The sequence below is a fragment of the Dryas octopetala genome, chromosome 1, assembly GCF_963921425.1.
Source record: "Dryas octopetala chromosome 1, drDryOcto1.1, whole genome shotgun sequence".
In the NCBI taxonomy this organism is placed as follows: Eukaryota; Viridiplantae; Streptophyta; class Magnoliopsida; order Rosales; family Rosaceae; genus Dryas; species Dryas octopetala.
The window spans coordinates 21417022-21518523 of record NC_141366.1 but is presented as its reverse complement, the minus strand read 5'-3'; the positions used below and the strand labels follow the sequence as shown (position 1 = coordinate 21518523).

The window sequence follows — 101502 nt, the reverse complement described above, 5'->3', positions numbered from 1 at the left end:
ATGTCCCCGCATACTCGATGAGGTCCCAGTTTACGCCACGGGGCAAAGATGGAAATGACAAACCCAACCCTATCTTGCCTTGTTGCCACCCTCATTTCCAAATATGGCCCATCAATTGCAATAATTTTAAATGCCTTTGTCTTGACTTTAAAAACCAAAATGAATTAATATTTATTTAACAAATATAATTTTAGCAAGGAAGTTAGGTCACTCAGTATATTTTAAAGGCTTTTTTAACACTTTACTCACTTGAAATTTGACCTATTTTTCACTTTACCAACTAAATTTTTTTTTTATTCAATGTGACATCTGAATTTTAAAAAATTTGCAAGATCACACCTATGTTACATTCCATCTAATTTTCCGTCAAAAATAATCATGTGCAACACATGTGACATCTTTTCAAGGAACATTTTGGTCTTTTTTTGTCCCAATGAGATTTTTTTAAGAGTTCTTCTATTCATATTCCAAAATATACTCTCCACACCCAACAATTTCTAATTTTACCCACAAACTTAAGTTTTTTTTTTTTTAAAGATAAATACAGCAGCAACCCACCGCCCCTCCCTCCACCATTGCTGGCGGTCCCTTACTCCGACCACCTCGTTCCCCCTCCCCTCCTCCTGAAGAGCCACCTCCCTTCTTTCCCTCTCTTTCTCTTTCTTTCTTACTTTCTTTCTCTCCTGAAAATCCACCTCCTCTTTTCTCCTTTCTCCACAAGTAAATAACAGCAACCTCAACACAAGCTAATTTTATGTGGAGATCTAGGGGTGATGAATAAATTGGAAAGAGGGTTTGAGAGGGGTTTGAAATTGAGGGGGTTAAAGTTAAAGCCATGTGAGTGAAAAATGAGTTTTGGTTGGAGAATAAGTTTTTGGGTTTGGTTTTAGAGTGGAGGTGGGGTTGAGGAGGAAGTTTGTGTGGGTTATCTCTTGAAATTATGGAAGTTTCGTGGCTGGGTGAAGGTAGTGGTAGTTTTTTGTGTTGTAATTTTTGTCTTTCAAAAATAATAATGGATATATATTAATAACATATAATAATGGGAATGTTAATATGTTAATTCTTAAATAAAAAGACATGTGTAAACTTCTTATTGGTCCAAGTCAGGTGGGGTTGTTGCAATTTTTTTTGTCTGACAATAAAAAACTAATATGAAAATATGACAAAGACTAAAATATCTTTATTTTTAACATAAATATTGACGAAAAATAACAAAGGTGTGATATTGCAAATTTTTTAAAATTCAAGTGCCACATTGAGTCAAAAAGAATTTATGTGGTGAGGTGAAAAACGAGTCTTTTAGGTGGGTAAAATGTTAAAAAGTCTATTTTAAATGCAATGTTGATAACAAGGGCGTAGTTTCAGAATGGCTACCATGGACTGTAGCCCAAGTAGCTTTTGTAAAAAAAAAAAAAACACAATATAATTCAAAGTAAATGATTTTAAAGCCCATTTTACAGCCCTTAATGATAAATAAACTCACCTAAAAGTATGCAATGACAAATAAGTCCACTTTTTGACAAATAAACCCACATTTTCACAAGTTTTGTGCTTTTGGTGCCCAGCGCTCGGTGTGTTTGTGTGTGTGTGTGTGTTTTTTTTTTAACTGGACAGATTGCCACTGTCGAATATTGATAGTGGCAATTAGTAACCATCATTTTTACGTTATAATGCAGATGAATGTGACTACATAAGTTTGAATTTTGTGTTTTATATTGGTTTCATTAGTTTTTGACGTGTTTTATGTTGGTTTTATTAGTTTTTGACATGTTTATGTAAGAAAAAACATAAGGTATATTTATAAGTATTATTTTTATGTATTTTCAAATAGCTACTGTTACACAGTAGCAATTGTTGAGCATTCAGTGAACAATGCCTAGCGCTCAATAAATGCTCGGCATTGTTCACCAAACGATCGGTGGGTTCTGTGTTGCACTCATTTTATTAAAATAGATCGGGCACTGTGGTGCTTGGGCTAGGTTATCAATCTTATTTTTCAACTGGACTTTAAAATCAATAACCCTATAATTAATTTGTTGGACCAAAAGTTTATTATTAATGAGCGCAATCTATCAGTCTTAGCTCACATTTTTAATCCTTTTCTCTTTGAAATTAATATTGCACTAAATATATTACCTACAATTAAAAAAGTTAGTTTTATTCTTACAAGAAAGGAAACTGTTCTCAAACCCAATAAAACCTCTCGTTAAACCTCAAAACCCTAATTGTCCCCAAAGAGAAGTATTTTCTTATTTGCATTCATCATTTGGTATACACCTTTCTTTTCTATTTTTTTTGCCCTGATCAGGAATCACTTGGTATACTTAATGCTCTTTATCCAAGGTTTCTTGGCAATCATAAGCTACAAAGGTTAAACATAATACTCTTTCTCTCATTACCTTATTGCTTATATATGTTATTTGTCAAATATATTGCTTCTATTGTTGGTGCCTACTGCCTATTTTTAGGTTTTATTGTTAGATTATAACTGAGCAACAAAGAGAACAAAAACTATTCATTCATTCTTTAATAAAAGAGATGGTGATTGATACATTATATAGTGGTACACATTATGCATCTAATGTTGATACTTCGCTACCGAATGAGCGACCTCATTTCACATCCCAAACTGTTGAACCTAAAGAGTTTGATGAACCTTCTTTAGAAGGAGATCAAGGGAAACATATTCAAATATATGAATACCCTATTAATCATCATGATGAGATTTAACGTGCTTATATCAAAGCCGAGATATAAGCACATTAAATCATCGTGAATACCACCGCTCCCATCAGCGGGACTTATTTATAGAGCTCCGCCAGTACATAAAGCCCCTCCGAAGGTATCTCTTCCAACACCAACCTCTCCACTGGGAACTCCAAACGTAGACATCCTCGACCTCTTCACTTCATAGATGTTCAACTTCACCACCTCCACCCCTACCAGGTCCTGTCCTAGGATTTTGGAGGCCCTGTGCCAAATTGATGTTGAGGCCTTGTTTTATATATAAAATAACTAAATAAAAAATTATGTTTTGGCTAAAAAATTTATCATTCAAATTTCAAACAAATCAGAAGCAATACAACAGTGAAAAGAAGAAAAGTAAGATAGAAAATTAGAATGATTTTCAAGCCTGCAAGGAAGTCTAAACTCCAAAGTTCCAGCTTAGTTTGCTATTTTACATGAGAGATTCATAACGAAACAACTAACTCGATCAAAGTCCCACCCATTAACTCGTTATGAAAGCAATATAAATTTAGAAATTTGTTTGTGGGGCTTTTGCTAGAATTGAGCCTCACTGTCTTCCCATTGGCAGTAAGGCTTCCTCTATATGTATATATAGCAGGTCATTCTGTGTAGAAATTCCAATTTTTATCATAAACACTGAGCTCAATTGCAAAGCAGCCACATAAATGAAGCTACGTTAAATTTTATCACAAAAAACTGCATAGTCATTTCCTTAATTATTTTATGGAGAATTTTGTTACGTTACTTATGTTAAGACTTCAACTATACTTAAGGACAATGGACCAGTAATATATATCAAGACACACTCCCTTATATGAAGCCTTAATTTACATGGATTTAACAGATGAATAAGGAATGAGGACAAGAGGTTCTGAATCAAGAACCTCTTGAAACTAGTTATAGCAAGTCATTCAACTAGGAACAAATTAGAGCTCTAATAGTATGTTAAACTAACTGTTAAGGAAAGGACCAATTTATTTCAAGCTAATGAAATCAACTTTACAGATTAAACAAGACATGAATTCGTGTTTCTCAAATATAAATATGCTGAAGTGTTACAAAGTTATTATATGGTTTCAAGTGCTAGATTACCCATCATTTTAACCAAGGGTACAGGGCACTTTGTAACAATATCAAACCTAGATGGAAACGAGGCACGGCCAAACAGAGATAAACTTAACAAAGCAAGCTCTCTAAGAGACAACCTAGAGGAGAGAAACCCTTGCCAGTAATAAGGATCCAAGTCAAAGAAAGCATCAAAGAACCTTCTACTCCCATTCAGGTCAAGCTTCAACAAAGTCTCCATCCCAAAAGTGTAAAATTCCCTTGCACATTTCCTCTCAATTGGCCACAAGCCATTCCACGCTCTATGATAAAGTGGTTTCCCTCTGATCATTCGGTTTGAGCCAAGGCACTCTGCAATGGCCTCAGCTAATACCGGGGCTAGAGCCATCGTCCGAGCCACCATGTACCCAGTTGAAGGGTGGACCACCCCAGAAGTCCCTCCAATTGCCATCACGCTTTGAGGGATCCGAGGAAGAGGGCCTCCCATTGGGATCAAACACTTCTCCTCCTCCAATACCCTCTTCACTCTAATTCCCAAATGCCTTAGCCTAGCAACCATTCTCTTCTTAACCTCCATATAAGATAGCACTGGCCTGCTAACTAGTGAAGTTTCTTCTAAAAATACCAAGTTTGAATCAAATGGCATTGCATAAAGAAAAGTTGGAAACCTAGAGTTACTTGTACGCAAATAAGGCTCATTCCCAAGATGGGAATCTCTCCAATCCATAAGAAGCATCTTATCCAAATCAAAGGGGTGTTCATCTACTTCAGCCAAAATACCATGAGCAATCTGATAGCCATAGTTCCTTGGCTTCTCATACTCTAAAAAAGTGCTAGCAAAGCCACTAGCATCAACAATTAAGCTTGCCTTCAACTCATTTCCATCATCACACACAATAAAAGACTCGAACTCTCGGTGATCAATTTTCCAAACCCTGGCCTTATGAAATTGAACCCCATTGGAGAGACACCTCTCCATTAACAGAGTCTTCAGTTTCTTCCTACTGACCCGACCATAAGGACGGTCCAAATACTTGGTCTTGTTATCATCAACATGAACACAGGCCATAGGCCATGTTTTGTCTAAGCAATTTTCAAGCTTCAAGCTCTCAAAATCATCAACCCAAACACCATAGTTATTTGGCCACATAGAAAGCGGTGAAGGATCAACGCAACATACCTTAATGCCGTACCGCGACACTTGCTCCGCAAGACGAAGCCCGGCGGGGCCTGTGCCGATGATAATCACATCCAACCGAGACCGATTCGAAGGGTCGAAACGGGGCAGATCAAAATCTAAAGAATCGGGTTTTGACTCGGGTTTTAAGTCGAGAAAATTACCGAACTTGCAGCTTTGGGTTGTGGGAAAGTACTTTCTTGAAGATGGGTAATGGGTTTTTGGAGAAGAAAATGGAGGGTTGGATGAATGGAAGAACTGGCGAGTCTGGGTTGCTGATGGAGGTGAACAGAGCCTGAGAAGGGTCGCCATGAGAGAGTGAGAAGGAGAGAGATGAAAAAGAGAAGCGGAAAGTGTTTGATAATATAAGAATGAATAAGGGAGATACGGACAGAATGGAATCTAGAGTACTAGTATGAAAATGATGCCTTATTTTTGGGAGCTAACCATTAAAAATTTTCAACTGTTTCATTTCGTGTCGTTCAGTGCAGCATTTAAATATGGTTAACGCTGGTTATTGTCTGTTATGTCTCATGTAGTAATTTATGTTAGTCGCGGTGAAAAATCAAGAATGTCCCTGTCAACAAATGACCGGCTCAGCTCAACACTCGTGCACGTTTGCTAGCGATAGCATAGAATGAAAGTGGAAAAAATAAGAGTGACTCTCATTCCACTCAAATTTTGTGTTTCCTTATTTAAAATTAATCATGAAGATCATCAAATATAAAAGTGAAAGGACAGTATATTCCATATATTACAATACAAAATCCTTACATGTCACACAAAAGTACAAAACATTATGTAAAGTATTGCAGAGGAAAATTAACATGACTAACAAATCAGATGCTACATAGATTGGGTTTCTAATGGAGTAGGAGATAATGAAAAATGTACAAAGACCCAAGAGGGCCAAGAGGAAACTTCCTCTCAAACTTGAACGATCAAATACAACAAGCAGTATTGAAGATTTCATAATAAATGATCATTTACTAAATACAGGGTGTTCAAAGAATACAGAGATGAAATGAGACACTGTAAGAGCAACTTGACAGGCTTCCCAAAATAAATCTCAGCAATTCACTCCAAGTGCAACAGAAGGAAGAATCAACATGATTATTACTGGAACATTGCAAGGTATGGATATTTTACTTCCATATACACCTCAAAAATTTGAACCATCGAGCATTGGAAACCCCCTTCAGTATAGATTGACATGGATTATCTCAAAGTCATTGTTGCACACCTCAGCAGAAACTTTAACATGGAGGAGCGAATTACTCAAGATCTGCAGGAAGGTAGTGTGATGCCTCCGCAACAAACAGCGATTACAATGTACAGAAACACAACAATCAAGCATGTCAACAGGGCCCTGTCACAATTAGAGAACTTAGAATGAACTTGAGTGGAAATAGAAATATCAATCAAACAAATCATAGAAATATGGTCTACAATCATGTAATTTTCATCTTGCCAACTTTTGTACCGCAAGCATGAGGGGTATAGCTCAGTAGGAAAAGCATCTAGTTTTCACATGCGCCCATGTTTTTCAGAGGAGTTGAATATGTAATCAAAGGATTTGATCTTGTTGAGAAGTTGATATCTAACAGACTTCTTACCGCTAAATTAGAAAAAACTATCATGCTTTTTTTTTTTCTTAAAAACAATTCTGATCTATTCAAAAACAGTTGCAGTAGCCACAACTTGATGAATCTAGGGTTGAAAAGAATCAAAATGCCATTTTCAGATGGCAGTGGACCTAACAGATACAACAGTTTCTTGATAAACTTACAGCATGCTATTGTTTTTTTTTAAATTGTGAGATCAAAACTCACATACTTTGGATTACAAAAAGTAGGTGTAACCTAAGAATATGTTTTTTTTTTTTTTGGATAATCTAAGAAAACTCTTTTCATAGTAAATGCCAGTAATGCTTATGAGGAAGCTTAAGAAAGAGAAAACCAGAAACATCAAATTGGGCTATATGGTCCGACTTAATTTGAATTGCAGACCACATGTAGTATGCTGGAATCAGGGATGGAATAACCTCCATGAAGTGCTGATTACAGAGTTGGTTAGTGAACCTACTTGTAATGACCTTTATATCTTCATCCCATGATTTGGGTTCACTAACTGTTACATCTTCATCCCACTTGGAATACTCATTTGCAACCACAAGCCTGAAAACTATAACCATGAATTGCCAGCACACTCCTACCCCTCTTTTGAAGCCATATCCTTAACCACATAATGAATGGGGAAAGTTTTGAACAAGTGTTGGCATTTGAAATTAAGATGGTATCATCCCATCTTCCCCATTCATTACTTGATTAAGGATAAGGCTTCAAAAGAGGTAGGAGTGTGCTGGCAATTTGTGGTTATAGTTTTCAGGCTTGCGGTTGCAAATGGGTATTGCTATTAGGGGTTATAACTTCATGCAATTAGCTTTCCTCTTTTTTCTTCTCCAGAAATTTTGACATCTGTATTTTTTCCTTTCCTTAATGATATATGTTTTTAGCCTTTATTTTGTTTGAGGAAAAATTTAATTTTCTGACAACATAAAGTTTATGTTGGATTTTATGTACTTAATGTGGAATTCAATCATCTTCTGATAATTTTTTGTCAACTTTTTCCTTTTCTTTATTTTGGGGGATAGACTATTAATTTTTTGGTGAATTTTTTTTCATAGTATTTGGCTTTGGTGTATTCAAATTGTCAACTTTTTTTTTCTTACTTGTGTTTGATCAGCATGGAATTTCCATGAGAAGATTAAAATTTATATCTGATCAGTTCTGTATCATTCTATCGGTGGAATTTTCCCAACAACAGGTCTTTTCCCTTAATTCTCTTTGTTTACTTTTTCTCAGACTTGAAAGTGTGATCTTATCCCTGGAACTGTTACTAAACATTATTTCACATGATTTCCAACGTTATATACCTTCCTAAAACATAAGTCTTCATCATATGCGTGAATCAAAAGTACTTACAAGAGCTTAGCATTTTTCATCCACAGTGCTCGACGAAGGCGTTTAGACTGCTTCTTGAAGTGGAATGCACTATCTTGCATAGTCGCAGTTTTATCAACAAGTAGCTCAATCCGGTCACCTCTCTCCAATATTTTTTCTATGTTGTCCACCATTATAGTTCGTATCTACATACCAGATTTAAGCAATTGTGAGAACAAAAAAAAAAACACAGAACCGCAGCTACACTGAAGTTAAACCTAATACAATAAAAGAATAAAGCAGAGAGTAGCATAAACAGAAGTTTATTCAAAAGGGAAAAAGGATTATGAAATCTACAGAATCCCATATTACTTGACTGGTACAGAACATATAAACAATTTTGATATAAAATTCCATGCATTGAGACTGCAAACTAGCTGTGAAACCTAAATGGACCACAAGAGAATGTGTCTCAGAATCTTTGTGTTGACAACACCAATTTACTTGCTGTCAAAATGAGAATCAGAGAATGCGTGTGTGTGAGAGAGGCACACATAATTAAGCACCACAAGCTTTTTTGTTTTCTTCAAATATTTGTTAAAGCTAGAGGCCACAATGACATGTAAAGCTTAATTCCCAGACTCTATTACAAGCAAAATTGAAACATGATACAAGAACCAAGTTTAAAGGCTCAAAATTCATAAGCACATTAGACTTGCCTCGCCGACTTCGCCTCTCACGCGGTTGAGAGTATCTGCACTAGGATTGCTGGAGAAAAACTCCATTTGCTGATGCAACACCCTCGAAAACTCATCATTCATTGCATAAGCAGGTGCATAAGGAGCCACTCTGCCATAATTTTTCATGAACCTCATATGAATATCCTCCAAATACGAAAAGGGTATTCTCCCTGCACCAAAAAGAAAAACACAAAGACACTCAAAACCCATAAAACCCAGAAAAAGAAACAAACTTTGAATTTGAATTGCCAATTGGAAAAATTGAAGAACATAATAATGGAAGCGAAATTACGCACTGCCGAAGGTGTCGTTGGCCATGCAGAGAAAAGTGAGGCCATCGGATCGGAGTATGTGGAAGATGTATCGGTCCTGAGAGAAGCAAACCCTCGAATCGGCCTCCGACGGCAGCTTCTCCAAGATCCGTCGAGCCACCGCCCCTGTGTTTCCGCTGACGGCGCTGAACTCCGCCAGCACCACCGTCCCGCGAGCCACCACCGCGTACAATATCGCCATCGATCTTAGGGTTTGAGGGGAGGGGCTCTGCTCTGCGCGCTCTCTACTTCGATCTCGATCGAAGTCTCATGGAGCAATTTGAATTCGGATTGACTACGGATTTTATATTTTATATTTATTTTTTTTATTTTTTAATAGTATTATTAGTTTTGGAAGAAGAAAGCGAAGTTGGAAAGTGTAGGTCGGGAAGGTGACAAACTGACAATGTTGGTTGGTGGTCACCGGTGAGTCCACGGGGCGTTTAACTGTTTAAGGTCTGGTATTTGATAAACTAACAGGGGATTTACTTAATATAAAACTATGGCTTAATTATTAAAGAGGCTTTTATTTAGGTTATTTAATTTTATAATTTATTGACTAAAGTTTTATAATTTTTAAAATTTTAAATAAAGTCCAATAATATTATAAGCATTTCATGTTACAAAATATTAGTATATTAATTTCAATTTTTTTCACACATATCAAGTATGAGTATTCGACAACTATTTTGGAGTATTTAGCCGTGCATTTTTACTTATTTCTTAAGTTCAGGTTTGTTGACTGCATGTTAGGTTTTAATTATAAGATTTTAGGCGGTATGAGGTGAACCCGTATCTTATATCCTCAAAAAATAAAAAAATAATAACATATTTCTTTGATAAGGCAATGGTCAAAGAGATTTATTTAAAAAAAATAAAGGCTTTATTTGAAAAAAAAAAAACCATAAGATATTTTTCCGAATAAAAAATGTTAGAAGAATTAAATCTAATTTTTCCTTCGTAGTTATTATCAGGTACTACCATATTACCTAGAACTTATTCTCGTGTTGCAATTTGATCATTTTCTGTCAAGTCCGTCAACGTATCCGTCAATTTTGATATTATCTCTCTAATAAGAGAAACATATAGGATCGTCTTATATGTAAATTTTATCCTTTAATAAAAAGAGCTTATCAAATTATCAATTGAAATTGTACAAATAACGATTCTCAGTTAAAATAGTACAAATAATGTCCCTCAATTGAGATGGTACAAATAGTGCCCCTCCTTTTCCATATATGAATTAGTGACATCTCTTATATTTGGATTTTTTAGAGAGGCAATAATCACACTCTTGTTTTCTTTGTCGCGCAACTCTTGTTGTTTTTGTGTTTTTAATATCTTTTTATTTGTCCAATTTTCAAAATATGTAATAATCCATAAGTTCCCACTACATATGTCAATTATAATATTAATCCACCTAATATTTGTTAGGTTAAAAAAGTTCACCACAAATTTAAATATAATGAAGAAGCCTACAAGTGGAGGCACTGATGGCTCATGATAAAGTGCTGAGTGTTTGGAATGTTATTTCTTTGGTACTAGACAAATTGCCATTATCTTTGTAATAACCATTGTTACTATTGAAATTAATTAGGTAAATGTGACTCCATGATCTTGAAATCTGTGTTTTATGTTGGTTTATTAATTTTTATATATTTATGTAAGAAAAAAAAACAAATATATACCTATAAGTATTATTTTTATGCGATATTTTAGTTGCCACAGTTTTACAGTAATAATTGTTGTTACTGTTAAATAGTCACAATTATTGTTATTGTCATATACTAACAATTATTATTACTATCATATAGTAACAATGTAACAACAATAAAATAAAAAAGGGCAAACGTTTTAGCTTTGTCATTTTGTGCTTATGTGAAATCACATGTTTGATGGGAACTTGGGCCCGTTTGGTATCTTATTCAAAAAAAAATTTCAAAAATTAAGATTTTTTTTTAAATGTGAGTTTTCAAAATCAATTTTTAAAATTTAAAAACTTGTTTGGTATGAAATTTGAAAACAATTTTTAAAATATAAAAATGATGGCAACTAAAGAAAAAAGAAGTGTAAAAAAAAAAAGAGGAAATTACAGATTTGGTCCACTTATTTTATACCTAGTTCAATTTTGGTCCACGATCTTTTTTAAGTTCTGTTTTGGTCCACTAATTGTTTCATTTGTTCAATAAAGGTCCAGATTTGTGACTTTAAATCTTTTGGGTTGTGTTTTCTTCAATTATAATTGAAGTATAAGTTATATTTCATCATTTCTTAGTCATAAAAACAAATTTGGAGTATTATAATCTAAGAGAATTGAGATTTGGTGAAATTTGAAAAATTGGCAGTTTTGGGTACCCTACTTTAGGGTCAATTATCTTGAGTTTTAGAACTCCAATTTGAATGATCTTTATATGGTTGTAAAGAAGAAATGCATAGCTTTAAAACAAGTATATATTTGCTGAATTTGGGTGAGATTTGATAGGGTAAAAAGCAGGCCAAATTTGAGAAAACAAATCTGGACCTTTATTGAACAAGTCAAACAATTAGTGGACCAAAACAGAACTTAAAAATGATTGTGGACCAAAATTGAACTAGGTATAAAATAACTGGACTAAATTTGTAATTTTCTCAAAAAAAAAATTTGAAAAAACGATGTTTTATCGTTTTTAAAAAGAGGCATGTTTTTTAAATTTTTTCTAAAAATTATTTTTGAAAATGGTCTACCAAAGACGTTTTCTTGACTAAAACTTGTTTTTTTGTTTTTGAAAAAAAAAAGAAAAAGTTTTTGAATAGAATACCAAACAGACCCAGTTTCTTCTCTAGAATGGGCATCAGACATGAGCAACGAACTCTATAAAACTACAACTGCTTAGGTATAGAACTTGATTCTGCATTCAATGGAAGTCATAGATTTGGAAGACAACAAAAATTACAAGAATTTCTAAGCAGAGAACACATACTTGTATCTCAAGAATTCTGATGTGACCTCATAAGAAGCAAATTCTTGTCTTAAAAATTACAATATTAATCATGTGAATCTAAATACTAAGTGAGGGGGGCATACACATGAGGCCATCATCGGAAATATTATTTGTATCCTCATTTATATGTCAACTGGTGACTTATCATAACATTTGTCATCCCTCTATTATATACATTCAAGAAATATAAATTTCATTAAAGCTAAATGGACCCAGTTAATAGATAAGAACATATATCTTTCACACCCAGCAAAAAGACAATATTTTTGAAGTTAAGGTTAACTCATTAGAATCATTGTTTATGCGAAATATTTTCTGTATTAGTTTAAAACAAGAGATAATTAAGATCATGACTCGTGAGTTAACGGAAAAGTTAGGACTCAAAGAGAATAAGGAAAGATTTAGTAGGGTAGCATGGAAGGTTTAGTCTTCAATTTGGCATGCCTTATGGGGCATCTTCTCACAATTAGGTGGCCCCATATATGTGCTGTGGATTCCACTCTTTTATAAGAAAATACCCCATAAAGCATGCCCAATAGAAGAATCTCTTGACTTAGAATGGTGTATAGGCCGATCTCAAGACTCTCGTTTGTCGAGTACTCGAAGTTTAGAGTAGTTCGAGTTGTGTGGTGCAAAGTTCCATCTTGGACTAGATACATGAGCCAAGTGATGGTTGGGTTGGGCATGATGGTATTTAGGGATGGCTACATCATTAGAAAAAAAAAAGATCTATAACTATTTAAGGTGAATCTTATATTATTTTCTTTTTAAAAAAAATTAATCTAGAAGGTACTTTTTTTTTTGGCCAATAATCTAGAAGGTACTTTAACTTAAAAGACTAAACAACTAAATCTTTATTTGGAAGGACAGTCAATCCACACTTTTTCTATTAAACACGATGAAAAACTTGTAAATAAATTAAATTGTCCGACTCTCTATATACAGGACATACAACAAGTTCCAAGTAGCTAAAAGCATTACTTCTAAGCTAGCTCAAATATTCAAGTACATAAATTAAGACTAATCAAATATATATCATCATACATTTAATGTAATCATATTGGCAGTTGTTTGGTATCCTAGTTGGAATGGCCGTAGAATTACCTACAATGCACTCAATTCAAAAAAAAAAAAAATATATAACCATATTGAAGCTTGATGAACCATATATAAGGTAGGCCATGCCATCTATCTCGATCATAGTAATCTTATGAGCTATCTTAAGGGTGCTAAACTTTCATGATTACTAGTAAGTAATTAACTTCACTCTAACATGTATTATTTGGAGACATCCATAAGGTAAAATAATTTCCCTTCTTCTGAATCTTTTAAGTCTTTATATTGTAGGAAAGTAGCCAAACATGGTATGTGTCTCGTATGTGAGATTGGAAAAAGTTCACTTATGAGGACGGTACCCAAAGGAATAGGCAATTGCAACACATTGTTGCAATCAAAGGGAAAGAAGATTGTCTCTTTAACCCACAACTTATTCTTGTTGTCCTTCAAAGTCTATAACTGCATAGTGTACTATTGTTCTTGCGGCACTCACGTACTGCTTGTAATCACATATAGCTACCTATCCAACCACTTCAAGTGTTGCATACCAGTATAACTCCTCTGTGGACCTTGGAGATACTAGTCTTTTGGCAATGGCATTATTTTGAATCTCTCGTATCCAACTTCAAATTTGAAAACAACTATCATATTTTGATTCCCATACACCCAATGTATGGCCCTATGAAGACACACGCTTTCGTTATGAAACTAGAAATTTCGAGGATCAAAAGGGAGGTCAATGTCTAGGTGCTTCCATAGATGTGTCAAATAGGTCGGGAACACACGATTAAAATGGGAACACCACGACACAAGTATGAAATGGGCTAAGTCAGCACAAACACGACACAAGTAAATGTGTTGCGGGCCAGATTTTAGCTCATCAGGCACAGTACAGCACAAACACAACATGAGCATAAGCACGAGCACGAAATGGACCTGAACTAGCTACAACTCATTTAACATTGTTTTTTTCCCTTGTTAAAGAACTTTTCAGCAACAAAATTCAAATTTATTAAAAAATTATAATTATAATGATAAGAAGGAATATCTTAATATAAGTTTTCTCAACCTTAAAAAGCAAAAAAAAGAAAGGGCATATGGGCCGACCAGTTTAAGGCACGACACGAGCAAGAATGGGCCTAGGTCTTAGCCATCTAGGCTAGCATGAGCACGAGCACGACACAAAAGCACGAATAGGCCCAACTTGTCAGCTCGACTCTTTTGACACCTCTATCCTCCATGATGTAGCATTAGTACCCCCAAACATGAGAATCGATCTTAAACATGAAGTCATCTTCCAATTGATAGTAGTTTATGGTAGAAGCCTTCCAAAAATCCAATGTACTTGGAGAACTTTATGCTGGTTTCAATTTTTTCTCGGTGTTGACCAATTTTTGTCAACTCGGTTAATTTTTTGTTTTTTTCACTTTGTTTGGTTCGGTTTTTTTGGTTTCACAGTTATTATGCCCACCCTAGTATATAATGGCTATTTTGAAAGAGGTATGAAATTGTTAAAATATTAAAGTTGTATTGGGTTGCAACTTTTTGAAATTGGGTATTAAGTTATAAAAAGTCCCAAACTTGAGGTACAAAAAAGTAAGTTGTCTTAAGATTATTGAAGAGATCTTTTATAGGGCCCATTCTGCATTGTAGTTCGATGATCGTACCGTCTAATTTTTAAGTTTACAATTAAAAATTTATCCCAACAAAATTAGACAAATTGGAGACCATTAAACCTTTGATTAAATGTGATAATTTCAGTATTTAATGGAAACACTATGTTCACCTTCCTTATTGTGTTATGGTTAAATGTATTAATGATTTCCACACAAGGAGTCCTTTAAACAATTAGTTTTTAAGGTATCCTTTAATAGTAGCTTCATCTTCTTTCTAAGGATGATTTCCAATAATCACATTCCTTTCCTTATTTTTGTGTTTTTAATATTTCTTTATTTGCCCAATTTTCAAAATTGCATTTTGATATTTATCGAATGCTTTAGCTTTGTCTTTTTGTGCTTATTGAGAAATCACTTGTGATGGTAACTTAAGGCCGGTTTGGTATTCAATTAAAAAATTATTTCTAAAAATTAGTACTTTTTTTCAAAATTTGAGTTTTAAAAATTTTAAAACATGTTTGGTATAAAATTTAAAACCTATTTTTAAATTTTAAAAATTGTGAAATCTTATTTGGTTGATATTATTGAAAAAAATTATTTTTTTCAATTAACTGTTTGCGAGACTTGATACTCGAGATTCGATAAATTTAAATATCCTATTAGTATCTTATTTTATCAATTATATATATTATGTACAAAAACATCTGCAATATATGTTAATAGTAGGCATAATATTTCCTAATTTCTGGATAAATAAATACTAATTTTGGACAAATATATATAAAAAGATGATACTCTAACAAAACGTATAAATAAATAATAATAAATGAATAAAAAAATGTAAAAGAAAAAAAGTAGATAAAGACTCATTTTCTATAAAGAAACCTTCAAATAGGCATTGTTTCAAGCACCTTACATGCAATAAATTTATACAATCAAACGCCATAAATATGGAATTCAAATCTGCCATTGTCGAACTAAATCCAATCTTTGGCAAAATCTTTGTAATCAAAGGGAATGCTCAAACACAATTTACAAGAAGAGGCTCAAACACTTGAAAAGACATCAAAAGCTTCAGAATCTAGCTTAAGGGGACTAAGCTTTCATGATAACTAGTAAGTAGCTTGACTGAAACATCATTCAGAGACATCCCCTCTGGCAAAATGATTTCAATTCTTCTAAATGTTTTAGTCTTCATATTGTAGAGCTTGAGCCAAACATGGTCTGCGTCTATGTCTTGTATGTGATAATGGAACAAGAGCTCACCTGTGTGGATGGTACCCAAAGGAGCATGCAATTGTAGTCCAAACACACTGCTGCAATCCAAGGGAAATAAGATAGTTTCCTTAACCCACGCCTGCTTCTTGTAGTTCTTCAAAACCCATAACCGCATGGTGTACTGTTGTTCTTCCACACACAGCTTGTAATCAAACACAGCTAAACATCCACCCACTTCAAGTATTCCCTGCGGAGTAACACCTTCTCTCCGGTCCCCGGAGATATCATCGTCTTCTGGCAATGGCATCGTTTTAAATCTCTCGTCTCCAACATCGAAAACCACTACCATGTTCTGAATTGGATACACCCAATGTATGGCTCCATAGAGACACACGCTTCCACTGTCAAAGTCGAAATGTCGAGGATCTAAACGGAGGTCAACATCTAGTTGCCTCCATGATGTAGCATTCGTACCCCACAAGCTGAGAATCTTGAACATGCAACTCATCCTCCATTCAGAATATTGTGGAGGCCGTTCTAAAATCTGATGCATTTGGAGAACTTTGTGCTCCTTTGTGAGATGACTGAATCCAATGCAGTGTGCTATAACATTGGGTGAATCCGGAAGAGGAAGAGTAACGGACTCTCGGGTGGAGGGATTAAATATACGAAGCATGTTGGGATCATGGTCACGAAAGCAAAGAGAGATAAGACCATTTGTATTTGCACCATAGGAAATTGACTGGACCTTCTCCGGAACTTTTAACAGGTGGGTGGCGGGGGTTGGACTGATTCCTTCTCCGCCGATTTGTACAGAGAAGATGGATGGCTCCAAGTTTAAGGTGATACAATCGGGGAGGATAGATCGTGTGGTGATCCAAAGGAGAAGGTTAGTTTGAGTATTGTTGCGGCAACACTGGAAGTTTTGATGGGCGCCAACAAAGAAAGGCTCGCGAGGGAGAGTTGACCACCGCTTGCTTACGCTCTTGAAGCGCATCAGAGACTTTCCCGGTAGCCTTGGAAGTATTTCGCAGAATATGATGTTGCTTCGGAGGTCTGGAATTGCATTTGGTTCAGCTCCCATGTATGCAGTACTGAAAATAGAGGAGAGAATAGAGAAACAGAAATTAACTAAGTGACTAATAAGGTTAATTATTATAATGTTATAGTTCATGTACATAATAAATTAATAATGATACATTCTTGTATTGTAAAAACATTAGGTGAGAATAATTAAAACAAAAATGTGTGCCCGAATCTCCTATTGAAATGTTAAAGATGTTGATTCTCATTTCAATTTTCTAAGCTTATGTTCAATCAATATCACCACAACACATTGTAGAATACTATATGAGAAATGCTAGCTGTCTTCGATCTCCTTTCTACCTTGTCCTCAAACTCACTTTTCTTCTTCTAATTCTGTAGTGCATTTTCATCATCGTAATTGTTTATTTTTTAAATCGTTATTTAAAGATCATTTATGCAAATCAACCAAAATGAAAATCATTTACTCATCTAGATGTCATCAAATAAATAGACGATGAATCTAACTATTACCAAAGCTACCTATTTATTTAATAACAATTAGATATCGCAATGATTTTCTATTTGATGTGTTTGCATTGATGATATTTGGTGATTTAAACAAATGAACAGTTCTGATTGTAAAATTACACCGCAGAATTGAAAGGGGAATAGAGAAGGTATAAAGGAGAATGTAGCTAGCATTCATCCAATTATATATAGAATAAATCTTTGTGTTCAATCAAATATCAATTAACCAAAAAGAAGAATTAGCGTGGGGCAACATTATTCATGAAGAAGATATCAATCATTAATTAATGATCATGCTAATTCAAATACTTTGAGAAAAATTACAATACTTTAAGGAAGAATAATCACAACCCTAATTTATTAGCAGAAAATCCACAATAATCACCCTAATCAAGAAAATTTCAAAATTTTTTGAATGAAATTAACAATCAATTTAATTTGAATAAGAATATCTAAATTGAGAATCAGTGAGAGAGCAAGGGAGATCGAGTACCTGGTTTCGAAAAAGGATAAGAGATAGTCTAATGTTAGGACTAGGCAAGTGGAGACTCTATTGCGGCAGTTGCACGGGGGAAGGAATCAAAAATGAGGATTAGGGTTGAGTAAAAGTACCTTGGGCTTGGTTCGGCTTACTTAAGAGAAAAATTTAGGCCAAATGACACTTTTGGTCCTAGTACTTTCACGAAAATTTCACTTTGGTCTTGTTCTTTTAATTTTGGCAATTTCAATACTTTACTTCCTAAATGATAGAAATTAAGCCCAAAATGTTAACCTCGTTTAAGTTATTGACCAAAAATCTGACGTGGAAGCACATGCTTTACACGTGAGTGGCATTTCGGACATCTTAGTCCACCTAGATGCCTATTTAACATCTCCTTGTGAATTGTGATGAACACATTTAGTTTGGCACTAAAAACCCTTTTTTTACAAACTAACTAATTGTGTTAAATGGCAAGTAGGGATCGACTTGCATAGGAATCAGGTGGAGTGAGATGTCCGAAATGCCACTCACGTCAGAAGCGCATCAAATTTTTTAGCACAAATTTAAACGGGGTTGACGATTTAACCTTCCATCGTATTGAAAGTGCATGACTGAAATTATCAAAATTAATCAAAAGAATAGGACCAAAGTGCAAATTTCATGAAAGTACACGAACCGGCCAAAAGTATCATTTGGCCAAAAATTTAATAAAAATTGGACAGATATTGGGTGTTGGATATAGAGTCTTATGCTGGAGATGAGCAAGATGGAGAGTATACTAATGTGGTTGCCCGAGGGAAGGAGTAAGGAATGGCGAGTGGAGCTGAGTACAAGTGAAATAGGCTTACTTGGGAAAAATAGTTAAATAACTTAAATGTTGTTAGAAGCCTTTAAACATACCCCCAAATTGTTTTCCCTACCCTCATATATTAAAGTTTTCAAAAAATTCTTTTTAGCCCTTATTTCAAAGAAAAAATAAACAACCACAACCACCCTCCCACCCTCTCTTCCACCCACCTTGTTGATCGCCTCCCCCCACAACCATCATCAACTGGCAGGGGCAGATCCATGTTGGGGCGAGCGTAAACACTCGATCACAATCATATGATTCTGCAAGTGTAGATACATCATGCCGCACCGTAATGAGCCTTAGGGAGGATCACAGATAGAATTAGAAAGGTATGAATAAATTAAGTCATTGGTATTTGAACCATAAGAAATTGAATGGGACTACTCCGAAAGTATTAGAAGGTGCATGGCAGCTGTTGGACTTGTTTCATCTTGGTTGATTTATATAGAGAAATGAATAAATGACGTTTTGTGGTAGTCCTCAAGAAACGACGAGTGAGATTGTTGCAACAGCATTAGAAGTTTAGATAGGCGTGCACAAACAAAGGGAGGGTTGTGGTGAGACTGTGAGAGAGGACCCGTGATTGCATACTCACCTAAAGTGCATTGCCCAATATTATTGGGATTATTTCACAGCATATATATAATGTCGCTGGATAGATCTGGATTTAAAATTTGGATCAACTTCCATGTATAAAGTACAAAACAAAAAAAAAGAGAAACAATGAGCAAGTTATTATGAAGCATTGTAATTATGAGTATGATCCATTATTATTAAAGTAAATATAATAACTTTTTTATAATGTTAAAGTTGGTGTAGATAATAATGATACCTGAGAGTTTGTATTTTAAGAACATATGCTGAGAATTAAAACAAAAATGTGTTCTCTTTCCTCTTGGAATGTAAAAGAGGTTGAATTTCATTTCAATTTCTTAAGCTAATGTTTAATCAATGGCACCATGCACAAAACATAATATAGAATAATTCTTTGTGTTCAATCGATATCAATTAATAAAAAAGAATCAGAGTGGGGCAAATGAAGAATCGTTCAATATTAATGATCAAGCTAATTTAGACATTTTGAGATAAATTATAATACCATAAGAAAGTTTCAAAATTTTATGAATGGAATTGACAATCAATTTGGTTTGAATAAGAATCTCTAAGTTAATTGAGAATTAGTGAGTGAATGTGAGAGATCAAGTACCTGGCGTTGAAAATTTTGGAGAGATAGAGTCTAGTGTTTCTGATAGGGAAAGTGGAGACTATATTACTGCGGTTGCACGGGGGAAGGATCAAGAATGACTAATAAGGCAACATGGAAAGCCTAGGGGAAGGAATCATGAATGGAAAGTGGAGCTAAGCGAGATTTGGCACGTGGAAAAAAATAAAAAATAACAAAAATATAGGGAGCCTCTAAGTTGCCACGTGGGTTGGGTTGCATCGGCCCGACTTATTTAAGTCGGGCCTATTCATATTGTGTGTTGTGCTCATGTTTCCAATTTAAAAATCATGTTATACTTTTGCCGGCTCAAATATCCAAAAACTAGGTACGACACAACCCATTAACTGTTCGTGGCCTAATTATACTTAGTGTTCTATTTGTTTTGTGCCTTAAATTGGCCCATTTGTTTACCGTTTTATATTTTATTTTTTAGGGTTACTTCTAAATGAACACCTACTTTGCCAATGATTTTTTAGTCTAATTGATGGCTCCCTTTCTACTTTTTTCGGAGTAGGTTATGAGTTCTAATTTGATGGACAACAGTTGATTAAAAAAATATATATATTAGCACCTTCATTCTCTCACTATACAACCCACCCCAATTTTCTCTCACTATACAACCCAACCCAATTTACTTTCCATAATAATATAGAATGTGATAGAATATTCAACCGTTAAGTATCTAAATATTTGTTCGTTAAGCATCTAAATACAAATGTGAGAGAATATTTGATCATTAAACCCTTAAAGCTTATGTTCATCAATATCCGCACGACGACAAAATAAATATTTGTGTTTGATCAATATCAATAAATAAAAAGAATCAAAGGAGGCAAAAATCATGATAAAGATATCAGTCATTAATGGTCATGCTAATTCATATATTTTGAGATAGATTATAATATGAAAGATTAATCACAACCCTTATTTATTAGCCAAAAAATCCCCAATAATGACATCCTTAATTTCAAAATTTTATGAATGGAATTAAGTATCTAAATATTTGTTAGTTAAGCATCTAAATACGAATTAGACAGAATATTCAATCATTAAACACTTCAACGATTCGATACAACATTTGGTTGTTAGGTATCTAAATATTTTTTTGTTATGTGTTTAAATACAGAATGTGAAAATATATTTGACCGTTAAGTGCTTAAACAGCTTGTCAGGTTCCACATTTATTCCAATGCAACATTCAATCGTTACGTATCTAAATATTTGTTTGTTAAGAGTCAAAATATTTGTGGCATCATTAGAAGTTTTGATCGGCTCTAACAAAGAAAGGGATGGAGGAGAGGGCCAAGGCTTCCATGCACTCTAAGTTGCCACGTGGGTGTCAAATGAGTCGTACTATGTTGGTCCAACTCATTTAAGTTAGGCATATTCATGAGGCATGTGTGTCGTGCTCGTATTTCCCATTTAAAAATCGTGTTGTGCTCGTGCTCACCCAAATATCCTAGACCTAGGCATGGCATGGCTCACTATATGTGGCCAAATCATACTCGTGCCGTATTTGTGTTATGCCTTAAGAGAGGACCAAGGCTTGCATACACACTTGAAACGTATCAGAGACTTTCCAAGTAGCTTTAATTAGGAGTATTTCTAAGCAAATTACGTAGCTTGGAAGATTTGAATTTGGATTTTGAACAACTTCCATGCATTAAGTACTAAAAAAAAAATAGAGAAACAGTTAGCAAGTTTATTTTGAAGCATTATAATTATATATATGATTATTATTATTATAAAAGTATATATAATAAGGTACGTTACTATAATGTTAAAGTTGGTGTACTTAGTAATGTTAAAATTATTGTATGTAACTAAAACACCACATGACATGTTAATATAGTGTTATAAATTTACTCAAATTATAACACGTTTACGTACAATTTTTAAGAGTATTATTTAAGGTTTAGTGTTTAAGATTTTAGATCTTAATGATTATACACATATTATAATTTAAGTGGATTAGTAACACCACATCAGCATGTCACGAGGTTACACATAATAATACCTTGAGTTCTTGTATTAAAAAACATAATATGAGACAGTTGTTGGGTAGCACAGTTGGAAGGGATGTAAAATTACTCACAATGCATCCAAGTTCGAACTCGTCTCTCCCCAACTAAAAAAAAAAACATAATATGAGAATTAAATCGAAAATGTGTACCCAAAATCTCCTCTTGAAATAAAAAAAAATGTTGATTTCATTTCAATTTTAGAAGCTTATGTTAATCAATATCCGCACAACCACATAATAAATATTTGTGTTTGATCAAAATCAATTAATAAAAAGAATCAGAGGAGGCAACAATCATGATAAAGATATCAATCATTAATGATCATGCTAATTCATATATTTTAAGGTAAATTAGAATACGAAAGAATAATCACAACCAAAAAATCCTCAACAATGACATCCTTAATTTCAAAATTTTATGAATGGAATTAAGTATCTAAATATTTGTAAGTTAAGCATCTAAATATGAATGTGAAAGAATATTCGATCAGTAAACGCTTAAACGACTTATCAGATTCCGCATTCAATTCGATAAAACATTTGGTTGTTAGGTATCTAAATATTTGTCTGTTATGCATTTAAATACGAAATGTGGGAAATTAAATATTTGACTGTTAAGCGCTTAAACAACTTGTCAAGTTCCGCATTTATTCCCATGCAACATTCAATTGTTACGTATCTAAATATTTGTTCATTAAGCGCCTAAATATTTGTGGCATCATTAGAAGTTTTGATGGGCTCTAACAAAGAAAGGAATGGGGGAGAGGGCCAAGGCTTCCATGCACTCTAAGTTGCCACGTGGGTGTCAAATGAGTCGTACTATGTCGGTCCAACTCATTTAAGTTGGGCATATTCATGTTGTGTGTCATGCTCGCGTTTCCTCTTTAAAAATTGTGTTGTGCTTGTGCTCGCCCAAATATCCTAGACCTAGCTAGGCATGGCATGGCTCATTATATGTGGCCTAATCATACTCGTGTCGTATTTGTGTTGTACCTTAAGAGAGAACCAAGGCTAGCATACACACTTGAAACGCATCAGAGAATTTCCATGTAGCCTTAGGAGTATTTCTAAGCAAATTAAGTAGCTTTGGAGATCTGAATTTTGATTTTGAACAACTTTCATGCATTAAGTACAAAAAAAAAAAAATGTGATGCTATTTGCACTTTTTTTTTTTTCTTTTTGCGCACCATTTTCTTCATTTTTTCTGCCAACACATCCCTTACTCTCTTTTAAAATTTGAAATTTATTTTTGCACACTCATTTTATTACCAAAATATCTCTATTCTAAAACACACTCACCCCACCCAAACAATACACACCTCCCACCCAAAACCAGCACTACTGTGCGCAGCACCCCCAACCCCACCTCTCTCTCTTTCCTTCTCTCTCTCTCTCTCTCTCTCTCTCTCTCTCTCTCTCTCGCTTTTCAACCCAGCCACACCCTTACACAGAAAAAAAAAAAAAATTAAACACCTACAGATTGATTGGTTTACCTAGAACGGGGTTTGTGCTTCTCTTTTTTCTTCATGAACCTGAAGGTTTCCCGTGAATCTGTTCATCTTTTTCTATTTCATTTGGCATTTGTGGTATGCATGAGAATGGTACTCAAGTTCCAATAAATGAATCTGCAGGTTCATACAAATGGCATAGAAGTGAAGCTTCAGAGGAATGCCCTTAGTGTGATTGATGCTCCTACTGGTAATGAGGAAGATGATGACCTTGATTTCGAAAATGAAAAAAATTAAACAACCACAATACCTGACCCACTCTGCACAGAGCCGCCGATGTCGCCGGATTCATCACCGGCGAACCTCCTCCCCCTCCATCTCTCTTTCTCTTTCCTTTTTCTCTTTTTCTTCCTTCTCTCTCTCTCTCTCTCTCTCTCTCTCTCTCTCTTTCGCTCTCTCTTTTTCTCTTCCCTCTCACTTTCTCTGTCACTCACCCATGCAGCCCCCTGGCTGGACGGAAAGGGAGGCCGGCGACCTAGATCGGAAGCTTCTGAGCGACCTCACTAGCTAGCAAACAATTCTGCACACATTAGTCACCGATTCAATTTAAAAGCCCTCCTAAAAATTAAAAGTGAGCTACAATTGATGAAGATGAACCCCAAAATAAAAAACAAAACATATCAGCTGGGATATGTTAGTGACGTAAAGAAACAGCCACATGCAGCCAAAAAGTTATAAAGTTACACAAATGTGGCTTGCTGGCACTATCCTAGCCTCTCCCCTCAACTCCATTCCTAGCGACCTTGCCAGTGGCGGGGGTGGCTGAGGGTGGGGTCAGGGTGAGGACAGGGAGAGAGAGAGAGAGAGAGAGAGATAGAGAGAGAGAGAGAGAGAACAAGAGAGAAGAGAGAGGAAGGAGAGAGAATGGGAGGCACCGCCATGGGGCGGCGCCGGTGATGGTCGGATCGGGGTGGGTGTGGACTTGGAGATGGTGATTGTTGGTTTGGGATGTGTAACGAGAGTATTATGATTATTTGGGCTAGGAGTTAGAATTGTAATTTAATAAATGAAGGAGAGAGGTGTACAAAAAGACAAAAAAAAGTATACAAATAGTAGCACTAAAAAAAATAGAGAAATAGCAAGTTATATTGTAAAGCATTATAATTATAAATATTATTATTATTATAAAAGTATATATAATAAGGTTACTATAATGTTAAAGTTGGTGTGCGTATGTAATATTGTTAAAATTATTGTATGTAACTAAAACATCACGTGACATGCTAATATATGTATAAATTCACTCAAATTATAAAACATGTACAATTTTTAAAGAAATTATTTAAGCTTTAGTGTTTAAGATTTTAGATCTTAATAATTATACATATATTATAATTTAAGTAGATTAGTAACACTACATCATTATGTCACGAGGTTACACACAGTAATACCTTGAGTTCTTGTATTAAAGAACATAATATGAGCTAGTTGGAAGAACCTTAGAATTACCCACAATGCACCCAAGTTCGAACCCCTCTCTCCCTAACTCAAAAAAAAAAAAAAAAAAAACATAATATGAGAATTAAATCCAAAATGTGTACCCAAAATCGATCTCCTCTTGAAATAAAAAAAATGTTGATTTCATTTCAATTTTAGAAGCTTATGTTCATCAATATCCGCACAACCACATAATAAATATTTGTGTTCGATCAACAATTAATAAAAAAAATCAGAGGAGGCAACAATCATGATAAATGATAAGGATATCAGTCATTAATGATCATGTTAATTCATATATTTTAAGGTAAATTAGAATACTAAAGAATAATCATAACCTTTATTTATTAGCAAAAAAATCCTCAATGATGACATCCTCAATTTCAAAATTTTATAAATGGAATTAACAATCAATTTAGTTTTAATAAGAATCACTAAATTGAGAATTCGTGATTGAGTACCCGGTGTTGGAATCAAGGGCAGATCTACAATGGGGTCAATGAGGTCAATTGACCCTATGAACCCAGAAATCCTAGGCTTGAAGAAAGTGGTTGACCCCTTGAACAGTTGAACCCATGAATGTTGGTGGAGTTGCAGGGGCAAGGTGTTTGAAGAAATGTCTGAAAGAGGAGAGAATGAGAGAAGACACAACAGAAAGTCTCACATGATATTCAAAACAAAGTGAGTTAGATGTAATTTTGGCGGCCCTTCCTGCAGACCATGGACTTCGTCCTCTAATGTCGGATTATGATCCTAATATTCGAGATCAAATTCGAATAGCTTATCTACAAAAGGGTTTGTTCAACCTAGAAATTATACATTTCCACCTAGAAATCATATTTTTTTTTATCCAAAATAAATAGGCTTATTCATGGATTTGCCCCCTGCAATTAACCTTTTTTTTATTTTGCCCCCTGAAAGTTAAATTCTCCCACTTTGTCCCTCGAACTTTACAAATGACTCTCAATAGCCAAGTTTCGTCAATTTCAACCATTAGCCCAGTTTTTATCTTAACTTTGGCCCAACTTTTGACCCCTCAAACCTTCACCAAAATTAGCAGTCTTATACTCATTTTGCAGCTATACATTTTCTCTTTACAACCATATAAAGATAACTCAAAACGGAGCTCTAGAACTCCAGATAATGGATGGAGTTGAGGGTGTAGATGAGAGTGTAAAGTTCGAGGAGTAAAGTGTGAGAATTTTAGTTTCAGGTGGTAAAGTGAAAAAAAAAAGTTAGTTTCAGGGGGCAAATTCACGAATAAGCCAAATAAATATTCGTAGACTTCTTAATCTTGACCCCATGACGTTCGATTCGATTCTAAGATCTGCCAGTGGTTGGAATAGTAGAGAGATAGAGTCTAGACTAGGCAAGGTGGAGACTCTAGTATTGCGGTTGCACGGGAGAGGAATCAATAATGAGAGCGGAGTTGAGTATAGGATTGACCTTGCTAGCCTCCAGATTTGAGGGTGAGCCATACAAGTGGGGAGGGGGTTCAGTAAGGATTGCATCGGGTTCATGGGTTTTGGTTACCCATTTGTATTTTTTATATTTTAATTTCATTAATTTAATTGAGGGACAAAATTGGAAGTTTTGAAAATAATCTCTTGGAAGGTCAATGAAGCAAATGTGGTGGGTTCATATAGAATTCTCCTGCTCAAGATAAAGAGCATGAGTCCGAAAATCATAAGATTTTTAAATTTTTTTTTTTATTTGGGAGGAAATGGATCAAACTTGAGCACATGAAACATATTCTACAGCTCTTCTAACTATATTATCCAAACAATTCCCAAAAGCAAAATATTGGGAACTTATAAAACAACTACAAAGGGGTGGCTCATTTGCATTAATACTCCAAGAATGTTGAAATTTGGGACCTCTGTTCATGACATCATTCTCTTAAGGAAGAAAACTAGCTAGTAGATCGACTAGTTGGGAGAAAAATTGCAAATGGTTAGCTTCCACATGGGTCTTAATTAAAATTGCAAATGGGTATTAATTAATTATCAACTTCCACATCTTCTGCCTCAAATTGCAGGATGGAAAGCAGAGGAATGCAAGAAACTTAAGCAGGCATTAAATGCATTAATTTATGGCCAAGAATGGTGATTAGCAATATCAACAGAACTAGATCAACAATTTAGCAAACTTGTATTAATTTGGTAGATAATCATGGGAGCTATCAGGTTGATGAAAGAGGCCATGGCTCTCTTAAGGAGACAATGCTATCATCATAACTAGTAATTGATTTCACTTGAGCATCAGTTGAAGGTCCCCTCGGCCAAAAAAAAAAAAGTAAAATATTAAGATTAGAGTTGGAAGTATTTTGAGAATATTGATAAGTGAGTTGTGTAATATGATTTATTTATTTATTTTTTCTTTGTGAACATTGCAGTTGTGCTATTTCTTTCAAATTTCCAAGACTGGTTTTTGAACACTACATCTCATTTTTCGTTTTAGAACAAAATATAGGTGGTCATCTTCAAAGTGAATAAGGCCAAACATTTAGCCAAATCAAATGTTGCCAACAGGCCATGGTGGGACAAATTAGAGCTAAACCAAGTAAACAACTCAGCGTTACATATAATAAAAAAACATGAAATATAATTATTTATTTAACACATAATGAATTAATGGTTACAACTTTTCTTCTAATTTTTCTTCTTTTCAACTTTCTTCCAATTTTACTTTCACCCTTGACTCACTTGACAAGAGAAAAGGTGGAAAAAAAAAAAACATTAGAATTTGACTACATCTAAATTAAGTTATGCCTATGCTCTGCTTCCTCAAATAGATTGATGATCCTAGCTATAAGCTATCCAAGTAGTGCAGCAGTTTTACAAGTGGCTCTGGTTTTACAGAAAATTGAGTTGTTCCCATTCCCAAAGAGGTTGTTCAAGACCACCATTCATCTCCCAATTAGTACTATTATTCCCTGCAGAAGTCTCTGGGAGATCATAAGCAAGCTCTCCTGAATATGAATAAGTTTCTTCAGATGAGCTTGTTTTCTCCACCACTAATGTAGCCTTGTTCTGAGAACAACTACTTGTCCCCCTGCACTCACTTTGATTTTGATCATGTTGTGTCTGAGCTCCGGCTAGTTCTAATGGTCGTCGGTCGAATGCCCGAGAGCTCCCGGATACCACGTACACTCGGCACAATCTGAATTCACTTCTCAACTACATGAAAAGAAAAACGAAATTTCAATACTAGTTAATAAGAGATTCAAGCAATACCAATTAGTTATTGGTTTAGTGATATTTCTCTTTTCAACGTTGTCTCAAGTTCGAATCCTCCCATATTAAAAAAAGAAAAAAGAAAAAGGGATTCGGACGAGTGAAGAACTGGGAATTGGGTCATTTATACACACCTGGGGAATGCTAGTAGTTGAGTTTGCCATTGCTTCAATGGCTCTGTACTCATTCATCTTCCATTTGGTTTTTCTTCCAGTGGGAGCTTTGCCCTTATAGAAAACCATGGTTTTCTTGATTCCAATGACCCTGTTATCTGAGGAGAAGACATACCCAGGTGAGCCTGTGGCCTTCCAGTACCCAGAACCTGTGGTCCTGTTGGGCCTCCCTCCTTGGGCTTCTCTTTGTTGCCTTTGTGTGAAGAAAAACCATTGCTCAGTGTCTTCTTGGCACAACTCCCCAGAAAACTCTGCAATCATAAAACAAAATTAATACTCATCTACTGTACAATTTTTAGTACCCATTTCTCCATACTGGATTGTACTGGACTATACTAAATTGTACTAAAACAATGGCGGATGAAATGGGAAGAAGAGAATTGTACTTGGAAGGTCCCATGGCTCTTTGCTATAAATGTCTATGTCTGGGATTACAAGACCAATTTTATCTGCTCTCCTCCCTTCAAGCTTGTTGAGAAGATAGAAGGAGACCAATTCTTCTTCTGTTGGGTAAAAACGAAAACCTGCTGGCAGCTGCTCCTCCATGTAGTTTGTAGTATTTCTATGTTTGTGGTGTTTGAATTAAATATCAATTGTGTTGGGTAAGAGCTATTTATATAGAGGTGGTTGAGGTTCAAAATTAAGAATGAAGTGGGAGAGAGATAGAGAGAGAGATACTTTTCCGAGTGAAATTGGAAATTTGGGGATATGGGGTTGGATTGGGTCGAAACGTCCACGACCCCACGCGGTTATGTTAGAAAATAATGTCGTTTTGTGTTAATAATGTCATTCCATTTGTGATTTTGAGCAGACAATGATGATTATCTCTCATCCAATAAAACTCTTTTGAACAAGTCAGCTGTGCCTATTCCCTGTGGTGCCACTCCATGCTCTATTCATCTGCATCCTCAGCAAATTAGTTTGTGATATTGGTCCACATAACCTTTCCAATATGATCTCCACTAATTAATAGGAAAATGATAAGATGTAATCTTTTTTTCCCAACCCCTTTTCTTTCTTATTTATGTGGCACATGATATAAGTCCACATCACCCTATTGTATTTAAACAAACAACAATATCTAGAGTAAATGTAAGGATGCTATGTAACTTGGGAACAAGAGTTGGGCTAAATACCATTGTCTATTTTAATAATAGCTTCAATTTTTCTCAGTGCTGCAGGTTTTGTTCATTTGTTCATTCATACTTCAACATTCCAAGACAATTTTATTTTTTTATAATATATTGTAAGGAATTGAACTATTTAATAATGTCATATCATAATTCTAACTCATTTTGAGTGGTAGATATATAAATATTTCTTATGGGGCAAGATAAAGAAGCTCTCAAATCATCATTTTAAGGATTTAATGTCATTTTGCTTCCCCAGACTTTTAATTTGGAAAATTAAAAACTCTGACTTTTTTAATTATGTCAATTGAGGTTATTCCGTCAATTTACACATTTTTCATCCAAATTTCTGTTTGCATAGCACCATGTACCAATCACGTGGGGTCCTTTTTTAGGGCAAAATGGTCCCTTCCTTTTAGACCTTACCCTTTTTCTCTCCTTCATTTCCCACTAAATTTAAGTTAATCATCCCTCTATAAATCACAATATATTCTTCTCCATAATTGCACCATAAAAAGGAGAGGATTATTATCCATAAAGACACTAAGCAACTAATATTATTATCCATAAAGACACCATTTGATAAAAAAAAAATAAAAAAATAAAAAAAACATAAAGGCACCAATTTATGAAAGGCTTATTTACGCCAATGTCCCCTAAAAGTAACTTCAATTTTCAATTTTCCCCTTGAAACTTTATTCCTTCCACTTTACCCCTCGAACTTTACAAAATATCATATTTCGTCAAGTTCGTTATAAGTTCTGTCAAATAAGATGACGTAGCAGTTTATTGCCCCTTCCACATAAGCGCCATGTAGGCTTTTTTGATAGACTCATAGACAAAATTGTCAAATGAAAAATGCTCAAATCAAAGGGGCCAACATATTTGTGACTTAATCTAAGAAACTACATTTAAATTTAGTAGTTTAATTGAAATATTATATGATCTTCATGCTATACCAAAAAATTATTAAAACTTGATATTTAATCATAATTTTCTATATATTTTTTGCGTGTTTATTTCTCTAATAATTTGTTATAATATAATGAAGTTAGGTGTATATATCCTTTATATCAAAGTTTTACTTTTTACGAGGATGCTTTTACGAGGATGCTAATGAAAAATAAAATTATTGTCCTTTCTATTCCAATATCTATTCACAGTAAAATATTGAGAAGACTACTGTTAATTCTAGAAGTTTATAACTCAATCTAATGATTAATAGTTATACTTATACTTATACTTAGATTCGAGTTCAAATTCAACCTTCCCCAAAATCGTTTGATAAACAAAAATCAAATTCTTGACCAAACAATATATTTACAAAACACATTATTTTTTCTAAACCTATTTTTAGTCAATACTTATAAGTTATATAACTAGTTAGGTCTACGTCAAGTCGATCAGTGGATTAAATATCATATAAAAGTAACATAAGCAAGTACGCAGGGGCGGACGGGAGTACAAAACACCAAAACATCAACATCAATATGGAAAAAAGAAATTAACCAAAATACAACCAAAATCAAATTGAAAGAGACCTGAAATTGATAGAGACAAAAAAAAAATGCATATAGACTCATTCTTTACCTCTGGTTTATTAAATAAATAGCATATGACAATAAAGTAGAAAGAAAGCAGTGTCTAATGTGTGTTGAGTTTATGAAAGACCGAGTCTTGTAGGGCACTGAGGGGGACATAAATCTAAATTCGATGCATACTTTATGCTTATAAAGTGAAAACATCTTGTATGCCATAAAAATCCAATCCGTACACGCGGACTTGGGAAACAAATTTCTCTTTGTTTACCTCTTCTTATCCGCGTCAAGGTTTTTCAGTGGGGTCTTTTGGGCTTGTAGCCCTGTGATGCCTGACTTTTAGAGGGTTTGACTTTTCATAATAATTCTCTTTGTAGTTTGACCCAATTTACACTTTCGTGATTTCGTCGCTGTAATTTTTTCTTTTTTCTTCTACTTTCATTTTTATACTTTTGTTGGTCCAAATTGTAACTTCCATCAACGTGTTTCTCCAAATTTTCAACTTTACCACAAAATTATAGGGTTTTGAAGCTTTTACAATAGTTTTAAATCATATAAGATTTTCCTCGCCAAAAAAAAAAAAATTCATATAAGATTTTGAAGACCCACAAACTATAAGATTGAAAGAGCATGTGTAATGGATTGTCAATGTCAATTCAATTTTAGTTTATTGACATTTTTGAAGAAAAAAAGTTTGTAATGGAGTGTTAATGTCAATTCAATTTTAGTTTATTGACATTTTTGAAGAAAAAAAGTTTGTAATGGAGTGTTAATGTAAAAAATTAAAATGACATAGGTGCTAAAAGTTAAGAATTGAGTCAAGAAATTGACATGCAAATTGAAATTAACTTCACAAACGCAAAAACTAGACCCACTTGAAAAATAAAATGCATGTGAGGAGAGAGAGTGTAAAGTTAGCAACTTCTGATTGGTCGAAACTCTTTCCTTTTTTTTTTTTTTTTTCCAAAATTCTTCCCATATTTTTACTCTTACCAATTTTTTTTTTGTAGAGATTAATATCTTTTGGGTATTAATTTAAGATGATTTTAAAATATTAAATATTAGGATCATTTGAAAGATTTTAGTGAGACATTTTCAATTGTATAATTTTTAAAATAATTATATTTATAGATTTTAATTTGTAAAAAAATATATAAATAGTGATTAAAAAAAAATAAGTACTAACTTATATAATTGATTTGAACCATTACAGCAAAACTGTTTCATGTCAATTCAATTATTGACACAAGATCAATAAAGCTTGAACTGAATTGACATTATCGCTCAACCATTTTACATACTCAATGAGAGAAATCGAAACTGGAAAGTGTATGAAATGGATCCATTTACTCACAAATGGCCAAGAAAATATACAGCAACCTTTAATTCGGTTTTTAATAAAGGTATGACCCACCTAATTGAAGACCTCATAGGGGATGTACAGCCTCGAATCCCAGACATCATGGTGGGGGTGATTATAAAGACACCATGATCTTGTTAGGACTTCCAAGGATAATATCATTTCTTACTTGATCAATACGAAACTAATTGTCAAATAATATCATTTCTCTATTTGCTTAGTTCTTCTTGTGCCACATGTCCATTACTTACACTTAAAACTATGCATTTAATGTTTAGAAAAAATAAATTTTTTCATTCCGTTGCGCTTCAGAGGAAGAGGTCCACCTCCATTTCAGCTTCGAACTTGCCCACCTAAACCATTGCTTTGCAGAATTTGGAGAAGAAAAAAAAAAAAAAAAAAACAAGGAAGAAAAAGAAGAGAGAGGTGGGCACGAGGTTGGGTGTAGGGAGGGATATGCAGATGTGGGTTTGCTCTTTTTTTTTTTTTTTTAGATATGATATAGAAAGAAGAAGGAGATGATATGCAGATGTGCTGCAAAATTCTTGGATTTATTATTATTTTTTTTTCTGTTTTTTATTTTTTATTTTATAGATTTGAAATATGAGGAGGAGGAGATGGTGGAGTAATGGAGGAGACGTAATAGGGAGGAGAAAAGACTCTGATCCAATTAATGATTTTGTTGAAGAGTTAATTAAAAATAAAAAAATAATTACAATAAATTATTTTAAAGCTTATTTTACAGTTTTTAATGATAACTAAATCCACCTAAAATATTACAATGATAAATATGTCTACTTTATGACAAAAAAACTCACATTATAACTTTCTCCGTGTTTTTTGTGCCAAACACTCAGTATGTTTTTTTTTTTAAACTACCTGGATAGTGTCAATTAGTAACAGTCATTTTTACATTATAACACAGGTAGATGTGACTTCATAAGCTTGAATTGTATGTTTTATGTTGGTTTCATTAGTTTTTGACATGTTTATATAAGAAAAAACATAAAGCATATTTATAAGTATTATTTTTATACAGTTCAAATAGATACTGTTGCACAATGACAATTATTGTTATTGTATGACAGTGATAATTTTTGAGTACTTAATAAATAGTGCTGAGTGCTCGATACTGTTTGAGTATTCGGTGGATTCCCTGTCACGCGTATTTCATTAAAATAAACCAGACTAGAAGTTATTATAGTACATGGACTAAGTTATCTGGCTTATTTTCAGCTGGAGTAAAAAAAATAAATAAAAACTCAAATAATTAATAGGACCATATATTCTATTTTATATAATTTTTATTTTACTTTTCTGCTGGGATGAAAAGGTGGACCGTTGGAAATGGCCCAAGTGGGCTGGGTAGTAATAAAAAACTACAGACTTTCTAAGGGTAGATATGGAATGAATGAAATTTTTTTTTTTTTTCTCTAAACATTACATGCATAGTTTTAAGTGTATGTAATGGACAAGTGGCACAAGAAGGACAGAGAAGGCAAATGGTGAAATGGACATTCCCAATAATTTTATATGATAAAGGGTCAGAACTAAAAGATTATCAAATCAAGTTAAGGAAATCTAGAAACTGCTTATTCATTTAATATTTCCAAACTGCTTGACTTTTATAATTTTATTCACTAAAACAATTATTGCAATTTGATTAATGTTCCAAGCTCAAAATTATACCTCAGTTGACTTACTTAGTTTTGGTCAATATATTATATGGTCTGACTTATAAAGAATGCATTTTGTCACACATTTTCTTATCAGACCCAGAAAACCTTCCGTCAAATAACTTCTTCAAAGTCCAAAAAAGAATTGGAATCTTGCCTCAGCAAAAGGGAGTTTCTTGCTGACAAACTGAACTAGTGCTGTCAGCCTAAAATCCATTTCACACCAAAAGAAAGAGAAGACCAAATCAGTATGCAATAGACTCACCAGCCAGACCTCAGTAATAAACCCAATCTGGTTGCAGCAGCAACCCCAGGAGTAACAGACAAGGCACCTGAGCCCTCCTGCACAGAATTGACCACATAGCTATATGAGAGTCCTGATAAAAGCATGAAAGAACATATAATATTCTTCCATAGACTCATAAAACTAGGGAATCAGTCACTGAAAACCAATAATTATGCTCTTGTCTCAACCCATTTCAACAATGGTACCTATCAATGGCTCTTTCATCCCATTTTGATTGAAATATGAACTAGAGCTAGTGGAATCTTTCAAATATGTGCAGATTCTCTCATGACTTCATTGCCTTTTTTTTTTTCCTCAAACCTCATTCTCTAATCTTGCCAGTCATCCAAGCGCAGGTACTAATTCTTTAAAACTATCCAACATCTTATTCTGTGTTCAACACACAAACTACAATATAGTATCCCTGTTGAAAAGTAAGAAATAGAGGCCTTTATTCTTGTATAGAAATAAAGATCAGTGGAAAGCAAAAGAGAGAGAGACCACCATCCTCAGGGTCTTTCGGCCCCATCTTTCATGGCATAAGCAGCTTTGAAACCATTTACAGTCTAACTTTGCAACCAGTTCACTCTGCCTTCTATCAGAATTTAGCAACATTAGCTTCATATATTGGATTTTGGAATATAAAAAATCCAGTCACATTACTGAACTTGTCACCACATCACAATTTAGAAAATATTGAACACTTAATTATGCTATTCAATATTCAGTTCCAAACATTAGAATTCATTTACAGAAAAATTCATTTCCAAATTAGCAGAAATTCATTTTGTATTTAGGTTCAGACAGTATGTTATTGAATAAAATATGAAAAGCTAAATTTTAAAGAGAAAATAACAAAATGCAATAAAGCATGGCCAAACAGATTTATAAGTCATACCATGGAGTAGTGTAGGCTAATACAGGATATGCATAATGCCTGTGAGTAGTATTGTCCGAGACCTTTGCATTTTCCTGAATCTTCCAAACACTTCAAGAATAATTGATAATGAAATTTTCAATTTCGCACTGATACAAAAGAAGAATAATTGATCATGAAATTTTCTGTTTGGCTGCTAAGAAAATCTAGGAAAAGAAGAATCAAAAAACTTGAAGCACTCTCTTTAAGACAATGAAAATGATGTCTGTTGAGCAATTTGACAGGCTTTAGATCACTATATCACCAAAAAGAATGAAGAATTAATTAAAATAGACTGCAACTTTTCATTCCCACAAAATTTTCAGTTAACGAAGAGTAAAAAAATAATCTGACTCTGTTACATAAGGCAATAGAGGAGTATAAGACTTGTAGTTGATGCCTTTATCTTCCAGAGAACACTTCACTAAACCTCAAGTACAAGGAAAAAGGTCCATGCCTTGCGTTGGTAACAGGTTCGAGAGCCTTGCAGATAGTATGTTGAATTCTCCTTCAAGTAGGACTGAACACCTACAGTATTTCAGGCTCAAAACTAACGAGCCCTCTCAGGTGAATATATTCAGACCGGAGTCTAACAGATCTGTCAATTTACCAGCGCTCTCTTGGCCGACCATCTGGCAACACTGGAACAAGCACCTGTCCATCATTCTTAGTCGATTTGTCTTCCTTTTCAATTGGTTTGCTCACTCCAATGTTCAATGTTTTCCCATCTTCATCAAAATCTGGGGGTGTATCATCATCTTCATCACTCCAATCATCTACATCATCATCTTCATCATTGTCAAACCCATCATCACTCATAAAGTTATCAGTATCAGACCATTCCTCTCCCTCCACAGTAGTTCCATCTTTTTCCTCATCAGTAACTTCTACACCATCTACCTCACTTTTGGGAGAACCTCTTTTTGGATACCGAGGAACAGCAATTATAGATCGAAGCTTCTCCTTTATGATCAACAAACGATCCTTGTCTATCAAATGAGAATCACGATATGCTTCCCTAAGGAAAACTGAGTCCCTCTCTCCTTTCAAGGATACGTAAAACATATCAGGGTGCCTTATCAGCATGCCCCTCACCTGCTGAGAGAATCTAAACTCTTCTCGAAAATGAGTAAGGTGATCCACAAGAGTTCTTTTCTCTATAGTAAGGCTCAAAATCTCATGAACAACCGCACAACCATGTTTCTCTTTCTCGATTGTACCTGACCTCAGCCCTGAGAAATCAGAGTAAGGGGATATATAAGGAATGTCTCTAAACAGGCATATCCTCCTCATCTCACCCTTGGAAAGATTAAGTCCCCTTGGTAGCTTTAGTCTATTGAACTTGAGAGGCCTATCTATAATCAAATCCTTCTCTTCTAATTCTCTAGCTCGATTTTCCTCTTCAGATAACTCAGCGGCTGAAACTGCAAGCTCAGGATCCCAATGAGTTAATTCTAATGCTGGACCTCTCTCAGTTGCAACAACTTGAAAGTATTGTGGGTATCGATGACAAATTGTGTCACGAAATTCTAAAGGAAGCCCTAAATCATTCCTCAAATGGGCAATCTTCTCCAATAAAATCCGCTTATCCAATGACATCATCAGCAACTTCCTCAACTTCACAACCAACAGGTCTTCCATCTCATTCCTAACCTTCAACTCTTCAAGATAAAGCCTTTCTGCTTCCGGGGTCAATTTAAATTGCAACGAGTAAACCCCTTCTTCAACAATCTCAAACACTGCCGGGAATTTCTTTAATAATGCAATAAATCGCCTCTTTTTCTTCAGACCCAGCTCTCTTCTATACCTACCTAACTCTCTAAGTGACATAGTTCTATCAGGTTGGCTCACTAAAATTTTTCTTATCTTCAAAACCAACTTCAACTTCTTATCCCTTTGAATCACATTGTCAAAGGGAAGTTCTTTCCTTCTCTTCACAGCAGACCTTATTGGCCCAAATGGGACACGGGTTTTTATCAGATTACCCAAAGTAACATCTCTCTCATGTAAAACCACACTCTTGCCCCAAAATTGTGACTTTTCTGGAAGTATATTTGAGAGTGACAAATGGGTTCTCACAAATTGTTGGGGTTTTTGAAGAAAAGGAGATTTGTATGACAGAAAGAAGGGTAAGGAAGTGGACGGTGAGGCTTTGGTTGAAGAAAACAAGAGCATTGGTTCCATTTTGACCTGTACAAAACAAAAAACAAAAAAGAAACCCACAAATCAGGTTGTTTTTCATCATAGTATCCATAAAAATCACAACAAAGCCACACCACATAGACAAAAGAGCTAGTAGTCCTCATGCATTTAACACAAGCATGGTTTTTATTAATTGTATAAATTTTATAGAACAGTTTCAAGTGAGGATACCATCCAAATTAAACTCAATAAACAAACTGGAATTCAACTAAAAGAAAACTCTAAAGGGAAACGATAATAATATACATTTAAACAAAACTATTACTCATTAAGCATATTTTTGTTCTTCATATTCCAAGTTCCAAACATGTTATTTAAAAAAAAAAAAAAACAAAACAAAAAACAAAACAAAACAAACCTTGGGTCCTGGAGATTGCACAGTCGAAGATGAAGGAGGAGGGTTTGAGACTTCAGAGGTTGAAGATGGAAGACTGAAAAAGATTAGGAAATAAGGATATTTTGGGCAGTTGATATGAAAGAGAGGTACGAGGCAAGACAGAGAAAGATGAAGGCTTCTATGAGTCTGTTGAAGAAAGATGAAAAAACTGAGGATGACCCAGAAACTTAGGTGATGATTTTTGGGGTTTAGGGATATTAGGAAGTTTTGGGATGGAGAAGAACTGAAGAAGACGAAGATGGAGGAGAGAAAGACGGTTGAGGCTGGCCTGAGCTGCAAGGCAGAGGCAGAGGGCTCGGGTGGAGTGGGGGTGTGACTGTGTGAGAAAATGAAAATTGGATAGGGAAAATTACTGTAGTAGTAGGAGTCTGAATGTCTGATAGGATACTTTGGGGATTTTATATGTGGGAAGGCCCACAGTATCTTATACAAACAGACAATAATAATCTGACACGTGGCATTTTATAATTTCCCTAAACATAAAAATCTTTCCAAAGCTACTAAAATGAAAGACACAGTCACACAGACACCCCAGTGTCAATTATGCCATTGTGCCATCCATTAGGGTGTATTTCGGACGGATTGGATCGAAAATAGGGTTGGATAGGAATTTACAGATACATTCTAATTTCAATCCATTTTTTTTGGAATTTTTAGAATTTGACATTTTTAGATTTCGAATTTAATTCAGACGTTCCGAAATTGAAAATTTTCGGATTAGAATTGGTCGGATTCGAATTTTTCAATCCAAATCACACCCCTACTCATGGTGCTTAATGCCAAGATAGACTTTGGGAATGACTTGAATAATTCATATAACAATCAAAGTAACCACATAAAATCAAGAGTTTGTTTTGACATCTATTTCTCAACAAAAATTCACACAAGGTGAGAGCACTGAGAGTGGATATTGCTTCAGACCAAAAAAAAAAAAAAAAGTGGATATTGCCCCCCATGCTTGGTGAATTACAAGTGTTTGTACTAGTTTTGGGCCTAGCCCATTGGGCCCACATTGAAGAGCATGAAGAGAGAAGATTGCCCATATAAAGGCCCTTCATCCCAAGTTGGAGGGATATTCACTACTGCACAAGCTAAACAATATAACACTCTCTACATGTACAATGTAATATTCCAAAATAGTGGAGTACAAATGTACAATGATACTATCATCCGTGAACATAGCTCAAATTGAGTGACACATGTGAATACCTTGTTTTTGCGCGATTGTGATTTTACTTCTTTTCTCTTCCTATTGATCCAAAAATTTGCATCAACAACTCTATAGGAAAGAAGACCCCCGGGGCAAAATTTTATTACTGAAAAAAGTCAAAAGCAATATAAGACTAGTCACAAAAAACCCAAGTAAAACCATTAAGTGTGTGTCTGGATGAAATACTTTGAAATATCAAAGTATTGCAAATTGATAGAACTTAAGGCCCGTTTGAGATTGTAGTTGGACAATTAAAAGCTGTTGTAGATGATAATTATGGGTCACTTACAATAGTTTTGGTATTGGTAATAAAAACAAAAGCTATAGTGTCTCACAATTCTAGCCATTGACAATAATTTTGAAAAGTAGTCATTCACAAAATTGTTGTGAATGAAAGTTGTGGGCCCCATTAAATAAAAATTTTGAGTTGCCCAATATACCCTCAATTTTTATTCAAAATGACAACGGGTTATCTCTCATTTCAGGCACTTTCAGCATCATATCCATTTTAATAATTATACACAACCACAAAAGTTTTACATTAATTTACCAAACATCTTGATACTGTTTTTTGCACTCATAGCACTTTTGAAAACATAGTTTATCAAACACTCAACTGCTTTATTTTACAGCTGACTTTACTTAGCTATTTTTTCTCGCAACAATACAAAACTAAGCCTTAAATTTAATGATGGAATTTAAAGTGATGGGATTTCAAAAGTGATTTGTTTAGTAAACCTATTCAGACTTGGGTCTTGGGTTCCATATGCGTAGTCTGAGGAACCAAGTTTGAAATTCGAGGTTCGAAGTCCAGGTCCTCAGTCTCGATTCCAATTTCGATGTTCAGGGCTCGATGTCCAGGGGTCCCAAGTCCTAAGTCTCGAGTAGGGAACCCAAGTCTGAGTCTTGGGTTTGCGATCTCATGTCCGGGTTTGGCGTCTCTGGTTTGGGGCTCCAAGTCCCCGGTTTAGAGCTAGACAAAGTCTCATTATAATTAAATTTTGAAATAGAGTTAATTATAAGTTCTTGGGGTTAGCTCAAGTGATGATGGTGGGTGGGGCAAGGGTTAGGATTAGATTAGGTCCAGGATTCGATTTTTTCCAATGTACCAAAAAAAAAGAGAGAGTTAATTATAGCAATAATCCATGAATTATATCCCGAGTATCACTTTTAGTCAATGAATTTTATTTTGAAATTTTGGAGTGCATGAACTATTGCAAGAGTATCACTCTCTTTTTTAAAATTATGTTACATTTTCTGTCTAAAACGCCCATGCCGCGCACGTGACCCATATTTGAGGGGTATTTTCGTCCCCACAATGCCTTATCCCTCGTCCAGTGTCTCATCCAGCCTTTACATATATCCCGCCTTTACTCATTAATCCCGTCCTTATCCATTTGTTGGTTGCTTCCTTATTTTTCCTAGTAATTTTGAAAATTATTGTTTAAGGGATAGATGACATGTTGGAGAAGGGGTAGGGCACTATGAGGACCAAATTAAATACCTCTCAAGTATGGGTCACGTGCGCACATAAACTACAAAAAAGACTAAAGTGATATTCTTGCAATAGTTTATGGACTCTAGAATTCCCAAATGAAATTCATGAACTAAAATGATACTCGAGGTATAATTCATGAACTATTGCTATAAGCCTATAATCAATTCTTTTGAAATAGCATATAATTAGATGAAAATTAGAAATGCAATTTGAAACTCTCATATTACATTTTAAAATCTCATATTTGAACTTCTCTAAGATTACTAGATTAGTTCCGGTGCAAAAAAAATTGACAAATTCCATCTAATTCCTAAGCAAAACACTTAAGTAAGATGAGATTTACAATCTCATGTTAAACCCAAGTTTCATCCAGAAATTCTGTTGGCAGTAAAAGCCTAGATGGTCAACACACAACAGAGGAAAAACAACAATTGGACTAGCATGAGACAATAATTAAAGTCGATGATGCCAATTGGCCCAAAAAAAAAAAATCGATGATGCCAAACCCACATTAGCTAGCAATTTATCTACCACAGAATTAACTTGCCAATAGATATGAGAGGAATGAAAATGCATGCATCTGTCGTAAAATAACCAAACACTATATATTAAATGTTCTACAAAGGTTTAGCTTTTACCCTATATATATTAAAAATATATTCTATTATAAAGTGATAAGCTTATAGGCTTCACCATTTGAATTGCTCAAAATAACTTTTGCTATTATATATATAGAAAATTAGGATTAAATACCAAATATCAATAGTTTTTCAATAAAGCAGCAAGCCATTAATTTTTTTTAGTTTAGGTACTAACCTACAGTAAGACATTTTGGATTAGGTCACAAATCAGTTTGTTATATAGTTGTGACTGTCGAACAGTCACAGTTGTGATTAAACTGTGACTGTTTCAAATTTATAAAAATTTAAAATTTTTAAGAGTTTAATACTTTTGATTTAGGCTTGGGGAATGAAGTCATATAACTCAAAGACTAAACAGTAAAGTTTAAGCCTTGCAAATATTGAAAAAACAACAAATCAATAAAAAAGTTATGACTGTTAGACAGTCACAGCTCGATATAACCATGTTTTTTAAAATTGGTACCTAAACTGAAATTTAGTACCTAAAGTAAAATGACATAAATGTTTTGGTAGTTAAAATGAAAAAAACATTATAATTTGGTACCTAAAATCAACGGACCTTTATATATAAAGTCAGGAGCTTACCAGCTTCATCAAATTTTGAATTGCCTAAAATAGCTTTTGTTAAACACACAGTTAAATAAAACCAATCTAATAAATGAGAATATAATTGTAAAATTACATAGTTAAAACAATATTAAGAAAAGCAAGCCCATTACCTTATGATCGAATGAATGGATTTAAGTTTTTTTTTTTTTTTTTTTTTAAGTTGGGGAGAGGAGAGATTGAATTTGAGTACATTGTGGGTAATTTTACGACCTTTCCAAGTAGGTTACCCAACAACTGCGAATGGATTTAAGTTTTAGAAGTGGAAAAAGTGAGGAGTTAAAAAATATATACTAAGGACAAAAAAAGGTAAGATCAGTGAAATTTCAATAATATTAACAAATGTATAATTAGAAAATCCCATTAACACGCATTGTTAAGAGGCTAGTTTTATTACGCCTAAGAAATTAAATATAATTGCATTGAATTTCGCATATGGACATAATATAACCCGATAAACTTAACTCATTATTGAATTTTGTGTTCGTATTGTGTTTATTGGTCTTGTAAAAAAATTTCAGATCTAAGTAAAAATTGTCCTTAGTGAATTTGTGACCAGAAGTCAACACAGATCAAAATTAACAGTATTTATACAACAAGAAGTAACACTTAATTTATATATTTGTAATGTGTACATTTAAACTATATAGAGTGAAGAAAGATAACAAACTGCTAGAATACCTCCTAGCCATCTAGGTTTGAGACCTAGGAGAAAAAAGAAAAGACGAAAAAAAAAAAAAAAACTTAACCACACTTCCAGAAGCTACTCTTAGGGGGCACAAAAGTAAAAGAAAAAACATACACACAACATATATTATATATTATATAGATAATGAAATTAGGATATCCCCCTACTAATTAATCATCATATTTTTCTTAAGGAATGCCTATGATTGGGATGAAAGGAACATAATAGCTAGTGGGTGCCAAGCCCCACTCAGGTGGCACAGGCAGATCAACAGTCTTGGATGAACCAAACTCATTAATCTTGGCTTTGCAATCCCCATCTTTTATGGCCAAAGGGCATGATGTGGAGAACCCAAGAGGAGTTGATATGGTGTAGGAATTGGACTCCTCGTGGGTCTTCACAATCTCAGACACCATGGCTTTCCTTGAGGCATAGAGCTGGTTGGGTCCTCCAACAAGCTTGGCAAGGCAGTGCAGAGCTGTAGGAGCTTTTGGGTTGTTGTCTGATGGGAGCTTGGCCTCGAAAGAGCCATCTTCTTCTGTGGTTGCCATTGCCAACTTTTTCACTTGATCACACTTCACCAAAACCTTAATTCCTGAAACATTATAGAGATATAGACAAAATATATATGAGAAATAAGCTGTGAGATGAGCTAGAGATCATGAGAAGAATAGATAAAACTAAAACTTGAAGACAATATATATTTAAAAAATACTTTTGTTCTAATCACATTCTCTTCATTTCATTATCCTCTCATTCTTTTATCTTTGATAAAAATAAATATAAAAAACAAAAATGTTACAAAATGGCACTTTGATGAAATATGACCTCCAAGATGCAAATTTTTTTTAAGGGCTTTAGGCTTGTTAAACATGAAAATATAAGCTAGGATAAACAGGAATATATAAAGAAAGAAATTTATATAGCTAGATAGGGTAAAATATATATATATGGACAAAAACTTAAACCTGAGAAATCATCTTTGTTTTTGCAATCAAGGCAAGTGACCTTGGCCTTCACAACTTGGCATGTGGAAAGCTCAATGTTTGCAAGAGCCAAGGCAGCAAAGAGAAGTAGTGTTGTGAGCACTTGGGAAAGAGCCATGGAAGCAATGATTTTACAGAAACAAAGGCAAACTTAATATATTTGAAGAGAACATAGCTACACACTGCAGCTTATAAATACAAGATATGAACAAGACCACATTAAATGAAAGGCCACAGTGCGCAAGTTTAGTAGTTGGTCTGACCGTCAAGAGCTTTTAATTTTACTTTCCCTGGATTTATTGGCATGTGAGATTCTGGTTTTCCATTTTAATTTTGCTTGTCACCTCCAGCTGAGGTTAGCTACCTTCACGTAGATGCCCTACGAGGTCTGTCAGGCTAGCTAGTACTGATATTTTGGAAAGTTAATTAATTAATTTCATAAATAAATTTATGTTGTCTGTTTTTCTTTTTTTGACTTGTTTTAATTTAATCGTATAATTAATATAAGTTTAAAAGTTTATGTAATTTCATTGACATTTAAAAATTACTATAAGTCCATTTTATTTTTTATTCCTTATTCTTAAATTATAAATACACAACTATAATTAAAAATTAAGCAAAAAAATAATCGGAGGAAAAACAAACAGCTGAGGCTAGCTAACTTCTGCACCAGATATATACATGAAGGTTAACAGATCGACTTATGGACTGTGAAGTCTGTCAGACTAGCTAATTACTGATATTTTGGAAGGTTAATTATAATTAATTGGTTAAACTACATTTTAGTACCTCAAGTTCAGGGTCTATTATAAGTTGATATCTCAAGTTCAAAAATTAATTTTAAGCTACCTTAATTTCAGAGTCTTGGCTTTTAGGTACCTCCGTTAAATTTTTTGTTTATTACTTCATTAAATGATGATGTGGCGATTATGTAAGGCACACATGGCAACATGCTGGATGACAAATATATAAATAAAATGTTAAAATGTTAACGTATTAAAAAAAAAACAATATAAAAACCCACGTGCTGATCCTTTTTTTTCCACGTCCTGGACCCACCTAGCTCTTTTATTTTCCTTTCTTCTTTTTCTGCAACTGCAGTGTTTGAAGTTTTGAACATTCGTTCAAAGCTTCAAAGCTTCAAGCCACATAGAATTAGGGCAGATAGATGTTGTGCAATGTGCACTAATAAGGTACAAAATCTTTTTCTTTTGTTAATTACCTAACTAGTGTTAAAACTTAAAATGTGTTCCAACAATATTCTTTATCTTTCATTAAAAAAATAACAATATTCTTTATTTTGGCTAACATATATTGGGATTTTGTTTTTACCAAAAGCAAAAAGCGAATTTTGAACAAAAACAAAAAATATATAAAGCAAATTCAGGAGAGAACTCTCTCTCTCTCTCTCCTCTTAACTAGATTAATTTGCCTAACTAGTGAATCCATTTTTTTATCTAGCCTAACTAGTAAATCCTAAGTAGATACTATCTTTCTCACAGCTTTCGTTAAAGATCATTAACGTTTCCTAACTCTTAGAGTAGGTGCAATGGTTGAGGTCAATAGGCAATTTAATACAAGCCTATTGACCTCTTTTTTTAGTTATTGACTTGACACAAATATATATGTTTTGTTTTAAGTCAATAGTGGGTAATTTTAAACCCCCTAACCAACCTAAAAATTTTCCTAAATCTCCACCCATTTAGAAATTCTCCCAAAACCTTCTAAAACTTATAATACCTTTTTTACCCTTCTTACGCGCGCGCTGACATACTCTGACGCACTCTCGGACGCGCGCTGACATGGATCAGTGAAACTGAATTTCAGAAATTCAGTTACACTAAAAAAATATAATTTTACATTATTATTAACTAGAATAAAAAAATAATTACACCATTATGTTGTACGAAAAAAAAAATAATTACACATTTACTTGACAAAAAATAACAATTATATCAATTCAGTATTTCACTAGAGACTAAATTCAGTTTCAGTCTGAATTCAGTTTTAGTCTGAATTCAATTCAGTGCATTCATTAAATTCAAATTCAGTTCAGTAAATGCACTGAAACTGAATTCAGTGAAGTTGAATTTAGTGAAACTAAAACCCTAGATAACGTCGTCTGATCACCTCATGCGCGACGAGTATACGACAGCCGCCACTGCCTCGATCTGTTTCTACCTGCAAATTTGATTCATCATATTTCAGGACCACAATTTCATTCAAAATTCATTTAAAACTCATGTTTCACGAACTGAAACTGTTTCACAAATTGAAACTGTTTAATCAATAAATGAAGTAAATTTGTATATACTTATAAATCAATTAAAAAACCCATATTTATATCTAATTAATAACAAATTCAATTAAAACATATTCACAAACTATACTTTTCACAAACATATTCACAAATCAATTTCAAATTAGGGCTTTTGAAATTCAAAGCAATTGAATCCAAATTTGTATACCAATAGAGAGAGACTGTTGAGGGGAGAAGAATGAGACCAGAACCACTTCAATCCGCCGCTGGAATCTCCGGCAACAGCGGAGGTAAGTCTCGGACCTTTTTGGCATCGATTCGCCGTCCACAGTGGTCAGTTGGAGAATTCGAGACCACCATCATACTCACCACGTCGAGAGGAAGCTTCTAGAAGTGGAGAGCGGCTGCAATGTCGCCGGAATCTTGAAGTCACTACCGGAGATGACGATCGGACTTCGGGTTGCATTTGAGTTTCTGTGGGTTTTCTAGGAAAAAGAAGGCCATGGATAGATAGAGGAGGAAGAGGCGAAAAGAACCCAACCGGTCCGGCACCTCGTTGTCGCCGGAATTGGCGGATCACCGGTGAGGGAGCTCGGGTTTGCCTAGACCTGATCCTGCGATGATGTTATGTTTCGCGGAGAGTAGAGGGCAAGGAGAGGAAGAGGGAGGAGAGGCGAGCATGATGGGACCAATATCGTCGACAACCATCGCCAGACGGCGGCGCACGCGCCGGTGACTTCAACAGGGAGAGAGAGAACGCAAAGGGGAGAGAGAGCACACAGATGGAAGAGAGAAAACACACACAAATGGAAAATGAAAATAAAGAAAAATGGTGAAACTAGAAAATTAAAAGATAAGAAGTCAAACTTGGCTGGGTATTAGTTGACTAGGGGGTTTAGGAAAATATTAAGTGTAAAATTGGGGGTTATGGGAGAGATAAATTTTGTGTGGAAGTTATGAGAGATTTTCTCTCTAACTAGGGGGTTTATAATTATTAACATTTAAGTCAACCACATAAGTCAATAGTTAATGATCTCAATGAGATCTTTAAAATGAGCCTAATATTTAATATTTTTTATTAATTTAAATTCATACCCAAATTTAAATTTCTCTATTTTATATTATAAAGTATACACTATAAAATAACCCTATTAATAAAAAACTATAATTCATATAATAAAATATTGATACATTAATTCATATAATAAAACCATAATTCATGGCAAAAAAAAACTTTGATAACCAAGCCACATGATACAATCTCTCTCCTCCTTTCACTTTTTCCCACAGTAGATCCCTCCACTTTTTTGGTGCAATTCTAAATCAATTGGCAAGTCAAATTTTTTACCTATCAATTGTCATTTCAATTCATCTATTGTCAATTGACACCTCATTACAAATTATTTCTGTTTCAAATAGTCAATAGATGCCAATTGATCACCATTGCACATGCTCTAAGATGGATGGCTAATTTATTGCAGTGAATATTTCAACCAAAACGACTGAGAATGAAGGGATATATATGTAACCTCTTGGAGCTCTAACTAACTACTCCTTAATTTGCAAAAATATAGAGGAATGCCATAAAAATACTTATATATAGAGGAATACCAATCCTTAAAATAATTAGTAGCTAAAATATAGAGGAATCCACATACCAATCAAACTTTCAACACCAACCTGATTCCAAAAGTCAATCCGATTTTATTTTGGAATTAACTTGGACGGCAGGTAAGGTCAAATTGCTGAAGAGAAACATTAATTTCATTGCAGGATGGTTGTTGATATATCATCGATCAGCTCTCATTTATGTATCTTCTGAAAATCGTACCCTACTGGCCGATTGATGCATTAAGTTATGTCGTTCAAAATGAAGTATCTTTACATCTCCACCTCCTTTCATCTTCTTTCTGCCAAATCAATGACGTGTTTCTACTTGAAAATATGATGTTATTTTGTATTATAGAGGATGTTATCTTGTTAGGCTATTTAATATGTTTTATTGCTAAACTGTATGTCAATCTGGACTACTGATCTTGTACATGGATAAATAGATCAGTTGTTGAAGAGATAACTTTAGGTCTTCTTTTGTTATTTTTGTTTAAAAAATTGCATGTTTATTTTACTATTTTACCTTTTATGAATGGACATTTTTCCATATTCGTGTTAAGGTATGGTCAATCCAAACCTACTAATGCAGTATTGGATTCGAATCGTGTGTCCAAAATGTTCACCCCTAATTAATTACAAGTATAAGAGAAGAAAGCACAGAATTAGGATTCCAAAATTTGAGGGGCCAAGTGGATGGAGAATGTGATCGAGTAGGGGCATCCTACTAATTAATTAAGTGAATCGTAGATGGCTAGGCCAATAAGTAGAGAATGAAAGCCTCCAAGTAAAATTGTGGTTGGGGTACCACCGCAAGGAATTAAGTTGCATATATCATATATGCAATGTCCTTCCATTAACTGGTTTCTTCACGATAGGTACCCTTCAGTCCGGCCAGATGGACCCAACATGCCAAATTAATTGACACACAAAGTAGCTAGCTAGGTCGTACTTTCTCTCCAACCATGAAAACACAACATGTCCTCGTGACCTCAATAACTCAAAATCGGTTGATTTTGAGTTATATATAATTAATATCTTATGAGGAGAAGCTATAACAAAAAGGATGATCCTGAATATTTGGAGATTGTAATGTTACATGCACCTTTGTAATCTTCGAAATGTCGTAATGTTAGACCTCATAAACTCAAATACAACTATGGACTCCATTTGTAAAAGAATTAATGGTGTGTTTTATTGAACAAGTTTGGAAGTTCTAAGCAATTTTAAAATGACGAAATTTTAAAAGATGAAATTTAAATGCATAGAATTTTTTATTGTTTGGCTAACCTATTAGGCATGAAGAAATTTTAAAGCGCCTGCATGATAATAATGGTAGAGGTAATTAAGGTGTGGTGGTAGTAACAATAATAATAGAAGTGAGGACGGTGATAATAGGCTAATAGCAATAGTTGTACGATTGTGGTGGAGGCAAAGGTGTGGTGATGATGACAGTTAGGGTGGTGTACGTGGTGGTGGCAACAATGGTGGTGGTTGTAGTAGTGGTGGTAGTGAGGGTGGTGATGGAGGTAGTGGCAGTGTTGTTGGCAAATTTGTCACACGAAGAAAAGATTGGGTGATAAATACTTAAAATAAAATAAAATCAGATGGTAAATGTGCACACACCCTATATTATGAGTGGTATTAGACTATTAGTATAAAAAAGTCTAATATTAATTAAATCCCTAAAATTGAAATCATGATTTCCTCTCAAATGAAATTTCACGCTGCAAGTTTTTGAATGAGGGAGTTTGATTGCATATTCTCAGGGAATTTGAAAATGATGGAATATATTCAAAGTCCAAGAATTTAATTAATTTTTTGTTTGTTTAAGTACTTAATTTAAGCTATTAAGCATATATCATAGATTCATATATAGGCCCCGTTTGGGATTGCGGTGGAAGACTCAAAAAGCTGCTGTGGATGACAATTCTCAATCATCTACAGCAGTTTTGGTGTTTGGTAAAAAAATAAAAAACTGCTTTTTTCCACAATTCTCAACTCCCCACAACAAAAACAGAAAGCAGGTTTCTAGGTACTTTTGAAAGCTGCAGTGACTCACAGTAACAATGAATATTTTATTTTACCCATAATACCCTCATTGATTTCTATGATTTTTATTTGTTTATTTTAAATTAAAAAATATGTCCATTGTTAGTTATATTTTATATTATGATAATTAATTATGATATTTTATTTATAGGATTAAAATTATAATATACCTAAAAAAATAATAGGCATACTTATTTAATAATGTTGTTCTTAGAAAAATTAATGCTAATAAAAATTTGTAGTCAAAAATTTCAAAAACAAGTAAAAAAACATATTATTTTTACCAAACAAATAAGTGAAATGCACTTTCAGCATCATGTCCATTTTAGTAATTATACACAGTCACAGCATTTTTATATTAACATTTACCAAACACTTTGATACTGTTTTTTGCACTCACAACACTTTTGAAAATATAGTTTACCAAACACTCAACTGCTTTACTTTACAGCTGACTTTACTTCACAGCTGTTTTACTTCACAGCTGTTTTTTCTCACAGCAATACCAAACTGGCCCATAATAGGAGGCAACAGTGAGCTAGATGGTGACGGTGTTGGTGTTGGGAATGAGAGGTGGTTGGTGTTTGGGGTTGAGATTTTAAATTTTCTTAATTAATACCAAATTTAGTGTCGGAATTTATGGTCTTCAAATACCAATTTATTACCAGGGGTATCCAGGTAAACTGAAAATTTTCTTTTGTTGATGAATATTTTACAAGCGACTAATATAAGGAACAAAATATGAGAGATAAGTAAATGACAACATATTTAATGGTGGATTTAATATGATTGTAAAACCGATACAGTGTTGAAGTAAATCCAACCCTTAAATATATATGTAGTCTCTAGCTCACTTATATATTACTTATCTTTTGTTCCTTATGTTAGCCATACATACTATGAACTTAATAAGAAAACTAGAATATATAACTAATTAGTCTTTTTCTCAGCAAGATGTCCTTTCTCTAATTAAAAACTGACACATATATTTTATGAATTTTTTTCACTTTTACATCTTATTTTTGGTAGAATTTAATACTTTATGGTATAACTTGTCAATTAAGACTCGTTCCTCGGTTTTAACTCTCATAGTTTTGAGCTCCCGTTCCTTAGTTAGATTTTATGTTTTAACTTTTGAGTTTTGTGCCTAAAATATAACCTTGATACCCTAAAAATAGAACCCTATACTCCAAAATTGTGAACCATGTCAAAAATGGTTTAAAATATTACAAAAAATCATAAAAGACCCACATCCGTTCTTTAGTTAATTAAACAAGACGTACTACACATAGAATTTTTGTATCATTAATTCCTTAAATCTCGAGTTTTGTCTAAATACCAAATTTAATTTTAAATTCTCTATACAAACACACCCTTTGGGGCCATAAAAATCTGTTGAACACTGATGCAATGATAAACAGAGAAAGGAAAAGGGAGGAGAGAAGAGAGAAAATGAGGGAGCACAAATTATGCGTGATGCTCAAGATGAGCCAGCCACTAACCATTTCATTATATCAAAGCATGTCCATGTAAGGACAAGAAAACCGTTACAAAGTAAATGAGGTGGAGTGACTGTGATCACATCATCACCATTCATGCATCTGTCCTATAAGGCAGTGCCAACTGTCAGAAATTAATACAAACCATTTGTAACTAATTAACTAACATAATCTTGTATTAAAGCAGCTACTTAAGAATGGAATTCAATTAGAATCCTTAATTCCAACACTCCCTTCTAAGGTTTTAATTGAATTCACTCCAAGCATACTTCTCAACAAACAGAACCTTTCCTTTGCTAAAGCCTTGGTGAATATATCTGCAATTTGATCTTCACTCTTGCAGTATAGAAGATCAATCTCCCCTTCCTGCATTGCCTCTCTGATAAAATGAAACTTCCTTTTAATGTGCTTTGATCGTTGATGAAACACAGGGTTCCTTGTCATTGCAATAGCAGAGGTGTTATCACACATTATAGTGGTTGGATCCATTTGTTCTTCACCAAAGTCTTGTAAAACAAACCTCAACCAGATAGCTTGAGTAGTGGCTTCTGCTGCACTCATGTACTCGGCTTCTGCAGTGGATAATGCTACACTTTGTTACTTTACAGATGCCCAAGAGAAAACACCACTGCCAAAAGAGAATGCATAACCAGAGGTTGATTTCATGTCATCTTCATCACCACTCCAATCACTATCACAGTAGCCAATTAGAAGTGCTGATTCCCCTTTTCTGTATAGAATTCCATGGTCAATTGTACCACTGATGTACCTCAGTACCCTTTTGGCAGTTCCAAGATGCTTGGAGGTTGGACAATGCATAAACCTAGCCAGCAAACTAGAAGCAAACATTATGTCTGGTCTAGTTGCTGTTAGGTAAAGTAAACTGCCAATCATTTTCCTATATAACCCTTCATCTGCAGCCTTGCTTCCATCTTCTTTTCGTAGCTTATCTGTAGTGGCAAGTGGGATTGAAACAGGCTTGCAATCTTTTAAGCCAAACTTGTCCAACAGACTTGAGGCATATTTTCGTTGATGAATGAATATACATCCTTCCTTTTGAACAACACCAATGCCAAGAAAGTGATGTAATAATCCCAAATCTGTCATTTCATATCTTCTCATCATTTCTTGTTTGAATTCCTCCATCATTTCCTTATCACTCCCTGTGTATACAATATCATCCACATAAATGGATACAATGAGTGTGCCTTTTCCCATTTTGTGCCTCACATACAGAGTTGCTTCACTTGAGCTCTTTCCAAAACCACACTGCAGTAGAAATGAGTCAATGTTGCTATACCAAGCTCTTGGAGCTTGTTTAAGTCCATAGAGAGCCTTTTTTAATTTGTACACCTTGTCTTCAGCATTTGAAACCACAAATCCCTCAGGCTGTTCAACATAAACTTCTTCCTCTAATACTCCATTGAGAAAAGCTTATTTCACATCTAATTGATATAGCTTCCACCCTTTCTGAGCTGCAAGTGCAATTAAGGTTCTGATTGTATCCAATCTAGCTACTGGTGCAAAGGTCTCGTTGAAATCCACTCCTGGCTTTTGAGTGTACCCCTTTGCAACCAGTCTAGCTTTATGTTTCTGTATTGAGCCATCGAGATTAAGCTTTGTTTTAAAAATCCATTTCACTCCTACAATAGGCTTATCTCCTGGTCTACACACAAGTTCCCAGGTATGATTTTTCTCTATCATATTGATCTCATCTTCCATAGCCTTTTGCCATGCTTGATCTTTTGCAGCATCAAAGTAGCTTTCAGGTTCAATGACACTAAGTTTGCAATGAGCAAATACTTCATTCAAGTTCTTCCATTTTAAAGGAGTAGTGTCATAAGTTTCAGTCAGCACAATCTCATTTCTTGAGTTGACTTCAGGTGAATCTGATCTCAAGGAATTTTCAGCAGCAGGAGGATCATTGTTTGGGGATTCCTCCACACTGTGTTGAGTTTGGTTAGGCAATTCTGAGCTTGCAGACATATCATCTTCAATTTCCCCATCTGTCCAGGGCACAGTAGTATATGTAATCTCTTCCTTTTCCCAATTTCACAAAGCAGACTCATCAAACACAACACTTCTAGAGACAATAACCCTGGCTGTTCTTAGATCATACACTCTATACCCCTTTTCCCTGATGCCATAGCCTACAAAAACTCCCTTCTGACCAGATTCATCCAACTTATGCCTTCGTTGAGATGGAATATGAGTGTAACAAATGGAACCAAAAATTCTCAAATGTTTGACTCCAGGCTTCCTTCCACTGAATTCCTCAAATGGAGTCACATTTTTCAAAGCTCTAGTGGGACATCTATTGAGTAAATAGACTGCAGTATTGATTGCTTCTCCCCAAAAATGCTTAGGCATTTGTTTTTCATGTAACATTGCCTTAGCCATCTCTACAATAGTTCTATTCTTCCTCTCTGCAGTGCCATTTTGCTGAGGTGAGTAAGAGACTGTTAATTGTCTTTCAATTCCAAATTTTTCACAGAATTGATCAAATTCCAAAGAGGTATATTCTCCACCTCTATCACTTCTCAATTTCTTGATCATGAATCCACTTTGCAGTTCCACCATTGACTTGAATTTCTTGAATACATTTAGCACCTCAGATTTGCATCTCAGAAAATAGACCCAGCACATCCTAGATTTATCATCAATAAATGTGAGAAAATATCTATTCCCACCAATAGTTTCAGTCATTGGTCCACAGACATCTGTGTGTACCAATTCAAGTAGGTTAGATGCCCTCTTAACCTTCCCTTTGTCAAAGGCTTTTATGTGAGACTTGCTTACTGCACATCCTTCACACACATGATCCTTTCCAGCAATCTGAGGTAGTCCATACACCATATTCTTATCCTGCAATTGTAACAAGCTGTCAAAGTTTAAATGGCCATATCTCTTATGCCATTTCCAGGAGGAATCAATGACAGTGGCTTTGTTTGCCATTTCAGAGCCAATGTCCTCGAGAGCAAAGGGAAAACACCTGTTCCCTTTCATCTGCACACTCACAACTAGACTTTTAAAATCTTTATCTCCATAAATATTTGCAGAAAAATCTCCAAAGATCAACCAATAGTCATGCTCGACCATTTGTCCAACACTCAACAAGTTCTCATCTAACCCAGGTACAACCATTACTTCAGTAATGTATCTTGTGCCATTCTTGGTTTTAACAGGTAGTATGCCTTTGCCAATTGATTCAACAAGATCACCTGTCCCCATTTTAACCTTGCATCTCACACTTCGATCAATGTTCACAAGTAGAGACTCACACCCTGTCATATGGTTACTATAACCACTATCCAGGTACCACACATCTTTACAATTCTCCACAGATGCTTTATGACATGCATAAAACATAGTAGCAGTCTCTTGTACCTGATTAGCATAGTTGACAACCTGTCCCCTTTTATTTGGTTGATGGCAGTCCTTCATCATGTGCCCAAATTTCTCACAATTGTGACATTTGATTTTCCCTTTAAACCAACATTCCCCAAAATGAAGCTTATCACAGATTCTGCATTTGGTCTTCCCTGCATCTGCTCCAACTCCTTTCACATTTGCAGTTGACTTATTTTCCCACTTTTTGGGTTTACCTTTCCAGGCACCTTTCTTTCCTCCACTGTGATTGTAAGGTTTGTTTTGACGATTTTGAGAGTTTGATGAAACACTCATGCTAGCCAGAGCCTTCTCAGCATAGCCTGAATCTTCCTCATGCCTATCCAGTCTGAGTTCATAGCTCTTAAGTGACCCTACAACCTCATGTACTGATATTGTATTTAAATCAATAGTTCTCTCAATAATCACACACATGGGATCATATAGCTTTGTTAAACTAATCAAAATTTTCTGTACCATTCGTTGGTGAGGAAGAGTTTCACCAAACTTTTCCATTTGATTAGTTAAGTCAAAGAATCGGGTAAAGTATGAGGACAAAGTTTCATTTTCGCTCATCCTCATATATTCAAATTCTCTACGCAATCCTTGGAGCTTCACTGACCTGGATTGTTCATCTCCATGGTACTCATCTCTAAGTAAGTCCCATGCACCTTTAGCAGTTTCTTGATTGACAATTCGAGGGAAGATCTCCCTTGAAACAGCACCTTGAATGATTCCTAAGGCCTTTGTATCCTTCATCTATTGCTCCTCAAGGTAAGAATCTACTTCCTCTTCGTCATCTACACTGAGTGCTTCTCCATCCTTCTTAACTTTCTCTTTCTTCTTCTTTGATTCTGGAATGCAAATCCCCTTTTCCACAAGCTTCCAAATCCCATAGGACTTGAAGATTGTAACCATTCTGACTCTCCAGAACTCATACTCTGTTCCATCAAAGATGGGAGCTCGTAGCTCACCATTTCCAGATCCAGCCATAGCAGCTGAATGTTGAGATTTCTCGTTGGATTTCTCACTCGCCCTTCACAGAACCAACGCCCCAGCTCGATGATCGAACCTAGGGCTCTGATACCATGTTGAACACTGATGCAATGATAAACAGAGAAAGGAAAAGGGAGGAGAGAAGAGAGAAAATGAGGGAGCACAAATTATGCGTGATGCTCAAGATGAGCCAGCCACTAACCATTTCATTATATCAAAGCATGTCCATGTAAGGACAAGAAAACCGTTACAAAGTAAATGAGGTGGAGTGACTGTGATCACATCATCACCATTCATGCATCTGTCCTATATGGCAGTGCCAACTGTCAGAAATTAATTCAAACCATTTGTAACTAATTAACTAACATAATCTTTTATTAAAGCAGCTACTTAAGAATGGAATTCAATTAGAATCCTTAATTCCAACAAAATCTACCTAGCTTGTCTCTTGGTCTCAATTGTCATGTTGCCATGAGATGTACTTGGTCCTCTGCTCCCTATTGCAGGTTGGGAAGAAAGTAGACCTATCACGTACGTATCAGATCGAACATTAATGGACGGCTAGCTCTGGAAGAAAATCATAGGTAATTGGAAGGAGAAGGTTCTTTCAAAGGCCGTCAAGGAAGATCTTGATATAAGTAGTTATCCAATAGATTCCTACTTGATCAATTAATTACTCGATCTGTGTGTTGTTTTCGGTTGATCAAGGGGGGATTTCAATAAATAAAAAATTCTATACAACCGTAATTTCATGTAGTATGTTGACTTGGTGTATCAATTTATCTAGATTATAATACATGTACAATATATACTACAATTATTAATAATCTTTCTTATATCTATCAGAATTGAATATTCATTGATTGAGATGAGATAAGTTGTGTGGAAGCAAGCATGAGGGAGGCTTGGGCTTTCGGGATTTGGAATCTTAATTTTAACCATTTGCCAAACAGTATTAATGCTGGCGACTTTTGCAGAATCTGATATTCCTTAGTTGGCATGCAGATCGAATGCTCAAAAGGCCAGATGTATTTCCCACCAACCTCTTTCATGGAGGCTAGGGTTTGTTGAGCTTTAATTTGTCATTGATATGGAGATCCTTTATTTTATGTGGGGCAGATATATAACATGTACAGGTTGGTTTTCACATGCATCACGGTATAAAAAAAAAAAAAAAATTAAATCATGTAATGAGCTCCATCATTAAGGCTTCAATCCTTCACCAAAAAATAAAAAAAATATATATAACATCATACAAACGGTTTTGTAAAGTCTAAGTTGATTATCATAAAGGTTAGTTTCGATTCTAGGTTATATTAGATTTTTATTACATCTGATCAGTGTCAGAATAAATTTTGATTTTGAACTTTTGTTATGCATGGAAATAAACATTATTAAATGAGTACACCTAATTTGGAGATGATCGAAAGCATATATGCTAGCTATGTTTTCTTGCTGTGGCGAGACAAATTATTTAATGGGGAGGTTGAAGGCCGGTCCTTCTCTACACGACTACAGTAACATATGTTGGAGTGTTTGTTTGTTTTAGGATATTGATGTCACCCATGCGTTACCCATGCATGTATATCATTATATAATTGATATATATGATCATTGTTTTTAATTTTCCTCTCTGTTTTTGTAATAATGTAGCTCATAGGATGCCACATTTTGCCTTGAATTGTCTTGAACCGTTGTATTGGGTGGAGGTGCAACCACATTGGTTATTGCCTCTTCTCCATGCAGGTGTAGATATTATAAATTCTCATTAACTCGGCCACAGGCCTTTTGATAAAAAAAAAAAAAAAAAAAAAAAAAAAATTACAGTTCCAACTCAATGGCAGGCATGAATACTAAGAGATGGCTAGCTTAACTTGCCAGTAAGAGCATATACTCAGATAAATTTAAACTTGAGTTTGCTATATATGCCACATAGTTTTTTATTTGCTGCGACGAATGAGGTTAGGATAGAATCCCTTCAACATTTATTACATCTTCTGACAATTAATGGTAACTAGAAAGTAGAAAGTAGATGATGAGAAAAACTTGCAATATAATAGGTATATATATACACTCATATTTTCACAATATCTCTTCACATATTAGTTATGTGACTATTTATTTTAAGAATAAGGGTAAATACACTCATTATATGCAAGTTTTTCTTAATATATTTAGAGTCGACGGACTTTTAAATGAATAAAATTTGGCATCCAACTATTTGCAACCATTTAAAATATGAGTCTTACTTTATAAATAAATATAATAATATTAAGAGTAACAAATTAAAGGTAAAAACAAATAATAAAATGACAATTACTCTAAGCATTGATTGTCCCATCTTTTGAAGTGATAAATTTTTGAAGAAAATAACTTACCATTCTCATGTTAGGAGATAGGAGGTATTACAAGAGAGAGAAAGAAAGAAAAAGATAAAAGGGGAGGATGGGGATGGAAGGTGGTATCACCCGGGGTGTTCTTCTCATTTTTGAGATAGAAAATCTTTTTAAAGTGATGCATAGATTAGTAAAAGACGCTTTTACACTACACATTGGCTATGAAAAGTGTAATATACTAATATGTTTGCACTTAAAACACCTCGATCTAATGACAGTGACAGTTCCAGGCATGGTAGCTACCTAATACTTCCTTCACCCATTAATCATGCCAATTGCCAATTGCCAATTGACGGGGGCATAAGCTTTATCTAGCACCATCACAAAGGACAAAGGACAGTACTGGGGTAACCCTAGGTACCAAGGTCACCCCACCTCTCAAATTTTTATTTCAACAATATTGATATATGATTAAAATTGTTCACTTTTTAGATAACCATTAAAGATTATTTCTGTAAAAAATTAAATCAATCGAAAATCGTTTAATTATATAACTGTTGTCAATTAAGTAAAAAAAATTGATGAATTTCGATTGAAGAATGATTTTTTGACCAAACCATTGGTTTTTTCTATTTAATCGATAATAGTTATATAACCAAACGATTTTTGATTAAGTTGATTTTTTACAGAAATAATCTATAATAGGTGATCTAAAAAATGAATGATTCCGATCATAAGCTAGTATTACCAAAATTATAATTTTAGAGGGTGGTGTGACCCAAGTACTGTCCCACCACAAATACAATTAGGTCCTGAAGTTGGCACCGAAAAATAATAATAATTAAGCTTTGGTTGCAGCATGCATGTTAATTATTAAGTACATTTATCGATTGTAGTTAATCACCAGACATTTTCTTAGTTTATCCCCCAAGACAACTTGTGTATATGTTAATGTGCACGTGCTTAATTAAGGGTTGATTTGCACATGCGTAATGTGTATCACGATCTTTCAGGAGCTCAGCAGGCTTGAGCAACAATAATAATACACTTGTGTTGAGAGGCGGAGCTAGAAATATATACTCATGAGCTAGAATTTCAAAGCAAAAAACATGGGCAAGTGAGATTTTTAAGAAGACAGCTCGAAAATATGGATTTATAGGCTACTTTTGTAAAAATCCTAAAATTCATTACTTTTCAACTAATTTTCCAAAAGAAATGGAGCAGGGGAACGAGCCCCCTCCTGGCCTCATGTGTTACTTATCATGTATATGCATGGAGTTGGAGCTTTTTTTTTTTTTTTTTTTCACAATTTAGATTCAACTTGATGTTCTTAGAGTTAAACTGGTTAAGTTAGTGATCGTTATATGAAGCATAAATTCATCCAAAAAGGCTTAAAAGAGTCAAAATTGTTTCAACTCTTCAAAACCGTGATCAAGAATATAAAATGTCTCAATAAAATAAATCATTTTAAAAAGTTTCTCAAAGACTTTGGTAGCTTTCTTTATCATCATATCTAACACTAGTTTTTCAAATAAAAAATTAAGATTAAATACCAAATATCAATAGTTTTTTAATAAAACAACAAGACACTAATTTTTTTTAGTTTAGGTACTAACCTAGAGTAAAACATTTTAGATTAGGTCACAAATCAATTTGTTATACAGTTGTGACTGTCGAACAGTTACAGTTGTAATTGTCGAACAGTCACAATTGTGACTATTTAAAATTTATAAAAAATCAAAATTTTTAAGGGTTTCATACTTTTGATTTATGTTTAGGGGATGAAATCTTATAACCCAAAGACTAAATATTAAAGTTTAAGCCTTGCAAATATTGAAAAAACAATAAATCAATAAAAAAATTATGACCGTTAAATAGTCACAATTCAATATAATCATGTTTTTTAAAGTTGGTACCTAAACTAAAATTTAGTACCTAAAGTGAAATGACATAAATATTTTAATAGTTGAAATGAAAAAACATTATAATTTAATACCTAAAGTCAATGCACCTTTTTTCAAATGACTGGGCACGGACATCTTTATGAGGTCAAACCGTCAAAGCCTCTTCATACATATTTTTCTTCAGTTACAAATTCAGTAGTTTTGCCGTTGGTATCTCCTCTCTCTCATTGAGTCTCTCTTTCACTCATCTCTTATCTTTATCTCTCTATTCAAGAGATATCATATCACTACAATATATAGGTAAATTTTTTTCCTTGGACCGTTTTATTTTTTGAGATGCATTTCAAATCTTGGCCCTGTTTATATTATTTATCAATGTTATTTTCTGTTTCTCTAAACTGTTTTTGAGTGTAGCCCACGTTCACCCATGACTTGGTTGGATAAAGATGTGCCCCTTCCAAGTGAGAGGGATCATGGATTTTACGAACGCCTAAATTTGTTCTTTGGACACTCAGGCCCCAAAGATTGTCTTTTTAACTTTCAATATTGGGGGATAGGATTTTCCAAACAGCCTAACAAGGCCAAACAACAAGCCCACAAAAGCCAAAAACCAATGCAGCAGGCGAAAGAGAACACAACTTACATGAGATGTGAGGTAGCAAGAGCAAAAATGCAAGAGAAATTGTCTACAACGTAGGAGGAAAATGCAAAATTAATGCAACAATTCTATAATAAGTTCACCTAATAGACTCATACAGCTTAAAAAAAGAATCACAATCCCATTTACACTGACACATGAAACACAACAACCAAAATAGATTACACTAGCTAATTCCAGTACCTCCAAACCTAGCATCATAACTTCAATGTGACTCATCTAATGGCCCAGGATCCATTCACATGAAAATATAATAATAATAAAAACATGAAAGTTCCACATGATAATGTATATCCGCACCCTTCTCAAGCGCACAGTGAGATAAAATGCAGAAGAAATAGGTACATAGAGATATTATTCAACAAAAAAGATAAACAAAGATCCCACCAAAACTTCTCCTGCACTAGATGTCGGCATGTAGCATGAGAAATTGGTAACTGAGCTGGAATCAATCATCAGTCAGTGTCATTTTATGTCTGTACTAAGCATGCCTAACAGGGCAAAACATAAATTAAATAAATGCAGCATTTGGGCCCAGCATTGTCCTTTTTGCACCAAACTATTTTCAGGAATCTCTATCTGGTATATGTTTAAATTTTAAGGGTCCCACTATGCCCAGAGACTTTTTATCAATTATTATTTTCTTATGGGAGTGAAACAGCCCAATGCAACCCATTGTCAAAGTACCTCAGTTTGAAATGATCCTAATTGCCTCTTCCAATTAGGATTATAGGCTTCCAAACGATGTATAAGGAACAAAACAACTATCTCCAACCAAACAAGTTCAAACTCTTCAATTAGACCAGCACTAACTCTTTGGAATTTAAGAATCACCTTGACATTCAAAGATGAAGGTCCGAGCTCAGAATTAGAACTGCAAAAGGTCCAGTAAATTTGCCTTGCAGGCTTGTCCTTAAATTTAACAATAATACTTAGTTACTTACAGGCTTGTCCATAATCTCATTTTCAGAAAAAAAAATTTTGCAGAGTATAATAAATCATATAACCAATGGCATCCAAGAGAACAAACCATCTGTTTTAAAACCAAATAGTTTTTACTACCAAGTACCAACAACAAAATCAAAATATCAAATACTTTCTACTACCAGGAAAAAAAACACAAAAACATATAATTTCGACTACCAAAGTACCAAGAAAACTAGAAAAGAAAGCCAAATAGTTCCTCACATATTTAGTTTGACAGGCCCATCCACCAGTCTACCACAGTACCACATATTACATGGTTTACAGCTATCCAAGCTGATGACTAGATAATCCAGGATCTCAAACGCCATGGGAACCTTTCAATGAAAAATAAAACAGGAAGGGAAAAGACAAAAAACATAGAATCTTACTTTACATGCAAAGCATCACAAGCGGAAAAACCCGTCACTCACTTTCAAGGCAACAGAGACAATGAACATTATATGATCAAAACATAAGAATAACCGTGCTATTTACTCAGGCCCTTGTTTCAGGGTATTCGTCTTAAGATGTTACATATTCCAGAAGAAGCATTTCAATGCCTTGTGGTTAAGTGCTTGCACGAAACCGCAAGGTCTTGGGTTCGAGGCTGGTGGTGATGTTTTGATGAAGAAAAAGCATTTCAATAAAACAAAAATACAAGTACTATGCGGTGAACTCAAAAAGTTTTTAACCAAGTAGAAAATCATTGATATCAGTCATATTGCAAAACTACTATACCTTGTATACTCAGCTATTTAAAATTTCTCCAAGAGGGGTTTGATATGCATAAGAAGTTGTCAATGCATTATGCTAGGCTGTGTATCGAACAATGTGCTACATGCATAGCATGCAAGGCATATGAAAGGTGATGTGCTTAAAACCTATCACAACGTATCAAGTACACATACAACAAGTAAAGTTACACCTTTTTCCCAAATTGTTACGCTTTTTTCAACAAGACCCAAAACAAGCATAACAGATCATCAAGAACTTTTGTCATTTTATCTTTTTGGATAGGTCATCCATCAAGAATCTTTAGGGGGGAAAAACACAATGGAATAGAATTTCAATTATGCACTTCAATGCTAAATTGTTAACAAACCATCAATTTTCTCAATAATTTACTCTAAATCTTGATTCCAATATCAATTACGATTAACATTCACAGAATCACATTTTGGTTTTTCTTTTCCTTTCCCACTTTTCTTTTATTACTGGATCCAGCTGTCAGTGGTCCAACTGACGTACCAGGCATTATTTGCATTAATATAATACAAATGACTGAACCCTAAAAATGTAAGACAATAACCTCAAACATGAATTTCTATGGTACACCAAACAAGAATTGAAAGATAAGATCTTTTGGACTGCTTCAATAAGACAAGAGAATGTGAGAAGACGGTCTTATATAAATTTTGATGGTGTTGGCCCCTCTCTCCAAAAATGATAATTTATAGTCTTTGACATAAACTATTATATGTTCAATCAAAAACAGAACACACACAAAAAAAAAAAAAAAAAAGTAGCATTCTGGATTGCCAAGACTACCAAATTGGAAGAACAGTACAATTTCAGATAAAGTGCTCCTGGATCGTGATTCACTAGGGTACTATCAAACTGTGATGAGTTCAACAGTGCTCCTGGCTCCTAACAATCAGGAGCCAGGAGATGAGCTCTAAATCATAAACAAAGCAATGAACAATCAAGCATCTTAACTGGATCCAAAAATCAATTTAGCCAGATGTGGAACAAGCCCATACTCAATCTTCATTTCAAAAGATTCAAGTTGAAGTACGATTTCCAATTGGCAAAAGTCAAAATTCCTTCCAATATTTACATTTCCGTAAGCAACTACCAGCTTAATCCCATAAAGCAAAAAGCTGTGGCTACAGCCAAAAATATATCGGATAAGAAATATCACCTATGAAGAGTAAATGAATATTAAAATCAAACCCATAGAAACAGAAAGAAATAAATGGTAATTAGTCAACTCTAAATCTGTAGACCTCTACTTTAGAAAGAACATAAAAGATTCAGTACACTAAGTTGGAATTATGACATGCGGCCGGATTAACCCAGACACCTACTCCCAGATTCAAATAAAGAAGAAATTCAATGGTACCAAGTCAATTAGATATCTTTAAGATTATAAAAGATTCATTACACTAATTTGGAAATATGGCATGCAGCCAGGGCATAACCCAGTTGGTAATTTCTCTAAAGAGAAAATCTCAAGTTCAATTCCTTCCCCCCACCCCTTCCCAAAATGTCATAACCAACTAAAACAAATGGAATAATGACATATTTAGGGGTTTTTTTTTTTTTTTTTTCTTGATATGAAATGACATATTTATGGATGATCCAAGCAATGCATATCACTCAGATATACTTCTATTTTGTTTATGCTAGTACCCTATGCTGATTTCATCTTTATATTTCTACGAAAATAACCACAAAATGAAACTCACACAAAGGATAGTAAAGAGAGAGCCTTACAAGTAATTTTCAACCAAAAAGTTTTAATTTGTAAATTAACAGAAAGATGCTTTGTTGAGAAACCACGGACACTGACATTGACACCATTCCAAATACTTCTTTCTTCAGAGAATATACTATCATTTGATTATCCACAATAAAGGATGTGTGAAGATTGAGAACTAAATCATAAAGACAAAAAAAAAAATTCCTTTGAACAGTTAATAAAAGCAGTATCATCATCATCATCATCATCCTAAGCTAATATTTTTAAGTTGTTCAAAACTTCTTCAGGTTTATGGCATAGTTCAAACAATTTACTCAGCAAACCATAATTAGAGTTCATATTGCAGCCCATTGATGTTGATGAACCAATTTATCATTTTCACGGTTAATTTATACTAATTAATTATTATTTTTTTGTTTTCCAAAACGATCCAAAGTAAACCCTCAGCTTCTGGAACAAACATAAATAATAAGTAAAACCCATATCATGCAATTTATGTCATTATCTAAATTACCAGCTAATGGAGAAAAACAAAAACTAAGGAAAACCCAAAATCTTAATACTACCATGTTTCTTCCTTCATTATCTCAGAAACTAGAGCAAGAACGAAAACAAAATTACTCAAAAATCATTCCTTTTCTTCCAATATCTATACTAAATTTAATTTTCCCAAAAGTTACTCGATAGCTAATTCAAAGACTTAAATATTCACTACTTTTTTAATAAATTAAACAAAAAAAGAAACAAACTCTGAAATTCTTTTCCCAATAAAAGAGAGGAAAAGTTAAGAGAGTCCGTTCTCAATCGAGAAAACCTGTTCGCCGCCACACCGCGTTGCGGACCCGCCTGAGATCTCTTCCCTTCAACGTCCGCCCCACGCCTTCGAGAACGGAGCACGCGAGCATCGGCGAATGTGTGGAGCTCCTCGCAACCATCTCGTGCGGCGGCAGCATCTCCCCATCGCCTTCGTCGTCCTCGCCGTCGTCGTCCGCCACCGCGTCGAATTCACGGTGCTTCGTCATCGCATTTGACAGAATCGGGACATTGACCGGCGCCGACTGGTGGTACTTGACCGAGGAATTCACCGACCGGTCCTGCGGCGGCTTCGGAATCGTCGGAATCATCTGAGAGGGCGAAGACGAGGAGGAGGAGGAGACCGAGGCCTTGTGGTAGAAGTGGGAGTGGGTTCGCGGAGTGGAAGAGTTGGAGGAGGAGGCTTCGTGTTCGGGGAGGGCGGCGAGGATGCCGAAGCTTTCGGGATGAGCGAAGGTCTTGTGGTGGTGGTGGTGGTTGGTATGGTGGGTGTGGCGAGGGGTTGAGGAGGTGGAGGAGGGAGGGGTGGAGAGGTGGGTGGGTTCGGAGGAGGCGGAGGAGTCGTTGGTCCAGAAGATATCGTCCTCGTTGAGCTCGTCGCCGAGGATGGCGGTGGAGGAGGAAGAGCTAGGGTTATTGGGTGGTGGCGCGTGGGGATACGCGCCGAGGAAGCGTTCGGTGGGTGTGGATTTCTTGGGGCGGAGCCGGGTCGGGTTGGGTATGTCCATGTGGGGTTTATAGAGGTTAAAGTCGGGTCATGAGAGAGAGAAGCAGAAGGATTTGAAAGGGAGAGGTGGATAGTGAGACAAGGGGAGTGTGAGAAGAGAGGTTTATAAATAAATAAATAATTTAATTAAAAACGAGGGAGTGACGTGGCATTCAACAGTTTTGGGAATTTCCGATAAGAGAGAGGCGTTGGGGCGGTAAGATATGACGTGAGACGATGGCAACGTATGACAAGAAGTCGGTTCCTTTTAATCTTTTGTGGAAGTAGGAGGAATCTAGGAGAGTGAGAAACGGCTTCCGTACGAAGATGACGTCCCTACAATCATTACTAAGGGTTTTTTTTTTTTTTTTGGCCACCTACAATCATTACTAAGGGTTAACTTACTCGGATTCGATCAGATTCGGATGCGTGAGCATGTAAACGTACCACCAAACACTCCACATAGATTTTTTTAAATAGGCGAGCGCTGGTGCTGCTTTCTCCGCTGAGTTTTGAGAGTTTTTCTGATAGGTTCACCTCATCTCTTTTTAGGGTATAAAATAAATTTTGTAAAAGCGTTATGTTAGAGTTTACCCTAAAATTTCAAACCTAAACCATAATATAAATATTGACAAACTAAGATTAAGCACTTAGTGTTGCAAAATTTTACATTATCGAGTGCTCGACGTCAAGTCTGAATGAGTTTGTAACTTTACTTCAATACCTTAAGTTTGCGCCAAATTTTAACTTCATACATCATTCTTAAATTTTAGCTATAAACTCACCGTTTAAAAAAAAAAATGTGGTTCTCTCTTTCTCTGTTTTGTCTCTCTGTCATTATTTCTCTCATCGTGGTTCTTCTCTCTCTCTCTCTCATCATGGTTCTTTCTATTACTGATCTCTCTATCTTTCTGCCTATTTTTTTCTCTCTCTCTCTTCTATTCACATAACTCTTCTTCGGCATCCATATTGGAGTTTGTTGATTGCACGATCTGGAGGTATTGTGCCGATAGTTATAGTTCAACAGTAACTATCTAGTACAATAGTTATTCGACAATGATAATGATTTGTTATTGTTGAAATTAGGGTTTTTGACTCCATCAACTAGAATTTTTGTGTTTTATGTTGGTTTATAATTTTTTGACATGTTTATAGAAGAAAAAGACCAACGATGTCATGCTTATACTTTTTTCGATTATTTGCTGCACAATGAGTATAGCCATTATTCAACAGTTACTAAACAACCACTATTAAACAGTGGCAATCATGTACAATGCAAGAAAGAAAAAAAAGACACGTTGAGATCCATGCTTAGCGAGTTTTACGTGATGTCATTAAAGTGGGCTGGATTATCACCTCTTTTTTTGTAGGGGATGGGGTTATCATTGTATTTTCTATTTTGGACTTTAAAAAAATTTCTTTTATTCAATTTTATTTTTTACAATGTAATCCTTTATTGTTTTCAATTTTATTTTAAATGTTTTTAATATTCAATTCTTATAAAACTATTTATCAATAAGCTAACAGACTTATTGCATCATGAAACTGCAAAATTCAATTTTTGTTGTTCATTTTTGAAAAATTAATTTGAAAATGTTATTAGACAGGCCTTAAGAATTCCACTACCACCAACACCTAGACTCGTCAACTCTTTCGTTCATCTAACCCTCCATTTTCTTTTTAAAGAACCCATTAGGCCATTACTCATCTTCAAGAAAGGCTCTCTCCAAAACCCAAAGTAGTAAGTTATGACATTTTTCTCAACTTAAAATTCGAGTGCGAACGCAATTTGGCATTGAAGCATGTTGCATGGATCCTTCACCAGTTTTTGTGTGACCCAATAACTATAGTATTTGGGCCGATGAATTTGAAAGCTTGAAGGTTGAAAACTTCTTAGACAAAAGATGATCTATCACTTCTGTTTATGTTAGTAATAACTGTTCTTTCTATTGCGTAAACACTGATATTTTAGCAAGCGTAATCTGTTTAATAGGATGTTCCTATCATGTATATATATATATTTTTTATTTAATCAATGAGTTGAAAATTTAGAATCAAATAAAGCTTAACTAAATAATTTTAACACGCACAAAATGAGAAAAAAAAAAAATATAGGCTACAGAAGATGCCTTGAGCCAACTAAGATGCAGTGATTTCATATTGGATGGTTAGAATCAAGAGTCCGTTAATATATAGGTATTGGCATCTAATTTTATTAACCAAAACCACCTAAAGCCTCATTCTTCCTTTGCTGGCCAACTACCACAAACTCATTCTTCATTTGCGGACATCACACCACCACTAGATCCTCACGCCACAAAAACCTCATCTACCCCGCGTATTTTTTTGACGAAAATAGACATAACAAAAACATAGCATGCAGACACCTTCCAAAATACCAGCATCAACGCATCACCAAAAGAATGGAAACTGAAACTGCAAGTCCGCAACTTCAATAAACTGCAGTTTCACTTGCGTTTAGTAACTGCAACTGCAAGTCTGCAACTCCAATAAACTGCAGTTTCAGTTCACTTGCAGTTCCAAAAAGTGCAATTTCTGAAGTTTTAGTTGACTTGCAGTTCCAGAAACTGCAGTTTGAGAAACTGAACTAAACAAAAAAAATCAAGAACCTACTACTGATAAAGAAGACACGAGGGTGGAGTTGGCTTCCCTAATAACTTTTTAGGCGTTGTTATAGTGAGAAACTTGGCTTGTTCTTCGGCAACGTCGCGACAAGGCTGGGATCAGAGTCAACATCGGGGCTCCCATCGGGTCTGGCGGTTGCTGGGTGTTCTGAGCTCACAGGGATGAAGATGGAAGAGAGAGGAACTCAGGGTGGTTCTCTCGTCGCCATCCATGGCCGGATGCACACACACGACGTCGAAGAAAGTTGCAGAGAGGGAGAGCAAGAGAGAATACAGAGATAGTGCTTGGGGAGAGAGAAAGAGAGTGATGAAAGAGAAGATAAATTTCAGAAATGAGGAAGAAAAAGACATTAATTCAACATTATTTATTATTAAATTATAAAATATTGTATGTTTGAAGTCAAAGGCAACTAAAAAATTTTCCACCCTGAGACAACAAGGCAACATGACACGTGAATGGATTGGACATGCATAGTATGACCATATGTTATGTGACTAATACTTACAAAAGTCTCTTTATTGTTAAATTTGAACAATAGGTGTAGTAGAGGTTAAATAACATGTTTGTCATGTATCCTACAATAATTAATTCTAAAATCAATTAATGATATTTAGAGTGCGAATATGCTCTCCTTATTGTGCAAAAGCGGTCAATATGTCAACATGTATAGTTTGTCCAATTGAATAGCTTATTGTGCATACATAAAAGGTTTTTTTTTTTAATGAAATAATAATTTATTTGAAGAAAGTTCCTGAATTTTTTATATATTCTCTTGTGCATGCCATTGTAAATTATAGTCACACGAAGCTTATCAATATTGTAAATTAAATTAAATATTGGGTTCAATATGGAGGAAACTGTTTTAAGTTACATACATTGATGAATATAAAAGTTATTTCTATCAAACTTTGGAAATATCATGACGAACTTATTGCACAAATATTGATATTTTGGCACGTATTTTATGCGTTACTAAAACTTGTTCAAATAGTAGATACAAAAAAAAACCTTATATACACAATCTTTTTGCAAAGTTCTTAAGTCTTATTTATCTTAAGATATTTATTTCCGCACTTAATTCTTTTATCCAAAAATGTGAGTGTAATTAAAAAGAAAAAAATGGCTTTTATTTTTCTCTCTCAAATTTATTCAAATGAAGGTACTTTCAGGTATTCCATCTTTAGATCATGATTTTTACCATTACAACCTTCCTTTATTGTAGCTTTAACGCAAAAAAATCCATTGAGAAAAAGGTTTCTGATTTGTTTTAGTTTTTTTAAATAAAATTGTTTCTTGATTTGGGTACGTATCTGATTTTTGTCCGGGCCATTATAGTTTTTAAGTTTTAACCATTAAAATGCAAGAATCATCGACCAAGAAAAATCATATGGTGGTCGGTGTCCTAGGAGTACTTTAATGGATTCAAAGTGATGAATTTTAGGTTAGAAATACACTAAATAGTTTTATTTCATACCGGGCCAATGTCATATCTCTAGTGTAATGTAAAATGGTGAAGAGCTAGAGAAAATGCATCTTGGAAATCCAGTGTAGATGAAAAGCCAAATGAAAAAAACAATTAATCAGATATCTCTATAGCAAACAAAAAATCATAAAAGAATTGTAACAAACCAAACTAATTAAAAATATGAAAGTTCAAATATGAAACCAAACACAATAAGTGGTGTCTTATAAAAGAATGAGTGTTGTAAGAATTTAGAAATTGAAAGTAGTTTATTAGATAACAGAGTTTCATATTAAAAGCAAGGTTTACATATATATCAAATGTGTGTTTCTATTGACTTGGCTTTTTGTCTCTATTTTTTCTAGTCTCATATATTGTCCTCGTACACCCCTTTAGCTTTATTTTTGTCGGGTGCTTTGACAATGTGGAGATTATCACAACCTTGCACCTCACATTCTTAATATCCACCATATATGCACACATGCATACTCATTTTACCCAGCATGACTAAATAACAAATTAATCAAACCCAATAAAAAACAATTTCAACCAACAAATCTATGGAAAGAGAGTTCTTTTCAGAGACAATATTTGGCTTCCAAAATGAAGTTACTTTTGCTGCAATAACACCATCTTTTGGCTGCACTTCTTTTTTTGTCAAAATCTTTTGGTTTTTAAGAGCTAACATCTCTAAGAACCCAAAATTGTGCACACGGATTATAAACCAAACACCACGAATGTGCTTGGAAACCAAACATATATCATAGTCATGACTAATTGTAAACCAAAATCTCCATACGCATAGAGATCGAATTAAGCAGGAACAACAACATGACATTTTCAAAAAGAAAGAGAGATCATAGAAGTGTGTCAAGATTGCTTGCTATGTGGATTACAAAAGCTTAAGCCTTTCCTTCAAAAGACAAACTTAGAAGTCCAATGTCAATGATATTAAAAGAATCCCATGCTGCAACAATAGGAAGATTTCACCTGGGGTAAAAGGTACGGTTAATCAGAAGATGCCAATAAATTGAAGGAAATCAAATTAAATTTTCAACCACAGTTTATAGGTTAATCAAATTAATGATTTTGGGTGGACTGTACGTGGTTGAGAGCTATAAACAAACATGTGGTTGAGTGTTCTTCTTATGTAGACTCGGTTGATTTTGGGTGTGACTGCATGTGGTTGAGAGCTACCAAATTAATACAGAGCTAAACAATAAGGAAATTGAGAAAAAACAACTCTAAAAGATAATAAGCATACAAATACCTGAGATCATTATTTTACCAGGCCCTCCCTTCTAAGATTGCTTGATTATTGCAAAGACATCATAGAAATTGAAAAAAAAAAAAAAAATTACGAAGAGTCATGGTAGAACATATAAAGGACCATTAAATTTAAGTTTTGATGGGAGAGAGTGCAAAGAAAAAAGTAAGAGAGTGATTTGAAACTCATAGGAATGAAGGTAGAGAAGAAGCATTAGGAATCCGAAGAAGCAAGTGTTCGTTTTTATGTGGGAACTGCTCATAACCTGCACACACGTTAAACGCTAAACGTGTTCTATGGTTTTTTTTTTTTTAAGTTGGCTTGATAAATTCTTTCTTGGGTTTTACTATTATACCCTTACTTTATTAAATTGCATCTTGTAACTCTTTTTTTAAGAAGGGGGTAGTTTTGGAGTTATTGAATGTTTGACATTCCTCCCCTTCATATACTAGCCTCTTGGCACGTGCTCCGCACATGTCAATTGACATTTTTACTATGTGTTTTTTCTTTTTGTATTATGTTATTAGTTTTATATCATTATGTTTAAAGGTAGTGAGCTGTTTTTCTTTTTATTTTTGAAATTTTATTTTAATATTTGTAATTTATAACTATGTCGTTATTTATTGGTTTTTTTTAATGATATTGTTAATTTGTTAGTTGAATGAAGGGTAATTTAAGTAATCTCATTTTTTGTGAAACTTGTAACACCAAATTCTTCTTTTGGCTTTATAATAGATAGATATAAATTATTGGATCAATTAACTCAAACTCTCAAAGAGTTGAAATGCTAATTAAGAAAAAATCATACCTTTTTTTTCTTTGGACCTGAGAATAATGCTTAATTTTTTTATTAAAAAATAATGCTTCATTAAATGGCGGCAAAACATTACTTGCAAATTAAGAAAGAGATTTCCAAGGCCGAGAAGGATGTGATGACCGCCTGCAATTCTTTTAAAGTCTACAATGACTCCAAAGTAATTCATACTTCTCCTTCAGTCTCAATCCCTAGGGTTCCACCTCCAATCTCTCTGTCGCTGCCGTCTCCGCAATTAGGGATTTTGGGTTGTGAATCGAATTCTCCCCAATTAGGTTTGGCATCGACGTTTTCGAGTTGGAAATTTCCGATTTTGGCGACCCAAAAGATGCAGATAGAGCCATGGCTGAGTCTGAGGTAGGTTCGATTATGTGGAGCTCCGTCGCGAACCAGAATTCGGGTGGCATGGAATTGGGGTCGTCCGACATGTGGTTTATCGGCTGCCGGTTTCGTCTTCGATCGGCATTGGATTCGTACTCCGTGGCTTGCGAGGCATTCTCTGAACAGCGTCGTCTTCTTAACCTTGTTCCGGTTGGGGTTTAAATCAAGCTCCTTTGAGAAATCGTTTTCGTGTTTTCGCTCTCTGAAGAAACAAAAAATTGTTTCTTTGGTCGTTTTGGGTATGGATTACTGTTCTGGTTTGATGGGTTATGGTGAGGTTGTGGAGGAGGATCCAACTGGGAGATACTTGCGGTATGATGAAATCTTGGGGAGGGGAGCATTCAAGACTGTATATAAGGCATTTGATGAAGAAGATGGAATAGAAGTAGCCTGGAGCCAAGTGAATATTGAGGAGGTATTGCAGTCCCCGGAACAGCTTCAAAGATTGTACTCGGAGGTTCATCTTCTCAAGTCACTAAAACATGAAAATATTATCAACTTGTTTAACTCTTGGGTGGATGATAAGAACAAGACTTTCAACATGATAACAGAGTTATTCACTTCTGGGAGTTTGAGGCAGTATCGGAGGAAGCATAAAAATGTTGAGCTCAAGGCCATCAAGAACTGGGCAAGGCAGATTCTTCGAGGCTTACACTATCTGCATTCTCACAATCCTCCAATCATTCATAGAGATTTGAAATGTGACAACATATTTGTCAATGGAAATAATGGAGAAGTTAAAATTGGAGATCTTGGATTGGCAATAGTCATGCAGCAACCTACTGCCCACAGTGTGATTGGCACTCTGGAATTCATGGCTCCAGAGCTTTATGAAGAGGAGTATAATGAATTAGTCGACATTTATTCTTTTGGCATGTGCATGTTAGAAATGGTGACCTGTGAATACCCTTACAGTGAATGTAAAAATCCAGCACAGATTTATAAGAAAGTTACCTCTGGTATAAAGCCTGCTTCACTCAGTAAAGTGAGCAATCCTCAACTCAAGCAGTTCATAGAAAAGTGTCTAGTTTCAGCACCTATGAGATTGCCTGCAATTGAGCTTTTGAAAGATCCATTCCTTGCAACTGAGCTCAGTTGTGATCCATCCAGTTTGCCCAAATCAGTGAACTTGCCACAGCCTGAAGCTCGTCCAATGGACATAGATGCTAACTACCAGAAGCTTGCTGTTGGTTCTTGTACAAAAAGTGGCAATGTAACATCTAACTCTTCATTTATGGAGTTACAGAGGTTCACTGAGAATAATGAATTCACTTTAAGAGCAGAGAAAATTGCTGATAATACCATCTCTTTAACTTTGCGCATTACTGATCCATGTGGTCGGGGTGCGAGGAATATCCAGTTTGAGTTCTATCTTGATTCTGATACTGCAATTTCAATTGCTGGGGAGATGGTTGAGGAGCTTGATCTTTCAAATGAAGATGCCTCTGTCATAGCTGAGTTAATTGATAACTTGATTGTGAAGCTTGTACCCCGCTGGAAACCTTCATTCAGAAGTTCATCATCTGGAGCAAATAGTTCATGCCAGGATTATCCTCTACTTGAACATGATGTAACCTTATCCTCCGAGGCACAGTTGGCGTATGTGAAAGACCAAGTTGGTTCTGATGTTTACAGTTCTAGTCCAGATTGTATGGTTCGTGGTGGGCTTAAGTTGAAGAGTTATGAAGCAAATTCTGGGGATTCTGTCATCATGAATGACTCAGCAGTCAACTCTCGTACCTCATTTATTGATTCATGCCCTGGCATATCGAACACTTTTAGCTTGTCAAGCATTTGTTCCTTGTCCGAGTTGTCTCTAGGGGGCAAACATGAGTATGGTGAGCTAAAATTGGAGCTGGATGCCATTGATATGCAGTTTAATCAACGGTTTCGTGAACTCTTTAGGATGAGGGAAGAAGCAATACAAAGTGCAAAGAAGAGGTGGATAGCACAAGAGACAATAGCCGTCAATTGATGTACTATAATACTTTAGTTTTGCTAGGCAAAGTAAACTACTTTTGTTGTGGTTCAAGCTATAGCACAATAATGAAAGCCACACACATTTTCATTATGTAATGGAATTGCATGTCTTGGAAAATGTATATCTGAAACATAAACTTAGACCATGGATGCCATGCTTGCAGTTGTAGGCTTTTGTTACTTTCATTTAACATAAAAACAAGCTAGAATTTGCACATCTAAATTAATAAAGAAAAATACTATTTGTTTAATTATATGCTGTATAAAAACAAACACAGATGAATTAACTAGCTTTATTTTTAAACGCTAGCTAGTCTTTTACTAGTCTTTTTTTTTTCTCTTTTTAATTTGGGTCAGAAGCCTTATTAACCTAGCTTTTTAAAAATTGCAGCAATTTTTTTTTTTCATTTTGTGCGTGTGTATATATATATATGTTTGCTTTTCAACACTAGGCTTAAAATGGTTGGAAATCTTATATCGAAGTTACTCTTATGCTGCAAAGGAAGTCAGCCATAAACATAAAGTAAAGACTAAAGAAAAATATTCTGCCTGTACCTAAAGAAACAATGAACCAAAAATTTTGGTTTACCTTTTGGGCAGTATATTATATTAATAGGAAATGTCTTTTGATCACTAGTCTACACCCAGTATTTAAAAAATATATATGATTTTGTTTATTTGTCATGTGTAAGATTACTGTGAAAAAGCTTGTTGGGAATACACATAACACATGAAACAGTTTATATTACATATGACAATTTTGGTTAAAGTTTATTAACTTGCTGTGAAAATTTTGAGTAGCCTATTTGGTGTCATTCCTACTTGCAGATGACCCAAACCTATTTTCGATAAGGTTATATCATGGGGGTTTAATGACTGCAAACTCATATATTGGGGGCCATATCACTTGGTTTGATTTTCGTGACAAAGACAAAATGTCCATGCTTGAAATGGATGACATGATCAAAAGTTTGTGTTATAGTGGGATAATTAAATATTGGTATAAGGTGATGTTGGCCCCAATGAATGGTGCTTTAACTCTTCTACAAACTGACAGGGATGTAGAGGACATGTGTGCCCTTGTAACAGATGTTACCCGAGTGATAGATATAATACTTGAGCATGTGAAAGCTGTTGAATTTTTACAGTCAGAATGCTAGTGTGGAAATAAGAGAGATTGATGTAGATGGTCCAGCCAACACTACTACTTCTGGTGGTGTATCCTACACTACTAGTTTTGGTGGTCCGACCAACAACTACTGCTGATATAAATCTAGTTGATGAGATATATTGAAGTGGAAGTACAAAATGGTCACAGCGAGGAAGAGGAAGATGATGACTCTAAAGACTCTGATTTTTTTGAGAGTGACTATAGTGCAGACAAAGATGATTATTTTCTGTTTGAGGATGTTATTGACAAGAGTGTTGAATGGTATGTGGGGAAGAGTAATAGGAGTGAATGGGTTGATCCAGTTGAAGAGGCTTTTTGATTTAAGGTTGGTGATTGTGATGTTGATGAAGAAGAATACAAGTCTGATGAGTTTACCCAGTGGAGATGATGAATCTGATCGATGATGAAAAATGGAAGCATATTAAGTGGCCAGCATATTAAGCATATTAAGAAGCATATTATAAAATCAAGGTTGAATGCTCTACCTAGGTTGTCCATGGCATAAGTATGCATCAAGGCTAAGGGAAGATGGTAGCTTGCAGGTATGCTAGGGACTTAATTAGCTTATTTTTTGTTGTGTGCATTGTTTTAACTGCTGTTGTATACTAATCCTTTGGCCTTTTTGGTTTTGCTAGGGGAGAACATATCAACCTGAACATGAATTCTGTAATAGGGTGTTTGACAACAAGAATGTGAATACTAAGTGGTTGTGCAAGAAGTTCATGGATAGGGTTAAGGAAAACCCTGATATATATGCCTATTCAAGCTATGAAAGAAGCATTGGCTGAGGAGGGGCATCATTTATGCAACTATACAGAGCTAAGAAGATGGCTTTCAAGGTGATAGAGGGAACTTGAGGGAACAATATTCAAGGCTTTGAGATTATGCTGATGAAATCAAGAGGACCAATCCTTGGTCCACAGTTAAGATCAAATGTGAAATGATTGGGCATCAACCCAAGTTTGAGAGACCTCTATGTTTGTTTAGAGAGGCATGCAAGAGAGGGTTTATTAATGGATGTAGGTCTGTTGTGGGTTTAGATGGGTGTCACCTAAAAGGTCCATATGGTGGGCAGCTCCTCACTGCTGTTGGAGTTGATGCAAACAACATGTCAAGGGTGATTGCATATGCGGTGGTCCTTCTGGCTTTATATATATAGATAGATTAGACCAAGTATTTGGACCGTCCTTACGTTTGTCAAGTCCATAGGAAGAAACTAAAACTCTGTTAATGGAAAGATGTATCACCATTAACAACAAATGTGCGATTGCTAAAATTGTTGACAACAAATCGCCTTAATCCTACATTGACAACAAATGTGCGATTGCTAAAATTGTTGGGCAAAACATTCGAACCCTTTTAGAGGGATTTCGTATCTTATTTTTGTTCCCAAACTAATAGTAGAGAGATTTTTTAGTAGGCCGATGGTGCCACGTGTTTGGTATGAGCTTTAATGATATAATCACATGTGTGCATATTTTAAGTACAATTTACATTTTTTTAAATAAACAGTATAGGTCCAAAATTTAATTAACATGCTATACTTACCACATTCTTATACCATCTGACGTGTCATTACTTTATTGGACAAAGTTTTTCTTTTCTTTTTTGGGTTTTTATTTTTATTTTTTAGTATCCAATGTATGAATGCCATGTAAGTTGCCACATAAGGTGGTATAAAATTATAGTATAAAAATGTGGTATATGTAGCACTACTGATAGATATATCTAGAGAAAATTCACTTTGAAACGACTATTCCTTAGATACACACGTCGTAATATATATTTTTTATTTCACAATTGAATCAATTTAAAAAAGACTTAAAGTTAGAGACATATCATTTATCAATGGCTTTATTACACTTTATTTATTTGAACTTTGAGTTCAATCTCACTTCATTACTTAAAAAAAAATTGTCTCAATTTACTACCTGAATTAAAAATTTGTTGCAATATATCACCTCTGATTCATTTTGTCTAAACTTTTATTAAAAATAAAGGTATTTTGGTCTTTTCAAGTTAATTTTTTATTGTGCCAAAGTAGGTAAAATGTAAAAAATTCATTTTTTCTTTTTTCTAATAATAGGAACTTGAAAAAGACCAAAACACTTTTATTTTTAGCAAAAATTTAGACAAAATTAGCCATAGGTGATACATTGCAACAAATTTTTAATTCAGATGGTAAATTGAGACAATTTTTTATTTTTTTTAGGCGGTGAAGTGAGATTGAGCCTAAAGTTCAGGTGGGTAAAATATAAAAAAGCCTTTATCAATAGGTAGTGTTGCTCCAATACCCAACTGTTACACCCCGAACCCCGGGTATACGACAAAGGCACATTTCCTAAGTATCCCGAGAGATCAATATAAACCACCGGTGTTAATCCCCTAAAATGTTCAGGAAAAGTTGAGCCTTTTGTGATTGAAAGGGATCGGGTTGGATCAGAGTACTCATTACACAACAGGATCTTTAAGGAAATAATAAGATCGATATAAATAAGTAATCAAAATAAAGATTAACCAACCCGCTAGGGTAGAATAGTTAAATCAACATCCTAAAAAAGGAATTACCATAGTATAATTAAAACCCACATAAGTTTACAAAATAAGTAAATCAAAATAACATTGTTCCAAATGAGTTCTCAATAAGCAAGCAAGAACCACTGCAAAATTAAAAGACATGACAACAGAGACCTTAAGACACCCGACAAAAGAATCCAAGATGCGCACCCCTTCAATCAAAATCTCCTCCAAGAGGCAACATGGTAGAAACAAAACAAACAAAGAAAGTAAGGGGTAAGCATCTCATACGATCATAGCTTCCCTCAAGGGACCCTGCTAGGTTTGAAAACCTTTAAAAACATTTTATTGTGAAAGATTGATTTCTAAAATCCCAAAATATTTCCACAAAATCGATTGAACACATCAGCTACAGCAGTATATGGTAAACATGCATAAAAACCTATAAATAATAGTGAAACAGATGGTCGATACACATTAGGTACAACTATGATGTCAGTTGCGGAAGACAGCTATGATAGCGAGAGTGCCCAATAACGATACGGTTATAAGCCCTGGCTTCGCACAATTACACAATACACGTGACAATGTAGCTAAGCACCCAATAACGTAAGAGATCAATTCTTATACAAGGTTTAGGGATTTGAACCCAATGTCACCTACAAGGCTACCCTTACTCTCAGACCAAACACAATAAGCATAATAGCATGTTATCATAGTTTAAAAACTACACATATACACACAAAGTCCATAGTCAAGAATGTAGGATAAATTTCCCTATCTAGAATCCAATGCTCCTCAAGTATTCTCTTCCACAAGCCTTCCAAGCTCACGTACGGTCCTATCTTGGCAAATCCGTCGTAACTAGACAAATACGGCAACCTTAACCTCTTAATAACTCGGCAACTGGGTAATTCGATAGAAACAAAAACGACAAAGAAAAACAAACTCTAAGTTAGGGACGATTAACAATAAGGGAAGATGGCATGACCTTTCATTTAGTCATACGTCGTTTGTTTCTTGTCTAAGTGGACTAAACTCTTCTCTTTAGAGTTTACTTAAGGGTTCACAAGTTTCAACTTTTATCTTAAAGTCAAACCAATTGACGAGTTGCTTTAGCTCAAAGCAAATCCTTAAAATAATTAATTTAGATTAAACCAATTTAATCTCTACAATTGAAACTTAATAATCCTAGCATGCTAATTATTCTTAAATAAGCAATTAAATCTCCAAACAAAATAAGGCTAGACATGCTTAATTAATAAATAAATTCTACTTAATTAATCTAAGCATGCATCCTAAAATTAAAGCCTAAGAAAAAATAAATAAAGCAAAAATAATAAATTATTTATCCGGTTGTAAACCTCCAAAGCTAGACTTCACTCCTAGAGATTCCTCATTGCACTCCCAAAACTTTAAACTATGAAAAGTTTATTTCCTTTTGGTACTTTTCTTAGAGAGACTCTCAAATAACCAAGGAGTGAGTAATTCTAACTTCACTTGGTGGTGCAAGTGAACATGAGGGACAAGGGTCTCTATTTATAGGCATCAGAAGGTTGGAATAAGTTTTAAATCTCTAATGTAAGACAAATTGCACTAAAAACACACAAATAGTGGTCAAAATTGAACCGGGTTGTGAGAAAACCCACGGATCAACTGGTCTTGTGAGACAAAACGGGCGGGCCAACCCGTTTGGAGGACGGGGGGGTCAGGCGCAACCCATTGCTACAGTGACCGACTCCAGCCCCAAATCAACGGTCCAGATCACGCCTCTATAATGAGGCTCAATGCGCGAGATTAAATCTCGGGATAGGGATCTGGTGTGACGCTCACACGCCAGCTCCAGTGAGCTCGTCCCCAACTGCCAACTGACATCGCATCAGCGTCATGTTAGACATGTTGGACCAATGGCGTTACGCCACGTGTCACGCAGTATGCCCAGTCATCAATTAAATCCATTTATTTTGTTTTTCTTTTTTCCTATTTTTTCAAACTTCGTTAAATCACCAAAAATAGCTCGTGAATCTAAATAATTCTCCAAAAAATCCTACGAACTCGTAGCGATTAATCCTAATTTCTTGTAACCTCAAAATAATAAATTGATCTCCAGAAAAATTATGAAAATTTAACTCTAATGAATTTAATTCTCAGAAATTAATTCCAACTTAATAATCACCAAAATCACATTCAAGGGTACTAGAGCTCAACTCTAAACCTCTATTGGTACAAATTAGTTACTCAAAAACAAAGGAAACTCCATTCCCTTTAAGAAATCTTAAGTTTCTGAGTACAAAAGAAATTTGAAAACACGATATGATTGCAAAAATCCAAGGTGTTACACCAACCAATGGGCTACTGTAGTGCCAATCAAAAAAGACTGTTGTCGGGACGACGAAATGGATTTTGAAATTTATTAACATTCTCTAAAAAGGTTACTGTTAATAATCTCACAGGTACTTAAACCATTAAAAGAACAGCCAATAACTTATTTGGCACTATACAAAGTATTTGAAATATAGGAAAGAAATACCATTGAAGCAATATTTCCAAAAGAGTTGCAAATGGGTTCGGGGGTTCACCAATCATTGATGGTTTTAGAATCGCTAAGCCTATGTTACATGCAATAGTACCTGTTGATGCAAATTCTCGTGAGGTAGATGCAACAACTTAGAAACGCTGATCTGGCTGATCAGATGCTTTGCTGGATGATGAAGTGGATGTTGATTGAGATCTTCCTGCAAAAGAAACAAGATCAAAGGAGATGGACCGGTGTGGTACCAGCCAAACACGCTCCGATGATGAAATCAGTGATGGTGTTTGATGGTGGATGAGGAAGAACTGAGGATGAACTTGGGAGAATAGGAAGAACAAGGCAAATGTTCTGGGTTATTCTCAGCAAGTTGGGTAAGCTCTTTTGTGGATGGGAATTTTTTTATAAGTTTTGTGTGTATAGATTCATAATAATCGTTTTTACACATATGGGTTGATATATATAAGCAAAGGAAGTCTTCATGAGTAAGTTACCTGCATTTTATGAACGAATGGTTGCCAGTGACTCACCTGCTTGGTCAGAGCTAGTTGCATGCATAGCTGCTCATCTCCTCAGCATTCAATGCTGCAATGAATGTTTCATTAAATGCAAGGTTGGAAGGTTCAGGCAAACTGCCCCAGTAGTCATGAATGCAGACCGGATATTCTATCTGTCAGAAGATTTGTGTCAGGTGCATTCAAGTGTGGCGGTTCATCCCGACGTGATCTTCCCGGGAATGGCGGCGGAGAGCCGAGCCGAGCCGAACACATGTCCTTATGCGTATGCATGAAGTCTATGTGTGATCGGATCGGGCATGAGATTCCAGACCGAGCCGACCTGAGAGATAAGGGTCCTTCCGAGCCCTAACTGGCCGACGTTAGAACTCGAAAGGAGGTCACTTCGGTGTCGAGCCGAGCCGAACTGGAATGACCGTGGCACTCAATCCCCTGGAAGATCATCGGTTCGGCCCGGGCCGAACATGGTGGACCTGACATGGGAATCTGGTCCGAGCTGGCGGAGGAAGTGCTGGGCAGTGATGATGTGGAGGTCAAAGTCTGACCAGCCACGTGTCAAGCCAGGATTGGCTGTTGGATCGGTGTGGGTTTACCCACAAACAGGAGTCCCCCAGCTTCCGATCCGAGCGGACAGTGGTGGGTTGGAAGCTGAAGTGTGATGACCTCAAGAATGGCATTTTTGTTTGATCCGAGCCGAACTCAACAGGACCATGTTCCTGAAGATCCGAACAAGTGATAACTTGTGTTTGGCCGAAATGTCTCGGGGGCAGGTGAAGGGACGTTTGATTTTTGCATGGGGGAACGTAAGAGTCACATCATTTATGGGTATTTTGAATGTTTGACAGGTGTCAAGATCTGGCATGTGAAGCGCCAGAAATGAGGGGCTGAGATCGGTTTTCATGGGGGTATAAATTATGCCTTTCTCTCTCTTCCCTCTCACTTTCCAGTTTTCCAGAAATCCTCATTCTCTCTCTGCGAATCCTCTCCTCCACCGTGAATCCTCTCCTGTCTCCGTCGTCAGTGCAGCAGTCCGGCCGCAGTTCCGACCGAGCGTGGCCATAGGCGAGGTTGGTCTGAGTGTGTGAGGGGTGGAGACTTTGGCCGGAGAAAAACCAGTAAGTGATTCTCCTCATTTTCTGAGTTTTGCATTTTCAGGTTTTGGGTGTGTGTTCTTGAGAGTTCTTGAAAAAGGCACTTTTCAATCCAAAAAGTGAGAGAAAAACAGAAAAAAGGTGTTTTAGTAATGTCTGAATCCGATTCGAGTGATCGGCTCGGCTCGGGGGATGCTTTCGAAGGGGACAGCGAGGCCGAGGTGAGCCGAAGCCCACCAGGGGGGGAGGTAGGCTGGGATAGCCTGTCCGAGGAGCTGGATGAGGTCATCTCGACTTTAGATCGGAACCCAGGTAGAGTGCGCCAACCCCGAGGCGATGAAGAGGAAGTTCAAGCCGAGCCGAGCCCAAGAGTTCCGAGAAGACTTATCTCGGGTTCGGAGGAAAGGGACAGGGGTCATGAGGCATCGACCTCGGATCGGCTCGGATCCGTGATGGGGAGCCCGATCGATCCGGATTTTTATGAAGAGTTGGCTTGGAAGACCGATCAAATCCCAAACGAGATGACCGAGTTTCATCTCGAGGATCTGAGGGCTCGGTACTCTGTTCCCGAGGCCATAATGATGAGATTGCCGATGGAAGGGGAGAAGCCGAGCCGACCCCCCAAGGGATGGGTGACCATGTACCCGGAGATGTTCGAGAACGGGGTTCGGCTCCCCCTACACCCATTCATTCAGGATTGGCTGGCCATGATCGGCGCGGCGCCGCACCAGCTCAACCCGAACGTGTACAGGATCATCCTATCCCTGCACATCTTGTGGCACAAAGTGCACAAGTGTGTGCCGGACAAGGATATCCTATTTTGTTCTTATGCGCTGAGGTCGAAGCAGACCGAGCTCGGTTTCTACAATCTGCAGGCCTACTCGGGGCCGCTGTTCACAGGGAATCCTTCTTCCCAAAAGACTTGGAAGAGGAGATACTTCTTCGTCTCCGGGGATTGGGAATTCGCCGATCCGAGCAGACCCACCCCGGCTCGGGTTCCCAAAGCCTTTAGGATCCCAGGTGGGCATTGGAGGGCAGGGGCCGATCCGAGGGCAATTTGTATATGTTTTGTAACAATTGTATATATATTATTTTTTTTTTAAACTCCTTTTGGGTTCGTCTTTGCAGTCAGCTAGGGCAAATATAAACTCCGTGGCGAGCTGAGGGATCAGATCGCCGTGATCAGAGACTCGTCGACCGAATACCTATCCACAAAGTTCTTGCTCGGGCAGACCCAGATCAGGTCGAGCGGAATCTCCTGGTTTGTGCCCAGGTGGAATCCGAGGGCGGAGAGAGGTATGAGTTCGGCAGATCTGGAGGCTCGGCTCAGGAGAAAGGCGGAGAAGAGCGCCCAAAAGAAAGCTGCAGGTCGGGTGCCCGCCGAGCCGATCCCGGTACCTGCGCCCGCCGCCGCCGCAGCTCGACCCGGGCCCTCCGCGACGAGACCGGCTCGGCAGGGAGAGAAAAGGAAGGGTCCGGCGACCGAGGCTCGTCCTGAGAAGAGAACCCGGGCCGAACCCGGTGATGGAGGTGTCGAAGCCTCTGGCTCGGTGCCCTTGAAGACGGTGGAGGTTGACCCCTGCATCGAGCCGTTCGTCACGGGCCTCAAGCGCGTGATGACGCAAAAGGCGAAGGAGGGGCTCTGGGCCGGTCAGGAGGAGCCGAGCTTCAGCCACCAAGCTCTGAGCACATCCCGGCAAGCCATGTTGGTAAGTCCTTTTCACTTCGGATTACGTTTATCTGCTCGGTTAGAATTAATAATAAATTGTTTTTGCAGCTCGCCATGAGGCAATTTGAAGCCGCCCACGCCGCTGTGGAGGCCGAGGCGAAAATGGAGAGGCTTCGGGAGCGGATCCAGGAGCTCAAGGAAAAGCTTGCCGAGGCCGAGCGGGTGGTGAAGGCCGAGCGCGATCTGTCGGCGGGTCTGCGGTCCAAGCTGGCCGAGAAAGAGGTGGAAGTTGCTCGGCTCGGTAAGGAGCTCCTTGCCTCCGAGCAGAAGGTGGCCGAGCTAGGTCAGTTCGCCGACGATCTCCAGCGAGATGTCGAGGCTGCTGAGCGGAGGGCCGTCGAGACTCGGCGTCGAGCCGGAGTGCCGAGCGTCCAGGCACTTGCCGATGCCCAGTTCGAGGGGTACAAGGAGCTGTTGGAGGAGATCCGGTTGAAGAGGCCGGACTGGGATTTGTCCTTCGTCGGCGAGTCCGACGGCGAGGGGGACACCCAGGAGAGCCAACAAGAAGACCTTCCTCCTCCTGATCACCGAGCTGCCGCCGAGGTGGTCGCGTCAATGGCCGAGCCGACCCTGGAGGATCCTCCACTGCCTGACAGCGAGCCGACCCTGATCCCTCCGATTCCCGAGTCTGATCCGAACGCCGAGATGCAGATTGGCGGGATTGAGGTGGTGCAGCTCGGCGAGGAGACGCCCGAAGAGTCCACCGAGCCGATCCAGGAAGGGCCTGCCGAGCGGTCTGCATGATAGCTAATTTTGTTTACTTTTTATGTTGTTTTATTTTATTTTTTTCTCCCCGAGCCGAGGTGTGGCTCGGGTTTGGTTTGATTTTGGAACAATATGTTGTTTGGAATTGACTTGTTTAATTTTATCAGTAGTTTCTTTTTATGGACAAGTTATTGTCAGCTCAGCTCGGAGATTAAGCTAAAGATATAACGAGTAACGCATGAATAAGAAAATGATAAAAGTGACAAGTATAATAAAAACCAAGACATTTTGAGATCGGCTCGGCATACCGATCGCAATGAAGATGAATGGTAATGGTAAATTAGAACTTGTCTTCGGATCAGCTTGATAAGCATACCCAAGATAAGTAGGAATTTAAAAACCCTAGTGATCTCAGATGGGCTCGGTATACCCATTGAGATATTTAGGAATTTTGTTTTTGAGAAAAAATATTCAAACCTACTTTCATATCGGCTCGGTATGCACGATGAAAGTTTTGGTCGGAGTGTATATTTTTTCTTTTCGAAATATCCTGTTGAGCGTTAGGACTGTAGAAAGTCGCTTCGGCTCGGACAGGGATTTTTATAGACCTGATAAGTCTGTACTATGTCGAGCATCGGGCCGAAAATGGCGCGCCCGCTCGGCACAGGAGTTTATAGACCTGATGAGTCTGTAATATGCCGAGCGTCGGGCCGGAAGTGGCGCGCCAGCTCGACACATGAGTTTATAGACCTGATGAGTCTGTAATATGCCGAGCGTCGGGCCGAAAGTGGCGCGCCAGCTCGACACATGAGTTTATAGACCTGATGAGTCTGTAATATGCCGAGCGTCGGGCCGAAAGTGGCGCGCCAGCTCGACACATGAGTTTATAGACCTGATGAGTCTGTAATGTACCGAGCGTCGGGCCGAAAGTGGCACTTCGGCTCGGCACATGGGTTTACTATTTTTTCGAAGGAAACACTTAGATCTTTCCTCTTTGTTGAAAGTGTATAGGAGTAGAGTCCCCAGTGTTTGCTTCGAAAAATAAGAAGAAGATGAGTCAAAATGTGTTCATCTCTTCATTGATTGGAATGGGTGTTAGGTCGGACAGTCCCCGATCCTAACTAAATTTTTACTGGTAATAAGTCTTCAAGTGTTCAGCGTTCCAGCTATGCTTGAGAGGCTTCCCAGCCAGAGTGGCCAAGTTGTAAGTGCCAGGCTTGACTATGCCTGTAATTCTGTATGGTCCGGTCCAGTTCGGATCAAATGAGCTCTCCTTGACAGCAAGGGGATTCTTCTTCATGACGAGACTGCCCAATCTGAAGCTTCTGGGCCTGACCCTTTGATGGTAGTATTTGGCTACCCTCTGTTGGTAAGCGGCTCGGCAGAGATTGGCGTCGGTCCGCTTCTCCTCGATCATGTCCAGGCCGAGCCGAAGTCCGGTGTCATTGGTCTCGGGATTATACGTACCGGTTCGGAATGAGGGAGTCCCCATTTCGACCGGGACGACAGCGTCAGTCCCGAATGCCAATGCGTAAGGTGTTTCCTTCGTAGAGTTGCGATAGGAAGTTCGGTAAGACCAAAGCACCTCTGGCAAGAGTTCAGGCCAATTCCCCTTAGCGTTATCAAGCTTAGTCTTGAGGGTCTTCTTGATGATCTTGTTGATGGCCTCGACCTGTCCGTTCGACTGCGGATGATAAGGAGCGGTGAAGCGTAAGTTGATGTTCAGACGTGAACAAAAACTCCTGAATTTGTTGCAGTCGAACTGCTTGCCGTTGTCCGCGATGATGGTGTGCGGCATGCCGAACCGGCAGATGATGTTCTTCCAGACGAAGGTCTCCATCCGCTCGGCCGTCGTAGTGGCTAGGGGCTCGGCTTCGGCCAACTTGGTGAAGTAGTCGACTGCTACTACGGCCATGGTGACTTGCCCTTTCGCCTTCGGCATTGGGCCGATCAAATCGAGTCCCCACTGCGCAAACGGCCAGGGACTGGATATAGAGGTCAGCAACTGGGGAGGTTGATGGGGGACTGCGGCGAACTGCTGGCATTTGACACAAGAGCGGGAGAGGTGATCTGCGTCCTTGTTCAGCGTCGGCCAGAAGTAACCCTGTCTGATCGTCTTGTAGGCGAGGGCCCTTCCTCCGGAGTGGTTTCCGTATATCCCCTCGTGAATCTCTCTCAGCACATCCTGACCTTCTTAGGGAGTGACACACCGCAAGTAGGGCAGGGAGAAACTCCTCTTGTAGAGCTGACCATCGATCATGCTGAACCGAGCCGATCTGGTCTTGACGAGACGTGCCTTGTCCCTCTCCGGGGGGAGGATCCCGGAGTCCAAGTAGCTGATGATCGGCGTCATCCAGTTCGGCTCGGCCTCGGTCTGCATAACGGCGGCCTCGTTTTCAGCGGTGCTAGGTCTGTCCAGAATTTCAACTGGAACGCGCCTAGCGGATCCGGTGTCTGTGGCCGAAGCCAGGCGTGCCAAGGCGTCGGCTCTGCAGTTTTCTGCCCTCAGAATTTGGGACATTTTGTATTCGTGGAAGTTCCCGAGCAGCAAACGGGTCTTCTCGAGATAGGCAGTCATGCTAGGCTCTCGAGTCTCGTAATCTCCCGAAATCTGGTTGACAATGAGTTGGGAGTCGCTGAAGATGTTCAGTTTGGTCGCGCCGAGCTCCCTTGCCAATTTGAGTCCGGCGATGAGTGCCTCATACTCTGCTTCATTGTTGGATGCTTGAAATTTGAAGCGAAGAGCATACTCCATCACAACTTGTTCTGGGGAGATCAGAATAAGCCCGGCTCCGCTTCCCATGGCGTTGGAAGATCCGTCCACATAGAGGGTCCAGGTGAGAAGATCGACCTGGCCGCGTTCGTCGGTTGTGCTCGGATCGGACGCCGTTGGCGTAGCGTCGGTGCGCGGTGGGTCCTCCGTCGAGGTGGTCGACTCACAGATGAAGTCCGACATGGCCTGACCTTTGATGGCCGTCCTGGGACGGTAGGTGATGTCAAACTCGCCGAGCTCGATTGACCACTTGATGAGCCGACCCGAAGTCTCGGGTTTTGCCAGGATTTGTCTGAGTGGCTGATCCGTCAAGACGACGATCGAATGAGCCTGGAAGTAGGGTCTCAATTTCCGAGCCGAGCTGACCAGTGCGAGGGCCATCTTCTCGAATTTTGGATATCTGGTCTCGGCATCGGCGAGGGCTCGGCTCGTATAGAAGACGGGGTGTTGTGCACCGCCGACCTCTCTCACTAGAACTGAGCTGAGAGCCGAGTCTGAAACAGAGAGGTAGAGAAAAAGTTCTTCACCTTGCTCTGGTTTGGATAAGATGGGAGGTTCCCCCATGTGCCTTTTCAGATCTTGAAAGGCCTGCTCGCATTGGGGGGTCCATTCTATGCCCTTCCCTGCTCCCCTTAGAGCCTTGAAAAAAGGGAGACACCGGTCAGTGGACTTCGAGATGAACCGGTTCAGGGCGGTGACTCTTCCAGTCAGACTCTGGATTTCCTTGCGTGTCCTTGGGGACTTCATGTTGATCAAAGCCTGGATCTTCTCCGGATTGGCCTCGATCCCCCGTTGGCTGACCAGATAGCCAAGGAACTTGCCCGACCGAACTCCAAAGACACATTTGGCTGGGTTCAGCCGCATCTGATACTCTTTTAGGACTCCGAACATGTCTGAGAGGTCCTTGACGTGATCGTCCGCTTTGATGCTTTTGACCAGCATGTCATCCACGTAAACCTCTACGGATTTGCCGATGGAAGATCTGAACATGTGGTTGACCAGCCTTTGGGAGGTGGCTCCGGCGTTTTTGAGGCCGAAGGGCATGACCTTGTACAGTACATGCCGCGATCCATTATGAAAGATGTGCCCTCCTGGTCGGACTTGTGCATGAGGATCTGGTTATACCCAGAATAGGCGTCCATGAAGCTGAGGAGCTGATGTCCTGCTGTTGCATCGACGAGCTGATCTATTCTGGGCAAGGGAAAGCTGTCCTTTGGACAAGCTCTGTTCAGGTCGGTGAAGTCCACGCACATCCTCCACTTCCCATTGTTCTTTTTCACCATGACCACGTTGGCAAGCCAGTCGGGATAATTGACCTCCCGGATGAACCCGTTGTTTTGCAACTTGGTTACCTCTTCAGCCATGGCGGCGTATCGGACCGGATCGTATGACCTCCTCTTCTGACGGACCGGTTTGCATCCCGGGTCGGTGTTCAGCCTGTGGGTGATCACGTCGGACGATATGCCCGGCATGTCATCGTAAGACCAGACGAACACTTCCGCATTGGCACGGAGGAAGTCGATTATGGCGGAACGCTGCTCGGCACTGATCTGAGTCCCCACTCGGACGAGCCGATCCGGGGTATCGTCCGAGATCGGCACCTCCTCCCAGGCCTCGGCCGGAAGGGGCCGAGATTCTGGGTTCGGCTCGGAATTAAAGTCGAATGTTTCCGCCCTCGGCCACCTGCCCGAATCCGCGATGGAGTCAAGTTCCTGCGAGTTCGGCAGCTGACCCTTCTGCTTGATCGAAGCGGCGTAGCAAGACCGAGCCGAGCACTGATCTCCCTGAATGACAATGCAGTCGTCGCCCACCGGACATTTGATGAGGAGGTTGGCGTAGTGGACGATACAGTCGAGGTCGATCAGAGCAGGTCTGCCCAAGATGATGTTGTAGGCTGACGGCCGCTTGACGACAATGAAGTACGTCATGCAGGTCTTCTTGATCGGTCCCTTTCCGAGCGAAAGGGGAAGGTAGATGTGTCCGAGAGGCTGGACCACTTCTCCCCCGAACCCGACCAAGGCGGGTGTATCGGTCTCCAGCTTATCCTCGCCGATGCCCATCTGCGCGAACGCAGAGTGGTAGAGGATGTTGACCGAGCTCCCTCCATCGACGAAGGAGCGTGCAATGGTAGTCCCGGCCACTTCAGCCACTATGACGACCGGATCATAGTGGGGGAAGATGATCTCATTCGCTTCGTTAGGCTCAAAGGTGACCGGTGCCCAGTCTTTCCGTTGTCTTTTGGAAGTGCTGGGCTGACCCGCTTGGATCGACAGGGACTCGTGAGCTTGAGCCGCCTGTCTGATGTATTCCTTCTGGGATCGGTTCGAGCTCCCCACGAAGGTTGGTCCTCCTCCGATCGATCCGATGGCAGCATCCCGGACGTCAATGGTATTGGTGGGCTTCTTCGGCGCGGCCTTGGGTACCCTAGGCCCCCCGGCCAGAAATTGATTAATCTTATCCGCCCGGGCAAGAGTCTCAATCCCGTCGCGGAGAGCGTAGCAATCATCCGTGACGTGGCCGTGATTGGAGTGGTACTTGCAGAAGACGCCCTCCCTGATTTTGTCCGGAGGTGGTCCCTTGATCTCCCTGGCAGCTGGGAGTTGGTCCTTGATCTTGGAGAAGATCGTCTCCAGACCGGCGTTGAGAGGAGTGTACTCTGTGTACTGGATGAACTTGGACCCCTTGCCCAGAAGTTGGCGCGGTTCCTCTGTTTTGGTCTTTTTGGACTGGACCTGGGGTTTGGGGCTTGCAACCTCTCCCTCCTTCCTCTTGGCTTAGGTCGGCCTGGGATTCAGGGCCTCCACCTGAGCATCCCATTCTTCAGCCCGTGCCCACTTAGTGGCTTCAGCAGAGAGCTCATCATAAGTAGAGGGGGGGTTCCTCATCAGATGGGAGCGGAGTCCCCCGGCGAGCAGACCCTGCATGAGGGCGTTCTGTCATCGCAATCGTCACACTTCGTGTATTCGATGTTGAAGCGGATCAGATATGCCTTGAGGCTCTCCCCTTCCTGTTGTTTAATGAGCGACATATCGTTCAAGTTGTAGAGTCGTTCGGATACAACCCGATATCTCGCCAGGAAGGCCCTTCGGAGGTCGGAGAAGGAGTCGATGGAGTTGGGCTGGAGGGTTCGGAACCAACCCCGAGCCGATCCCTTCAAGGTTGAAGGGAAGATTCGGCATTTAGTAGCTTCAGATGCCTGACGGGCCTCCATGGCGTATCTGAAGCTGTCAAGATGGTCGTAGGGATCCTTGGTCCCATCGTACTGATCCATCTTGGGGGGCTTGGTGTCGCGGGAGACCTCAGCATCCATGATTCTACTGGTGTACGGGAAGGGGAGTTCCTCTCCGTGGTCGGCTCTGCCGGTGTACCCCCTGGAGACCTCGACTTGGCCGAGCCGATCGTGGACGCTCCGGATTTGGTCTTGGACCAAAGTCCGGACAAGATTTTCCACATTGGGCGGGGTCGGCTCGGCCGCATTTTCCCCTGAGCACTCGGCCCGGTTACCGAGTCTCTCACTCACCGGCTGACGAGTGATCCTCTCGCTTACCGGTCGTCGATCCGACATGATCATAGTAGATCCCAGTCGATCGCTCACAGATCGTCTCCCTGAGTGAGCTCCTGATGGGGAAGGATCTTGGCTGGCGATGGGGCCGAGCCTATCCCCAATCGAGACCCTGGTTTCGGCCGAATCGGCTGGACTGTTGACCCCCAACCTGGATTGGTACCTGATTTGTATTCGGATCGGCACGGTCTCCCCTCGGACTCCCGGGGAAACGTTTTCCGAAGGCCGCCTGCTTTTGCTGAAGGAGACGGTGGGCGTTTAGGAACTCGGCCTGTTCGGCCGGGGGCATGTCCTCGAAGCCCGGGAAGGCGTAATCAGCATCCTGCCGATTGGTCCGGTCGTTCGGCTCGGCAGGAGTGCTTTGCCGAGAAGGAGACGGCGAAAGGACCTCCTGCTCGGCTCGGGTCTGGCGCGATCGGAAACCCGATCCCCCACTGTTCTCGAGCTGAGCACGATGGCGTGCAAGTTCCCCGGCCAGCTCGGCCTGTTTTGCGAGCAGCTCATTATTCTGCTTCAGGAGTGCATTTTCAGCGGCCAGGTGCCGTTGGCTTTCTTTAAGGAGCTTGTGAGCAGCTCGGATTTTTGAGGGACCTTTGGACTTGGATGTCCTGGGGAGTTGTGCTCCCCTCCTCTTCTCAGGTGTCTCAGGCTGATGCTGTTCATCATTCTGAGATGCCCCTGAAGAAGAACTGCTGTCCCGAAAGATGGTAGTCATGATGACTTGTGCGAAGGAAGAGCTTAGCACTTGCGGTGATGAACACAACGGCTGAAGTCGATCTTCCCACAGACGGCGCCAATCTGTTGATGCAAATTCTCGTGAGGTAGATGCAACAACTTAGAAACGCTGATCTGGCTGATCAGATGCTTTGCTGGATGATGAAGTGGATGTTGATTGAGATCTTCCTGCAAAAGAAACAAGATCAAAGGAGATGGACCGGTGTGGTACCAGCCAAACACGCTCCGATGATGAAATCAGTGATGGTGTTTGATGGTGGATGAGGAAGAACTGAGGATGAACTTGGGAGAATAAGAAGAACAAGGCAAATGTTCTGGGTTATTCTCAGCAAGTTGGGTAAGCTCTTTTGTGGATGGGAATTTTTTTATAAGTTTTGTGTGTATAGATTCATAATAATCGTTTTTACACATATGGGTTGATATATATAAGCAAAGGAAGTCTTCATGAGTAAGTTACCTGCATTTTATGAACGAATGGTTGCCAGTGACTCACCTGCTTGGTCAGAGCTAGTTGCATGCATAGCTGCTCATCTCCTCAGCATTCAATGCTGCAATGAATGTTTCATTAAATGCAAGGTTGGAAGGTTCAGGCAAACTGCCCCAGTAGTCATGAATGCAGACCGGATATTCTATCTGTCAGAAGATTTGTGTCAGGTGCATTCAAGTGTGGCGGTTCATCCCGACGTGATCTTCCCGGGAATGGCGGCGGAGAGCCGAGCCGAGCCGAATACATGTCCTTATGCGTATGCATGAAGTCTATGTGTGATCGGATCGGGCATGAGATTCCAGACCGAGCCAACCTGAGAGATAAGGGTCCCTCCGAGCCCTAACTGGCCGACGTTAGAACTCGAAAGGAGGTCACTTCGGTGTCGAGCCGAGCCGAACTGGAATGACCGTGGCACTCAATCCCCTGGAAGATCATCTGTTCGGCCCGGGCCGAACATGGTGGACCTGACATGGGAATCCGGTCCGAGCTGGCGGAGGAAGTGCTGGGCAGTGATGATGTGGAGGTCAAAGTCTGACCAGCCACGTGTCAAGCCAGGATTGGCTGTTGGATCGGTGTGGGTTTACCCACAAACAGTACCTAAAATATATGGCGCCGTACTAATATTTTTACAAGGGAGAATTATATGTTTAGGACATAAACTTTGGGGTAAATTGCATTGGAGGACATATATTTTGGACCGTGACATTGAGGGGCGCAAATTTTCAGTTTGTGTCACTGTGGGACATTCTGTCACTTTTGTTAGATAATCAGTCTAAAAGAAGTCACATGATCTCTTTCAATGGTAAAAACGTCATTCCACCTTTAATCTGTTATAAATTTCTTTTTGGTGATATTTTATAAAAAATATAAACTAGAACAGGACCATAAAAAAAAAAAAAAAAAAAAAAGAAGGAGATGTGCAAAAGCATCTCCACTCTCTATCTCGTCTCTCTCTCTCTCTCTCTATACTAACCTAGCCGGCCTCCCTCACTACTCCAAGAGATTGGTGAAGACAAAAAGACAAAGAGAGGGAGAGATTGAGAAGAGAGATAGAGAGAAGGGGGAGCGTGGGGCCGACCACGGTGGGTAAGACCGCCTGATATGGGGTTGGACGGGGTGGTAAAGGGGTGGGGTAGGATGGAAGCACCTTTTGAGCATCCATCCTCCCTTTGATATATATACTTAATTTTTTAATCTATTCTTATTTTTTCTAACTGAAAAATAATATAGAAAGAAAATTTTGTTTAAGTTTTTTTAATAGTAAAATGGTGTATAGAGAGAAAGTTTTATGGTGTGAATAGAATTCTTATAAAATTTAATATGATATAATCAATTTATCATATGATCTATTTTTATAATAAATTACTCATAAACTCAGTTTTTAAAAGATTTTTAACTAAAAACCTAGCTAAATAAAAAACTAAGTTCCAGCCCAATCTGTTCGTGTATGCGGACGTTAAGTGGAAAAATTACATTATCGAGCATTCAACAGCCTATTGAGAGCCAAGGAATTAAATTTCGGATTTCGAAAAAATTTCGATGGAAATTTCGAAGATTTAAATTTCGACGAAAATTAAACGGAAACGACAGAAATTGCTATCAAAATATGAAAATTTTTAATGAAACTTTACCAAATGTTTATTTAACATATTATCTACTAAATTGATAAAAAAAATTGAAGAAATCAAATTATATAGTAGGTTTCATGTGATATAAGGTGAATATAATGTGCGTTGGAGAAAATACTGTTAAATAAAATTAGAATAATGAATAAACAAAATTAGTATACTCTTTATACTGTATAATTTAAGAGAAAATTACCAATTTAGTCAATTTATTTGTTCTAAAGTCTCATCTTGGTCCACGATTTTTTTTTTTGGCCAACTTAATCCACTAACTGTTTGACGTTTGCCAACATAGTCCATTCCGTCAAAATTTCAATAACAGCCGTCAAATTTAGGGGCAAAATGGTGAATTCATATCCTTAATAAGTCAACAAATGAGTTAAATGTACCATTGGTCCACTTACTTTCACGTTTTTCCCAAGTTGGTCCACTTGCTTTTCGACATTTACCTACTTAGTCCATTCTATCAATTTTGTTAGAAATTATGTTAAAATGAATGACAAAATTGTCTTTTCATATTCAATAAATTTTTAAAAATTAGAAATAAAATTAAAATTAGAAATAGAATTAAAAATTTATTGAATATGAAAAGACAATTTTGTCCATCATTTTAACAGAATTTATAACAAAATTGATTAGAATGGACCAAGTAGGTAAATGTCGAAAAGAAAGTGGACCAACTTGGGAAAAACGTGAAAGTAAGTGGACTAATGGTACATTTAAAGGATATGAATTCGCCATTTTGCCCCTAAATTTGACGGATGTTATTGAAATTTTGACGGAATAGACTATGTTAGCAAACGTCAAACAGTTAGTGGATTAAGTTGGCAAAAAAAAAAAAATCGTGGACCAAGATGAGACTTTAGAACAAATAAATGGACTAAATTAGTAATTTCCCTATAATTTAATTATATAGTAAAATCTAAACACTAATACTCTATATATTCTATATACCCTAATACTCTTTATACTCTATAATATATACATTAAACCCTATATACTCTATATTCTTTAGGATATTAGGTTTTAGGCCCTTTAGGATATTTTTAATTATTTTTTTATATAAAAATATATTAAAGTTTAAGGTTTAAAATAACTAAATGAAATCTCAAACTTTTTTTTTTCTTTTCCAATTGCCCAAAGGCCCTAAACCCCCCCTCCTTTTTTTTTTTTTTTTTTTTTTCTTTCTTTACTTTTTTTCTTCGTGCCTCTCTCTTCAGTTTTTTTTTTTTTTTAATCTTTCCTTCCTTTTTTCTCGTGCCTCTTACCTAGCCAAGCTTTGTCTTCACTAAGTGTAACAACTCAAATTTTGGCTTATGGTAATTTTATTACTTAAATTTTTCAAATTTGTTTTAAGGTTTGTTTAAAGGAATTAGAAATTTTTTTAAATTTATTTTAACTAACTTAGACCTTTGGTTGTGATTCTAGAGCTTAGTTGTGTGAAAATAAATTTTAAAAAATGAAAATTCAAGAATTTGGCGATTAATTTTTTTTCAAAATTAAATTATAAGAGTAGAATTTTTCATATTTTTTTTAAATCAATTGGACTATTTTGAGGTTATAGGAAATTAGTACTCATCAATACGAGTCCGTAGAATTTTTCAGTGAATTATTTGGAGTCTCAAGCTATTTTTGGTGAATTTCTGAAGTTAGAGAAAATAGAAAATATGATAATTTCGATAAATTTCGATAAATCTCGCCGAAATCTTTCCGAAAAATTATTAAACATGTGTTTCGATTTCAGAACCCTAAAAAAACAAAATTTAATACCTTGCCGAAAGCTTAGTGCATGTACATCTTTTTGCTTGCATATGCATCTTTTTGCTTGTAAATACATTTTTTTTTTTACAAATACATCTTTTTTGTTTGTAAATACAGAATTTTGCTTGCAGATGCACAAGCAGATATGGGTGCATCTGCAAGTCGTCGAGCGCTCGACATATGCCTCACTGAGTGCTCAATGGGTTTGTCGAACACTCAGTGAACAATTTGGGTTTCTACTTAAGTTTTCGATCGGTTGAGATATTGGCGATCAACTCACGGAACCCCAGATTGCAGACAAGACGGCACTGGTTACTCTATGGACTGTTAACAGATTCGCGAGGGCTACTTTTAGCTTGGGGTAAATTGGAAACTACCTGTTTACGTTACTATCCATAGAGTGTTTCGAGTTGATTGTAGGACGGGAAGTGGTGACCCCTATAAGCCTCTTTCACTCAACTGCTACACTATACTCGACGGTGGCTCCATACCCTTAATGGTCGGGCAGTTCAAGAAATCGGGTCTTTCGAGGCTTCTTTTTCTTGGGTTGCCCATACCAAGGGGAGGTGAACCAGAAGAGGCAGGCAGCCCTCGTTATCAAACGGATGCTAGATGGCTCAGCCGGAGGGGGAGGGGCTACAGAAGCCTTATAAGATATCGTTAGCTTCTCCTTACGAGAGTCCTCAGAGGATAATAGAAGGGCTAAAAACGTTAGTTTAAGGAGCCTAAGGTATCTCCCTATTGACTAATAGTTCGAGTAAGTCTTGAATGAGCCCCTCGAAAAGTTGATGCAAACAAACAAATTTTTGTTCTACGTCTTCAAGCTATATACCCTCGTTTAATTCTGGTCATTGAATAAATGAAACTTTGATGATCTGCTACTTCCCTCCTCTTCTCTTGATGATTGTCAATGTGCAAAACCTATCACTAATGATGGACGAGAAACCCTTATATCTGACTTAGGGTCCGCAGAAGCATCCGTTGTTTTATCAAGGTTGGGAGACCTATTTCACCTTCCACTTGATTCGTGTAAACGAAACGGAAAGGATTGTCCTACCCGAGCTATTAGCTTTGATCATGATGAGCTCCTGGGGCATGTTATAGACATATGTTTTAACAACATCTTCAAACTACCCACTTGGCGAGTGCCTTGTACTCTGCTTCGGCACTAGACCTGGAAAGAGTTGGTTGCTTTTTGGAAACCCAAGTCAGTAGGTTTTTTTCGAGAAATACGCAAAAGCCAGTAGTGGACCGTCTGCTATCGGGGCAGCCAGCCCAGTCGGCATCGGAGAATGCAAAGAAGATGGTTAACGAGCAGCTAACAAGAGGAAAGAAGAGCGACAAGCGTACTGCCGGAATGAATGATTCAGATATGGGCTATAGGCACTTGAAGGGGAGGACAGAGATACCGGTGGTTGCTGATACTTTCTTCTCGGTTCCTTCTTCTCCTTCTTCCATAACCCGAGCTCAGAGAAGGAAGATATAAGAGGGCCCTATAGAGAATGTGGTCAGAAATCCATAATAGAGTCCGACCACAACGACCGAATTGATTATCTTCATGCATAAGGATACTAGATTACCTAGTATAAAAGGAAGGGTGGTTGTTGGATCATTTAACAACCGGAGTCGGATAGACTCTATAATTTATTTTATATTTCTTTGATGTAAGTAAGGTAAAGGTAAAAAAAAAAAAAAAATTCCATTATAGAGCCGTATGCAATGCGTAAAAGATGCATGTATGGTTGTTCAATTATAATTATATCTTTTTTATTATTCTTTATCTCTTCCCTTCCCGGTGGCTTGAACAAGGCCTAATCCGAGCTTGAACAGCGGAAGCTAACCTTCCAGCTATCCGAGCCCCAGGAAGAAAAGTCCCAGCCCCACCAAACCCACATGCAGTATCTCCCCATGCTATCGAGAAGGAAGAGCTGGCACTCAGCTTCCCATTGTAATTCTGAGCCTCACCTTTCAGTCGATTTAACTTCGTTTCCTCGGATCTCATGTTATAAGGGTTCATCCACCTACCGTTGGTCAGATTCAATCTTTCCTCTTCCTTTGGGCGAGCTTTGCTTCCCTCGCTCAGTATGAATATGAAATCTTCAAACTTTACTTGATGGGGGTCGGGAATGAATACCTATCCCTTACGGGAATCGAACCCGTGATTGACTGACACTAGGAACTGATTCGGAGAAACAAGAAGCATGGCATGACATCCACCTAGACCCAAACCAGCTAGCACCTGGAGAGAGGCAAGATGAATCAACACCTCATACTAATGGGGATCTACTAACCAATGCAACCGGGAAACCCTCTATCAAAAGTTCTGAACTAGCATCCGAAGCTAGGCAGTACTCTTCCTTGTATTGCCGTTACTTGGATTAGGGCAGAAGGAAGGGCTTACACCAAAACTCGTTGATCTGATCTTCTATGCTCGGGAAGGAGGAGACGATAGAAAGAGCTTCGGATCGAATCTTAGGAATACAGCAAATAGAGCCATTGCGAGACCCATCAAAGGAGTAGTTCCCCACCCAGGAGCTACTTTACCATATTCTGAATTTAATGGTTTCAATAAACTCCCTGCATTAGTTCGTTTTGGGCGGCCAGATGTAGAACTACCCTCAACGGTTTGTGTAGCCATAATATTTTATATTCATTAAGATCTGTTGACTTTGTATACCATTCCGTTGTAAATAAATGATCTTATCATAGATCCATTGTGGTCTTAAAACTATATAATGTCTTAAAACTATATAATAATGGAATTGGTCGACTTAGCGATCAAAGAATGTCATTGTTACAGGGACGCGTCTCCACTAGAATGGACGATTGAACGATTGATAAGAAAAAGGAAGAGCAGCTTTACCCCTCATAACTAGACTTTGAAGTCGGATTTCCCGAGGATCTAAAACCCCAATCCCTTTTGGCGGCCAAATACCTCTGATCTCTACCGTAGGTGCCAAAGAAGAATGAGAAGAAGCCCGAAAAAAAGCAAAAAGGAACATAACCTCCGATACGATGAATGGAATAAAACCATATCGAAGTCCTAATTGTACAACTTTGGTATGGATTTAGTCAGCGAAAGTCCCTCAAACTCAATCAATATCAACAACATGTCGTGACCGGGGTTGATTTTGTCAGAAAAGAAAGTAGGTTTCGGGGGTTCATTGATTAGTACACCGGAGGTGCTGGTAAGGTCGGGACCGTGGTCGTCCGTCTTCGGTTTTCCGGCCGATAAGATCTCTGAGATTGACCAGCCAGCTGGGTTGGTTTGGCTATTTAAATACTTGAAAGGCCTGTTTTAAATTGTCGAGGTGCAAATATTTAGTTAACGAAATCTGATTATGAGTTATTAAATGGTAAAATGAATAAAAATTATCAAATGTTCCTAAAGGGCCTAACGAATTCTTAATTGGAATTAGAGGATCTCTTTTAATTGATTCTTTTATCCCATTGTAATATTTTACATCGATCTCTTAACAACAAGTAGATCTACGCCAGGGGAATTAGTAATGTGTCAGGAGAAATTGGTACAAGAAGCTGTGGATACACTTCTTGATAATGGAATCTACAGTCAACCAATGAGGGACGGTCATAATAAGGTTTACAAGTCTTTGGCTTAACTTTATTTTTCATTTTGAGCTTCTAATTAAAAGACTTCTATTTTTAACGGATTATTGACGGAGGTGATGAAATATCCAAAATAACACAAAATGAAAATTTATATCCTCTAGTGAAATAGTCTGAAATATGTCATAACAAAAAAGTCTCACTTGTTATTCAATTCAAATTTTCACTAATAAAAATTATAAAAAATTAGGATTAAATACCAAATATCAATAGTTTTTTCAGCAAAGCAGCAAGACACTAATTTTTTTTAGTTTAGGTACTAACCTAGAATAAGATATTTTAGATTAGGTCATAAATTAATTTTCTATACAGTTTTAACTGTCGATAGTCACAGTTGTAATTGTTTAAAATTTATAAAAATTCAAATTTATAAGAGTTTAGTGCTTTTGATTTAGGTTTGGAAAATGAAGTCCTATAACCTAGAGACTAAACATTAAAGTTTAAGCCTTGCAAACATTAAAAAAATAACAAATCAATAAAAACTTGTGATTGTTAAACAGTCACAACTTGGTAGAACTATGCATATTTTTTTAAAATTGATACATAAATTAAAATTTAATATTTAAAGTAAAATAATATAAATATTTTAATAATTGAAATGAAATAACATTAAAATTTATACATAAAGACAATGGATGTTAAAAATTTATATGGTTTTCTTGAAACTTTATATGCGACCAGTGACTATGCAGTCTAGGGGTGGGTTCGGATCGGTAACCGAACCGAAACCCCTAAACCGAAGACCAAACCGAACCCCTCCGGTAAGCCTCCATGGCAACCGAGACCGAGACCGGCAAGCCGGTAAACCGATGTCCGATCAACCGAAGAATCCGGTCGGCTCGGCTCAGCTCGGTCATGGGCCTAGACCGAACACATGTTGGGCCATGTTTTGGGCCACATTTTGGGCCTTGACTCCATTCACTAATTTAGTATAATATATTAATATTATGGTTTAGGGTATTTTTAATTAGTTTATATATATGTATATATATTGAAAAACATATAAATTAAAATTATAGGGGTTTATAAATTTATATATGTTTTATATAAATTATAGAAATGTATTATATAAAATTATAAATTATTTATTAGAAATGTATAAGAAATGTATTAGAAATGTATAAAAATGAATTATGTAAATAATTTGTTAAGTATATTCGGTTCGGTTCGGTTTACCGACGGTTTAAGGATATGAGAACCGGGACCGAGTCCGAACCTCCCGGTTCGGTAGTCAAACCAAACTTTCAGTACGGTTTTTTTTGAAATTGGTTGGGCCAATTTCGGACTCGGCCTCGATTTTTCGGTCAACCCGATCCAGCCCTTATTGCAGTCTATGCGAGCATGTGCGTATGGAAAAAGAAAAAGAGAAAAATGTAAAAAGTAGATGCCATTCTCGTGATGTGGACTAGAATTAGATCTAGCAACTTGCAAGAAGCTGAAGCTCGTTCTCTTCTTTGTTCCATTCTTCTGCACTAGCTTTCTTCATTTTCTTCATTCTTCGTTATCTTATCTTATCATCAGTTTTTTTAGAAGTTTTGTTTCAGTTTCCTGTTTGAAGTTTAAACCATGGCTCTAGAATTAGTGGGTGGAGCTTTCCTCTCTTCTTTTCTCTCCGTTTTGTTCGATAGAATGGCTTCTCGCCAGGTCGTTGACTCCATCTTCTGACAAAAAACCACCACTGGACTGCTCAAGAAGTTGAAGGTGAAGTTTCTGTCAATCAAAGATGCCGAGGAGAAGCAAATCAGAGACCCAACAGTGAAGAAGTGACTTGGAGAACTTAAAGACGCTCTCTATGCTGCAAGGGACCTGCTAGATAAGATCAAGACTGATGCCTTGCGGCGAAGGTGGATGGTGGATCCCGAAGCAGCAGCACAAGTCAGGTACCGAATCTCGATTTTGATGAATTTGAGAAACTCTGGAACCCAAGATAATGGAGATTGTTGAGAGATTGGAACTTATTGTGAATGAAAAAGATGTGCTAGGTTTGAGAGGAGGTGTTAAGGATCGACCACAAGGAAGAACACTTGAAAGTACTTCTTTGGTGGATGATTCTAAGGAGGCCATTGTTAAATTATTGTTTTGGGATGATGAAACTGATGATAAGATAAGCGTAATTCCTATTGTTGGGATGGGTGGGATCGGAAAGAATACGGTTGCTCAGCTTGTAAACAATGATCGTAGAGTAATTGAGCATTTTGACCCCCGAGCATGGGTTTGTGTTTCAGAAGAATTTGATGTTCTTAGAATAACACAAAAAATTTATGGGTCAATCACTTCATAAATATGTGGTATCATGGAACTAGATCTACTTCAAGTTAAACTAATGGAGGCGCTGACAAAGAAGAAGTTTATGATCTTTGTTCATGATGACGTTTGGAATGAGAACTATATTCATTGGGATGCCTTAAGACGTCCCTTTGAATCTAGAGCACAAGGAAGTAAGATAATTGTGACGACGTGCAACAAAGGAGTACTCTTCCAACTCACCGTTTAATGCACATATCTGAGGAAGATTGTTGGTTGTTATTTGCAAAACATGCCTTGTGTTAGTGTCCATCCAAACCTTGGAGTAATTGGAAGACAAATTGTTAGAAAGTGTAAAGGCCTTCCTGTAGCTGCAAAATCACTTTGGAGGAATGAGAAAAGATGCTGAAGAGTGGCATATGGGTGTTATCAAATAAGACGAGTGACATTATGTCAGCTATATGGTTGAGCTACATTATCTACCTTCACCTCTTAAGCATTGTTTTTCCTATTGTTCGTTATTTCCCAAAGATTACGAATTTATAAAATCAGAATTGGTATTGTTGTGAATGGCAGAAGATCTCTTACAACCCAAAAAGAAGAAAATGGTGGAAGAAGTTGGAGAAGGCTACTTCAATAATCTAATCTCGAGGTCTCTTTTTCAATGTTCAAGTGGTTCTAAACATCCAATTTTCACTATGCATGACCTCCTCAATGATTTACTTTTGAGAAATTTGA

The 101502-nt window shown here is 37.1% G+C and overlaps 7 protein-coding genes and 1 pseudogene across 7 annotated transcripts; 1 reads left to right on the top strand and 7 right to left on the bottom strand.

Annotated features, from left to right (window-relative positions):
* Window positions 1-3761: 3761 nt before the first annotated feature.
* Window positions 3762-5335, bottom strand: LOC147299098 (capsanthin/capsorubin synthase, chromoplastic-like). Its single transcript, XM_086252130.1, has one exon. It carries the CDS (start codon window positions 5300-5302, stop codon window positions 3815-3817), a length of 1488 nt encoding a protein of 495 aa, XP_086108256.1. The 5' UTR covers window positions 5303-5335; the 3' UTR covers window positions 3762-3814.
* Window positions 5336-5714: 379 nt separating this feature from the next.
* VAMP714 (vesicle-associated membrane protein 714) lies at window positions 5715-9337 on the bottom strand. Its single transcript, XM_086246123.1, has 4 exons — window positions 8969-9337; window positions 8652-8842; window positions 7975-8138; window positions 5715-6359 (listed from the first exon to the last, which is right to left on the bottom strand). The coding sequence occupies exons 1-4, from the start codon at window positions 9183-9185 to the stop codon at window positions 6269-6271; spliced, it is 663 nt and encodes a 220-aa protein (XP_086102249.1). The 5' UTR covers window positions 9186-9337; the 3' UTR covers window positions 5715-6268.
* Window positions 9338-15717: 6380 nt separating this feature from the next.
* Window positions 15718-16938, bottom strand: LOC147299096 (F-box protein At4g19940-like). Its single transcript, XM_086229412.1, has one exon. It carries the CDS (start codon window positions 16936-16938, stop codon window positions 15718-15720), a length of 1221 nt encoding a protein of 406 aa, XP_086085538.1.
* Window positions 16939-27523: 10585 nt separating this feature from the next.
* Window positions 27524-28930, bottom strand: NAC090 (NAC domain containing protein 90). Its single transcript, XM_086244491.1, has 3 exons — window positions 28728-28930; window positions 28303-28592; window positions 27524-28111 (listed from the first exon to the last, which is right to left on the bottom strand). Exons 1-3 carry the CDS (start codon window positions 28885-28887, stop codon window positions 27788-27790), a joined length of 774 nt encoding a protein of 257 aa, XP_086100617.1. The 5' UTR covers window positions 28888-28930; the 3' UTR covers window positions 27524-27787.
* A 6593-nt stretch (window positions 28931-35523) lies between these two features.
* On the bottom strand, window positions 35524-38156 carry LOC147299094 (protein WHAT'S THIS FACTOR 1 homolog, chloroplastic-like). The gene is made up of 2 exons (XM_086253519.1): window positions 37808-38156; window positions 35524-37437 (listed from the first exon to the last, which is right to left on the bottom strand). Exon 2 carries the CDS (start codon window positions 37429-37431, stop codon window positions 35854-35856), a length of 1578 nt encoding a protein of 525 aa, XP_086109645.1. The 5' UTR covers window positions 37432-37437; window positions 37808-38156; the 3' UTR covers window positions 35524-35853.
* Window positions 38157-42413: 4257 nt separating this feature from the next.
* On the bottom strand, window positions 42414-43620 carry LOC147299093 (uncharacterized). Its single transcript, XM_086229211.1, has 2 exons — window positions 43458-43620; window positions 42414-43084 (listed from the first exon to the last, which is right to left on the bottom strand). The coding sequence occupies exons 1-2, from the start codon at window positions 43591-43593 to the stop codon at window positions 42678-42680; spliced, it is 543 nt and encodes a 180-aa protein (XP_086085337.1). The 5' UTR covers window positions 43594-43620; the 3' UTR covers window positions 42414-42677.
* Window positions 43621-64068: 20448 nt separating this feature from the next.
* On the bottom strand, window positions 64069-65221 carry LOC147299092 (protein S40-7-like). The gene has a single exon (XM_086247854.1). It carries the CDS (start codon window positions 65162-65164, stop codon window positions 64424-64426), a length of 741 nt encoding a protein of 246 aa, XP_086103980.1. The 5' UTR covers window positions 65165-65221; the 3' UTR covers window positions 64069-64423.
* Window positions 65222-71540: 6319 nt separating this feature from the next.
* Window positions 71541-73727, top strand: LOC147299091 (putative serine/threonine-protein kinase WNK10 pseudogene; annotated as a pseudogene).
* Window positions 73728-101502: the final 27775 nt, after the last annotated feature.

Excerpts from the sequence above, each read along its gene's own strand:
- LOC147299094 (XM_086253519.1), bottom strand. The coding sequence starts at position 37,431 with ATGGAACCAATGCTCTTGTTTTCTTCAACCAAAGCCTCACCGTCCACT.
- LOC147299093 (XM_086229211.1), bottom strand. The coding sequence starts at position 43,593 with ATGGCTCTTTCCCAAGTGCTCACAACACTACTTCTCTTTGCTGCCTTG. Across the intron at positions 43,085-43,457 it reads AAACAAAGATGATTTCTCAG|GAATTAAGGTTTTGGTGAAG; the intron begins GTTTAAGTTTTT and ends ATAATGTTTCAG.
- LOC147299092 (XM_086247854.1), bottom strand. The coding sequence starts at position 65,164 with ATGGACATACCCAACCCGACCCGGCTCCGCCCCAAGAAATCCACACCC.
- NAC090 (XM_086244491.1), bottom strand. The coding sequence starts at position 28,887 with ATGGAGGAGCAGCTGCCAGCAGGTTTTCGTTTTTACCCAACAGAAGAA. Across the intron at positions 28,593-28,727 it reads AGAGCCATGGGACCTTCCAA|AGTTTTCTGGGGAGTTGTGC; the intron begins GTACAATTCTCT and ends TTATGATTGCAG. Across the intron at positions 28,112-28,302 it reads CAACTACTAGCATTCCCCAG|TTGAGAAGTGAATTCAGATT; the intron begins GTGTGTATAAAT and ends CTTTTCATGTAG.
- VAMP714 (XM_086246123.1), bottom strand. The coding sequence starts at position 9,185 with ATGGCGATATTGTACGCGGTGGTGGCTCGCGGGACGGTGGTGCTGGCG. Across the intron at positions 8,843-8,968 it reads GGCCAACGACACCTTCGGCA|GGAGAATACCCTTTTCGTAT; the intron begins GTGCGTAATTTC and ends TTTTTGGTGCAG. Across the intron at positions 6,360-7,974 it reads ATGAAAAATGCTAAGCTCTT|GGCCCTGTTGACATGCTTGA; the intron begins GTAAGTACTTTT and ends TAATTGTGACAG.
- LOC147299098 (XM_086252130.1), bottom strand. The coding sequence starts at position 5,302 with ATGGCGACCCTTCTCAGGCTCTGTTCACCTCCATCAGCAACCCAGACT.
- LOC147299096 (XM_086229412.1), bottom strand. The coding sequence starts at position 16,938 with ATGGGAGCTGAACCAAATGCAATTCCAGACCTCCGAAGCAACATCATA.